At 37.2% G+C, this 144,179-nt stretch overlaps 2 protein-coding genes across 2 annotated transcripts; both read left to right on the top strand.

Moving 5' to 3' along the window:
- The first annotated feature begins 5,710 nt into the window (after positions 1–5,710).
- Positions 5,711–6,479, top strand: LOC131031287 (uncharacterized). Its single transcript, XM_057962367.1, has 3 exons — positions 5,711–5,885; positions 6,117–6,279; positions 6,434–6,479. The coding sequence occupies exons 1-3, from the start codon at positions 5,711–5,713 to the stop codon at positions 6,477–6,479; spliced, it is 384 nt and encodes a 127-aa protein (XP_057818350.1).
- An 18,956-nt stretch (positions 6,480–25,435) lies between these two features.
- Positions 25,436–75,352, top strand: LOC131031259 (uncharacterized). The gene is made up of 9 exons (XM_057962316.2): positions 25,436–25,752; positions 25,865–26,589; positions 26,984–27,100; positions 44,214–44,440; positions 44,573–44,784; positions 44,920–45,022; positions 45,129–45,499; positions 45,682–46,192; positions 73,913–75,352. The coding sequence occupies exons 2-9, from the start codon at positions 26,403–26,405 to the stop codon at positions 75,050–75,052; spliced, it is 2,868 nt and encodes a 955-aa protein (XP_057818299.1). The 5' UTR covers positions 25,436–25,752; positions 25,865–26,402; the 3' UTR covers positions 75,053–75,352.
- Positions 75,353–144,179: the final 68,827 nt, after the last annotated feature.

Genomic DNA, 144,179 nt, shown 5'->3' on the forward strand with positions numbered 1-144,179 from the left:
AGTTCTATTGCATAAAGTGCTTTCCAATCAGATTGTCAGATGATGATGATGATGCAGATGATAATTCTTTGAAGGCTAAATCTGTCTTAATTGTAGCAACAGGACCAAATTTCTCAAGCTCAAATGTTGAAAGTTTTCCAACCAAGGTATCTCTAGATACTGATGTATTAGGCATTGTTCTCAACTCATTAATAGCAGTTACTTTCATTTTGTATGGCAGTGGAAACGCTCTTAAAACTTTAGAAACAATTTCATCTTCACTTAAGGAACCTCCACAACATTGTATTCCTAAAAAAAATTCATTAACCCTTTCCATAAAAGCAAAAATTCTTTCATCTTCTTCCATTTTCAGATTTTCATACCTGACCTAGAAGCATTCCAGTTTTGCAATTTTTACAGTGGTATCACCTTCATTCAATGTCTCCAATTTATCCCAAATAGCTTTAGCAGTAGATCGGTCTGATAATCTTATGATTTGCTGATCTGACAATGCGCTCAAAAGTGCTTCTCTTGCTTTGCAATCATTCTCCATGTCCTTAGCCAATGTTGGTGGATGAGGTTGATTCGGTAAAGGAGCAACATAGCCATTCTTTGTAACATCCCATATGTCTCTTCCAATGCAATTCAGATGTGTCTCCATTTTGATATTCCATATACCATAATTAGTTCCATCAAGTTTCAGACTGTCCTTCTTGAAGAAGTTAGTTGCCATAGAATCTCCTCAAATTGTTAAACTTCTGCAAAAAGAGGACTTAGCTCTGGTACCAATTGTTAGGACCCAGAGGCAACTTGGGGGGGGGGTGAATTAGTTGTCTATTAATTTCAACCCAAATATAACTTAACCAAACTTGATACTTAATACCGGTAGACAGATTAGCAGTTAATATTAATACCGGTGAAACTTAAAGCATAGAACAGAAAGAGAAACAATATCCACAACACATAACACAGAGATTTGTGCGTGGAAACCCTGTAAGGGGAAAAATCATGGTGGGAAACCTTACCCACAATCAGATGATACTACTGCAGATAGTATGTATATACAAATGGGTCTGCACATGCAGAAAGGCCAACTGCCTAGAGCTCATTGCTCAATCACAAAATAAGAGTCACACTGACTACAATTGGATAGTTAAATCCAATGATAATGCACTGCTCAAAGTAGCATCTTCAATGCTAGATTCAGTATCGGTTAAGCTCTGCTAATCACCTTCAAACCTTCCTTGAACCTTCTTTATGGTCTACTCATATGATCTTCAATATTCTCACATACCATGTTACGATACCATAACCATATATCGTCTCTCTATCTATTACATTATCTCACAAATGAGATCTTACATATATACCAAAACCTAAGACCAAATGTGTAGGTCGACTCACCAAGAGTATTACAATCAATTACAAATAAGTCATGATGTGATGCATCAGGTCGGCTCAATACATTTACAACAATATCCAATTAATTAAATCATCTCTATAACATTTCGTGTTGATCTGGAATAGATAATGCATGTCGGTCATAACCTAGACCAATTTGCCAGTAACAACAAATATGTCAACCCGATTAGACCAATAACCAAAATACCAAAACTAAGTGTCCAAACCATCTCTTCGACATAACCAAGTAATCTCCAGATGATAACAAGTCATCTTCAGTGTCAGTGAACAATATATAACCTGTCGGTGAGTAATATACCGGTGACTATGCATAAGTTACTGAACTTTCCGATGAATAGAATGTGTCGGTTCAACACAACCAAAGAAGTGTTGACATCAACAAAAAAACCAATACAAAACATCCATAATACCAACACCTTGAATGACCTTTTGAGTCAAATCCTTCTCTTTATTTGGAGCAGCCACCTTATCAGGGGTGTTTGGCATTGTAGTCTTCATGGCAGCCCATGGAGTTTGAGTTGTTGTGGTAGAAAAAATAGTAGGGTCCATGGCCCTCTTTTTTGATCTTGTATTGCTAGTCATATTGTCCCCACTTGTCTGATTTATTCCACAAAAATCGGCCTCCTGCCAATTCATAAAAGTTGTATCTCCTTGTGGATGACGTGAACAATCAACAAATTGTTGATGCCCTGATGTTGTTGGCTCATTTTATGCTACTAAGGCCTGAGAGAACTCACCATTCTAGCATGTGGCCTGATTATGTGGATGATTGTATCGGACACACCAATCTTGTTCTAAGCAAGATTGTTTTGAATTGGTACTGATGCAATGCAAAAAGGGCACAAGGCACAAACACAAGTTCAAACGTTAATAGATTAGTTCCAACCAAAACTAAACACAAATGAACTCAAAAACCTTAAGATGCATACCAAGAGTGATACAAAGCAAACAATGAAAAGTATACACAAATGAAAGAGAGAAATAAGACTCCCCAAGATGCTCCCAAAGATGCTCATAGATGTTCCTCCCTTGCTCTTCTCCTCTCCAAGATCCAAATGGGTGATTATAAGTAGCTCTCAGCCTCTAGCACAAAACCATGGATGACATGAAGATTCGAAAGTGGCCGAAAGATGATCTAAAATCTATTGCTATGCAAATGTATAGACTAAGATTGCTATGACAAAGCTCTATGAACATACAAGCATAATAACAATGCAAAATGTTTCCTCCTTTTCTTGAGAAATGAGGTCCTTTTATAGGGAAAAATGTTGATTGAATGGCCAAGATTGAGTGAGCTTGTGAAGGGCTAGGATTGATGGGTTTGTGATTCATGTGATGGATCTCAACCCATTCCCATGATGACAAGTGTCAACATGAGATGTCTTGAGAGGAGAGGGAAGAAACATTTAATGCCTGAGGAGACATGAGGGTTACCCTAGGAGGGTTTGGTTAGGCTTGAGTTAGTGGATAAAGCTTTTATCCAAGGGTAATGCTTTTATCCAATGGATAAACTCTTGTGTAAGAGTTAATGGAGATAACCATGGTCAAAGTAATGAATGCTTGAAGAGACCCATGAGTTAAATGAGGGTTGAGTTAGAGGGAAAGTCTCTAACCATGTGGGTAAGTTGAGTTAACCATTAATGGTTATGTAAGAGCCATGAAAGCTTTAAAAGACTTTGGGGGTTAACTTGTTTGAAGAATAAAAGCCTTTAATGCATTTCATAGACTTTGAGGCATTTTTGAGAAGTGACGTTTGTTTGGGAATGTGAAAATAATTAGAGAGGGGGATTAGGCTAATTAGAGGGGGGGTTAGAAGAATCTAGAAGGAAGTTAGTGGGCAAGTGGGTTTGGTGGGTGAGAGAAAATAGGATTTTATTTAGAAATAAAATCTATTTATTTGTGCAACTTGCATTTGTAGGAAAATGCAAGTGGGGTGAGATTTTTTTAATAAATATTGATTTATTTAAAAGGAGAATTTGATTTGTGTTTTTAAATAAATGTTGATTTATTTAAATGAGAGGAATGAGGGAAATTAAATAAATTAGATTAATTTACTAACTAGGTTACAGAAATGAATTTTAATTTAAATAAATTTATGTAATTTATTTAATTAAAATAGCAAAATGGGGGTTGAATGAATTAATTAAATGTGAATTTAGTTAATAGAGGAATATTAGTGTATCAAATAAATATTAAATATTTATTTAATTTAGTGGACAAATTTATGTGTCTACATTTGCCCCTCTTTGGGACGAGGCGGTTTATCGCGTCATTTCAAAGAATAAAAGATAGGTATGAAAAATATGCTCAAGTATGGACCAAAGTAGTGGTTAGGTATGCCCCTCAAGAGATGGGACAAAATTTTAAAAAATTGGGCGATCTCTCGAAAAAGAGAAAGAAGTTGGGGTGAGGTAGAATAGAAGAAATTAGAAATAATGGCAAAATAATGGGAGAAGACGGATTGAACACAAAGAAATGAGAGGCTTCTGAAGTTCACAGGGACCACAATGGTGAGTGGGGTGAAGTAGGGTTAGGGTTGGGGGGTATAATTGGAGGGGAAGGGGTAAAATTGTCTCATTTGCACCCATCTCCCTGGCTGTGTGGAGCTCTAATAGTGACCTTGGCGAAGGAGTGAGCAACAATCATCATGGTCATGCCGATAGAAGATCACCGACTAGAGCGAATCCACCGATACTAGCGGCCAGAGGACTACGGACCATCGGTATGCAAATGTTTAATTTTTCTTTTGATAAATTTTTAGCATATTTTTCCAAGTGTCAAAGTCCAAAGAAGACAATAGCGCTATAATTGTGTTTTAGTGCTTTTGTGTGATTGTTGTGGCATGTTTCTTATGAAATAGCGCAAGTGTATAGTTTTGGTAGTGCCATTTTTTTTAGTGCTTTTGTGCATCAGTTGTAGCGCTATTGTCAGCAGAGTGGCGCAATTGTGATAGATGCCCCAGTGCTAGAGAAAATATCACTTGATGCCTGTGTTGATTGATTGATTTTTTGTTTTGGTGAATCATAGCAGCCTTGTTGAGACTAGGTCATTGGGATAAATGCCTGATGTAGTCTAGGATTTCCATAAATGATTACCCGTTGAGACCCAAAGATACTAAATCAAAAAGTATCTGTTGATAGTCTAGGTCGAAATTTAAGAAATTTTGTGTCAAAACAACTAATATTTGTTGATATGTGTAGGAGGAGCTACTCGTCTTACAGATGCGAGAGTGACATCTAGCGACACAACAACTGTTGAGCAATTGTCTAAGTTGGAGATTGATTATGTGAGTGTGACTAGATTATACTAGATCATGTATGTGCCCATGATTTGTACGAAGCGTGGATTGTTGACAACACTAGCCAAGCGGTGGCATAACGAGACATGCTTGTTTCATCTGGTGATGGGAGAGATGTTGGTTACCTTGGAGGATGTGTGGCAGATGTTGTAGATTTCGATCAGATGGGAGCTCATCACGTATGATCGCCACTTGGGGACAACAACCTTATGGAGGATATTTGTCGAGGATGTTTATATTGAGGATGGCTTTGTGGCTTGGGAGGACATAGCAACGCTATATGAGCCACTACCATCAGTGCTAGTAGGTATTGTTGGGGGTTTTATTTGCCTCGATCGACGTTCACATGGATTGGTTATTGGTTACAGAGGGGACTTGTTATGCATGGGGTCCATGTGTGTTGGCGCACCTCTACAGGGACTTGCATGAGGCAGTGTATCAGAAGATCAGATCACTGGGTGTAGGGATCACGTTATTACACATCTAGGCTTGGGAGAACCTGCCAATCACACAGACGGTGTGTATGAAGTTTAGGGTGATAGATCATCCCTATGTATTTATGTATGAATGTTTGATCACCTAGCCCTATTTGGGGAAGTTGGAGTTTTGGTGTTGTGCATTAGATGACTTAAATAGGGTCATATGGAGGCCTTACACTGTTGTGAGCCCTGGGAGGATGATGGAGAGGCCTTACCGTATGTATATGTGACTTGATTTTTTATTGGTTGCACATCCCATATTATGGAGAGATAGTTTCCTGGGAGAGTGATGAGACAGTTTGGGCAGGGGTAGAGTATGTTGAAGGGTTCGGGGGAGTATGCATGGGTAGTGTGGGAGAGATTTCAGTGGGGGCCGATTTTGCCCTATGTTCAGGCCCTTGCAAAGTTCCAGACATTACAAGAGAGACCATGGCAGATGAGGCCAGAGATTGCAGATGTGAGGGTGACATAGGAGTATTCATAGTATCGCATTGCTCATCTAATTCCATGGATCTTAGATCCCGCAGAGCCCATGCCATCATTTGAGGATGACAGAGAACCACGACAGGGGAGGAGGAGGAGATTAGGCAGGGGTGGCGGAGGTGGAATTGGAGGTGGAGCAAGTTGGGGAGGTTTTGGAGGAGGAGGAGGAGGAGGTGGAGGTGGTGGGGGTGGAGCAAGTGGAGGAGGAAGGTTACAGAGGAGAGGTAGAGGTGGACAACCATTGTGACTATCACAGGGTCCATTGATACAAGGAGCAACGAGAGCAGGAGTGAGAGATGTCGGTGGTGGACGGGGTGGTGATGAGGCGATGGAGATGGGACAAGGAGCCATAGGTGGTGGAGATGAGATGATAGAGATGGGACAGGAAGCCGTAGGTGGGGGAGAGGGAGACCTATGAGATGTATTGATATTACGGTTGCAAACTAGCATGACAGCAGTCGATGCACACATCCGAGATTTAAAGGCACAACTGGAGGACAAAGATGCAGAGATTGCAGCCAGGGATGTCCATCTTTTTGCACGAGGGACCGAGTTAACTGTAGTTGTGCGAGAGAGAGATGATGTTGTGGATAGAGTGAGGGAGATGCAGGATAGAGTGTGAGTTGTGGTGGGAGTACATAGACAAGGTCCGACTGGGGAGGTGTTAAGGGAGATGTGGTGGGCTCAGGAGGAGATAGATTACTGGCAGGGGTTATATGATCAGGTGGTACCATGTAGTCAATGAGTGATGAGCTTTTCCTGGATGTGGCAGGCGAGAACAGAGCGGCCTAAGAGGGGTCAAAGTAGTGGTGGTGTGATGGGTCCTCCTCAGCGAGATGGTGAGGGTGGTGGGGAAGTGACATCTAACCAGAATGCCATTTGAGGTGCTTATGTGCATTGTAACATTGTTATTAGACTGATACTTGGATGTCTCTTGGTAGCCGATATTTTGGACAACATTGTATTCTGATACATGTGTTCTTTTTGATGCGATATATGATGAGATCTCAATTTTGTGGTGATGATATGTTTTCTTTATGTAGGATGATGATATGATTTATGTCTAGATAAATGATATGGAGATGTTTTCTTTCTATATGCACATGTTGATGATATGATTTCTACATGTATGATATGAATGATTTGCTAACATGTGGATGCAGTTTAATAGATGTATGATGTTTTTTTTTGTAATGATATTAATGTGATGAAATGATGATGATTTTTGCTAAATGGTGATATTAGATAATGAATGATGATATTTGACAAATAATATTGTATATGTTGAAATGATGAGATAATGATATGAGTAAACTATGCATTTTTAAGTTGTACGTAATGAATCTAAATGATTATAAAAATGTCATGTTTTAAAATGAATGCACTAAATGGATAAATGAATGCACTTAAATGAGTAAATGAATGCACTTAGTGATTTGAAATATAACTAAATGAAGGAATGAGTGCACTTAATGAATCCAAATGAATGAAATGATTTGAAATGCAACTAAATGATAATGAATGCACTTAATGAATCTAAATGAATGAAATGATTTGAAATGCAACTAAATGATAATGAATGCACTTAATGAATCTAAATGAATGAAATGATTTGAAATGCAACTAAATGATAATGAATGCATTTAATGAGTAAATGAATGTACTTAACTGAGTAAATGAATGTACTTAACTGAGTAAATGAATGTACTTAATGATTGAAATGAATGCACTTAACTGAGTAAATGAATGTACTTGAATGAATAAAATGCAACTAAATGAATGAATGAATACACTTAATGATTGAAATGAATGCACTTAACTAAGTAAATGAATGTACTTTAATGAATAAAATGCAACTAAATGAAGGAATGTCAGTCCTACATAATATACAAATGTCAAGTTGGTGGGAAAATGCAAATATGGAATGGAGATGTGGGATGATGTATCAGAGAACTCTGTCATGATTGTACCCAAGACAAATTTTATATGCTTAGCTTTCTCATAGAAACCTGGATTAATTGTCTGTGAACAACATATATGAACAATGAATGAACAAATGAATGGGTGATATGCAACGAAATGCAATCTAAACAGATGAGATGAAATGGCAATCCATGGCTATTCACAGTGCTTAATTTTCATCATCGAGCATGGTAGTATCGATCTTGGCCAAGGTATTAGAAACCAAGGTTGAGTGTTTCACCTATAAACAAACATCGCTGATAAGGAAAGTTCCCCTCCATTCTGGTTCATGTACAAATGGTTGAGGTATACGTTGTAGTCAGTAAGCCATAGCGATCCATGACTGTATTTTTGCATAGGATCACGTAGCTTAGTGAACTTCCCACGTAGACACCATTAGTATATGCCCCAGAACTTCATTGGAACAACCTGTAGACAACAAACAAAGAAAAATATATCAGGAACCATCCCGACTACTCTAATCACTTGTGGATATCCTGGAGTAGCGTAGGAACCTAATATAAATAAATAAAATATTAAAAAAATTGACCAAGTGCTTATCAGCCAAACATAATTTTCTTGTCAAAGAAAATGATACCATGTCTTGTTTGTGAGGAAGGATGCATCCTTGCAAAGACGGTTGTGCGCAGATGTGTGATTGGTTGGTTGATTTGTTAGGTGGTCATTGTTTGAGTAGCTCAAAATGTTGTTTTATGTCTTTTGTGATGTGTATGTACAAGGAATAATATACATTGCAATGTTTTTGATTGATTTTTATGTTTTTGTCATTTTTTTTTGGATTTTTTGAATATTGTGAATGTTTTTGGTATTATCTTTAGGACATTTTGCAAATGTTTTTGGAATTTTCTGAGATTTTACGGAATGTTTTTGGTATTATTTCAGGACGTTTTTGAATGAGCAACTCAATGAATCATAAGCATGGAGAATCCACTCCCATTTGTAGGTTTAAGAACATTGCCCCCAGTTAGATGTCAGTATAAAAGTATGACACGAGACACGTGAAGTAATAACCCTAATTGCAAATCAATAACAAGCCATGGTATAAATGATGGATGAGTGGATGCAATGGACGTGATCACAACAAGTCTGAAAGACAACGAAGCCATAGCCTTTACGAATGGTGCCTGTTTACCAAGTTTTCACCACCGTACCTACCCACAGCGCCACCGGAGTGGTTTCACCGTTTGGATGAATGATTTTTCTTTACCATTTTCTTGAATTTTTATTTTATTTTTGTATTTTGTTTAGGACTATTTTCTGAATGTTTTTGGTATTTTCTGATATTGGAGGGGCCTGGTGCTCTGCACAACTTATGTATGAAACCTTTTGAGATGCATGTTGTTGATCAGATTTGCTAGTGGTTCTCAATCTGAAGTTGCTAACTAATATGCCCCAGACCTGAAGATGACAGTGATGACATATGGACCTAGCCAATTGGATTCAAATTTGCCTCGATGTTCTCTATTCAGTTGATTCCGAGGATTCTCCCTAAGAACAAGATCTCCTACTTCAAATGTACAAAGTTTGACCCTATGATTGTAGCTTCTACTCATGCACTGTTGATAGGATTTTAGGTGATTGTAGGTAGCTTGTCACTTTTCATCAAGTAGTTCCAAGTCTTGAAGACATGAGACTCGGTATTCTTCATCATTTATTAGATTGTGCAAGAATACCCATAGAGATGGTAATTCAACCTCAATAGGCAAGATGGTTCTGCTCCTAGAAAGAAGTCCAAAGTGAAGTGCTGGAATTGTGGACAGGTTGGTCACATTCGAAAGGATTGCAAAGTGAAGAAGAAGAAATAAAATAAGAGTTCTTCAAATTCTGGGTCCTCACAGAATGAGGATGGAGATGCCTTCTAAGTCATTTTGGCAAGATAGACATCTAGTGGTGTTTGGTTCCGTCCCAATGCCATGTAAGACAAGGTACCATGGGTCTTTGGCAGTGATGCAGATTCATCATTTGATGGTGGATGATCTTCATGTGACTAAAGATGCTAACATCTTGAGGATTCATAAGTCTTTGGTAGAGATGTTGTTTATGTCATATTTTGACATGTTTTCCTTAGTTAGGATGTGTTACATTATGTTTGGGTACACTCTTGAGATGCATTTAGAGTTTTGACATAATATGGTTATGTTCATACAGAGGATGTAATCTCTTTGGATGAGATGTTTTAGATCATGTGTTTCTTGTTTATGTTCCTGATTCTGCAGTTGGAAATTTGACATTGATCTTGGTTTTGTTTCTATGTTTTGAGTACATTGATCATATTGTTTGATACTTCATGATAATGTGATTATGCATTTGGAGGTTGGCATGTGTTGATCAGTTACAGGGTGCTCATGGATACATGGAAACAGAGATGGTGCTATCTTTCTCTTGTGGCTAGATATGTATGTGTTGGAATGATTAATAGGTCTAACTGAGATGCATTCATCTGTTATAACACAGTTGACATTTTAGAGGTGGGTGTAGAAGGGCATGATACAAGGTGTTGTGAAGACTTGCTTGCAGGTTCTTTATTTCTAGTTAGTATTGAGAAAGCTATTGGTACAAAGATTATTTCACTTCTATGAGATGTTGTAAATGGTTGACATTACTTGTGTAGTGGGAGCTCCTTGGTGTGTATTGCATGTGGAGATTGAGATTGTGAGTAACAGGTTGTACATGTTAATGATCTCTTAAGGGTATGTGTAGTTGGATGTGCTAGCACTTGTTGTGGGTGCTATTCTAGCTACGTCTATAACAAATGTTTGTACATTCAGTTAGTTTTTGGATCATGAGTTTTGTGTGCTCGGGAGACAGAGTTGTAATTTTCTCAGTGGATAGCTTCTATGTATGTCCTATGGCAGTGGCATGGTAGAAGGTGGAAGTATTCATGAAAGAGATGAGACTGCTCTGCATTGGTGCACATGTTAATTTTTTTTTCCTGATGGTTTCTGATTGAGTGGTATATCAACATTGATGGGGCTTTAGAGTCCATGGTTCTCAGTGTAATCTGTAAGTGTTCGACATGGTATACAAGTCTAGTAAATTCCTCAGCAAGTGGGAGATTGTTGGGAATATGCCTCAAATTATCCTGACTAGTGTTCGGGTTGATCGAAGTAACCTATCCCATTATAACAGTTGTCGGTTTGACTCTTGCGAATGGACTGGTGGAATCCTCTTCTTGTGATCGGCTATCGAGTGAGCAAGTTGAGTAGATCTGACGGTTAGGTGAAAAGATCCAACGGTTGTCGCTATACCGCGATGGGAAACTGCTCATTGGAATCTCCCTCGCGGCATGGCGACTAAATGATGGGTCCCGACAAGAGAGCACTCAAATGAAGTTAACTGGTGAGCAAGTCTAGGATGACTGGACGGTGATCAAGGATGATCCAACAGTGATCACTAGGTCGCGATGGGAAACTGCTTGTTGGAATATCTCTCGCGACATGGAGACCAAGTGGTGGGATCCGACAGGTGAACGGATTAGGCGAGTTAAAGGTCGAGCAGATCGCAGATGATCAAACAACGATCACAGAAGATCCGATGGTGGTCGCTAGGTCGCGATGGGAAATTGCTCGTTAGAATATCCATCGCGACCCAGCGACAAAGAAGAATTCTGGGCGGATAGTGAGGTCATGCTAAGATGTCAGAGCAGGGACCCGTAACCAATCAGAGGGTGCCACATGGTGGAGCGTAGAGAGAAAGATCAAACATTCATAATAGCTAATTGTTTGTCTTCCCAATACCCAATGGAATTGCCTTCGGCGATCGAGTTGATGTCGCCTAGACCGAAGACTAGTAGACGAACACTTGGAATGTTTCTGTCGGTGTATTTGAATACAAACTGACCAGACTTCCGGATGAATGTGGGATAATATGTGTTCCACAAGTTCATGAATGGACAGGTTGTTACTTGATGGTTATGCTCCAAGGCCAATTGGTTTGGTAGATGGCGGTTGCCAGAGATGTAACCAATGAGAAGATGGGTGTGCATAATTACTATGGTGGTAGCCAAAGAGTAAGAGGAGGAAGTTGTAGAAGCTGAGTTGAGTAGAGGTGTCTGCATGTTGTGAGAACATAGTTCTGAGAACAGAGTCCATAAAAGAGGATCTGAGTACTTTATTGTAACCGTGTTGTTTACTGAATAAAGGGATCTCTTTTTGGTGGTGGGTTTTTTACCTGTAAGGGTTTTCCCACGTATATAGGATGTCTTTCTCTGGTACTATTCTGTCTAGTTAATCTTAATCTTATGTATGTGTTTATCTTAATGTATTACAAACTAAAATTAACTTCCTTTCTTGGTAATCCCCTTAGAATTTAACATTAGGAGAGCGTTTTTCGCGCACTGCTTTCCTTACAAGTGGTATCAGAGCCATTTAGTTGTGTTATCCTTGTCGGGTAGGGCTGTTTGGTGTCAATTCTATTTTCAGTGGGAGTCTGACATAGTATTTTGTTTGCAGATTGAGATGGCGAACAACTTTGGACGAGTGGAGATTGAGAAGTTCAACGGTTCAAACTTTGAGTTGTGGAAACTCAAGATGGAAGTTTTGCTAGTTGATTGAGATCCGAGGTTTGTTGTGTCTAGACAAAAACCTTCAGGCATGAGGAAAGAAGGTTGGGATCTTGCAGATAGAAAAGATAGAGGATTGATTAGACTCTGTTTGGCAGAGTTTGTTATGTTAAATGTTCATGAGGAAAAGACTGCACAATTTATGTGGAAGAAACTTGGAGATATCTATCAGGGGAAATATCTAGTATACAAGTTTTTCCTGAGGAAGAAGTTGTATTCCTTGAAGATGGACGAGGGTACATCTATTGCAGATCATCTGACTGTTTTCAACATGAAGGTTGCTCAGCTAACCTCCATAGGAGTTAAGATTGATGATGAGGATCGATGTATGCTTTTGTTATGTTCTTTGCCGAACACATGGGATCATCTGGTAATGGCCATTGGGAGTACAACAACCACTTTCAAGATGGAAGAAGTAGTTGCTTTGTTGCTGTCAGAAGAAACATGAAGGAAATATTCTGAGATGGTCAAGGAGGCCCTTGTTGTTCGTGGCAAGACAGAGGACAAGAAGTCTAAATCAAAGTCAGAGGAAAGTTTTGCTCCTGGAAAGAAGTCCAAAGTGAAGTGTTGGAATTGTGGATAGGTTGGTCACATTCAGAAGGATTGCAAAGTGAAGAAGAAGAAATAAAATAAGAGTTCTTCAGATTCTGGGTCCTCATAGAATGAGGATGGAGATACCTTCTGAGCCGTTTTGGCAAGACAGACATCTCGTGGTGTTTGGTTCCGTCACAATGCCATGTAAGACGAGGTACCATGGGTCTTTGGCAGTGATACAAATTCATCATTTGATGGTGGATGATCTTCATGTGACTGAAGATGCTAACATCTTGAGGATTCATAAGTCTTTGGTAGAGATGTTGTTTATGTCATATTTTGGCATGTTTTCCTTAGTTAGGATGCGTTACATTATGTCTGGGTACACTCTTGAGATGCATTTAGAGTTTTGACATAATATGGTTATGTTCATACAGAGAATGTAATCTCCTTGGATGAGATGTTTTAGATCATGTGTGTCTTGTTTATGTTCCTGATTCTGCAATTGGAACTTTGACATTGATCTTGGTTTTATTTCTATGTTTTGAGTACATTGATCATATTGTTTGATGCTTCATGATAATGTGATTATGCATTTGGAGGTTGGCATGTGTTGATCAGTTACAAGGTGCTCATGGATACATGGAAACAGAGATGGTGCTATCTTTCTCTTGTGGCTAGATATGTATTTGTTGGAATGATTAATAGGTCCAACTGAGATGCATTCATCTATTATAACACAATTGACATTTTAGAGGTGGGTGTAGAAGGGCATGATACAAGGTGTTGTGAAGACTTGCTTGCAGGTTCTTTGTTTTCAGTTAGTATTGAGAAAGCTCTTGGTACAAAGATTATTTCACTTCTATGAGATGTTGTAAACAGTTGACATTACTTGTGCAGTGGGAGCTCCTTGGTGTGTATTGCATGTGGAGCTTGAGATTGTGAGTAACAGGTTGTACATGTTAATGATCTCTTAAGGGTATGTGTAGTTGGATGTGCTAGCACTTACTATGGGTGTTATTCTAGCCATGTTTGTAACAAATGTTTGTACATTCAGTTAGTTTTTGGATCATGAGTTTTGTGTTCTCGGGAGACAGAGTTGTAATTTTCTCAATGGATAGCTTCTATGTATTTCCTGTGGTAGTGGCATGGTAGAAGGTGGAAGTATTCATGAAAGAGATGAGACTGCTCTGCATAGGTGCACATGTTAATTTCTTTTTCCTGATGGTTTCTGATTGAGTGTTGTTTATGGTGAAAATGGATACAACAATGTTGAAAGACTAAATGAATTCAACCACAAAACCCTAGCCTAACAACAACAAAGATCCACCATAACATATGAAGATTACCTAAGACAATGCAAATCAAATGAAATCACAAAGATTATACCATCACATGTCCAATAGGGTTTGGATCTCCATTCTTCCTATCTCCATTGATCTTGTTTGATATATTTGCTCTTAGATTTTATGTGCACAAGAGCTCAACAAAGAACGGAAATGTGGTTGCAAGTAGGCTTGATTGCATATGCAAGTTTGAAAGCGTAGTCTAGGCTAAATGCATAGTGAGGTAGTCAGGGTTTGACAATGAAGGAAGCATCTCCTTATATAGAAGACACTATATGAAATGGAGGGATAAGATTGAGAGGTGTAAAAGAGGTCGGCTATGATCAGAGGGTAGGTAAAGAAAATAAGAAAATAATGAGAGGGTAGGTAGTGTAGGAATTAAGAGATGAATGACATGTGTCATAGGTAGAAAAGGCTAATGAATTAATTAAATAAATAAAGATTTATTTAATTAATAGAGGAAGTGGGATAATTAAATAAATAAAATATTTATTTAATTTAGGAAAAGGATAATTTAAATAAATAAATGAATTTATTTAAATGAGAAATAAGGCTAGAAGAGGATAAATGAATTAATTAAGTAAATAAAGATTTATTTAATTAATAGAAGAATTGGGCTAAAGTAATTAAATAAATAAAGATATTTATTTAATTAGACATGACAATTTTAGGTGTCTACAGTGGTATATCAGCATTGATGGGCTTTAGAGTCCATGGTTCTCAGTGTAATATGTAAGTGCTCGGCATGGTAGATAGGTCTAGTAAATTCCTCGGCAAGTGGGATATTATTAGAAATATGCCTCGAATTATCCTGACCAGTGTTCGGGTTGATTGGAGTAACCTATCCTGTTAGAACAACTATTGGTTTGACTCTTGCTAATGGACTGGAGGAATCATCTTCTTGTGATTTGCTATCAGGTGAGCAAGTTGAGTAGATTTGACGGTCAGGCGAAAAGATCCAACGGCTGTCGCTATACCGCAATGGGAAACTGCTCATTGGAATCTCCCTCGTGGCATGACGACTAAGTGATGGGTCCCGACAAGAGAGCACTCAAGCAAAGTTAACTAGTGAGAAAGTCCAGGATGATCAGACGATGATCAAGGTTTATCCAACGGTGATCACTAGGTTGCTATGGGAAACTGCTCGTTGGAATATCCCTCGCGACATGGTGACCAAGTGGTGGGACCTGAAAGGTGAACGACTCAGGCGAGTTAAAGGCTGAGCAGATCGCAGATGATCAGACGACAATCGCAAAAGATCCTACGGTGGCCGCTAGGTCATGATGGGAAATTGCTCGTTAGAATATCCATCATGACGCAGCGACAAAGAAGAATTTCAGGCGGATAGTGAGGTCGTGCTAAGATGTCAGAGTAGGGACCCAAAACCAATCAGGGGGTGCCACATGGCGAAGCGCAAAGAGAAAGATCGGACGTTCGGGATAGTTGATTGTTTGTCTTCCCGATACCTGATGGAATCGCCTTCGACGATCGGGTTAATGTCGCCTGGACCGAAGACTAGTAGGCGAACACTTGGAATGTTTATGTCGGTGTATTTGAATACGAACTGACTCGACTTCTGGATGAATGTGGGATAATATGTGTTCCACAAGTTCATGAATGGACAAGCTGTTATTCGATGGTTATGCTCCAAGAACGTTTGGTTTGGCAGATGGTGGTTGCTAGAGATGTAACCGATGAGCAGATGGGTGTGCATAAATATTGTGGTGGTAACCGAAGAGTAAGAGAAGGAAGTTGTAGAAGTCAAGACGAGTAGAGGTGTCTGCATGTTGTGAGAACATAGTCCATAAAAGAGGATCTGAGAACTTTATTGTAACTGTGTTGTTTACTGAATAAAGGGATCTCTTTTTGGTGGTGGGTTTTTTACCCGTAAGGGTTTTCCCATGTATATCTAATGTCTTTCTTTGGTGCTATTATGTCTGGTCAATCTTAATTTTATGTCTGTGTTTATCTTAATGTATTGCAAACTAAAATTAAAATACTTCCTTGCCTGGTAATCCCCTTAGAATTTGATGTTAGGAGAGCGTTTTTCGCGCACTGCTTTCCTTACAACAATAAGTTGTACTTTGTGTGTTAACATGTAGTGCCTTAATTTGGTGGTTGCCAAGATAACTACTAGGAAAGCTCGCTCAATAGGTGTGTAATTGAGTTCATATCCTACCAGTGTTCGAGAGATGTAGTAGACAACACATTCTTTTCCTTCCACATTATGTTGTGCAAGCAATATTCCTAATGTTGTGGTTGTAGTTGAAATGTATAACAATAGAGGTCTGCTTGGATATGGTGGAATCAATAATGGTGTATTCATTAGGTAGTCTTTAAGCATTTGGAATGCTTGCTGGAATTTTGTATCCCATTGAAAGCATATATTTTTATGTAACAGATGGGTGAAGGGATGACATTTATTAGCCAATTGTGTAATGAACCGCCGAATGGATTGTAATCTCCCTTGTAATGTCCTCAACTGACTGATATTCTTTGGAGGTGGCATTTCCATGATCGCCTTGACTTTCGTAGGATCTACCTCAATGCCTTTACTTGAGAAAATGTATCCTAAGAGCTTCTTGGAAGTTACTCCAAAGACACATTTCTTTGGATTGAGATGGACGTGGTATTGTTCCAATCTATTGAAGATTTTATCTAGTACTACAAGATGCCCCTCTCTTGTTAATGATTTAACTAGTAAATCATCCACATAATCTTCCATTATTGTGTGCATCATGTTGTGGAAGATGGTAGCCATGGCCCTTTGATATGTTGCCCCTGCATTCTTTAGACCAAATGACATTACATTCCAACAATATGTTTCCCACAGACATGTGAAAGTAGTTTTGTGTTGATCCTCTGGAGCAATTAACCTGGTTGTATCCTGAAAAGCCATTCATAAGAGAAAGCATCACATGACCTATTGTTAGATCGGCAATCATGTTGATGTTTGGTAAGGGAAAGTCGTCTTTAGGACATGCTTTGTTTAAATCTCTAAAATCCATACAGATACATATACCCCCATCAGGTTTACCAATAGGTACAATATTGGAGATCCATTCTGCATAATCAATTGGTCTGATGAAACCAGCATCCAAGAGATTTATAAGTTTAGCCTTGACAAGAATGACAATCTGTGGGTGCATCTTTCTGAGCTTTTGTTTGATAGGTTTAGCTCCTTCTGCTACAGTTAAGTGATGCATGACCAAATCTGGATCTAAGTCGGGGATGTCTGCATAAGACCATGCAAAGTTGATTTGGCGCTTTTGGAAGATTTCCACAAATTTTGGCTCTTCTTCAGGAGTTAATAAAGATGCCAAATGTATTTTGTGAGGAGTCTCAAGGGTCCCCACATTGAATTCTTTTGTTTCTTCTATCAAGATGGTTGATCTTTCCCGATTCGTACTAAAGGGGAGGATGTCAAACCTTACATCCTCAAGCGCCTCAGAGAGGTTTTCACCTTTGGATACACTCTTTGTTTTTACTTTTTGGAGATCTAAAAGTGCCATCGTGTGGTTCTCACTTGAAGATCCAAGCTTTATTGTAATATTTTTGCAGCTGAAAGGTTTGGCATCTGCCCCAAAGTATGTTGTGTTTTTAAGTTAATGGCAAACCCAGCTTTATGATCCCCGCTTGGTATGTTATCCCGTAATTCTAGAAAGTCTATGAGTGCCTCATTTTTTTGGAAATGGTCAAGGCATGGGGGATTTGATTGGTTCCATTCAATGAGTTTGGGATGAATGATAGGCATTACTTCATCGATTAAGTTGAGTTCGTAGGAGGCATCAATGAGGTTTAATATGGAGGCGTGAAGTTCATTGATGGTACTGTCCTTGTCAAATTTGGGGGGCGTAGGATTTGACATAGGGCATGTGGAAGTTTCTTCTAGCTCAGGATCCCAAATTTTTTTAATCCATGCTTCTCCATAAACTGGTATATCCTTACGAGGTGGTGGAGGTGATGTTTCTTCCTTGTCTAAATCATTTAAATGCACTGAATCCCATTCCCACTCATGTGAGTCTGTCTCAGAATCACTCTCTAGCATCTGATTACTGTATCAAAATGGGATGTCATTTGAATTGAAGAGTGCATTAGTTACTAGCTTATGTACTATTGGAGATGTGGTTGCTGGTGTTTCAGATATAGTCAAGGATTGCATCCTTATAGTAATTGGTTGATACACAAAGTTATTGGGTTTTCCTTTGAATTGAAGCTTAGGAGCAAACTCTCTTTGAAAACCTAGTCCAGTTTTATCTCTTGGTTTCAACTCAGGTTGTAAGGGCTCTTGTTGTCCTTTCTTGCAAGGTCCCTAAGCACTATGGCCATCATAGCCCATTCTTTGCATTATAGTGAAGCATTTTCCATATTTGTGAGTGGAGAGCTTAGCCTTTGGGCTTTCTTTGTTGAGAGGGTTTGTGTAGGTCCATCTTGCCAGGTCTTCATCCATGGTTTCCTCCTCTTGACTTTTACCAGGGGTGAATTGTGCAGAAGTGCAAGTTCTTTTGGCCAGTGGTGATTGAAGTAAACCTTGGGGTTTTTCGTGAGTCTTAGGGGATGTAAGTAACTACCCAACACAAAGAGTTGGCTAAGATTATATTCACCGGGACCTTCTTCAACCATTTTCATTTTTTATTTCTCATGTTTTGGTGTAGGGGTTGTTAAGCTGGAAAGAGAGGTTGGATTGACATACGTTGAGGAAGTGATAACTTCCCTATTGCTAGGTACGGTGATGTATCGTTGATGGTGAATATTATTACAATATGCAAATGGATTAGCATCACCGAGGATTGTAATTTCTACCCCATTATGTAGAAATTTGATACATTGGTGATAAGTGGATGAGACAACTTGCATGGAATGTATCCAAGGTCTCCCTAAAAAGAGATTATATGGAAAAGGAAGGTCTAGAACTTGGAAAACTATATGCTTCACCACTGGCCCAACCCTGATGGGTAATGTAATAGCTCCATGGAAGAACGTTCTGCATCATCATATGCTTTGATGGTTATCTTCTTGCTAGCATCCACTGATTCTATTGCATAACCCAATGTTGTGACTAACTGTAAGGTGCATATGTTTAAGCCGACTCCATTGTCAATCAAGACTCACTTGATTCTATGTTGGTTTACGAACCCTTCAATATGGAGGGAGGCATTATGGGGTTGTTGGAAGGATGTGTTGTCACTTTCAGTAAAAGTGAGACAGTGTGATGATTTTAGACTACCAACCATGGCTTGAAATTGATCTGTGTTGAGGTTGGCAGGGACAAACGCTTCTTGGAGAGCTTGGTCCAAGATTGTGTTTATGTGAGGGGGATAAGCGTAAAAGCTATAATATGGAGATGAGGGTTGGTGTCTTATCCAATTGCTCTACAAGATTCTATTGTTTGGGGAGGGGTGTCGTTCCTAATGGTGCCCCTTGAATAGTAATCTTGCTATGACGCGTAACAATGTTGCATGTAGGATTTTGATCTTTTATGGTAAGAGTTGCAACTTGTTCATTCGAATCATAAAGGTGATTCATAATATAATTGTATGCAGCTTGTGTGTAATTGGTTTATGGTATCTGTGTTTCTCCCTGAGGTGGAAGGACCCCTTTGATCATGTGATGGAAGTGGATTTTTGAACATTAAGTGATCATCATTGGATGTTTTTGGGTCATGTCCCTCAATTTCAATTTCTCCTCGATCAATAAGATCTTGAACAAGATCTTTTAGCCAATGGCAATTGCTTGTTTTATGCCCTCTTCCTTGGTGAAATTCACAATGTTCGTGATCTCGCCACCATGGAGGCTTGACTTGAGGCTCATAATTGGATGTTTTTGGTAAGGTCACAAGATTGGAGGATATTAATTGGCATAATATTGTTTCAATAGGTTCCCCTTAGGGCGTATATGTGCGTTTTGGCTTGTAGTTTTGATGCTTTTGTTTTGGTTCCTCTTGTTGTGCATTGTGACCTTGATTTTGTGGATTATTGTTGGTGTTGGTGTTAGGAGGGGTGTTTGGTCCTGCAAACCTAACCACAGGTTGTGCAATTTTCACTGTTCTTGCATCCACTATCCTGTCATTGACAACATTTTTGTTTTTGTTCCAAAATTTTGGTTTGTCGCTATTATAGTGTGGATGAGGACCATCTTTGTGTTCATTATAAATTTTGATGTCCCTTTTTTATGAGGGCTCTTTCACATTTGAGCCCTTGAGTTATCATTTCTTCAAAGGATTGTGTGCCCTTCATGTCCAAATGAAATTCTATTTCATCATTTAAGTTGGAAATGAAAATTTCCACTAATTCTTGCTTAGGTAGTTGAAGGGAGCGTTTGCTAGACAATTGTCTCCACCATTGTAGGAAAGTTGAGAACAACTCCCCTGGTTTTTGTTTTGTGTCGCAGAAATCTACCATGGTGACGTCAGGTTCTATGTTGTGTGCGTAATGAGCAATAAATTTTTGTACCAATTCTTCAAATGTTCTAATACCACCCAATAGTCATGAAAACCATTGTGTGGTTGTGCCTCCCAAACTTTGAGGAAAGAGGCACATCAGATATGTGTCCTCACAGGGCACATCTAAGCAAGTGGAGTGAAATTCTTGCACGTGGTCCCTAAGATCTCCTTTGCCTCTATATTTTTCAAATTTGGGTGTTTCGAATCCCCATGGAAAAAGTGGCATAAGCATGTTCTTGCAAATGGATATGGACAAATTTTGTTAAGTGAGAATCGATTGGTCTTCACACCACTATTCAGTTGTTGGGCGATATTTTGTACTTGTTGCCTCAACGTGTCTATTTCTGAAAGAGGAGGAGGTGGAGGATTCCCTTGATGATTAGGGTCATAGCGGAAGTAGTCTCTATCTCCTCCACCATTGTGATGGATATGTTACTCGGATGTTTGTCGTAATTATGTTGTATAAAAATTGGAGGGAAGGTTGGAACCCTCTCGAGCGAGTCTCAAGAAATGAGCATTGGCATTGTTTCTAAGAATTTCATCAAAGACTATTGAATTTTGGATTACGTTGTGCTCTTTCTAATTCTTATAGAGTTGGAGTGTTGGGATCTTCATCATTAGTGCCTCCTCCAAAGGCCTCATGAAAGTCGTTGATGTTTTCGATCTCCTCTTCAATATCTGGTTGTCGATTTTTCATTGCTCTTGTTTGAGCCATGGTTTAAAAGTTGATGTTGTAAAAAAAAATGACTATGAGGTGGTCTTCCAAGATTCTAAAATGGTAAGGGCGTGATGAAATGGTTGATGGGAGACAATTTTTTTGAAATGTTTGGTGGAAGATAGATTTGTAATACTAAAGGTTGGATGTCAACAGAGTTCTTTTTGTGAATTGCTTTTGTGCTTTTCAACAATTTTATGTGATGAGGTATAGCAAGGTTTGAGATGTGTTATAATTTGAGATACCTAGTAATGAGAGGATGCACTCATAAACTAGTTTTAACCTATCTATATGTGTAGAAATGCCTCTTAGGATGATTGATCCTAGATGTAGAGACACCCCAAAAGTGATTTGTTGGTTTGTTTAAGCAATATTTGAAAGGACTAAGGACAAGACCTCTTTGTATTTGAGTGAATTTGTGATGTGAAAGTGGATAGGATATGTGTCTCAATAAAACTCCTCCATTATGAAGGGGGTTTCTACTTCTTCCTCTCTTACAGGGGTTGGTGGTTCTCGTCAAGCTTTGTTGTATGTGATACAAATTTTAGGAAAGAAAGCGGGATTGATCTTGCCCCCTTTATTCTTTCGATAATCAAAAGCTCTATATTGAGTGAAAGCTCTATTGCTCAAAGGCTCTTTATCAAACTCGTTGGATTTGCCTTGAAGGTACAAGCACTTATGACACAAGAATATTCTATGTGAGAGAAAGAGTTGTCTATTGAGATAGAGAAATTTCCTCCTCTTGATAAGGGCCCTTGGACTAGGTTGTCTCTTCTTTAACTTACTCTTTTGATGAAGACTTCTTCTTCTCAAGATATGGGTGATGGTCATACAAAATGATTAATGTTGATATAGATTTGTTGGATGGATACTTTATTTCAGTTGTTTGAATCCTTTGACAAGAAAATATGTCAAGCACGCAAGCACATAGTCTTGCCCCTTTTCAATAAAGGAACAACAAGTGTGGGTCTAAATCAACCCAATCATGAAATTTTTGACCCTTATAAATGTATGTATGTTCCTAGGCCTAAAGTTGGCCCAAATTTTTACTGGTCTGAAACAAGACGAAGACAACTCAAACACTTTTTATCCCTAAGGTAATGGCCAGTTGCGATATATTCAGCCCACAACTTGATATTTCTTTGACTTTGGTACTACATACCTTATGTATATTGCCATGGCAGGTAAGGATGTGATATACTAAGTCTTGCGTGAGCATAACAGATAGGTGATCCCTAGATGGGGGAGTCACCACTTTCATCAAGCTACAAGTAGTCTTTCAAAAAGCCCTGTTTCTACTCAAGGAAATATGTATGGTGAGTATCTTGAGAGCAAAACCATCTATGCTCTTGCACTGAACTTTTCACAAATATCCTCAATCAATAGAACAAGTGGGCTTCTAAAATAAGAGGTGTCTAGTAATGTTCGATATTTTTGGACATAAGTTCATTCTGCAGTGACTCATTTAAGATCCTTGTAACTCATGGTGGGGCCCATATGTCCTTTCGACAAGTTACACTATAGGAACAACTACACCCAAGGCTACAACTTTCGCTCTCACGTGATTTCTATAGCGGCTCGAAGGATTTACCGTGCAAGGTCGTCCCAAGAGTGATGTGTCTCTTGGCAGGCCTCTCTTAAAAATAGAAAATTTAGAGCGTTACTAACACTTTTCTCTTGCACCTAGGACCACAAGAGCCAAGGGAGAGGATAGTGTGTGTTAGAACTGGGACCACTCTATAGATTTGCACAAGCATGCCAAACACAAAAGACACTTGTTCTTTTTAACCTTTTTATTACAATGTGATATATTTTCTATTTGGAGATGTTGCTCCAATAGATATGGTGTTCTTTTTATCCCACAAAGCAATTTGTTTGTTTAACTAGGAATGGAAATCCTGGTCAATGAAATGAAAGCATGTTGCTTGAAAGTAAATTGCTTTGTAAGAAATGGACAAGTTGATTGTTCTTTTTATAACCCAAACTTGAAGTGTGAATCTAACTTGCAAAAAGAAATGTTGAAGTTGTTGTAAATTTTAGCTTTGCAAGTGATGTTCTTTTTAAGTCCAAAAGAAAAGTTTTTGACTTTTTTTTAAAGCACCAAAACTAAATTGTGAGGTTCTTTTTACCAAAAAAAGAGGAAAAAGGAATTCTTTTTAACCAATCTTTGAAAAAAAAAAAGCTAAAAAGAAATAAAAAATCCTAAATTTAAACTCCTCCAACCTTCAAAAAACTATTTAGGAACCTGCAAATAAAGAAGTTAGTGAAAGTCCAAAACCTTAGGTGGGCTCCCACAAGTCTAAATTTAGTTTTCGGTTACAATATTGAACTCTCTAGAGCAAAAGCGCTAATTCTGACAACAACGCCAAGGTATTAACAAAAGCGCCATACTATTAACAAAAGTGCTATAATATTAACAAAAGCACTATAATTAATGTGTTAAAGCATTAAAACCATAACAAAAGCGCCAAAACTGACAGACAAAGGAGCCAAACTGCAGAACAAAAGCGCTAAAGCGCAACCTGTGTGTGAAAATTATGGAAAATCACAAAAAAAATGATCAAAAGTTTGTGCTCGATTCACGTTGGGTTCACCAAATGATGCAATGAAAAAGGGGCAAAAGGCATAAACACAACTTCAAACATTAATAGATTAGTTCCAACCAAAACTAAACACAAATGAACTCAAAAACCTTAAGATGCATACCAAGAGAGATATCAAGAAAACAATGAAAATCATACACAAACGAAAGAGAGAAAGAAGACTCCCCACGATGCTCCCAACGATGCTCATCGATGTTCTTCCCTTGCTCTTCTCCTCTCCAAGATCCAAATGGGTGATTATAAGTAGCTCTCAACCTTCACCACAAAACCATGGATGACATGAAGATTTCAAAGTGGTTGAAAGATGATCTAAAATCTATTGCTATGCAAATGTCTAGGCTAAGATTGCTATGAGAAAGCTCTATGAATATACAAGTATAATAACAATGCAAAATGCTTCCTCCTTTTCTTGAGAAATGAGGTCCTTTTATAGGGAAAAATGTTGATTGAATGGCCAAGATTGAGTGAGCTTGTGAAGGGCCAGGATTGATGGGTTTGTGATCAATGTGATGGCTTTCAACCCAATCCCATGATGACAAGTGTCAACATGAGATGGCTTGAGAGGAGAGGGAAGAAGCATTTAATGCCTGAGGAGACATAAGGGTTACCCTAGGAGGGTTTGGTTAGGCTTGAGTTAGTGGATAAAGCTTTTATCCAAGGGTAATGCTTTTATCCAATGAATAAACTGTTGGCCATTTGGTGGAATTGATTGTGTTGCATCGATGTTTTGTCATTGATATAAACACTAGCTGTTTGGATGCTTTTGCCGGCACCCATTTGGTTCCGAGAGGTTGAGTAATTTTTGGTTAACTTGGATCCGACATGATCTAGTTGACTCCGGTACAATTTGGTGATGGAATTGACTTGTTCATGATGAGTATACTCATATTTGATCAGTTGGTTTTTGGTCTGGTGATTGAATACTATCCTACTTACTTAGAAGATTGGTTTCTGGCCAATCTTGAACCACATTACAAAAAAATTGAACATTAACCATATAAAAATATTGAACTATAATCGTAAATTAAATTAAACCCAAAACTTGAACTAAACTAAACCATAACTTTAGTTCAATTTCGTTAAGTGTTAACTTTAGTTGAACTAAACTACATAGCTTTGAAAACATTACTCTTTGTCGGGACTAATAAGTACATCTGTTATTTGACTCTTTAGCAAAGGCCAATTCTAGATTTTCATACCACATTACAAAAAAATTGAACATTAACCATATAAAAATATTGAACTATAATCATAAATTAAATAAAACCCAAAACTTGAACTAAACTAAACCATAACTTTAATTCAATTTGATTAAGTGTTAACTTTAGTTGAACTAAACTACACAGCTTTGAAAACATTACTCTCTGCCGGGACTAACATTACTCTCTGCCGGGACTAATAAGTACATCTGTTATTTGACTCTTTAGCGAAGGCCAATTCTAGATTTTCGTACCTTAAAAACGTCCTCTGATCATGATCTCTTTTATTTGGAGGTCATCCGCACAGGATTACAAAGCGCCTGATTCCTGTCCATTTCAAGCAGTTTTGAGGCGAAACATCGGTGTCAATGGATAAACGTAGAGAGGTGCTGTGATAGTATCTAATAAGATTGTATCAGAAATTAACAGTTCTCCAGCCAAACAATGGAGTGTGCAAAAGAGTACTCTTCATCTGGCAATACCCAAAGACCTTTTCTGAGTTTCGGACAACATAATCCGACGAAAATGATATGGCTTCCACCATAAGAATCTGATTTGATGAAAAAGTCAAATTCAGCTAACAGTCCACCCCCTCCTCTGGGTGGTTGTTGGAACCGACGGTCTCAAATCTCTGTTGGATGACCATAACCAAGATGTTCCATTGGAAGAGTGTGCTTTTGGCTGCATTTTACATTCACATAAATCTAGGTCGGTTTGAAGTCGGTAGCTATCTGTTCATTGCGTTTGCAAATAACTCGATTGCGTTTTGTCTTGCATTTTTCAAGCCAACTAAATACCTCTTTTTCATGTATCCATGTAGTTTTAGGTCGGCATGAAGAAGCCTTCGATTAATTTCATTTGCGGATGCCTTATATGAATGCTGTGCTTTGTACGAGCTGGATACTTACTTCCAACTTGTTTTCAAAAAATTAAACCGTGTGATCCGAAAAGTTCATGCGAAAAATATTTAGACAGTTTTTCAACCACAGGCATTAGATCTCCTATTGACCCGACTTGTTTTATCGAAAGACTTCTGAGGATAAATTCCAATTATATGAATCAACTTCAATTCAAATGGTCCAGCATTTCCTGGAGTACATTAGTAGCATGAAACATGAATGCCCATTCAGATGGTCTTATTGGAACAGAAAATTAAAATCTATCTAAATGGAGGGCCTTGTTAGATCTGAAAATGGATGCCCATCTAATGGGTGGCAATTTGGGAGCCTAGGTATACCCATAAAATCTGAAGCCATATTCTATCAGAAAATGAACGCTTCCGATTGGAGGCCTTGCTAGAGCAGGGACGAGATACCCTTTAGTTTGGAAATTTTGTCGATGTTCTGTAGTCTGGGCAAATGGTGTTTCAAGGTATTGGTGAGATTCTTGGGATCAATGGGGTCCCAAGCCAAAGCAACCATGATAATTCAGTACAGCAGAATCTTTTGAAAAAGGTACCTTTCGTAAACAACATCCGCAGTAGGAACAAGGATGCAGGGTTTAGGAGAAAAATCGCCCAATGTTTTGGGGACTGTCTTCCAGGAAGTGAGTTTCTTAAGATAAATTAGTTTATTTATTTATACAAGTTTTTTCATGAACCTATGTTGTTCAGGTGATGCATTATTGATTTTTAATTTGTCAGATGTCAATTGGTTGCGTGTAACAGAATTTTCAGTGCTAGAATCTCGAGTTTGCAAATTTTTATCAAATCATTGTCCAAAATTCTGTATACAACAGTGCAATTGGTCAAGATATGAACGTATTAATAGAAATACCTAAAATTTATGCTTTTCCTCGAGTATTAAGTTATCATCCTCAAGTATTAAGTTATCATACACAATTTTCTTTCAAATGGAAATATTTTCAACACACTACAACGTTTCCTTTCCTTCATAATCGTCACTGATGGAGTTTTTCATGTTTTTCCACTGTGTGGCAGCTAAGTTTTTGATAGATGTGAGATCTGATGAGCAGGAGAAGGTACATCTCTGGTTATCCACTATGGCAAGGACAGAAAGCAGTTTGGTCTTCGAGTATGTGCATTCCACTGAAAGAGGTAACAACCTGATTCTGTAATTGCGTATAGATTATAAAATATGGGTATGCCAAATAAAAATAAAAATGAGTAATTGCATCATTTGTTCTAAAACCTGATAGAAAGTTAAAGCTCTGTATTTATCCAGAAGATCAATGCTTAGTATAATTTTTTGAGAGTGGTACATGTAATCTGATTATTTTTTGGTTTGCAAAGGCATTTCCACAGCTTGCACTAGCATCTTAAGCTCAGCCCTTGGAATAGGCAAAGTTGAACGACAAAGCATCCACTGCTAATGTGGAAATAATTTCTTAGAGATTCATTTTTGAGTTAGTCAAAAGATAATTATTAAATACCATCTCCTAGTCTTCGAGTATTTTTCTAACTTGCTATCAAAACTCAAGATAACACTGTCTTGATTGTCAATAGAATTGACACACCTTTATGAAAGTTTTGATCGAAGTGTTTTTTCTCATCGATCCCTTGTGATGCAATCAAGGCAGGGGTTCCAATTAGGGGTGTTTGTCTAATCGTTGTGTCCTAACTAAATTCTCCGAAGAAGAATAACAGGTCAAGCTGCCAGGATAATCACAATCAGTTTTCTAAAACAATTCACCAACAGAAACCATTTACAAATAATTTATTGTTTTACATTGCCAATAATAAGCATGTTCAGACCTCCTCTATGAAACTAATTTCAAAACTACTCTCTTGACATCTAATCTATGATCTACTAGAATATGAAATCAGGAATATTCTTTCCTCCTCCTTTTTTTGGCTGCTGATTATTTGGCCTCCATTAACAAACACCTTTTCTTTGCAGCATCCATTTACTCCTCAAAATCAGTTGGTTTTAAGATCCTTTTTTGCTGCAGCTAGCCATTGTTATTCAATATTTCAGCTATTGTAACCATAGTTTGAAGATTTGCACTTGGACTTGACTCGGCAATGCAAAATTTTGACTCGGACTTGAGACTCGACATGAACTCGTCAAAAAACTCGACATAGACTACCAAAAAAAACTCATAATTACCCAGAAAAAATAAAAATTAATGCATTTAGAGAACATAAAAATCGAATTTGTGTATCAATTTGTCGTAATTCAAATGTTCATATGATCCTCAGACTCTCAAAATTTGTAGTTTCACAGTTTCAAAGTTGAACAACACACTGTAATACAACAAATTATAATTAATAAATGTATAACAACATTACAACTGTTTACATATGATGATATGTCAAAATGAAAAAAACAATCTAATACAATCTACATCTTTGTCTTTCACCTCCTAGTTTAACTTTTTCAAACCTTGAACTACAAGGTAGGTCAACATGAAAATGATGATAGATTGTTTCTTCAAAAGTGTCTTCGTTTTCCTCCATTGCATCCATTTTGGTGCTCCTGTTTGATGATTTGATCAACTTTAAATGCTTAAAAGTTCTCTTCTCAAATTGTCTTCTTGCTATATTGATGCTTCACTAGGTGAAATGGGCGAATAAGAGCAAAAAATGACCAAAACAAGTTGAAATTTCACTTCAAAAAGCGTGTCTGTTATGTCCAAGAACCAGATAGAAGAGTCTAAGCTCAAGACTTGGGAGTTTGAGCCTGAGACTTGGAGAGTCTTGGAGCAGGACTCAACCGAGTACTTTCCAAGACTCTGCTACACTCAGCATAGGAGTCTGGTTGACTCGACTCGGCCAGCTTAGGGACTCAGGAGTTTGCAGTCTCTTGCAAAGTACTCGAAGAGTCTTCAAACTATCATTGTAACAACTATGACAACATTTATTTAAAAGCTAATAGCTCTGCATTACTCGTGCAATGCTTTTCCAACTCTCCATAAAGATGCCAGGGGGCTCTAGTGTAACTAAAGCTATCTGCTGATTAGATGCTAGATCACCTTGTTTGCCTCCTATTCTCCAAAAGATTGCCCCTTTTTTCGTCTTTTTTCCCTTTTAATTTGCACAGCAGAGGCATGAAGAAAGTAATACACTTCAAGATCCCTTATAGAAGGCTGAGAATTTCCTTTGAAATTGTGGAAGTCAAAAATAATTGTAAGAGAAGTGAAGACACTCACAAAACTTTACTATCTTTTTTTTTTCGGTAATGCAGATTGCAGGAAATCAATGATTCTCCTGCATTACCTTGCATGCTAGAGTAAGGTGGTTGTTGGGGAAAAATATATAGTTATAAAAGTGATTCCAATGAACTCATCCATAATTAAACTCAGCAAATTTTCTGTGCATTAAAAGTGCATAAATTTGTAAAATATTGTTCAAAACATCCATATTTATGAATTTAAACAATATATTTCTGTTTTCCTTCATATTTAGAGTTCAATATGTATTGCCTTTCAGTTTCAATATGATTAAAAAATACGAAGTAAATTTCAATGTTCATAATCTTTAAACTTTGAAGTCCTACAACTAAAGCTTCTAAATGGCTATGTGGGTGTCTTCAAATTAGATGGTAGTGCTGCAGCTTCTTGTTGATGAACGATATCATCCTCATAGGAGCCTTAGGCATATGATCATAATATGAATGCAACGAAGCCATGTCTTTTGCATCATCATATGCTGCTACATCTGTTGCCTCCCTCTTCAAATCAGCTATATCATCAATACTAACCATGGGATCCACATCCTTAGCAATCCAATTTGAATATGGATTGATATCATTGATGTCAAACACCTCATATGTTTTTTTGACAGTCTACATTCTTTGTGTTGGGAATTAGTGTTCACATAGGCAGTAATATTGCATCATAGGATGCATAAATAATGAAGCATAAAATAATTACGGGGTGTTGTTAAATGTATGATAAATAATTGTCATATTAATATTAAGTTGCTGAGAAACAACTTAATATTATTATTAGTCACATGGTTTGTTAATAGGTTAGTATATTGTTTGTACGTACTTGGTTGTAGGACGTTGAAAATTATATGAAAAGAAAGCACGTATTATCTATTTTTAAGTATTTTAGCTTCTTATCTCTGCCCATATTTTTAATATGGTATCAGAGCGGGAGAATGTCAGAATGGTGGCATGAAAATCTGCTTTTTCTAAGGTTCTGGTGATCCTAGTGATCCCGTACTCTTGAATGATTATCGGCAATCTGAAGAAAATTCATTATTTCAAATCCATGTGAGGTCAGTGCACCCAAAGCGAGAATCATACCAATAGACGTCAGTGTGAAGATCAGTTCAAAAGAAAGATCTGAGGCAATCCAAATCACAATCTTTGCACAGACGGATGATCACAGCTCGACCACCATATTTCTTAAGAAAAGTTGTAGGATTTTAATGTTTGATCCTTAAGCCATACTTGCCATGATGCCCGTATTATCAGTCTTGGTTTGGTTCGCGCATTTATGAAAAAAAATGGTAAAAAGTAGTTGAAGAATAAATCATTGGTCCCGGGTTCAATATCCATGAGCACCGCTTTGGGCACATATTAGCCTCCGCTCATCAATTTCAGCTTCGAGGTGCTGTTATATGCTAATTGCTTGTTTATTACTGAATACGCCAGCGTGGTCCTCTTGTGCCATGATTTTGAATTATCATCTTCTGCAAGTGTGGTGGATCGATTCAAATTGGACAGTCCAGTTGGGTGTGTAGATTCTAATTTTCCAAAAGTCACTTTATTATCTCTGAGCCAATTGTAGAGCATTTGTTCTTGGCAGTGCCTTGTCCGAGGTCCGTGTATTGGCAAAGTTGAAGTTTGGGTTCTCTGACTGAGAATTGCCTATTGCTAGACTGAGAATTGCCTATCGCTATTCTCTTCATGTCCCTTAATTGGCGGAAGTCCTTTTGAGCTCCCTGGTGAGTCCATGTTTTGATGGCCCTCTTCTCTTTGGTTTGACTTGATTTACAGACAGATCTTACATTCACTGGAGTTTTTCTATTTATTGGTAACGTGACACAATGGTCACTGTAGCTATTTCCACCAATTTGGAGCATTTCAAAATCTAGATCTATGAAAAAGGAAAATAGCTTCACAAAAATAATGGTTTATGGGGTCATCAATCTTTCTTCATCAAAAAAAAAAGAAGAAAAATCCATCTTTCAATTGGTGTTGAGTTCACACCGGACGTACATTGAATTCATCTCCTTTGGCTTACTCCACGCTTGTCCATTACCACATGTGTATTAAATTATATTTTGGTTGAAATTAAGTTGAGTCATTTAAATCAGGAATTTTTATTTTATTTAGTTTAGTTTTCATATTCTAAAAGTCAATGTACATCAAAGTTTAGTTATATCATGTATTTAGAATAGGGTTCATTTTTTATGAGTCATTATTGTTGTGTCAGCAAAAATAGTCTATCAAAATTAAAAAGTGACAAAAATCTTAAAAATTGTCTCAGTTGTAATCGGAGTGCATGATCAGTGGTACCCGACACTCCTTGTAGAAAGTTTGCATCAAGGGGGGGGGGGGAATGTTCTTTCCTCACAACTGATGAAATGAGCCTCAAAAGACAAATTTTCTAGTTAAGTAGCAATTTTATTGGAGGATGGAGGCACAAGAGGTTGGAGGAAATTTAGCGACCTCTTGTCAATCATTAGCGATGGGGTCGTGAAACTGTATTAATGACAAAACAACTTGTGCCGAAACGACTAAAGCCAAGATCGGTTTCCAGGGGGCAGCGGCAACTGTCTCATATCATTTGTGATTAGAGTGGCAATGATCTAAAATGGTGGTTGCATAAACAACAACAAAGACTTGGTTCTCAAGCTTTGTAAGTTGTGGATGGATGTGTTTGTCCCCATTCACAAGATGATGTAAGTGGTTGGATGTGTTTGTCCCCAATCACTATTGTTGGTTGTTTGTGAATGGATGTGTTTGTCCCCAGTCACAAGAGTTGGTGATTATGATTGGATGTGTTTGTCTCCAATCATAATTGTTGTGAGCAAAAGTGTATGTCCCTGTTCATGACCTTGTTTTTGGGTAGATGTGTTTGTCCCTATCCAAAATTGATGTAAGACCTTGGATAGATGTGTTAGTCCCTATCCTCGGTTCCATGGGTAGACATGTTTGTCCTTATCCTTGGATGAAAGTATAGTGAGCGTAGTGAGGCTAGTTCCACTGTTGCTTCACATGAGTAGATGTTTATGTCCCTACTCATACTTTAGGATGAACTACGATGTGTGGTCATCAAGTATTGTGTTGTACTTTCACCCCATATTCACACTAAGGGGGGGTGTTGGGAATTAATGTTCACATAGGCAATAATATTGCATCATAGAATGCATAAATAATTAAGCATAAAATAATTAGGGGACTAGCGCATGTGCTTTGGCTCCAATTTTCACTTTGGTTTCAACTTTTTCTTTGACTCCATCTTACTCTTTGGCTCCATCTTTTGATTTGGGTTTGAGAGTATGTGGATAGATTTTATTCTATTGTGGTTCCAAGTCTCCTTCATTCTTCTTGCTTCACCAATCTTAGTGATCATCTAATTTCTTCGTCCAAGTGGTGGTCTTCTCTTTCCTTTTTTGAACTCAATGGCATTAGTTCTCAAGTTACATTGGTGTTGGTCTTCACCTCACTCTTCTTCCTTTCAATGGTTTCTTTCTTCATATTGTTGGAATGTTTTTTGGTGGTGTGCTTCACGGTTATGTTTGGTGCAAAAATCTTATAATATAATGTAATGCCTTGCAACGAGTTAGGATAGGCAATTCACTATTGTATGCATGTCATTTGTTACCGCTAAGTTGTTCCATATTGTATCGATTGGTACTTGATTTTCCTCAACATTCTAGATGTGTCCTTGTACCAGAAGATCCTTGAGATATTGGAAATCTCTTGTGGGACCTTTCCCTTGATACTGATTTATTTATATAGCTTTATCAATAGGTCTACCCATTTATTGTTCCATCGTTCTAGTTTTATCAATCAATATTGTTGACTGACACATATTCTCTAAGAATTTGAACCAACTTTGGCAATTATGACAAATGTTCATTGCAAAAATTTACATTGCTAATTGCAATATAAATATAAAATAATAAATCTAAGTTGCCGGTACGGGTACGGGTACGTGTACGGGTACGTGGGTACGGTACGCTGGTACAACATTTTTTTTAGGGGGGGCCTGGGTACGTATGGGTACGTCCGTACAAAAAAATGTAAAAATCATAAATATATACATATATACACTCTAATAAGTAGAAACAAAAATTAAATTTAGAATCCCACATATCATCCATATGCTAAACAAAACTTGGAACTATCATATATGATTCATATTGATATAACTATAAGTCTATAACAAAATTACAAACTTTGAATGTTATGATAGATATCGAATTCATTGTTCACTGGCTCAACCGTTCAACAATAAAATGACACAACTAATAATCAGCAATAGCATCATATGGGTCACTAGGAAGATCAAGATCAACATCATCATTGACATTAGATGATGTAGGTAGAGTACTGGAACCACATGCAGCCTCACTGCCACTTGCACTAGCAGCACATTGGCTATCAGACTCCCCAGAAAGTAAAGATTGTGTGGCAGCTGAAAAATCCAAATCAGTTCGCTCTGGATCTACATCCCAAAACTTTGTGCTCCCATCCTTATACTCATTTTGTTTATGAGTAAGAAGGCGCAAGTTTGAATGCACATAAACGAGCTCTTCTGCCTTACTTGCTGCCAGTCGGTTGCGTTTCACTGAGTGGATGAAGGAGTATGTGCTCCAATTTCACTTAGATGAAGAGGAACTAGCAACCTATTGAATAATTGACACAAAGTGAGAGGGTGACAATTATAAAATAGTAAAAAATCTAAATTTAGAGAGCAATAAAAATTAAGAAACTTACTTGCGATAAAACTTTGATTGCAAGAGTTTGAAGGTTTGGTGATGTATGGCCATTGAGGTACCACCAAGCATGAGAATCCTTTTTATACTTGTCATGGAGAGCGGAAACACTTTGACCATTGGAGGCTACAAAATCAGCAAACTCACTTGTCATTAAATCCTCCATTTCAGAATCTGGGAAGAGTTTAGTAAGTGCTGTCCTACACCCTTCACTGACTTCTGAATCTCTATATGGTGGTACCCTTGATGGCTTAGCAAGCATTTCATCACTATAAAATTTGGGAGTCAATGCAAATGCAAGAAGATGTAGTGGGGTGGTCATTTTGTTCCACCGCTCAACACAAATTGATTGAACCTCTTTGAAGAAAGTTTCTTCGGGATCTTGCTCTTTTGCATTGATGATGGCTTTCATTTTCTCAATCATCGAGTCAATGCCATCATATACCTCTCCCAAACATGGGTGATCCATGTCAGTATAACGGATCATACTCATGATGGGCTCAGTGAAACTCAAAAGATATTCCACTCGATCCCACCAAGTGTCATCTAGGATCATGCGCCTTACATTTGCTGCCCTTTCAGTATTGGATTGCCTCCATAGGGACCAACTTTGACTAATTACCATGCTAGCAAGTGGCTGTCGCACCTTCACAAGTCGCCTCAAGACGATTGTGTTGGATGCAAATCGGGTCTCGGCAACCTATTCAAAAATTTAAAAAAAAAATTAGAATACAAAGAAGACATGATAAAAAAATAAAAATTAAGTAACCATCAAAGTGAAATGTAGATTTTAAAAATTGAAGTGTTTCAATTACCTTTAGCAACTCCAACTGTGAAAATGATCTGAAAATGGCCTGTGACATGTTATGGTTTGTGATGAACATTTGGATCTCTTCAGCCTCAACATAAATTTGTTTGATCCAATCTATTTTCCTGCCTATCTTTTGTAGCATGAGGTTGAGAGAGTGGACAGCACAAGGTGTCCAAAATATGTGTTCAAACCGTGTCTCAATCAACATACCTGCAGCTCTACAATTCTTTGCATTGTCCGTTATTACTTGGACAACATTTTGAGGTCCCACATCCTGAATGCATTGTATAAGGATGTTAGCAATAAATTGTGCATCCTTCACCTGTCCCTCACAATCCACAGCTTTCAGAAACATTGCCCCTTTAGGGCACACTGCAATTACATTAATTAATGGCCGATTTTTGGTATCCTTCCATCCATCTGAAATGATGGACACCCCTGTTTGTTTCCATGAATTTCTAATGGGAGCCAATGCATTGTTTATGTTTTTTACCTCCTTTGCTAGTAAGGTGCTACACACCTTCTCATAACCTGGCCCTGTGTACCCTTGTGGAGCCTCATTTACCTTTTTCAACATATCCTGCCAATATGGTGATCGTACCACATTAAATGACAAACCGTTTGCATATAGACATCTTCCAACGGATTGATCTGCAATCTCTCTAGCATCATTCTTAAATGCTCTCTCTAATGGTCCCCTGCTTCTCTTCACAATAACAGGTTCTTCACTAATTGGGTCCAAGAATGGGTGGCTCTCTACCACGATATCAGGAAAATCGCTATAAGATGGAGAAGTAGGGGGCCTCTTTGATTTACTTCCTCTTCCTGTCAACAAAGGATGGTTTGAGGCACGACCAACTCTTGCATCTGCTTCCTCTTGCTCTCTAATATATCCTGCTATTTCTTGAGGTGACATCCCATTTCCATTCTTTCCTAGACATGGTTTGATTCCTTGTTGGGGAATGGCACAAAAATGGGCTTTGACATGACTATAGGAGCTAGTTTTTTTCGTACTACAGAAGTTGCATATCCATAAAAATGTTCCACCACCTTTTACTTGGTCTATTATTTTGACATATTTCCATAAAGGTGAATTTGGGTCAGTTTTGAAAGTCCGTTGAGGAGTAGAGCTAGTAGTCATTGCCATTATGATTTCTACAACAAATTAAAAAATAATTATTAATATTTAATAAATTAATAGTAAACAATAGATTCTAAATGTTAAATTAAAATATATAAAATTAAATTTAATAATTTATTTAAAATGAAAGTAATTAAATTTAAATTTTTAATTACAAAATTTAATATGGACTATAGTTTGTTAAATTGTTTGTTAAATGAAAACAAACTAACTATTAAAAATATAATTTTTTATTTTTAAATAATAAAACTATTTTCAATTTTGCTAGTTATTATTATTTAAAAATAAAAAATTATATTTTTAATAGTTAGTTTGTTTTCATTTAACAAACAATTTAACAAACTATAGTCCATATTAAATTTTGTAATTAAAAATTTAAATTTAATTACTTTCATTTTAAATAAATTATTAAATTTAATTTTATATAAACTATTAAATAAACTATAATAAAATTTAACAAACTAATAAATTTTTTAAAAATTTATAATAAAATTTAATTATTTAAAAACCTATGATAATAATTAAAAAAAAAACCTGCAGGAAGCCCGAAAAAATGGAGGATGCGTCGGAAAGACTGGGGGCTGGTCGTCGGCCGTCGCCCTCCTGCTCTGGCACCTCCCGTCTCGCCTCCTCTGTGCCGTCGTCGCACCTCCGTCGCGCCTCCTCTCACCTCCGTCGTCGCACCTCTATGCCATCGCGCCTCCTCTCACCTCTCACCTGCGTTTTTCGGTTTCACGTTTTTTAACATTTAGCTTTGCTTTAGGGTTTAAAACGTGAAAAGACATATGAAAAAACCCTCGAAATTTGTGACCGATGCGGATTCGTCAAAAAAACCCTATGAAATCGCCATGTCTGCACCGGATGCGTCTGGAATCGTGACTCCAAAAACGGATACGTTTCAGGGGGCAAAAATCAGTACCCTGTCCGAATCCATAGGGATTCCGAGGCTAATCCGAATCCGATACGTATCGTATCCGGATTTGGGGGCAAAACCTGAAGTACCGGTAACTTAGTTAAATAAATCATACCAAGTAATTGCAAGTGAGTATCATTAATTGTTTCATTCCAAGGTAGTGCATTTTAATGTAATTGTAGACTAGGGAGGACCGTATAAAATTAGACACCTTTCCCAACCATGAGAAACATATATAAAGTGTTTGATGGTTGCCAATTAGAACACAACTATTGGCAACCACTTATAGCTAATTCTTAGCAACTGCCCACAAGTTGATAAGTAATCAATATGAAGTTTGTTACAACCAAAGCAATAATTACAATTCAAGAGAACGACCTACTATGTGGATATAGAGGAAAAAACCAAATGGAGGTCTTAAGATTCACAATTATAGATGGGTTAGAGGCTTACATGGATGGGGATGGGAGGCTCTTTTCTTCACGTTTATTGTTTATGGATTTGAAAGAGGGCAGCCCAACAACTAGGTAAAAAAATGAGTCTTTTAATCACATAATTTATAGTTTTTTTAGATTAATAATATAAAGTTTATTTAACATTTATAAATTTTTCAATGTTTTATTTGTAAATTTGTGGTGGCAGGTTTTATAGTGTTGGAACATCAAATCTTTAAAGCTAGCTATCCATGTTCTGTCCCAACCTTGTAGCACTTCTAGGTGTGAGTGCAATAGGAACCTATTTGAAAGCATTCACACCAAGGGTAGAAACATATTGACCTAGGAGCGCCTCAATGACCTTGTCTTCATTCAGTACAACCTTCACCTTGAGAATAACAACATGGATGGTAAGGAGTCTTACGATGCCATTGACTTGGATGACATCTATCCATATTCAAATTGAATTGTTGAAGATGCGGATGTAAGGTTCATTGATGAAGATATAGCTAAATTGGAGAGGTAAGAAGAAGCAAGGGAAGCATTGGGGGAAGATATACTTGAGGAAACATTCCCTTCTTACAGCGATTTAGATTTATTTATTAGTTTGAGGCTAGATAGTACTAGTATTAGGAGAGAGAACATTTTACAGATTGCAATTGGTTGTTATACTATCATACAATGTTTGAATTGAATTTTGAGCATTTGAGGGGTCATATGACTTGCAATCTTTGAACTGTGACAAATTAATAATCAAAATAGACTAACATGTTTTCTAAATTCATTCTTTGTGTGTCTTATGGATTGATTAACTTTATTTTGTGTTCTTATATACCAATTTTTTGTCAAGTTGTAAGTCGGGTCAAAATCTTGGGCTGCTTAGTTTTTGCCAAGTCGGAGTTTTCAAACTCTCACAAAAGTTCTGAAAGCTGACCCACCTTGATGCTGTACCATATGAGAACATATGATCATGGAGATTGATCTGCCAGCAAGTCCTGCAAGAGTGTCGGCAAAGCAAAAATAAGGTGTATAAAGATACCATATGAGAACATATGATCATGGAGATTGATCTGCCAGCAAGTCCTGCAATAGTGTCGGCAAAGCAAAAATAAGGTGTATAAAGATATCTTCTTGCACATGTTAATCCATTTGTATATCCCTTCTATGAAATTCACTAATTTACTCTTGCACACTTTGCCCTTCTTTTTTAATAATATTGCCACTCAATTGATATCTCTTCTTAGTGACAAATGGAATAGAATTGCTTTTTACTTAGCTTCTTAAATGCTTTTCAAGGACAAATAGGTGCTACTTTTCTTAAATCCAAAGAACAAGAGTAGCTTTCAAACCAAGAATAACTTGTTTTTTAACCTTAATCCAGCGAAGAATTTTTTTTTTCTCTAAGTTTGTGCATATTGAAATATACCTCAAGTTGGGCCAGCCAATAGTCAAGCCTCTCTGCATCTATATCTACTTCATAAGGAGGAAACTTGATCTTTGCCTCCTTTTGGAAAAGAGTTGTAGGAAGACTTGTCTCACCTTGGAATTGCATTTTCTCATGAGAAATCAGCTACTTCTTACATTTAAGATTCTGTAAAGACCTCTACATTTTCCCCGAGAGTGACCCTATAATACTTTCAAGCTTCCATATAGAGCATGATATGATTGCTACATCTTCTTTTAGCTTGAGAAATATTTCTTGTTCACTCAGAGGTAATTCATCATCATCATAACCTTCTTATCTAATCTTTGGATTCTATCCCTTGCTCCAAAGGATCCAAAATTTCTTTCCCACTTGAAGTAGTTGCACTGGTAATGGGCATAGATATGCAAAAAAGAATACACACCCAAAATCCATTAAAACCTCTCAGATACCAATCTAATCTGTTAAGAGAGTGGATATTGTATGCTTTGCTTCACCAACATAAATGCTTTCCAATCTTAATGTAAATTATTAATTCAGTTGTTCAATTATGGAAATATAGAAAAACAATCCCTACAATACCTTGTCTACCAATGTATCTGTGCTTAGAAATGTAAGGAAGAATGTAATAATAAGTAAGAAAACATGGATAAAAGATACAACAGTATGACTTGGAGAAATCCAATCTGGGTGAAAATTCTCGAGTGAGTGTTATTAAAACTCCTCAAGCTTCACTACCTTTTCAAGGCCTTCATTGACATTGTCTCCCCATGAACAGAAATGCCCGAACATCATATAACTACTTATCAGTTATACATGAAGTCCTTGTTTTGGATCCCTATCATAATGGGGAAGTCTATCAATCAGCCTTTGTATCCAAAGTTTGTGCAAAAGAATTAAGTTGAACTTCATGGTGTAAACTGCACAAAGTCTATTATCTTGCTGAGACACTGAAGAAGCACCTGGTTAGGTTTGATATGTTTTATGCTCATGTCACTCCTAAAATTAAGGAGATTATAAGGCATAAATTTAAGCTACGAGTCAATGCAAAGAATTAGCAAGGGGATTACTTCCTTTCCTAGTCTTAATAAGTCTGCCAGTTCCTCTCAAGAAGATTCTTCTAGAGGATCTTGATTTAAGTCCATTCAACGGTCAACCAAGCCAATGTGAAGAGGACAAGCACCGATATGTAGAAGTGGTGTGTCCATTTGAGCCAGTGTTCAATGGGGATGTGTCTGCCCCCAAAAAATTGCTGTCTCTGGAGATGGGGATATTTCTAAGGTCCCAGGACAATAGGGAAACATTCCTCTGTTGTGCCATCATCGCTACTACCAGTGGATGTCTCCCTTAGAGTGGGGATGTTTTTGGAGTGTCCCTCATTGATGGGGACTATGAGGGGACGCTAGGACATCCCAGGACCCTCAAGAAACTCAACCATATCTCTTGAACGTTTTGGAAACTTGCAGCCATTCCTCGCATCTAGTATTTAAAAAATAATTTAAAAAAAGGCGTTTATTTGAAATTTGGATCCTAATAGTCTAATGAACACTATCTGCATTCTAAACACTAAAAAATGCTATAAAAATTGCATAGCCCTCATCATTTAGATCAGTCAGATTCTCTTGATTCACTGCTAGTTCTTTGAAGAGTGAAGATTTGGCTAGAAATATTAAAATAGTGAGGACTTAGTGTTAGAGAAAACATAGTGATAAAATTATGAAAGCAGCATGCCCCCAGACCACTGTGATGGGTGTTGCTTCTTGAGCCTGTTGGGAGCTCCACCCCTAGGTCCTCACCAGCTGCCATCTTGCTACCATTCCAAAATCAGGGTCCTTGGTCCCCCCATCACTGGAACCCTTCTCTCCATCCTCCCATCCTCCATTCCAAGACTTCGTGGAACACAAATTTGAACCTAATTCTGTAGAGGAAAGACTCCAAAAGGAATTCTGAGAAAAGAAACTTATGATTTTGAGAATGCATCAGTGAGGAAGGATCCCAAAAATAACTAGTATTGAAAGAACTAGGAAATGCTGAGTTATGTGTTGCTGTTTGTTGTGTTGCACTTACCATTTTTTGAGGCTGATGTGAATTTCAATGCTTGCCATTAGTTGCTTCAGCTGCCTTGCTTACTTTGTTGTTCTTGCAGGATTGGCAATTTTTGTGTCTTCTCCCTAAGGGTTGCAAATTTGTTTTCTAAGGGGATCGAATCATCGAATTTCTTTTTCCCTTCTTACATAAGATGCCTTTTGGAATTTATTTGCCGAACTATTATCTTTGTGTCTATTTTGGAGATCCCTATTTTTCTATGTTACCCCGAGTTTCCGGGACGGGGATGGCAGGGGACAGTGGGACGAGTTTCCAGGTTGGCAAATTTTTTTGCCAATTTTGGGGACAGCAGGGGGACGGCAAAGGGGACGGCTGTATAAAATATATAGGGAAATTTTAAATGTTCATATGAAAAATAGATAAAGCATGTATACATACATTATATTCATACGAAAACATGGATAAAGCAGGTATATGTACATTATAGAACCTTAACATACCACATTTGTGTTCCAAATTCATTGTCAATACTCAATATGCATTCATAATTGAAAATTCAGTGTAAATATGCCAGCACTTGTTTGCATGTAGTTCATTGTTTCTTTCTGGTTGGACGGTATTTTGATAGTCTTCCATTACTATTATGACCTACAACCGCTTCTTTATTCTCTACAAAGTTTTGAGTGTTTGTGAAATTCATTGCCAAGCTGTTATTCATATTTTTGAGTGCTTTTGGCTATGATTCAGACCTGTTTACCTTTCATATCAGTGAAAAGTCCAATATTCTAGGCCTGCAACCACGTTTTTAAGCACTACCAAGTTCTAAGTGTTTGTGAAATTTATTACCAGGCTGCTGCTCATTATTGCTAAGTGCTTTTGGAAGTGATTCAGACATGTTTACCAGTCATATTAGTGAAAATCCAATTTTATAGACCTATAATAAAATTAAAAAATGTTCTTTTTGAGCATTTGAGTCTTTTTTAAAAAAATGTGCTGGGAAAAGGGGGACGGCTGGCTGTCCCCGGGAAGGTTAGGGGACGTCATAGATGTCCCCAACCATATTGGGTACGGGGGGGCATCCCCTTTGAGAATCCCTGTTGTTCCCAAGTTTCTAGGACGTTTCCCACAGATTTTGCAATTTTGGGGATGGCAGGGGGACGTCCCCTAGGCGTCCCCAAGTCCCTGAAACGTCCCTGGTACGGGGACGAGGGATTTCAGCCCGGAATTTTGGGGATGGCAGGGGGACGTCCCCTAGCCATCCCCAAGTCCCCGAAACATCCCCGGTACGAGGACGGGGGATTTCAACTCGAGGACGCGTCCCCGGTTAACATAGCTATTTCTTCATATACTTCTTGGGTCATTTCTGCTGCTGCTTGTGTCAGCACACTTTCTAAGTTTCTGGGTTCTTCAACTTTTCTTGAGTAGTGGATACCCTTGCAAGATGGCCATGGTGTAAAATAGATGACATCTGAAGGGTATGTTTTCAGATTGTAGAAGTTTCTCCCATTCTATCCCCCCATGTCTAATATGATTAAATTTGGTAGCTGCTGGTCTAGATTGACATTAACACATTTTCAGGCATATTTAAAATACCTAGGTTTCTTGTAAGTTTAGAGGATGCTCATTGCTATGTATTCTTTTATGGCATTGGTAATCTTTGCTAAATATGGATCTCTCTAGTACTGATTGGGGAGAAGGGGGAATCTTACTAACCCATGAGTATAATTGGGATGCCCTCCATTGGATCAAAAGCTGGGGCCCAATGTTTTATGAAAAGCCTCTTTAGAAATGAAGATTGCAAGGAAGTTTTTCTTAGGCTTCATTAGGAGATTCATTTATCCTGTAGGTTTCTAGTTGTCTTGAATCTAGTAGGGCAAGGCTTTCAGTCTGAAATATGCATCCATGAACCTGCAGATACGTGTTGCTCCTTCAGTAGCCATAGTCTTTGTTCCATTTTGTCCATGGAGAAGTACACTTTTGGAGGACTTTCCTGTCCAATATGGCAGCCATTCTGATGGATTCGAAGTTGAGCTTGGAAAAAGTTCACTTGGTTTGGTTGGATATTGAAGATTTCAACACTTTTTTGCAGATCTAGCTGTTCTTTTGTTCTTTTTGTGAAATAGCTTCATGGAAGTTATGAGTTACTGTTGAATTTGAAAGGTTGGAATGCCTAGAGGAGGCCGTGGCTCTTCTCTCTGATTTGGGATCCCTTGACTTGTCAACCTTTGGTTGCTAGGGAAAAAGGGTGGGTATGGCTGTATGGTTATAGTGTTGGTGAAGGGATGGAGGGAGAAGAATATTGTTTGACAATGATTTTGGAGAATTATGTCCCAGGTTTTTAAATTTTCTACATTAGTTCTCTTCATTTTTTGTACATGGGTTAAGCTTCTCCTAGGGGACATTCTTGTTTTGGTAGCATATTAACTCAGTATGGACTTTTATACATTTTAATGTTTGCTTGCAATGTGGAATCATGTGCATTAATGTCCCTTTTTTCTGAACATATAATTTCAGATCCAAACATTTTGTGCTTTCTAACTGTGATTTTCTTAGGAAATTCCTATTTCTTTGCTGGTTTAACACTGTAATACAAATAGATATGAGGCATTTATAATTTTTTCTAGAAAAGATTATTTAAGTAATTCGTAGAGAAGTTTATTAATGTTTTATATTTTCTACTATCCATAGGTTACCACAATTGTCAACTGAATATCAGGATAAGTGTAACTTAATGCACATCACCTGAATCATTTATCCCCTTTATTTTTCCATTAGTTAAGGATAGAGATACCTGACCTTGCTGTTAAGAGCATATCCCAAAGTATCAGTCAATTTCTAGGTCCAATGTAAATGAAGTGTCATCAGGTGAATTTATTTTACCAGAGGCAGGATGATTAAAACCAAATTGAGCAGTTTTTTCAAGCCAAACATTTCTTCTCTTATCTGCTTGGTATACACAATGTAATATGTTCATAAATCAGAATTATGTAAGCTTTTTTGGTTCCTTCTCGAGCAAATCTGAAAATCTTTGCCAAATAGGATAGTTACATTAGACGAACAGGATCATATTTTTCCACAGTGCACTGTAAATGTATTGAAATGCTTCCAGAAAAAATGTGACCTTTTTTGAATCAATGTTTTTGGATCCCACTCCATGATCCATCAAAATATTTCCTCTTCTTGATGGTGGATCATGGAAGGTGATTTGGAATGTTGCTTCAAAAAAGCTCACACATTTTTTTCCAGAAGCATTTTCAATACATGATCTTATTTCTGTATGGTCAAAATCTATCTGTTTAATCCATTTTATGTTATTTGATTTTTAAATCATGCTCAATATTAACAGTAGTATATTAGTAGATAGCTGCCATTTATGTGGTTTTGCATTCTCAAGCACCTTTTTTTTATTCTGGACACAAAAGTTTAGACCTTGTCAAATCAAGATAATAAGCAGGGTAGTTCTCAACTAGTGTGGCCTGAACATCAAACAATTCAAGTGCAAACAGGATATTTCTCAAGGTTGTGGTTCTGCTTATTTTAGGTCTCAGTTTCAAGGAAGCAGAAGAGCGTCTAAAGGAAGCTGGGCCAAACATTCCTGTCGGTAATCTTATTTCATCTTGGTGGGACATCTTCTCGACCGCATTATGGCATCCATTCAATATTATTCTCTTTGTCTTAGCTGCGCTTTGTTTTATAGCAAACGACAAGGCCAATGGAAGCATCATGGTTACTATGGTTATTATAAGTGTTAGTGTTCGGTTTTACCAGGTACTTATTCTATGATTTTGACCGAAAGTAATGATTCTCTCAAATTGATCATGTGAAGGTTGCTTTGCATTAGTGCAATCCTTGCATCTTCCACATTCATAGATAAAAGCTATGTATCATATCTGACATCAGGAGTTCAGCAGTTCGGTGGCCGCACTAAAACTATCCGAGCTAGTCAAAGCATCAATCAAAGTGCAACGATGTGCAGGCAGGGAGGTCCAGACAGAGTTGCAAGTTCAAATTGATCAGAAAGATGTTGTACCAGGAGATATTATAATTTTTAGTGCTGGAGATCTTTTTCCTGGTGATGTGCGGTTGTTATCATCCAAGTCTCTTGTTGTGAGGTATGATTACCTATTTCAATGTTCTCTTTGTAGAATGTTTATGTATTTTAGATGGTTTATTATTTCTATGACCTTCATGCCCATTCTGCAAATGATTTCTATGAATACAATTGACAATTTCATATCTTGCTGCAGTCAATCTTCATTGACAGGTGAATCTGGGATTGTGGAGAAATTGGCAGATGTCATAGAAGAACCAACTACTCCCTTGCTCGAGCTGAGAAATATATGCTTTATGGTAATCCTCTACAGTAAAAGAAAGAAAATTTAGTTATTTTTGTTTTCTCAAGTTACCATTTTTTTGCAAGTTCTGATTCATGAGCATACCTGTATGCCCTTGGCAGGGAACAAGTGTAGTTTCTGGCTCTGGTACCGGAGTGGTTGTGTCCACTGGCGATAAAACTTACATAAGCACTATACTCTCTGCTCTGGGAAGACGAAGTCCACCACACGCATTTGAGAAGGGTGTGAGGGGTGTCTCCTACGTGCTCATTTGTTTTATGCTTGCTATTGTCCCTGTTATCGTGATTGTGGATTATTTTACAACAAGAGATTTGGGTCGCAGTGTTCTTTTTGGTATATCAGTGGCAGTTGGGCTCACACCTCAGATGCTACCCCTAATTGTGAACACCAATCTGGCAAGGGGAGCCCTTGCAATGGCAAGAGATAAGTGCATTGTGAAAAGGCTGGTGGCAATTCAGAATATGGGAGCCATGTAAGTCCTTATTCTCTTGTTGAAACATCTTGAAATGATGAATACTTCCTCACACATAATTCTAAGATAATATACCTTCTTACAAACACATTAATGCATTTTAATAATCATTTCAGTAGGCAGAAATGATGAGATCTACTTTTTGGATTCTTTTCCTAACTACTTTTTCTTCCATCTTCCAGGGACATATTATGCACAGATAAGACTGGGACTCTCACCATGAATAGATTAGTACTGGTTCATCATCTTGATTGCCAGGGCATGCCAAGTGATAAGATTCTGTATTTTGCATTTCTTAATTCCTACTTTCAGACTGGGTCCACAAATCCTCTGGATGATGCAATATTAGCATATGCTTACACTGGTGGGTACAGATTTCAACCCACAAAATGGAAAAAAATAAATGAAGTTCCTTTTGATTTCAGTCGACGAAGAATGTCAGTCATACTTGAGGAAAGCAATGATAATCAGGCCAGTAGAAAAAAACACAATTCTCATGCACAGAGAATTATGGTGCTGAAAGGAGCTTATGAAGAGGTTCTAAAGGTTTGCAGTTTTGTTCAGAATGACATCAATAAGGATACTATAGAGCCTCTACTTTCACAGGATTATCAGAGATTACTAAACATGGCTGAAGAACTGAGCAACGATGGCCTGCGGGTTATCGCTGTGGCAACAAGAAATCTGAAGCCAGTATGTCTAGATCCCTTTAAACTTGTGAACAACATTTTTCACCTGCATTGTATGGAAAGGAAATATAAATAATTTATTTGTTATCTTTTTAAAAAGCTTGCACTGCCATTACTCCAAAATTCTCAACATTCCTGGAATCCATCTCCTTGCAATTTTAATCACCCTATTGAGTGCTTGCACGCCTGTTGTCATATTTTCACTTATTTAGTGTTCTGTTTCAGATATACAAATACACACATGCATACATATATACATGCGTATCTGTATGTACCAATTTTTTATGCTTGCCTCGAAGTTTTTTTCCTCTATTTTTCTAGAGTACATCTCACTTATCTCTTTTTAAATTGATGTTCTATTACTAAAATTAAATCAGTATAGATGTGTCAAAGAGACCACATCAGACCCAGCAGGCACAATGCATCATACAAAAAATAACATATCAGCTACACTATATACTAGTGCTTACAACAGCTTTAAACATTAGACTTATACATCTTTACTAGTTCATCTACACCTTCTGCCAAAATTTGTTACAATTAGGAGTACATCATGTAAAGTACATCAAAGTATGTATCAGTTCGGCAGCAGCCTTGTAGATAGCCCCAAAAAAGAATAACTGAGTGAAACATCAATACAGGAACATAACCAGTTTCTTCTGTCATATCTACCTGCAACCATTAGTTTAGCAATTATAGCAGCAGCAGTTGAAAACTTGAAACCATTCCCAAAATAGGAGGATAGAAATATACCACAGCAGGAACTTATTACTAGTACCAACCCTGATCATAATTTTCATTAGAAGTATCCATCTGAAAGGTTCTTATTATAGGAGAGATGGTATTCCTATTGTCTCTGTTCTCAAAATTCTGGTTTTGAAACTTCAAATCAGCACTGTTAATGCATTAGTAGCTTCTGCAAGATAAGATTTTCCTAATTTATTAATCTCCTCTATTCTGTTTTGGTTTACTCATCTATACTATTAGATTATCTGATTTATGCTTTCCGAACTGAATATGTTTATCATACTGTAACCTTTGATCTTGATTATGATATTGATATTGGATAAAATGGATTAGATCGACGACCTGCTTAACACAGTTAAGCGTCGATCTAAATGCTATCGGGCTAGTAACCCGATAGCATATTAATGTCGATTCATTTATGAATCGGCATTAATATACTATCGGGGTATTAACCCGATAGCATATAATGCTATTAGTTATTGTTATTGTTTGCCTTGACACCGATTCATTATCGGGTGTGTTTATAATCCATTATCATTTGCTTTGACACCGATTCATTATCGGGTGTGTTTATAATACATTATCATTTGCTTTGACACCGATTCATTATCGAGTGTGTTTATATCGATCTGTTAACATGGCACCGATTAGTTATCATAAACACCAAAGTGAATCGGTAGACAGTCACGACCCAGTGACATCTTGGTCGGACATGTCTAAAAGACATGTCCGATCAAGGTGCCACTTGATCGTGGCTGCCTTGCTATATATACATCATTCAAAAGAAAAGGAAGACATTGAAATCAATACATGTTCATCCTTCAGACCTGCAGAAAAGAAAGACGATAATATTATTGTCATAATAATAATACCAAAATCAGAAATACACTATCTAGCATATAACTTGTTTATTATATTGGAAATTGCAATAACTTTTACAAGCACTATCTTCCTTCATCTTTTCATAGTTGGGATTTGTTATACTGGTTCTGAAATTCCACATACTCTTTGATGAATTTTTCATCTAATTTTCTAAGATTATGGGGCCAAAATTATGCAAATTTGATGTCTGATTTTATAAACCATAACTGAGCCTTCATCCTTGCTCTTCAAAAATCTCTCCTTATGAATCTTCAGAATGGCAATATCAATGTACCTTGTTAAACAAAAATTTTAAAAATAGAGTCTACTTGAAGACTCTATAAGGTGCCTCCATTTGTCCTGGAAAACATCCCCATTGCTCCTTTTCTAAATGACCATAAATTCTCAGTGGAAAGAGAAATGACCATAAGTTCTCAGTGGGAAGAGCAAGCCAAGAGAAATCAAGCTTAGGGTTTAGACCATTAATATAATTTAAACGAAGTTCAAGCCAATTTTTTTCCCCTAATGTTCTACCCATGGATATTACCTATAAATAAAGTTCAAATAGACTTGGCAAACTTACAATAAAAAAAAGATGATCAAAAAAATCCTCAGGAAAATTACAAACAAAACAATTCAACTTGCAAGAATAAAAAATAATATAAAAGGAGCTCATATCAAGCTTTGTAACTAAAGAAGCCATCTAAAACAAGTCTTTTTTTGGCTCTAAAAGGTTACACCAACAACATTTAAGAACATAATGTTGATTGTAATTAGGTAGGAGGGGTGGATTCCAATTGCCTTAGGCAACATTGGAATCCGCCCAAAGGGCTGGCCCCTCTTTAACGTATAGGGCTGGGCCCTCTCTCACACGCCACTCCCTAACCTATTCCTCATGCCACCCTAAGGGAAACGTGTTCCCTCTAAATAGGGCCGACCCTATATTCAAAAGACAATTCACACAAAAGAAATAAAAGGATAAAAAGAATTAATGTCAAAGCCGACCTAAATGGGTCCTTCGCCTCATATAAATAAAGGACAACTTGACTTCATTTGAACATTCATTCATCTTCTCTCTCATATGCGAATCTGATCTGAAGGACAGCGAACTTAGTCTTTTATCTGCTGGGCATAAAGCGATCCATCTCTGCTGTTAAGGGAGTGGCCTTCATCAAGCGATCTGCCAATTGAAGGACCTGCTGTTCTGAAGTAGATTACAGTCATCAGCTGGAGGCATACAAGTCATTTCAAGATCAAATCCTTGGTTGCTGGTTGATACAACAAAAGGCAGATCCAAAACTGGTTAAGGGGCAGATCTGAAACCACTTGAAGATGCCATTAGCCCTAAGGGTAAACTGAGATAAGTATTGTAATCAGATTACTACTCATAATCCATAATCAGATCTGAGGATCTTTTGTGGCTGGGTTTTTCCTCCTAGGAGGTTTTCCCAGGGTACTTCTGTGTTGTGTGTTCATTTTGTTCATTTCTCTACTTTTGCTTAATTCTGGAAATTCCTAAACACTAACAGCAATTAATAGTAATCTGAAAATCAAAGATAAATTCTATTTTCTGAGCATTGTATTAATCTAAAGGACTAAAATCAACACATAAGACCAAGCTTTATCATCAATATAAACCTTCCAAACAGAATTGATATGGGGTAAAACTTCTTGAATCTGTGAGAAGCCTATACAGCTTGTTTAGAATTGATATTGAAGAAAGCAGTACCATCCTTCCATTGAAAACTCTCAATGATCTCTGTACTGAATTTCAGTTCCACAGTAAATTTGATATTAAACAAAGCTTTCTTTAACATAGTGAAAGTTCTTCTATGAGAATTAGGTAACGAGTATTTGGTTTTGAGGTAAAGCCAATTCTAAATACAGCTAGAATAAAAAATATTACTAAAACCTAAAATTCCTTTACCATCCCAAGTCTTTGCTGAGAAACCTTGGAAAAGAGCTAGAAGTTTATTATTCCAAAGTAAGCTCTACCTTACAGATTTGAAACCCAGAATCATATTATCATTTCTTTTAAAGGCCTCACTGACAACAATTAATTCCCTCATAGTTTCTTAAGCTCTCAAATGTTGCTAAGAGTGAAAACTGTAGAGCCTACAAGTGTAAGGGAGAAGTTCCCAAACAAGAAGTAACGAGGGTGAAGGCCTCTCCAATGTTTGACCTTTTCAAGAAAAGCATGCTGAATATTGTTTGTAATTAAAACTTTCCATGACACATTGCCATTCAGAGCCCTGACTATCCACTTTGTGGCCAAAGCCATACCTTTGATATTCAAGTTTATAAGGTCAAAGCCACCTTTACTTTTCTCAAGCAACACCGATTCCAGTTTACAACTGTCTTTTCCTTTTACCTTTATGATTAGACCAGAGGAAAATTTTGATTAACTTTTGGATGTTCTATGTTTGAGAGCTATGGAATGACCAAACTGAGGCATAGTATATATTGTAGGATGATAAAATTTCTTGACAAACTTGAAACCTACCTACCAGATATAGATAGTGATTGTTCTACTGTCTAAATTTCTCTTCAACTTTACAAAAAATCGAGTTCCACATATTTTTCAAGGAAGGGTTAATAGAAAATGGAATCCCAAGTATCTGACTTGTCTATTAAGAAAATTCCATTGCCATTTGTATTTACTAGACCATCTTGGAGGAGAGTCATACCAACTTACAAGATAGATTTAATTTTAGAGATTTTGGCTTTTGATGCTTGACAATATATATTAAGCTTGTTGACTAAGTTATCAAAATTGTCTTCTTTCATCTTAGAAATCAGATTTGTGTCATCAACAAATTGAATATATAACAAGATATCGTAAAAAAGATACATTCAACCATATTACCAAGCTTGGAAGACCTTAATATATATTGAAAAGCATTAAATGCACTAACAAAGGGGGCAGGTGCAAGAGGGAAACCCTCCCCAATAGATCTCTGCACTCTTCAGACTCGCAGAGTATAAGACAAAGTTAATGAGCTATTGATGTCGATTTGGGTATTTGCTTCTTGAAACATTATTCTTATCATATTGCAAAATTCTTTGGGAAATCCAAAAGCATCCAAAACTAGTAAATGAAAGACCACTCCACCCTATCATATACATTTTCAAAATTAAGCAACACCATTCCCACATTTTATGGTTTGTCCTTTTGGTCCAATCAAGAGATTTCTACCTGGTGGTGTGGATTTCAAGAATGTATCCATCCTTTATCAACATCCAAAACTAGTAAATGAAAGACCACTCCACCCTATCATATGCGTTTTCAAAATCAAGCAACACCATTCCCACATTATGGTTTGTCCTTTTGGTCCAATCAGGAGATTTCTACCTGGTGGTGAAGATTTCAAGAATGTATCAATCCTTTATCAAACCATTTTGAATACTGTTAATAATCCTTGGGAGAATATCAGATAATCTCAAGGCCAAAAACTTTAGGATATATTTATAGGAGATATTTAATAAAGTAATGGGCCTCCATTTCTTGATATTAGTTTTGTCTCCCTCTTTAGGAAGAAGCTTAATAATTCCTCTATTGATTTTGTCTCCTAAAGAACCTTTATTGATGGCTTCTTTATAAATTAGAAAGAAGTCATCAACTACCGAATCAAGGCTAGCTTTATAGAACTTACTAGACAACCCATCTGCACCATGGGATTTGCCATTTTTGAGAGATTGAATAGCAGACCCAGTTTCCTCTTTGCTAATTTCTTTGTCAAGCATGGAGGCCTCCTCATCAATGTTCTTTGGGATAACTCTCTTACAAATATCTTGTGCTTGTTTACAAATATTTGTGTGATCCTCTTGTAATGTCTCCTATTTATAGGCTGTCAATTCCCAAAGGGAAACATACATTACTACCTACCATGTTACAGTAATTTCGAATTAATGACTAGGGTTGCTCATAGCATAGTTATGCATTGTCCTTATTCAGGCCTAATCTTAATCTTCTTCTAATTTCTAACCCTGGATGGGAGACTTGCTTGTCTAGGGTGCGATGATACCATCTCCCTAATGCAGACCAGATTACTGGAACCTCAGTCCATTCACCCTTGGGCAAATTTCAGGATCATGAGTTCTTTCACCCTTGGGGCTCATCTATCATGAGATGGTTTTACTCCGCTTCTCCCTAATAGCATCACACCACTCCTCAGGAAAAAGGAATTAGAACTGGTTAAGAGCTTCAGACTGTAAATATGCCAATATCTTGTTGTACTATGAATGCATATGAAACTAAGTATGACTGTCATACATATAGCAGTCTATATTAATATTACTATTAAATTCTACATAAGAACATTATCAGGCTTCATATATTAAGCATACGTATTAAGCACATCCCCATGTATACCACCAAGAACAAGGATGTCACTGCCTGTAACTTAATAACAGTTCTGATCTGATCTGATCCATGGTGATGTCTGATGCAGAGCATCCAACAAACTCAATCTATCAGGGAGAGTTTTCTCCCAACTCACCTATTCAAATAGGTGTCAACCCTTCACTGACTCACAAGACCCCTCACAGGATCACTAGTTACTCATAAGGCTTCAATACCCCAAAAGTAAATCCATGCTCCTCAACCCTCATCCAACCATTGACACACATTAGTCTAGGCTTATTCAACTTGCCCAAGGCCAACTCAAGACCTTCCACCCGGTAAGTCACACCAAACTCACAAACCTTACACACACAAGTCCTCCAATTTAGGACTCCTAATTGCCCATGGACACAACTCCCAATGCCAAACAAGTTTATACCAACCCAAAGTATTGCATGTCAACTTCATGGAGACTCTCCATCATAACCAAAACAACATGCTTCACCCTCCCATCCACCCTAAAAGACATAAGGTACCCTGCTGTCATAACTCTGTCTCACTGTGACAGCCTTAACTTCTCATGGACCATACTCTCTTCACAACCCTTCAAACATCATCAAAGATGATGAGAAACCTCCCCACTCCTCTCTCTGACACCAAACTCATCAACAACCCCACTCCTAAGTTTGCAAAGTGCAGTTATTCTATTCACTGTCAAATTATGACAGTCAAGTATGAAGTTTTAGGACAGTTAAGGATATTTAGTTACTTTGGCTTGTTCATGGGTGATCAATGTTGGGAACATGTTCTTGGACTTCCCCCACATCTTACTAAGCATTCAACAACCTTTGGTAACCCCGCCCATGCACTTTCTCCACTCAAACCCTTCAAATTCACTGTCATAGCAGACCGAGACCCAGAAATCAGTTATTTTCTCCACCTTTTTCACGTACTTTTCTCATCATGGAGCCCTGCAAGGAATAAGACATAAAGGTACAAATATACAAAGGCTTTTCCACCCATTGGAGTGGTTATTCAACGTGGAAATAAAGCAAAAAGCATTTTTCTCAGTCTCGGGTTACCCTAGATTAGGTTATTGACAGTTTTCACCAAAAATGATATATCTTTGTCAAAACAGCATGTAATTAAATGAAACAAAAAGTGAATCAAAGTAGACTCATTCCCACACCATATCAAATGGATTTCCAAGGCAGATGATCAAGTTTCAACAATGGAAATTGCTCTTGAACAGACTGCTGCGTCTGAAAACTCAGAAAATTGCAGGAAAACTCAATGATATTTTTATTAATCTTGCTTTTGATACATCAACTTTTCCCATCCAACCTTACATTGCCCGAGAATATGTGTATTTAAAGGCCATTCAAGCCTTCCCCAACGGCTACAACTACTTTTTGAACTTGTTTTAACAACTAACCCCTAATTACCCATGTAAATGCAAAATATTGCTTTGTCAACTTTTGACAACATTGGCAATTTTGCTCATTTATTACAAAAACTTTATAAATTGACCCTTTAGGACTCCTATTCATCCAAATATGCCTAGATGAGATCAAATAGCTATTAGACCACTATTACATACCATGATCTCATTATTTGACATTCTTGACAACATTATGACAATATTCACCTAATAGAATTCTTGAACAACCTAACACTAAAAATGGACTCAAACCTAAACAAATGGTTCATAGAACCTTATTTAGACACATTCAACATGAAATGAGACTAAAATCTCAGATTCGCCTCATAGAGGCATAGGACCAATTAGGTGCTCCTGCACCAATGTCACTGGATGCTTTTGATTCCTTTCCTTTATATCTCTCAATGTGAGGGAGAGGTCACACCTCTTCATCATGTATGGCTTTTGGCAAGAGATACACCCTTTCACCATTAGCACCCTTTGAAAGAGTGCAACTCTTCATTATTTCTGCCCTTTGAAAGGGACACAACCTTTCACAATCAGATCTGCACTTCTGATTCCCCAATTATACCTCATATTTGGGGGAGTCACAACTCATCATTTCATGCCTTTTGACAATTCATTAACTTTAATCAAATTTTAATTATATTTAATTATATTCTTTTATATTTGAATTTAATTTTTATTCTTTTGTATTTTAATTTTTTATTATTATTCATTATTAAATTATATTTCAAAGTGGGGACATTACACCTTTGTAGTAAATAAGTTTCTATAGAAGGTTCTAAATACTTATTTAATATCATCATTTTTGTTGCAACAAAAATCTTTAACCACAGTAGGGCCAATTGTCTCCTTATTGTTCTTGGCTTTAAGCATGTAAAAAAGTATTTAGAACCTTTAACTCCCTCTCCGAGCCAATTCATCTTGGCTTTGATTCTGGCACCTTGGGCTTTTTTGTTCTGCACACATCTCAGTTTATGCTTACTCTCCAAGAGCATTAATTAACTGCTGATTATCAGGGTCCTTTTGCAGTTGAGATTACTTAGTGAAAAGATTATCTTGTAGGTAATTTATGAATCTCCTTCTATCGAGGGCATATTTCTCACTGATAGTTTGGAAAAGAGACAACTTGCCACAAATTTTCCCCAATAAATGTTCTTAGAGTTCTTTGCTCTTTTCATCATAATATTTGCTTCAATAGGGTAGTGGTCTAATATAGTACAAGGGAGCACCTAAACACAATTCTCTTTAAAATCATTTTCAAAACAAAAATAATTCTTGTGCTCAAAGAATCTTTCTAGGCTCGTGTATATTCATTTCCCATCCTTTTGGTAATTGCATCAGGTGAAACAAATTCTTTTGCTATCCTTTACATTGTTCTCTAGGGGATCAAAAAGCCTCAACATCTTCTTAGCCCTTGACCAAAAATACTACTCATTAACTTTCCACTTCATCAGGATTCCACCTGTTTTATCCTCTTTATGTTCAGTCATGTTAAATGTCATGTCCCCCCATTTAGAGTAGAAATAATTAATAGAATTTTTGCCATATAAACTAATATTAAAATCATATTATATTACATTGATATTAAAATGATATTATATTATCAATTTACATTTTATATTGAATGATGTTATTATTTTAACAATATACATTATATTAGAAATGATGCATTAACAATATATTTATTAATAATATACATTATAATATAATGATGCTTTTGTATTTAAACATATATTATATTTGTTAACTCCTATATTTACCAAGGCCCGATAACCATCCATTAAAAGGTGGCTTGAATAGTTTCCAAAGTCATTAAAGATAGAAGGACAGCGACCCTTCTAAAAGGAGGCGCTGCTCATTAAGGGACCATTGTGGCTTTTCACCATGATATGGGGAAAGGATAAATACCCCCCCCTCCGTGCCATTGTGAATAAGGATAGATCTTCCAGATTGCCAGCAAGGATAGGGAAGCAAGGTAGTTATCAAGACTGCTGGCTGGGAATTAAAACACAGAGGTAGTGACAGGTATGTGGATGTATGATTTTCTGAGTTAACATTAAAATAAATCAGCCAGTATGTTATACAATAAAATTCTATGTGTGCATCAATAAACATGAACTAAGGTGGACATTTTTAATTCTAATATAATATAAAGTGGGAAAGGCAAATTAAATATAATTGTTCAATCAAAATTAAAATTACAATGCTGTTAAACATAATATATATATATATATATATATATATATATATATATATATATATACCTAAATCCAAGAATACGTAAGGCAATCAAATTCAGTTTGCACAAATTATTGTGATACTGTAAATTTATATAATGCTAATAATATAAGGAATAATGTAAAGATTGTAATAGAATAATGACAATAAATGATTAATACTGATACAAAATAATACCACCAAAATCTGTTTATAATCTGGAATAATACTGTATTTCAATGTAATGCTGATAATATAAGAGACAAGGTAACAATTATAATGAAATAATGGCAAATAAAGGACTAATGATGATAACAAGATATTATTAACATAAAGCATTGATGATAACCTGATATAATGCACTAACATAATATAAGGGAACTTGTGATGACAATGTTAAGTTACAGTAACTGTATATCTGTGATGGACTGAATTGGATATTAGATATAATTTCATTTGAATATCCTAGACAAGATTGTTCATTGTATAGAAGGGACCCTCTATTAGGCATGCCACTCCATAGTGGATGCCTAACCCCTGCCACATGGAGCCAAGAGGGATGAAGCATCTGCTCTTGGGCTTAAGAGAGGAGGTGGTTGTGATGAGGGGGAACGGCAATAGGATACCTCACTGGGTACACCACTCCATGATGGATGCTTAAAACCTGCCATATGGAGCCGAGAGGGACGTAGCATCTGCTCTTGGGCCTAGGATGGAGGATCTCTGGGACACCCTATCCAACTAGCCTACCCTAATGCACTAAGAAATTGGATAATAAAGAATGGCAACTAACCTATAATCTGATTTTATGTAACAAATGTAACAATCTGATATAATAATCTGATTTTATCTAACGCATACAATACTAATGGTTATTAACACATAGAAGGTTGATGTCATTCAATATATTTAATTAGCATATGTTTTAGTTTATAAGAATTACTTCATATTTGTTCTTTAATTTGGTGTTGCAGGAAAACAATATACACAAATACTCCCATAAACTTAATTGCCTATTTTAGATTTGGTCAAATTTAGGTTAATTTAAAGTATAACTAATTAGGGTACATCACATTAAAGCCCCTCCGAGTGATTTAGGGGACCTTAGAAAAAGAAGAAACCAACCAATTCCAAAGATTGATCCTCTATAGTCATTTGCTGCATAAGAAGAACAAATACCAAATTTGACCTTGCTCCTTTCAATAATGATCCAAACCCCCTTATTGCGTGAGGAGCATCTACAATTTACCACAGATTAGACCATTTTTTACTAACAAGAATGGCTTTCCCACCTTTGCCCGTAGTGGGATTAGAGGTATAAAATTCAGACTTCTTCCAAACAAACTTTAAAACATTTTCAAGCTAGAAACCAACTACTTTTGTTTCTTGCAAGAGGAAGAAATCCAACTTATTTTTATTATTGCAAAAATCTCTTTGAATGTCCTTTCTATCAGGGTATTCAAGTCCCCTAATATTCCAGCTTATACAATTGATATTCATTTATGATTAAGATAGAGGGTTTGAAGTCCTCTGATTCTTATTCAACTTATTACAACATTTGGGATTTTTTTCTTCTTTACCTCTCTTCCCAAGCTTTTGAGAACTGTCCCCTCTGTCAAGTTGTTTTCTCTTCTTTTTATCATTTTTTTATTGGTATTTTCCATATCAATATATTGATCTATTATTTCCTCCTAAAACAGAGGGTTTATGCAATCCATATTTCTATTTTGATTGTCTTGTATATTTTGATTGTCTAGCAACATTCCATGAACATCCTTAGGTTGAACTGTTCTTGCAGCATTGGAGGGTACATGGACACTGCAGGCATGTGTCAACTTATTAGCAAGATTTTTTCTTTTAACTTGTCTAAAACAAGTTCTTGAGCATTTTTCTTTGGGGAAATATTGGCGTTTCTTTCGCATTCCCCAAGTTATCAATTGATTCATTAACAACTTGATGCCCTTCATTATTTGTACAATCAATCCTCTTTCATTTCAACATTGTTGACCTTATCTAGGCTACTCACTTCATTATCTTCTCTGTTTTCCATTACAGCATCACCATCTTGACTAGAATTTTTGTGTATCTTCTATGTGTTTATCTGATACTCTTTATTACTTTGTTAATGTATTCTTTAAGGCAGGTTTGCTATTCTTTAAAAGATAAACAATTATTGGGCAATTTCTTCTTTTGGTGCCCATTGTTTTACAAAAGAAACATTCATTAAGCAATTTTTTGCATACAATTACTTTAATATGTCTACATGCAATAGGTCTTTTGGATTTACTTGAAAGCCAATGTTTTGTACTTCAATTTAACTTCTTGAAAGCTTCATATTGTAGGGACCTACCTATTGCATTGTGCCCTAAATAACACATTTTTTTTAGAATTAATCTATTACCTCATCACCTTGTGTAACTAACCTTTCCATTTCTAAGTCTTTCATTAATAATACTCTTGATTTAGAACCATTGTTCATTTATAATATGGGAAATTGTTGGTAGCACAATCGGCCAAAACTTAGCAATATTATAAATTCTTCTTCACTCTAAATTGTAAACTGCTTATTGAGTAAAAATAACACCTAATTATATAAATGTTTCACATCAAGAAATACAAGAAAATTGATCTGCCAAATTGTTCACTAATAAAAAATATATAAGTAAATGGGACATGCCTACACACCGTAGATGGATTCACACGTGAAAATATAATTGAAAACACATGAGAAGTCTAGTGATGGTTCACCATATTATATTGATATCAGAATAGAAATGATACAAGATAGGATAATCCTAATTAGTAATTACTAGTGTTCCATGGGGCCCATTTCCCCCAAAAAACAAGGAGTTTCTCAAAATGGGACATCCTTGGGATGTGGGAATGGGGACAAGACAATCTCCCCTACTATTCGCTCTTCCAAACATCGCTTTCTTGCCATTGAAAGGTTTGCCCACTATCGAAGAGTAATAAACTTGGCCCAAATCACCTGTGGCCAGATGTGAATGCGCCGCAAAACCCAAGGGGTGGTGCCAATGTCTAGAGCAATCACCATTGTTCTGCAAAAAATCTGAAACCCTAGGTTTCAAGGCAATTCGTAGCAACGGCATCCCTAATCATGTGCATGATTATTGATGTTCAACAAATGATGTTATTATTATTGATCAAGTTTTAAATATGGTATTAAGTCTGTCCTCTTCCCCCCGTCCCCCCGCCCCCCTTGTATACCCACACGTGGTCATCACCCCAAGCCCAAATAAAAACTATAAATATACATGCCCACCCTCAATCCAAATCACCATCAACACTTTATCTTTGCATTAAGCAATAGCAAGAGGAAGACTTCAATCGTCTTCATCAAGCCATCAAGGTAAGATTTCACAAATATTGAATTTCATATTTTGTTTTTGGAAAATGTATTTTCATGCTAAACGATAAATTCAAAATCATATGTTTTTTTGTTTGATTTCAGTTTATATATTCAACATATTAGTATATTGTTTAGATATGGAATTGGAAATTATCATTAGGGTTTATAAATTATTAAATGCTGTTTTAGGGTTGTTTGGGTTTTTATTATTTAGGGTTTTATTATTTTATTATGTACATATAAGTACTTGAAAAAATAGTTATAAAAGGATGTGAACATTGGAAATTAGTAAAACTTAAATACTACTAAACTTTGAAGTGAAACTTTGGAAATTAGTAAAACTTAAATACTACTAAACTTTGAAGTGAACATTAACAATTTAACATTGAACGATGAAAATTCAAAATTCAAAATTTATATTATATTCAAGATTTCATGATAATTACAACGAGTACAATTATGTCAAAATAAATGGACTGAAGTGAGGCCTCTAAGCATCCTCAAGCTCCTCATCTCACTCGAATTGCTGGAAGTAAACTCCACATGGTCAAGATTTGCCAGAGTAATACCAACCAGCCCTACCTGTGTAACTCTAGCATCCTTGCCAACTTGTGTTGGCTCCTTTGGCTCTACATCCCACTGTGTTGTTGGACTCTCTTTGTACAAAAGTGCCTCACAATTAGTGAGATGCAAACCATTATGTACACCCAAAAGATTCTTTTCTCTCTTGGAGGTAAGTCTATTCATATTAAGAGAGTGGATGAAGCTATAAGTAGACCAGTTCCTCTCAGTAGTAGAAGAACTAGAAACTTGAGATAGCAATCCTATGGTTAGAATGGTAGTTAAAGAAATTGCTCCATGGTGATTCCACCATAAAATTGAGTCTTCTTGTGCCATAATTGCTATATCCATCTTGGCTGTCTCAAAATCACCACTACAAGTAGGAAATTTTCTCTTCTTGGTACAAATGATGTGGCCTCTACAAGATTGTACATTTTTTAGATGGCCTTAAAGGACCATGTCTTCACCTCAGCATCTTGTATGGGTGTAACTCTACAAGGCCTTTGCTTGTAGCCCTTGGGGTTCAATGCATAGGCAGCCTTGTGCAAGGGAGTGTTGAGCTTCTCCCATCTTTGATTAATGATTGGCTAAATGTACTCATTATAGAATGTTAATGTGTGGTCATCTTGCACGACAACCCTCATTTGGTCAAGCATAGTATCAATGCACTCATACACCTCTCCAAGGCTAGGTGCATTGGCATCCACATATCTAATGACCTTGAAAACTAGAGTAATGATGGAGACTATTTATTTTGCATCACCCCCCAAAAAATCAACCTTCACTATATCCCTCACCCTCATCCCTTTCTCTATCTTGGACTCCGGCCATCTATTCCATTCTTCTATCATAAGATTCATAACCAGTAGTTCAATGCCTCTTCCAACTCAGTCATTCTTCAAGAGAATGAAATATGATGCATATCTAGTCTCAATAGGTTTCAAAAATTCCCTTTTAGAGAAGATCTTGAAGAATGCATCTGTGGTTGCAGATTAACATCTGCACGTCTCTAGCATCATTTCCCACTGCCTTGATCCAATCAATCTTTCCCATCTCCTTGAATGCATTATTCATGGCATGCACACAACAAGGAGTTCACCAAATATGTCTATAAGATACCTCAATTAATTTTCCCGTAGCTTTGCACACATGAGCCACATCTGTCACTATTTGGACCACATTTTGTAGCCTAACCTCTTCAATAGCATTCTTGAGGTTTTGAAACTAAAAATCGACATCTTTGCAGTGCCTTGAATAATCAATTGCTTTAAGAAAATATGGGCCCTTTGAACATGTAACCATGATATTGATGAGTGGATGATGCCTAATATTTGTCCACCCATCCATGACTATTTCGCATCCATTTGCCACCCACCATTCCTTCGTTTTCTTCATTAACACATTTATCTTGGAATAGTTATTATCCAAGATTGTGGTCCACAATTTTGTCTCCCTTGGTGGCACATATGATGGTCTTGGCCTTGCTACCATCGCCATCACCTCCCTATAATAAGGAGATCGAGCCACATGGAAGGAATGCCATTGGAAAAGAAGAATTTGCCAATAGCATCATCTACATCGTCCTTCATCTGCACATTGAATAATTCAACCATCGGGTTAGGAGCATCACTTGTCAACTTAGGCTTTCCCCTAGCCTCTGCCGCATGGATCCTTGAAGAAGACCTTGGCAGGCATGCAACTTCCCTCTATAAGGTAGAAATAGAACCGTGTGGTTGGATTTGATGACCCATCGACTTATGAGACAAAGAATAATTCAACCATCGGGTTAGGAGCATCACTTGTCAACTTAGGCTTTCCCCTAGCCTCTGCCGCATGGATCCTTGAAGAAGACCTTGGCAGGCATGCAACTTCCCTCTATAAGGTAGAAATAGAACCGTGTGGTTGGATTTGATGACCCATCGACTTATGAGAGAAAGAATCAGATAGAGGTGCAACTACATTGTCTTCACTACTAACACCCTATAGCTTACATATCTCAACTTGAATTTTAGGTTTGTTAGTCTCTTGAAAAACTTACATCCTTCCACACCTTTTACTCATATATGAAGGAGGTGGGAATTAACTTTGGTAATGCTGCCTTGAAATTCAAGGACACAAAAGTGGTATTTCCACAACTTTGTGCCCCTAGATGTTCCAAGCTTCTTGTGTAATTTTGTTGCAATTTGTTTCAAAGGAGACTTACGATCAAAGGGACCCTTAGCAAAATCTGCTGGTAATGTGGAGGGGCAATTCATACTTGCAACTACACTCATCATGGAACTTGTCGTTGTGGTTTCACCATTATGATCACCCCTCTCGGCCTCAACGTCAAGTGCATAATTGGATTCATTACTTTCACTTTGAAACTCAACCTCATCGTCACTCATGCCATGGGAACTAATTGTGAAACTGCAATATTTAATAATTTTAAAATTAACATTCAAACGATGCACAGAGTAATGCAAAGGATTAAGACAATTTCTTTAGGTCGCACGAAGCACTGAAGTGGTGGATACACAAAAAAATATCTTTGTTCTTAATCATTGTCAACCAAGGATTTCTTGTTTTTCTTACTTTAGGTTGCGTGAAGCGTAGAAGCAGAGGATACACAAAAGTTTCATCCCAGTTTGACAAATGTCAAAATAAAAAATAAAAAATTTGAACATGTAAGCTACTAAAACTAATTTGCAAAACACTAAAACAGTAAACTTAAATAAAAAATAAAAAATGTGACAACCTACAGCCATGCCTATGAATATGATTTTTTTTTTCTCATTTTCAAATTTCAATGTTGAATCTTTGAAAATATGAACAATGAGCAATAACATTGAACAATGAATATACTTGCAACCATGTCTATGAAATTATCAAATAAATTAAAATTTGAATATGAAACTAATTAAAAAAATTAAAAAGCAGCCATAGAATCCTACTTTATGCTTGAAAAATCCTTGCAACTTGGTGTAGAATCCCTCTTCTTCTTGCTCCTCCTCAACCCTCTTGCACTAGCAACACTTCACTCTCACTCTTTCAGTCCTTCATTCTAACTCTTTTACTCCTCTCAACCTTCTTGTTGAAATTAATTTGTGAGTAAAATTGTGGATTTTAGCGTGTTATATAGGGTTCAAGAGGCTTTGGTGGGGCCCATTAGACATTATAGTTCGACCTTGGGCAGTGGTTGCCATAAAAAAATGAGTTTTTTAAATTAAATTTTTTTGTCCTATTGGCCATGGAAGATGCTTGGGTGTCCCTGTGATGGTTAGCGGGCACCCAGTAGTCCCTTAGACGTCTTAGGGACTTCCCAGCATCCCTGTCATTTGGTGGCATTCTCTGAGTCCTGAGGGCTGTGGTTGTGTGGTGGGGGGATGTCTTCCCCAAGGCCCCATGTCGCAAAGATGTACTCGTCTTGGAAATGTGAGGATTTTGGGGGTGCGGGGGATTTGTCCCCTTCGAATACTGAATATAGCTTAAGGAGAAACATAGAGTGACAAGTTCTTCCAACCTAGTGGAAAAGATATTTAATATTCAAATGTGCCATTGGCAAAATGTTCTTTGCTAGTGGCATTTCATTAGATGTTGCTCATTTTTTGTATTATAATGAGGTTGTGGCTAAGATTATAAGAGCATGGCTTTGATATGTCCCATTAGGGGAGACAAAATTGAGGAACACAATCTTGGTAAGAACTATTTCAAGAGCCATTGCTTAAATAATAATACTTTCTAGAATTCAAAGCGTCTGTGTAATTTCTATAACTTTCAGTTTGCTATAGCAATTAATAAACTAATCAATCATTTCTGGATGTGCTTATGTTATTCTAATTTTAATTAAGAAAATAAATGTTGAGTGCTAGCATTGGAGGAATCAGTTCTATGATGATTATTCATGAAATGAAGCCCATACACCATTGCATGCAAACTATTTGATGAAATGCCTGTACAACAAAATTGCAAAAAATTGGTTTAAAATTTTGTGTAGCATATTACAATTACTTCGAGCTTCATTTCTAGAACACTCCATCCAAAACAAAGCTATTTGAATCAATTATTAAAACCCTTACTTTTTTATGGTTCAAGAATTGGGGACCTGTTGACGTGTATTTTGTACACAATCATACATAGAATAAAATACCCAAAGACATCTTATCCTCTCTTGAATAAAGTCGCTAACTGCTGAAGATTTCGCAAGAAGGATCAGTTAGGATGACTCCAATGTTCTTTTAGTAGGGTCTCTACGTGTGGATAAGCACCAGTGGTCGTTGTGATTGCTGTGTCATCAAGGGGCCTTACGTTGCCGAAGATTTTGCTAAACTAAACAAGCTTTTTCAAAAAAATAACAAAAGGATAGGGTTGGCAAGAGGTCTAATCTAGTCTAACCCTAAGAATGACTTGATGTGGACAAGACTTGGTGAGATTCTACCAACTTCAATTTTGCCATAAATTAACAACTCAATTGAAATTGATGCGATCTTCTAAGGTAACAAATGATTTTTCAATACATCAAAGATCAAAGACACTACCACGAAGGTACATATCCAAGATACAACAATGATTGAAGGTTTGAGTGATTCCAATATCTCCAGTCGACCACGCAAGGCGTTCCTACAATCAGCAAGAAGCTAGTGGTTTGGAAAGCGAATCCTACCAAAGATCAAGTCCAACACTTTGTCCTTCGAATTAACACACTACTTTGATTGAGAGTGATTCAAGAAAAATGTACAACCATGAAGATAACCAAGAGAATTGCAACAAAACACCATAACTTCAATATTTTATTGATCTCAAAGCCATCATGTACAACAATTGTTTGAATTCCTTTCTCCAAGCTCAATCTTGCTACCAAAGTAAATTGCTTCTAAACTCTAATCTCTCTAATACATCAATAATCTAATCTTCTTCTAATATCTGATTACAAAATGAAATGAAATGAGGGTATAAATAGCATCCTCAATTACAATGAACGGTCCAGATCAAAAAGCAGATCAACGGTCAAGATCATGACACCTAAACCCTAATTAGGGTTTGTTACAAATAGCCTCTTTTTTACTGAACAATATTAAATGCATAGCCAAATATTAAATTTGGCACAAAAACCTAGGAGACATAGACCAATGACAATTAAGATGCCATGTCATCTATAACAACCTTTCATCTAGAATCTTATTCCCTTTCCAATGCTCCTTTTTAGCATATGCAATGAATCTTGATACGATTCCTTCGATCTCAGCAATTGGAATCTCGGGAAGATTCTTCATTCTTTCTTCCAAGTGGATGACCTGATCAAATGCCTTGAGAAGAGCAGCGTCCCATCCAGGTTCAAGTTCCCTAGTCTTTTCAATCAAGAGCATGGTAGCAAACATCTGGTCCTGTTGCTCATCTGTGATATTAGCGTCCTTGCAAAAGATGACCTTGATTCTATCCTCCAATTCATGCAAATCCACATCTGTCTCAACTTCGATCCTCCTGTCAAGAATAGTACGCAGTACCTCAAATACTTTGTCCTGGATTGGGTTGATCACCTCCTCAACATGGCTACATCTAGTACTGATGTCCTCGAAGAGAACTTCCTTCATCTGGAGTAAGGTTGACCACTGAAGTAAACTGTGAGGTCCTCCATCCATGATCTTTTCCTGTGCTAAGACCTTCCTCGATGTTTGTCTGATTACTCGCAAGACAGGAATGATAACCTCTTTGGTATGAGCAAAAGCAGCTACTGTTATCATCAAATTGTGGATAATCTCAAGAACCTGAATAGCTCGGTGAATGGTCTGCATCATCCTTGTTGCAAATTCCATGGCGACTGTATGAGATTTATCCATCCAAGTACTCATACGCTGGACCATACTCCTGAATCTCTCTGCCTCACCAATTGATTGAAGGGGAAGTGCCTGTATGGGTGATCTTGCTGGATCCTGATGTCCTAAAGGCTGATTGAGATGACTGAAATATGCTCTCCATGCATCGACTTCTCTCTCAAGCTTTCTATTTTTCTCCATTTCTTCCCTAAGCTTATCTTTCAACGCCTCAAACGAATCGGTGGCATCATCTAGTGTCTGCTCGGCTGTGAGTGGACCAAGCTCAAATGTCTCTACATCATATTCTTCTGCTAGGATCTCACCTTCATACTTGTCCACTGCCGGTGTAGCTATCTGTAACTTTCTGGATCCAGTCTCATCCCTAATCATCTTGGACATCTTGGTAGCCTTCTTCTTCTCTGTCACTTCCTGAGAATGTCCAACAAGGCTCTCTAAATCAATCACATTGTCTTCGTCCTCGATCACAATCACCTTCGTTAATCTTTCCTTCAACCAATCTGGGATAGCCGATCTTGTCTCTTTAACTTGTATCTCCTTATGCAATGCTTCTTCTTCTCTAGGAGGAGATGTTACCTCGTCATTGTTCTTGTCTTCATGTAACTCATAATCTTGGAGAGATCCACTTGGTGACCCTCGAGGTGCCTGTCCTTCTTTATCATTCTGTACCATTGACTCCATGGACTCCTCTATCTCAGATGTCCTCTTCTCCTGTCGAGAAGATGTGCCGGATGAACGATCTCGGTTGGCCTCTTGCTTCCTCTTGGAGGATTCTCTTTTCTCAGGTCTCTCTTTCCTCTTTGAGCCTCTTGGAGGGGGATTGCCCTCACTTACACTTCGAAGGTTGCCTTCGCTTGCATTTCTGGGATTAGGATTACCCTCACTTACACTTGCTCCTCCTTCAACTGGTCTCTCTTCCAAAGTGAAAGTCATAGCTATGCCTTGTTCTCTCAACTTCTGATGCTGCACATCAACCCATCTGCGAGTACAAGACAAGACTGGAGCCATCAAAGCATCTAGATCCACAACCTCGGGCTCATTCCAATCTAACCTTACTGATTTGCTTTCTCGATCATAAGATGACTGGAGATGTCTGCCACTGTCTTGAGCTTGGTCGGCCACTCTGTAAATCTTGCATTTCCTGATGAAATCCAAAGGCAATCTAGAATGCATCTTTCTTTTCACTTCAAGATCGTCTAAGAGATTCATCAGAAAATCTTCTATCTGAAACTCATGCTTAAACTTCCTACCGACTGTCCCCTCTATGTATCCATGTGGATCAAAGTTCTCCCTCAAGGCAAAGAATGAAAAAGAATACAAAGCTAACTCCTTCTCTGCGTCATCCATGGCTAAAGCATTAGGACATACCTCAACTGAATTGCCCAATATGATAGGTAGAGGAACTCCATTTCCATGTCTGTGTCTGAATGCCTTCGCATAAGCTGCCAACTGTCTTGTTACCTCAAGTAACACTATTCTGTCTGTCGGATATCTCGGCAACATGTATGGAGGTGAAGGACATCCATGAACTCTGATATAAGTAAACTTTGGAAATTGGATAAACCAAGCACCATACCTCTTTACTAGTTCCTGTGCATCCTGAGATAATTTGTTGTGAATCCCGCCTTGCAACGTCCTCGTGATGTTCATTGTGAAGGTATCATTAACTAACTTGTAGTTGCTTCCTGGCGGATGATGCAAGTGAACATAGGAATCACAAACTCTGACCTCGCCGGTTCCTCTTCCAATCACTCCTCTGTGAGGTAGTCCTGCGTACTCGAAGCTCCTGATCAAGGCATATATGACGTATGAACTCATGTGGAAGGATTTGGTAGCCTTCAATCTCCTCAACTGTACGTCCAAACAATGGCTAATCATTCTAGCCCAATGAATTGTTCCTTTTCCCTGAACTATCACCTGGATGAAGTAGAACATCCACTTTTCAAAGTAAAAAGCTTGAGGTGCACCTGTGACTCGGTTGAGCATTGTAATCAAATCTCTGTACTCCTCCTGGAAATCAATCCTGTGTGGTGTGTTCGGGATCTTACTCAGACGAGGACGACTCTTGAGTAACCAGTTCTTGTTGATGATGCTTAGACAAGCATCTGGATCATCTTCGTACATGGACCTGGCTCCTTCTATGCTCTTGTAGACCATATCTCTGTGCTCTGGAAGATGGAAAGCCTCACTTATAGCTTCCTCTGAAAGATAAGCTAAAGTGTTTCCTTCCTTGGACACGATCGTTCTGGACTGAGGATCATAATGACGAGCGCACTCGATCATCAACTCATGACACTGTACTGCTGGAGGGAAGCCGGCCGCCTTAATGATGCCGCTTTCAATTATCCTCCGGGCGACAGGTGATGGCTTGCCAATGTAAGGGACCTCTCGAAACTTCTTCGTACTGAAGTTGCCCAAGTTGGTATCTCCAATGTTGCTCCATTTAGACACGATCTTGGTCTCCACTTCTTCGGTCTTTTGATCTTCCTTCATGAGAGCTGGACGACTGGTGGATGCTCCCGCCTTCGGGGTCGCCATACCTACACGACATTTCATAATAAGAACTAGATTTTGCAATGTATAACATAGATTAGATTAATTTTAGGAAACTTCATGATAAGTCCTTGAGTTATCATTTCCTAAATGACGATTGAGCTACTGAGATTCAAAATCTCAAAATTCAAAATTTTCAAGCTATGACGATCAAAATTTAAAACAAAACAAGACTTTGCCATACCTCACTTGAGAGCTAACTCTAAAATGCAAAATAAAGAGAATCGCCTAGGCAAAAATCGATGCTTGAAAGATTTCAACGTGATCTCTCTTCAAATGAACGTCCACTTAGCAATTCGCCACCTTTGGGGGGGGTCTTTGACGTGGTCTTTGGCAAATTCGCTCAACTTGAAACTAACACGCACTCCTTTGGATGATGCTTGCACCACTTCCTTTGCTAAATTCGCACCTTGCTTGGAATGGAAATTCGCTCCACTTTGAACACAATTCGCACCACTCCAAATCGCATGTGAAGGATGTTTGAATAATGATTTGAAAACGAAATAAACACCTCCCTTTATAGGCGCTTACCCTTACAACTACCTCAAGGCCGACTTGGTAAAAACAAAGATAATTAAAAGCAATTTTAATAAAAACCAATGGCCGACTTTTGTAAATATTTAAATCCAAGCGCTCCAATTTGATTTTTTATTTAAAATAATAATTAATTCATTTAATGCCTTTGCAATTAATTAATTCGATTTTTAAAGGCAAAAAATAATTAATTAAATGTCCATGCGCAATTTTTTAAATGCTATTTAATTGAATTTTTTAAATTTATCGATTTTAGCATTTAATAAAATTCAAAAAATGTGTTTTAGCGCCAAAACTGGAAAGGTGGAAAGATACAAACCATATCGCTCTGGTCCCTGAGAGAGGGACAGGAGCGAACTTGCATTTTAGCCTTGATTCTTTTACCTTTGACGTTCAAAATCACAATCTTCACGTTGAAACTGGCATTTTTGCAAGGAATCTCGAGCTTGATCGACTTGATTTTGTGGATGAGTGCCTCCTGAGGTTGATATCGCCCTGGTCCCTTGGTGAGGGACAGGAGCGAACCTTATGTTTTCTCCTTGACCTTGGCTTCTTCGATCACCAATCTTCATCATGAGGAAGTAACAACGTTAGTCTTTCACTCCACGCTCGCTTCACTTGGCTTTTACGAGGCACATTTGAAGTTTGAAGGATTTTCGCCCTGGTCCCTTGGTGAGGGACAGGAGCGAACCTGGTGCTCTAATCTAAATTTGCCGTCCTTCAACCTTTGCTTCTTGTTCATTGCCTTCCAAATGATATCTTCGACCCAATATAATCTTGCTTTGACATGATCTTCGAAGGAAAATGAGTGTTTTAATGAAAATCGCCCTGGTCCTTGCCTGAAGGACAGGAGCGATTTAGCTTCTTGGCTCAATTTGATCACCTTTTGATGTTTAACTTCCTCGCATATTATCTTCCTAAGGACACTTTGACCCTGTGCAACCTTGTACATCCTTTACTTAGCGTGATTTTTGGAAGAACTGGCTGATATAATGAATATCGCCCTGGTCCCTGACTGAGGGACAGGAGCGAACTTTGACATCTTGAGCTCATCTTAGTTTCCATCAATTTGCAATCGCCTTCACAATGTAAAACGGTGTCATTTGATCCCTCCTGAACGTACGAAATGTGATTAACATTCAAAATTTAAGCCTCCATAGAAATTTCGCTTTGGTCTCTGACTGAGGGACAGGAGCGAACTTGAAGATTTAGTGCAAATCGTTCATCATATTAACTTGTAATTGTCTTCAAAGTACAAAACGATGTCCCTTACTTCCTTTCAAACATTTAAAATGTGAATGGCAACTTAAATTTGGCCTCATTTGAACATTTCGCTCTGGTCCCTGACTGAGGGACAGGAGCGAACTTGGGCATTTTAGTGCAAATCCTTCATCTTTGTCAATCTTTGTAACTCCGTTCTTCGTCGAGACACCTCAAAACGTCCTTGCCAGCTTGTATCCTGACTTAGAGTGGTTTAAACTTGGGAGGAAGGCAAGATAAATACCATTTCGCCCTGGTCCCTGGCTGAGGGACAGGAGCGAATTTGATGTTTTAGGCTCAATCACACTTTGCTAACTTCCAAAATTATCTTCAATGGACTCGATGTGGATCCTTTCACCTATTCTTGGCATGAAATTCGTTCTAACTTAGTGAAAAATTGACCTAAGGCAAAAATCGCTCTGGTCCCTTACTGAGGGATAGGAGCGCCTAGGCCAATATAGAGTTCATCAGGCGTCCTGCACTCTTCAATTTGTCTCCAACAGGTTCGTTACGCCTTCTTCGTTTGCCTCGAACTCAAAACTTGCTTGATCTTTGCCCAAAACATGCCTCATGAGGAAATTCGCTCTGGTCCCTGGGAGAGGGACGAGAGCTACCACTGAATTTCGCCCTGGTCCCTGGCTGAGGGACAGGAGCGATTTTTGCTCCTGGCTCATTTCCATGCTTGTGAAATTCTTCAAATTATATTCAACGGAAAGATCATGCCTCCCTTTATCATTTCCAGTCAAAAATTTGTCTTGATCCTGCAGAGACAGTAAAATCTTGAGAAACAAGCTCCGGTCCTTCACTGAGGGACAGGAGCGATTTTGCTCCTACAGGCCAAAATATCAAGATTTTGGGAGTTTAATCACTTCACAAGGCAAAAACAAGTTATTTCCAATGCCCGGGATCAATCATCAAAATTTTCAAAATTTGGTCAAAATTACTCAATCGGACAAAAATCAAAATCTCATCATTCACACTTAGACAAATTTGGACTCTGCATTCAAAATTCCGACTGAAACTAGACCAACTCACTTAGCCTCTGGCGAATTCACTTTATTCAAAATTGCATTCCACGAGAGGAAGCTCAAAAGCTCAAAATTGGACTGGACTCTGGCCTGAAAACACAGTAACAGAAACCCTAAGGTTTGACCCTAGTCCAGACAACTGGTATACTAAACCAAAATCCTAAAAAGCAGAGAGAAAGGCGAGCAAAAACGAGCAAAAAGAGGGGGTCCCCATTTTAATGGGGCGATGTGTGAAATGGTCACAACAGGACCCTACTCTAGGACATAGATTGTCAGCTTGTGTGAAGAGCTGTCTTCCAATGGATAATTAATGCAAACAGATTGTTTTCCAGAACATTGTGCATTAAGAGTTTGAGGTATATCCCCTTCTTGAGATTGTTCTGAGACTAATCACTTAGCTCCATATGGTAAGGAATCCTAAGGATGATGGCAGGCATTGCTTCAATGCGTGCTAGATAACAATATCCGGATTTTTGCTTCTCAAAGAGGGACACATTCTTGGGCCAGTCTAATCAGAGAGACTATTTGGAACCTGTAGTTATAGATAGTTGACATCTTGATCGTCAACCTTCCTCCATATGACTCCTGGCCCTCTTTCCTCTAAGGAAGAGATTGATGCTAGAACTAGAAATAACATCTGCAGGAGCTTCATTCAAAATTCTAGGTAGGACATCCTGGATCTTTTAGTCCTAAGATGGGTTTTTAATGAAAACACTTTCACTGAATATTAAATCATTTTGTTACTCAGCTAGACTGCTCTGGCATCATTGGTCACACAGACTCAAGTTTATCCTCAGGTGCTCTCATCATTTTAGATCAGCGACAGACTTATATTTCCGAGCAGAAACTAATTTTCTTGGCTTTTCTCCTTTAGTGAGGCATAGATGGAAGGGCATTTCATCTTTGGATGTTTAGTTCATCTTGAGATGAAGATTTGGTGACTTACAGGACCTAGGCTGGTCTCTATTATCTTTTTAAGGTTTGTGATCACAGACACCTCATCCTGTTCTTCAGTTTTTTTGAAGCATTTTGAACAGTATATACAACTTAAAGATAATCTATTGAAATTTTGTTGGGGTCTTATGAGCCTTTTCTAACAGTGTCATTATTTAGTTAGAACATATTAGAGGAGATAGTCTATTCAAAGTTTGTACTTCTTGCAGGCCTTTTGTATGTAGAATTTCAGATTTCTTTATTATTTAATTGAAACCTACCTAGAAGAGAAGATAGTTGAAGAAACTTCATCTTCTCTTCCACCTCCTTTAAGTATTGTTTTCTTTCTGGATATGTTATGATGAGAGATGAGATGTCAATTTTGCTGACGTTTTATAGAAAACTATGTACTCTTTTATTGAAGTTGTAAATTTTCTTTTGCCCAATCACTATTTACTTTTGTACGAGTTTGTCAATTTTGATAATTATTGAATATATTGTTGTTAGTGTTGTATTATTATGTTGATTGTTAGGTTGTGTGTGTAATTACACTTAGAAGGGTGTTTGTGTTCATATGTTAAACACTTCAGTGCTTCTCTAGTTTAGCTGTGTAGAATCTGGATATTATATTTCTTTCATCATATGCACACTGGTAGTGGTAAACAACCCTCATCAACTGATTTCTTATCAGTAACATTTTTAGTCCTACTAGTCATTGCTGTTCAACCGAAGCTATTGGATACCTGAATTCTATCATACCTAGGGGTGAGGACCTGGAGGACAGCCAGAACTACTCATCAGTACTCATCAGATCTCATGCAGAGCTATATTTTACCAATTTCTTCACTCAAATCAAGGGTTTTTTGGCCTCAGATGTCAGGAATGCTTTCTTTTCTTTCTCACTGAAATGCTTTTAGGAATCTTGCTGTAGCATTACTCCTCAAATGCCCCATCAATGTAGGCTATGCCTCCAACAAACCTACTCCAGCAGGAAGTTGATGATGATTCCTAATTAACACTTTTGAGGACAATGTTAGTTTGTTGTTTCATCTTATTATATTTGGATGCAACTTCATTTATTTTCTTAGGGGAAGCTTTACTGAACTATTTTACATGAGGGGGGTTGAGAAATGATGGGGCAAATGTGATGTTACATTGTCTAACCCTTTGTGAAATAACATTGTTTTACCTTGTTTTACTTGTGTCTGGGATAGCATCCTATGCTACCTTTGTTTCTAAACCACATAACATCGTTTTACTTATGTCTGAGATAGCATCCTATACTTACCTTTGTTTCAAAACCACTTTCTTTACCAATATTGTCTGATTCATTTTTTTTTTCAAGGATGCTTTAATTTCTTCTAAATAGCTCAATCCCCTTTTGACTTAAAGAAATTATGAACTATATGGACCTTTCTCCTTAGCTGGGATACGCTTTGGGATCTCCTTTCACCTGCTTTCTGGTTGCAATCTTAGAGACCCATTAACTTATTTTGGTCATGGTGAATTTCTTTCCTTCTATGTGCCAACATGTGACCTGGAGAAACAGCCAAAGCTATCATTTTATCTCTGTTTTTTAAAGCTGTGGTTTGAGGACATAGAGTTTCATTCTTGAAGGCCCTTCACTCTATATGTTGGTGTTTTGCTTGTACCCTTTATAACTTGTGGTTATCTTGGCAATGCCCCAAAGTTCTCCATTTAAAGTCTCTAAGTGATTTGTATTTCAAACCTGTTTATTACTTCCATATTCAAATATTAATATAAATACCCTTTTTTTCTTCCTCCTTGCAGACTAGGTGTATTAAATTTCATAAAATGCGTTAGAGATGTTTGTTGCTAAAGTTGTTCCCAGGTTTCAGTGCATGCACACATGCACCCACCCGCCCCTCTCCACCCCCGCCTTTACCACCCACTCAACGAATAAAACATGCATAGTAGATGGGAAAAAATGTTCCATAAACAATGAGAACTGAATAGTTTTCAAGTAATGACATGAAACTAAAGAAGACAAAGGACTGCTATTTTCCTCTTATTTTTGTTTAATTGGTCTTCATGTTTCAGGTCATCTCAGAAAGTAGCTGCAATGATACTGCCGAGGAGAACATGGTGTTCGTTGGCTATCTAGTATTTTTTGATCCCCCAAAGGAGTCCGTCAAGGAGGCTCTTTGGCAACTTGCAGAAAAGGGTGTCAAGGTTAAGGTATTGACAGGGGACACTCTTCCTGTCACAATTAAAGTTTGCAAAGAAGTTGGCATTCGCACAACACATGTTATTACTGGGCCCGAGCTTGAATTGCTTGAGGACAAAAGCTTCCATGATGTTGTTCGAAAGGCGACTGTTTTAGCAAAGCTCACACCCATACAAAAGCTGCAGGTAGTTGAGTCACTGAAAATGGGAAATCACATTGTGGGTTTCCTTGGTGATGGAATCAATGATTCCTTAGCTCTCAAAGGTGCCGATGTGGGAATCACAGTGGATTCAGGTGCATCCGTTGCCAAAGATCTAGCTCAAATAATTCTATTAGAAAAGGACCTTAATGTTCTTGTTGCTGGAGTTGAACGTGGTCGAATAACACACGGCAATAGCATGAAATACATACAAATGGCAGTTGCGGCCAACTTAGGAACTGTAGTCTCTGTGATTGTTGCAACTGCTTGTCTTCCATTTGATCCGTTGACACCAATGCAGCTCTTGACCCAAAACCTTCTTTATGACATCAGCCAAATTTTCATTCCTTGGGACAAAATGGATCCAGAATATGTTAAAATACCCCACCAGTGGTCAGCAAATGATGTAGCTACTTTTATGTTGTGTAATGGTCCCATAAGTAGCATATTTGATATTGTTACATTCTTTTTTATATGTTGGTACTATGATGCAAACGTAGTGGACAAACAAGATTTTTTTCATTCAGCCTGGTTTGTGGAGGGACTTCTTATGCAAACTCTCATCATCCACATGATGAGGACAGAGAAAATTCCTTTCATTCAAAGGAGGGCATCGTGGCCATTGATATGTGCGACTGTGATAATATCTGCAATAGGCATAGCATTTCCATTTACCGTGATTGGCAAAATTATGGGCATGAAGAACTTGCCATTTTCGTACTTTGGTTTTTTGGTTATAGCTATTTTGGGTTACTTCTTTGTCGGCCAGCTGGTGAAGATGGCTTACATTCGTGTTTTCAAGAGATGGCTCTAACGTGTGAGTATGGCTCGCATTGTGTATTCAAGAGATGGTTGTAACATGTAAGAAGGTTCCTTTTATCCCAAGGAAGATAACTTCCTGGTGGGTACATCATAAGAAAGCGGGAATTTTATTCGAGGTTTGTACATTATTTTGAGCCTGAACTAATCAAAATTTCTTTGCATAAAAATAGTTGGTTTATTAAATGAGAAACTTCACTTCTCCAAACTGATCACTGAATGATCTTAGTATAGCTTTGCATGTACATGAGGATTTTGATATCAATGTTTGAAAAAATATGAATATTGTATTGCATTAGATGGTACAATTTTCTTGATATTACTACTTCAACCAAAAGAAATCAATTTTAATTGACATCGAAATTAGAAAGTACATTTCGCTCGAATACTCAAAAGTTCAAAGTGTAATGCATTGGAATTAATGTATTTAGATTCAAATAATTTTTATTATAAAAAGAATAGTGTCGTACTGTTAGTGCTCAAATGAAATATTTTGTTGTACCATTTGTTCTCAATGCTAAATAGTAACTTTTGCCATTGTCCAAATTCACAGAGCAAAAAATTTGTAATTTTGTGGCTATTCCATCTTAAATATTAAGGCATGATATATGTTTTAGTTGGTGGGCAACATTTTGATGAATGAGACTTAACCATGGGCATCTCAACTGTTCAAAACAATCTTTCATAAAGGCACCTTGCGAATCTACTTTTGAACATGGGTGAACTTACAATAATGGTTCCTACTTTTTTGCAATCTTTCATAAAGGCACCTTGCCAATCTACTTTTGAACATGGGTGAACTTACAATGATGTTTCCTACTTTTTTGCCAACTTTGACATTGAGTTGAACATTTTTTAAATAATCTTCACCTTTCGACAACTATAACTTTTAAACTATCAAGAGTTTTAAGATGATGTAAATTAGTAATTTGTAGCATTTTGTCTTTAGATTCTAAATTTTTTTTTCCAATTTTTTCGATTTTTTGTTTGTAATATCAATATCTAGGGCATGAGTTGGTTTGATAGTGATATGTTGAATATTTTTCATTTTATTAAGTTTTGAAGTTTGATTATTTATAATTCAGACATGGTGTACGTTTGAACACATAACTTGTTCTATATATATCGAAATTCAATTTTATTTTATTTTGTTAGAATGAAGACATCCATATGGAGAGCCTAGATATTTTTTATAATTTTCTTGAATTAGTTTCCTATTTTTCCCAATGCGTTGAACAAAGAAGTTCATGTTCGTTGAAAAACTAATATTTTGTAAAATTTAAAAACAAGATCATAATAAATTCATAATGTTATAAAATTATAGTCATTGGAAAGCTTGCTCCGAGCACTACTGTTTTATATTTTTGGGTTGTCACATTTTTTCACTTGAGCTTTGAACCAGAGGTTTCAAGGCTAGAATTTCTCAGAATTTGGGGAGAGATGTCTAGGAAGGCGGTTTGTGCGAACAGGGGTCCGTACGAAGGAGGTTTGCTCGAACCCCTGTTCGCTCGAACACCCAGTGGCACCGACATTCACATAACTGACGGGTTCGAGCGAACATGGCCTTTTGTAATGACCGACGTTCGTACGAACCCAGGTTGACACAATTTTTTTTAATTTTTTTTAACAATTTACAATCTCATATAAATAGAAATGTTTCTTTCTATTTTTTCAAGCACATATGATCAAAGTATTTCACATTTTTTAATAAAAGAAGACATTTCAAATTTATTTTAAGGGTGACAATTTGAAGATATTTGAAGGTTATTTTAAAAGCATGAGGAACAAGAAGATAAGGCAAAATAAGACTTAAGGAAGTATTCACTCGACACGGAACAAAGATATCAAGAACAAAGAATGTAAAGATATTATGCACGTATGTATTTTTATTTAATTTCTAATTAATTTTATATGTATTACGTACTGAATTGTGTTTATTTGATAATTAGTTAAATATTTTTTATGTAATAATTTAATAAAAAATATTTTAAATAATTTTAATTTAATTACATTAATAATTTATATAATAATTTTATCTTAATTAATTCTAAATGATGAAGTGTCTCCTGCTGGATCTGTTGTTTTTAAGTCTGTTTGGAAAGCTTGGGGCCTTGTTACTCAATTTCTCAGGGATAATGAGTTCAGACGCTAATGGCAAAATCTTTGGGGATAGATCGATATGGTGGAACTTCCTTCATAACAATAAGCACTTGGTCGTCTTACAGGGGTGCTCTGCTCTCAATTGGCATAACAGAGGGATCCGGTGCTTTGTTGATATTATAAATAATGGAACTCTCATCTCTTGGGAGGAGTTGTCCTCCTCCTTTGACCTTCCACCTTCACATTTCTGCACCTATATGGTACTCATGGATGCCCTGCTGCCCCTCCTTCCGCCTAAGCTTCCTCCCCTTGCCTTCTCTCCTCTCCTTTTCTGTTGGACTGATCGCTCCCCTCTCCACAGTACTAAGGGCAAATTTGTTTATAACTCTCTTGTTGATTCTGACTGTATCTTCTCCCATTTGAACTCCTCTTGGCACCTTGGTTGGGATTGTAAAATGTGGATTAAATTATTGGAGAAAATTTGGAATGACCCTGCTGAACTGAAGAAGAAGTTTTTTGCCTGGAAACTTGCCCATAATAGACTTCCTCCGAAAGACTATGCTGGTAACCACTTTATTTGTAAATTCTGTCGATTACCTGAGACTATCCAACATGTATTTTGTGACTGTCATTTTGCCAAAGAAATCTGGAGGTTGTTTGGGATTAAAATGGGTGGTAATGGCATCCCTCTTGTTTATGCTTGTTTTGGGTTCATTAATGGGTGTAAGAATATTGCTAAGTTGTTTTGGTCTAGTCTATCTATTGAAATTCTATGGCTGATATGGAAGTTTAGGAATGATGATATTTTTGGTGGTTCTTCTAGAAACCTCACTGAGTCTCTTAGGAGACTCACTATGCATCTGGTTTCCTTGTAGGTCAATGTTGTCCTCCGGTTAGATGAAGAGAAGTTTGATAGATGGATCAATGATGAATCCACCATTGTCTATCTCAAGGAACTTTCACATGGCTTCACTTGGGATAAAGTTGAGGGGAAGAATGCTCCATTTGAACGAGCACTGCTGAGCTTCATTCGTCATTGTCTATCTCAGGGAACTTTCACATGGCTTCACTTGGGATAAAGCTGAGGGGAAGAATGCTCCATTTGAACGAGCACTACTGAGGTTCATTCGTCATTGTCTATCTCAGGGAACTTTCACATGGCTTCACCTTAGATAAAGCTGAGGGGAAGAATGCTCCATTTGAACGGGCACTGCTGAGCTTCATGTACCAACTGGAACAACGACAACTGAACCTTGGCATTCTACAGGCCGAGGCGGATTTCTTCAGTGTTCGTATGGGTCACCCTCAGGGGCAACAAATCTTAGATGGTAAATTGGAAGTTTGGCAGGATGGCAGCTAAGGATGGACTGCTGGGCTACCTCTGGTTGGGGATGCTAGAGACCCAGACGAAGAATTCATTTTCTCCTGACTGCTGATCCATATGTGCCCTCTTTTTTTGACACTGCGATATATATGTGTATTTATTTTTCATGGTTCTCTTCACACCTTTTGTGGCGGCGAATAAACTATATATGATCCTCTTTTAATGTTGTTAGTTACTGTTAGTTGACATTGCTCTGATGAACTTTGGTACTGTGCACGTTTGATGCACTCCATGCTGGTCTTTTGATGTACCTGATACTTTATCTTTAATTCAAAAAATTCTAAATGATGTTCTTTATTAAATAAATTGGAAATGGTTGGATTAAAAATAATCTTGTTTTAATTAAAAATAATCTTGTTTTAATTAAAAATAATTTTGTTTTAATTTGAAATAATGGGTGTTTTTGCATTTCAAATTCCTAGTCTAATTAGGCTCACACAATTTCATTGACATTTTGTTTGTTTGTTGAGGGCAATTAACTTGCATGTTGTGTCTTGTGCCTTTGGAACATTGTGTTAGTTTAGAACCCAAGGTGATAACAAAAGTATCCTCTCCCCTCGCTTTCCATTGGAACTTGGGTGTGAGAGAAATTGTTATTATCTTTAGAGGGCCCACCTCCCATCTTGTGAGAGGGAACAACTCAAGCGGTATTTTGTTTCGGTCTGTTATACAAAAGATTGTGGTTTTGGACGAAAGATCCTTATCACCTGGTGCAGATGTGTTATACTAACATATGTCTCCTCTATTGCCATTTGGTGCGATAAAACCTGTAGAGCGTAACCTCTGTAGACTGGGAGGCCTCATTTAACATGAGCGAAATGCTGCATGTATAGCCACCAGATGCCCCGAAACATGACTAGACACCTTTAGATTATTGGCCCACCATTTTTTGACCAAACATCGCGATAGCTTCTATAGACACCTAAATCTGTCCACTTAATTAAATGAATACTTAGTATTTATTTGATTATTTAACCATTGATCAACAATTAATTAAATTAATAATTAATTCATTTTAACCCTCTTCTCCTATTAATTAAATAAATAATTCAATTTATTTGATTTAAGTCACTTAAACCATATTTTGACTTTTAATTAAATAAACAAATCATATTTGTTTAATTAAATACCCTCTCACATTTAAATAAATCAATATTTATTTAAATCCCTAAAAACCTCACCCACTTGCACTTTCTAGAAAATGCAAGTTGCACCACTATTTTAAATAAATAAATAATTTATTTAAAATAATATTTATCCTCACCACTTGAAATCTTTAATGGTTTCCCTTAAAGTCTTCAAACTTAATGGCTTCCTTCTAGAGTCTTCTCAAACCTTTAATGGTTTTCCTTAAAGTCTTTAAAACCTTTAATGGCTTCCTTCTAGAGTCTTCTTAAGTCTTTAATGATTTCCCTCAATGTTTTCAAGCATTTAATGTTTTATCCCCCCTTTTCTCATTTAAATAAATCCAAAATTCACTTGCACACCTTTAAATAAATTTATATTTATTTAAAAATCCTAAAAATCACCCCACTTGCATTCTCCTACAAAATCCACTTGCTCACTAACCTCCTTCTATATTCTTCTAACCCCCTTCTAGATTCTTCTAACTCCTTCTATTTAGCCTAATCCCCCTCTTAATAATTTGCACATTCCTTAAGAAAAATGTCACTTCTCAAAAACATGCAAAGTCTTCACAAACCATTAAAGGCTTTGTGTCACTTCTCCAAAACCTCCAAAGTCTTCAATAACCATTTATGGTTAACTCAAACTCAACCCTTGGTTAGAGACTTTCTCTCTAACTCAACCATCCCTTTAACTCATGGGTCTCTTCAAGCATTCATTGTTTTGACCATGGTTATCCCTTTAACTCTTGCACAAGAGTTTACCCATTGGACAAAAACATTACCCTTAGATAAAAGCTTTATCCACTAACTCAACCCCCTAGGGTAACCATCATGTCCCCTCAAGCATTTAATGCTCCTTATCTCTCCTCTCAAGCCTCCTTATGGTGACACTTGTCAACGTAGGATTGGATTGAAAGTCTCACATGGATTGAATATCTTTCAATCCTAATCCTTGTTAAGATTGCTCAATCTTAATCTTCCATTTCTCCATTTCTTCTATAAATAGAACCCTTCTCCTCAAGCAATAAAGGAAGCATTAGAGTATTGTTACTATACAGGTATTAGCATAGAGATTTCTCATAGCATCACTATCTACACTTTCATAGCATTCTTTTATCATATCCAACCATCTTGAATCTTCATATGACATCTATGGCTAGTGCTAAAAGCTGATAGCTACACTCATTTGGGACTTAGAGAGGGGAGAAACAAGGGAGAAACATCAAAAGGCATCATGGAAGCATCTTAGGGAGGCTCTTCTCCTTTCTTTTGTTTTGTTTAACTTCTTTCATGCTTTTTGAAATCTCTTTTGATATGTTTGGAATGGTTTTTAGTTCTTTGTTTTGGTTTTATGGCTCACCGAATGATGTTGTGGAAATGGGGACAAGGCAACAACAAAGTTGAATGTTAATAAATGCTTACTTGTTTTTGTTTGAAACGATGTGATAAACCACACCGTCTCAAAGAGGGGCAAATGTAGACACCCAAATCTGTCCACTTAATTAAATGAATACTTAGTATTTATTTGATTATTTAACAATCGATCAACAATTAATATTTAATTAATTCATCTTAACCCTCTTCTTCTATTAATTAAATAAATAATTCAATTTATTTGATTTAATTCACGTAAACTATATTCTAACTTTTAATTAAATAAACAAATCATATTTGTTTAATTAAATACCCTCTCTCACATTTAAATAAATCAATATTTATTTAAATCCCTAAAAACCTCACCCACTTGCACTTTCTAGAAAATGCAAGATGCACCACTATTTTATTTAAAATCATATTTATCCTCACCACTTGAAACCTTTAATGGGTTCCCTTAAAGTCTTCAAACTTAATGGATTCCTTCTAGAGTCTTCTCAAACCTTTAATGGTTTTCCTGCTTTAAAATTTAATGGCTTCCTTCTAGAATCTTCTTAAGCCTTTAATGGTTTCCCTCAATGTCTTCAAGCATTTAATGCTTTATCGCGCCTTTTCTCATTTAAATAAATTAAAATTTATTTAAATAAATCCAAAATTCACTTGCACACTTTTAAATAAATTTATATTTATTTAAAAATCCTAAAAATCATCTCACTTGCATTCTCCTACAAAATTCACTTGCTCACTAACCTCCTTCTATATTCTTCTAACTCCTTCTATATAGCCTAATCCCCCTCTTAATAATTTGCACATTCCTTAAGAAAAAGGTCACTTCTCAAAAACATGCAAAGTCTTCACAAGCCATTAAAGGCTTTGTGTCACTTCTCCAAAACCTCCAAAGTCTTCAATAACCATTATGGTTAACTCAAACTCAACCCTTGGTTAGAGACTTTCTCTCTAACTCAACCATCCCTTTAACTCATGGGTCTCTTCAAGCATTCATTGCTTTGACCATGGTTATCCCTTTAACTCTTGCACAAGAGTTTACCCATTGGATAAAAACATTACCCTTGGATAAAAAATTTATCCACTAACTCAACCCTAACCTAACCCCCCTAGGGTAACCATCATTTCCCCTCAACCATTTAATGCTCCTTATCTCTCCTCTCAAGCCTTCTCATGGTGACACTTGTCAACATAAGATTGGGTTGAAAGTCTCACATGGATTGAATATCTTTCAATCCTAACCCTTGTTAAGATTGTTCAATCTTAATCTTTCATTTCCCCATTTCTTCTATAAATAGAACCCTTCTCTTCAAGCAAAAAAAGAAGCATTAGAGTATTGTTACTATACTGGTATTAGCATAGAGATTTCTCATAGCATCACTATCTACACTTGCATAGCATTTGTTTATCATATTCGACCATCTTGAATCTCCATATGACATCCATGGTCAATGCTAAAAGTTGTGAGCTACACTCATTTGGGACTTGGAGAGGGGTGAAACAAGAGAGAAGCATCAAAAGGCACCATAGAAGCATCTTAGGGAGGCTCTTCTCCTTTCTTTTGTTTTGTTAAACTTCTTTTATGCTTTTTGAAATCTCTTTTGATATGTTTGGAATGGTTTTTAGTTATGTGTTTTGGTTTTATGGCAAAAACTAACTTATTAACATTGAACTTTGTTGTTGCCTTGTCCCCATTTCCACAACATCATTTGGTGAACCCAACATGAATCGAACACGCATATAACCTCAAGGACATTTTTTTTTAGGATTGTGAGCCCACCATGTGCACTAAGTTTTTGAATGTTTTAGCTGCAGATTTTCTAATTTTTTTGTGTAGGTTTTGGAAGGAATTAGTTTAAAACATTTTAATTTCTTTGGTTTAAAATAAATCTTTCTTGTTTTTTACGAAGGGATAAAAAGAACTTCACATTTTCTATTTAGTGCAACTAAAACAAACTCAAATTTTCATTTGGTGCATAAAAAGAGTTTCATCTTTCTTGATTTTCACAAAGGGATAAAAAGAACTTCACACTATCTATTTGGTGCAACTAAAACAAACTCAACTTTTCATTTGGTGCATAAAAAGAACCTCACATTTACTTTTTTGTTACAAAGGCTACACGACTTTATTTTTGTTAACCAGGTTTGCTTTCCAAATGGTGCAGGGCACCTATCACTTCATGCAAGTTTTGGTTTGTTCTCAAATCTTTTATGTTGTCTTTCATGTTATAATAAGTGGACCAACCATTTGGGACTTAATGAAGTCATGGTTGAGTTGTCCAAGCTTTTGTTGTGTTCAGGATGTTGATATCCTAGAAAGATGTAATGGTGATGTTGTTCACAGGTGCACTACTCTAGAAACAGAGTCATCATGTAATAAGGGTGTAATGCATTGTTTTAGGTCTCCTAGAATGCATAGAGGGCCTTTGGAGCCTTGGAGGGAGTACACTTGAGTGCAAGTTCCATCCTAAGGATAAAAAATTATGTAAAAATGCTATGCAACATTTGCAACATTGCAAAAAGTTGCACTTTATGTTGTTGGTGGTCAAGAAGTTGGTTCTAACCAACTGAATCATGATGTTAAAATCTAAAGACAACATCATTGTACATGTGGGAAGATTTGGAATGCAAAGCAAGTTTTGTTTGTAAGCAAAAACCTTGTTTTTACACCATTTTCACTGTTTTCCCTTGTTTTTGCTGTGTTGTATGATCCAGTACGGACTTGTCAGAGGAACCTACCTGCAGTACTAGTGAATCTACTTTCCATCAAGGTATATTTCAAGGTCTGATTGTGTCTGGTTGCAGAGATTCAATCCATTCTCTGTGAACTAGGTACAAACCCCTTGTAGGCTAGGGTTTAAGCAATAAATGGCTCTAACCTGAGCATCCACTGGTGCCATTGGTTGAAATCCAGTGGAATGATAGGTTAGGGTCTGTAAACATGTTTAGAGTAGGTTTTTTGGTTTTTGTAGACCTTTTTGGTGGTTTTACAATGATACCTTAGGCTCACAGCTAGGAGTTGGTGAGACTAGGACAACAAAAGATGTGTGTTTTCAGAGCACACATGGATTGGTAGAGAAAAAGTTGAAACATGATTGGAGACCCCATTGAATGCACTTTAAGAATACATGATTAGTTTTCATAGAGGATTTGACGGGTGAATATTTCTAAGGCCAAGTTTGAAAGTCACCCGGGTAGCCTTAGAACCCTTAAAAATAGGACAGTTCTAGAAACCCCATGTGTACAGAGAACCCACATGCTAATCTGCAATATTTTATGTAACTAGGAAAAGGGTACTCATAAATGTAATTTTTTGGGGGCCTTGTGTGGGTAGATGTGAATTTAAGCCCTGAAAACCGTAAAAGGAGGGCTAATTGAATTAGGCCTGTTTGGAGCCCGGTATAGACAAAGTGACCTTGAGAAGGCTTGGCAATGGGTTTAACGGTGATCAAACCCTTATAAGACACCATAGACACTATGTAACTTCATCTTACACTCATGGAACAAGTTGGTGAATAAAGATCCTTTGCAGAGGTTGTTGGAGCATTAGAAAGGTGTGATAGGGATTGATGTGGATACCTCAATAGGAAGTGTTGTAGTAAAACATTTGAGGCTATACCTTGGAGGAAATCCAAAGTGGATTAGGCCTTGGAGGTCTAACTAGCAGAACCCTTACCAAGTACCATTGGATGGGCTTGAGGAATTAGAAGGTTGGAGAGAACAAGAAAGACAACTAGGTGTTTGAGAGCAACTCCAAGAATCTTTGCACCAGAATGGTATTAGAGCCACCCTTTTGAAACATTGGTGTATGTTAGACGTTGAGGAATGAGAAGCAAGTTCAATGCCTCCAAAGGCAATGACTCAAGAAGCCATCCGATAGATGGTGACAAAGATGCTAGAAGGATGGAAGGATCAGGAAGGAACTAAGGGATCCGAGATGCTAAGAAGGAGAAGGGGAAGGTTAAGATAGAATGGGGAGATGAGACAAATGAAGAAGTGGAAGATGAGGAGGACCATACAACAATAGCAATGCCTCAAGACCAAAAACTATTCTTGGATGCAGTCAAATCTATCTCCAAGGATAATTTGGATGGATTACCCACCTATGGAGAAAATCTCAATGGAGAGGAGTTATTAGATTGGATAGAAGCATTGAATTATCATTTTGATTATAAGGAGGTAGAAGAGGAGAAAAGAGTAAATGTAGCCAAGTCAAGATTGTGGGGATGAGCCCTAGTTTGGTAGAACATGATGCAAGAAGAAAGGGTACAGGTAGGTAAGAAAAAGATAACTTCATGGAAGCGTATGAAGATCAGGATTAAAGCTCAATTCCTACCAAGGGATTATGAAGTTCAAATCCACAAGAGATTGCAAAATTTTAAACAAAGGGAACTAGATGTCAATACATACACTGATGAATTACATAAATTAAGTTTGAGGGCTAGGAAACATGAGAATGAAGTGGAGAAATTGACCAGATACATGAATGGTCTTAGGCAAAACATACAAGATGAAATAAGCATCCTCACACCAGACATTGTTCACAAGTGTTTTCAGTTGACATTAAGGGCAGAGGAAAAAGATCAAAAGGAGAAGTGAGCAAAATCAGAAGCATAGAGGTGGTAAGAACTTCAGGGGTAGAGGAACCTTTGGCAGAGGGAAGAGTGCTTCAAGAAATGAAGAGCATCAAAACCAAGAAGGAAGTGGGGACTCTCAAAGAGGGACATATAGAGGATCCTTTAGAGGGAGAAGCAATTTTAGAGGCAGGTTTGGAAGCTCTGGGAGAGGAAATACAGTCTTCACCGGTAGGTGTTACCACTGCAACCAAGTTGGACATACCATGAGCAGGAGCTCGGGAAAAGCCTCCAGTTCATCAAGTCCATACATGAGTGAGAGAAGGACTCAGTTAGTGCAAGAGGAGGATACTCAAAGTGTGACCTCTCCAATCAGCAAGGTAGGGTCAGTGACAAATGGGGAAAATTTGATGATGAGAAGAACAATGTTAAAGATACCCCAAGCTCAAGAGACACCACAGAGGAAAAGTCTATTTAGGACCACTTGTAAGTCACATGGCAAAATTTGTAAGGTGATTGTGGATTTAGGTTCCACAGAGAATATTGTCTTAGTTGAAATGGTGAATAAGCTCAAATTGAAAATATTGCCTCATCTCACTCCCTATAAGGTATCATGGCTCAACTGGGGTCAACATGTCTTAGTTGATAAACAAGCATGGGTGGACTTTGAAATTGGTGAATACAAAGACAAAATTCTATGTGACATATTGGCTATGGATGCCTGTCATTTGCTCTTGGGCCGTCCATGGCAATATGATGTGAAAGCCTGTCATGATGGAGAAAAAAATAGTTATCTCATCACCAAGAATGGTAAGAAGTATCAAATGGATCCATTACCTGATCCAAAGGAGGAAAAACAAGTAGGGTCAAGTGTTATGTTGATGAGTGGCAAAGAGTTCCTTAAAGTGTTAAAACAAGAAGGTAATCAGAGCTTTGCTATAGTGCTAAAGCCTAAAGATGAAGCTAAGGCAAATCCAATGAGTGAAGTGCCTCAAGAAGTGCAAGGTTTACTAAAGCAATATGCATAAGTTATATGCCTAATTATTTGCCTCCAATGAGGGATATAAATAATCAAATAGACTTGATACTAGGGGCAAATCTGCCTGACAAAGCTCCTTATAAAATGACACCTAGCCAAAATGAGGAGATTGGCAAACAAGTGCAAGAACTCTTAGACAAAGGGTTTATTAAAAAGAGTTTGATTCCTTGTGCTATTGCCACTGTTCTAGTGCATAAAAAAGGAGGAAAATGGAGGATGTGCACTGACTCAAGAACAATTAATAAGATCACCATAAGATACCGGTTTCTCATGCCAAGGATGGAGGACCTATTGGACAATCTAGGTGGAGCATGCTACTTCACAAAGGTGGACTTGAAATTAGGTTATCATCAGATAAGAATTAGACCTAGTGATGAATGGAAGACAATATTTAGAACCAATGCAAGCCTATATGAGTGGTTGGTGATGCCTTTTGGCCTCACGAATGCACCTAGTACCTTTCAAAGGCTCATGAATGAAGTCTTAGTTGTGTTTATTGGTAAATTTGCTATTGTGTATCTTGATGACATTTTGGTCTTCAACAGGTCCAAGGAGGAACACCTTAAGAATATGGAGATGGTCTTGAAGAAGTTGAAGGAGGCTCAACTAGAAATCAACCTTGAAAAATGTGAGTTCTTGAAAACAGAGTTAGTTTACCTTAGTTTTGTCATTTCACAAGGTTGTTTAAAGATGGACCCAAGTAAAGTAGAGACAATATTTAATTGGCCTACACCTAGGAGCATAAGTTATGTTAGAAGTTTTCATGGAATAACATCTTTTTATAGGAAGTTTGTGAGAAACTTTAGCCATGTTTGTACTCCTATCCTTAACACCATTAAAGGAGGGATTAAATGTCAATTTAAGTGGACAGAGGAAGCCAATAAGGGATTTGAATTGTTGAAAGCTAAGATAGCAGAGTTGCCAACCCTTAGATTGTCTGATTTCAGTCAGTTGTTTATAGTATAGTGTGATGCTAGCCAAAGGGCAATAGGGGCCGTTTTGAGTCAAGAAAATCATCCTATAGCATTTTTTTCAGAGAAATTGAATGAAGCCAAGCAAAGATACTCCACTTATGATCTGGAGTTCTATGCCATGGTGCAAGCATTGAAGAAGTGGAGTCATTAATTGCTACCCAAAGAGTTTGTAGTCTATACCAACAACCATGGCCTTAGTTTCCTTAATGGGCAAGAGAAATTGAATCAAAGACACCTAAAGTGGGTTGAATACTTACAATCCTACACCTTCACTATCAAGCACAAAAAGGGCACTGCAAACAAGGTAGCTGATGCATTAAGTAGGAGAGTCATGACTATGCAGGAGATACTATTGCAAAGTGTGGGATTGAATGAGTTAAAAGACCTCTACAAGTATGATAAAGACTTTCCTGAGATATATGTTGTTTGCTCTGATTTTTCTAACACCTCACATGTTTCTTATTCAGAGTATATGATACAAGAGGGTTTTCTATTCAAAGGACACCTTCTTTGAATTCCCCAAAGTTCTATGAGACAAAACATCATTCAAGAAAAGCATCAAGGAGGTCTAGGAGGTCATTTTGGCATAGATAAAACTATGGAGTCTGTTAGTAGGTTTTACCATTGGCCCAAGTTGCAATAAGAAGTGAGAAGGTTTGTAGAACAATGTGCAATTTGCCAAAGAGAAAAAGGTTCATCAAGTAATGCAGGTCTATACCAACCTTTGGTAATACCTCAGAGGCCTTGGGAATGTTTAAGCATGGATTTTGTGTTAGGCTTACCAAGAACTCTAAGGGGATTTGACAATGTGTATGTCGTGGTTGATAGGTTCAGCAAGATGGCATATTTTATACCTTGCAAAAGCACCAATGATGCCACCTAGATTGGAAGACTCTTCTTCAAAGAGATAGTTAGAATTCATGGCCTTCCAATCAACATAGTCAATGATAGAGATGTAAAGCTCTTAAGCCACTTTTGGAGGACATTTTGGAGAAAGTTGGGCGCAAAATTATCTTTTTCATTTGCCTACCATCCTCAATCAGATGGTCAGACAAAGGTAGTAAACAAATCCTTGGGTAATCTATTAAGATGCCTCACCAAACAACATGGGCAGACTTGGGATTTGGTAATCAGCCAGGCAAAATATGCATACAATGACTCAGTTAACCAAAGTATAGGTAAAAGTCCCTTTGAAATAGTGTATGGTTTTCATCCTAGGGCCATACTAGAACTTAGGGATCTCAATTCTATGACACCTAAGAGTGCACAAGGTGAGAATTTTGCAGAAGGAATCAAAGTACATGATAAGGTAAGACAGACCTTACAACAAAAGTCCGAGCAGTATAAGATGAATGCTGATAGAAAAAGAAGGAATGTGCAATTTAATATTGGAGATTTGGTCCTAGCATACCTAAGGAAAGAGAGACTTCCAAAAGGGCAGCCTACTAAGCTATTGATGAAGAAGATTGGGCCTCTCAAGGTGGTGCATAAATATGGTCAGAATGCATATGAAGTTGAACTCCCTCCCACCTTGGGTATTTCTGCTATCTTTAATGTATGTGATCTCTATCCATACAAGGAAGAATCACAAACACATCAGTTGGACACTTCATCACAGGGAACTGAAGATTGGGTGAGAGATTTGCCACCAATCCAACCAGTCAAGTTGGAAAGTATCTTGGACACCAAGGTAATAAAGAAGACCAGGAAAGGAGTATACAAACATTATCTTGTAAAGTGGGCAGGGTTACCTGAATCAGATGCCATGTGGATGTCAGAATCAGATATACTTCAGCATGGTGTGGAAATTGCAGACCTCTTAACTCAAGGGACTTGAGTTCTTTGTCCTAGGGGAGTATGGTGCAGGGAACCTATCACTTCATGCAAGTTTTGGTTTGTTCTTAATTATTTTATGTTGTCTTTAATGTTTTAATAAGTGGACCAACCATTTGGGACTTACTGAAGTTATGGTTGAGTTGTCCAAGCTTTTGTTGTGTTCGGGATGTTGATATCCTAGAAAGATGTAATGGTGATGTTGTTCACAGGTGCACTACTCTAAAAATAGAGTCATCATGTAATAAGTGTGTAATGCATTGTTTTATGTCTCCTAGAATGCATAGAGGGCCTTTGGAGCCTTAGAGTACACTTGAGTGCATGTTGCATCCTAAGGATCAAAAAGATGTAAAAATGCTAAGCAACATTTGCAACATTGCAAAAAGTTGCACTTTATGTTGTTGGTGGTGAAGAAGTTGGTTCTAACCAACTAAATCATGATTTTAAAAGCCAAAGAAAACATCATTATATAGGTGGGAAGATTTGGAATGCAAAGCAAGTTTTGTTTGTAAGCAAAAACCTTGTTTTTACACCGTTTTTATTGTTTTTCCTTGTTTTTGTTGTGTTGTACGGTCCAATACGGACTTGTCAGAGGAACCTACCTGCAAGGCATGAAGTACTAGTGAATCTACTTTCCATCAAAGTAGATTTTAAGGTCTGAATGTGTCTGGTTGTAGAGATTCAATCCATTCTCTGTGAACTAGGTACAAACCCCTTATAGGCTAGGGTTTAAGCAATAAATGGCTCTAACCTGAGCATCCACTGATGGCACTGGTTGAAATCTAGTGGAATGATAGGTTAGGGTCTGTAAACATGTTTAGAGTATGTTTTTTGGTTTTTGCAGACCTTTTTGGTGGTTTTACAATGATACCCTAGGCTCACAGCTAGGAGTTGGTGAGACTAAGACAGTAGAAGATGTGTGTTTTCAGAGCATACATGGATTGGTGGAGAAAAATTCAAAACATTATTGGAGACCCCATGGAATTCCCTTTAAGAATCCATGATTATTTTTTGAAGAGGATTTGACTGGTGAATATTTGTAAGGCCAAGTTTGCAAGTTACCCGGGTAGCCCTAAAACTCTTAAAAATATGACAGTTCTAGAAACCCCATGTGTACGGAGAACCCATATCCCATTCTGCAATATTGTATGTAACTAGGAAAAGGGTACTCATAAATGTAAATTTTTTGGGACCTTGTGTGGGTAGATGTGAATTTAAGCCCTGAAAACCGTAAAAGGAGGGCTAATTGAATTAGGCCTGTTTGGAGCCCGGTATAGACAAAGTGACCTTGAGAAGGCTTGGAAATGAGATTAAAGGTGATCAAAACCTTGGAAGACACCATATACACTATGTAAATTTATCTTACACTCATGGAACAAGTTGGTGAATAAAGATCCTTTGCAGAGGTTATTGGAGCATTGGAAAGGTGTGATAGGGATTGAGGTGGAATCCTCAATAGGAAGTGTTGTAGTAAAACATTTGAGCCTATACCTTGGAGGAAAGCAAAAGTGGATTAGGCTTGGAGGTCTAACTAGAAGAACCCTTACCAATTACCATTAGATGGGCTTAAGGAGTTAGAAGGTTGGAGAGAACAAGAAAGACAACTAGGTGACTAAGAGCAACTCCAAGAATTTCTTCATCACCAAAGTTTGTCAAGTGTCAAAATTTTTTATATCTTGGTTAAAAATAACACCATATATGTTGGAACAACATCACTAAGTAGAAAATAGATCACATTGTGATGATGGATTAAAAAGAACACGTGTCTTTTGTGTTTTGGCACGCTTGTGAAAATTTGTAGAGTGGTCCCAATTCTAACACACACTATCCTCTCCCTTGACTCTTATGGTCCTAGGTGCAAGAGAAAAGTACTCTAAATTTTCTATTTTTAAGAGAGACCTTCCAAGAGACACATCACTCTTGGGATGACCTTGAGTGGTAAATCCTTCGAACCACTATAGAAATCAGGTGAGAGCAAAAGTTGTAGCCTTAGGTGTATCTGTTCCTACAGTGTAACTTTCCGAAAGGACATATGGGCCCCACCGTGAGTTACAAGGTTCTTGAGTGAGTCACTGTAGAATGAACTTACATCTAAAGACATTGAACATTACTAGACACCTCATATTTTAGAAGCCCCCCCCTTCTATTGATTGAGGATATTTGTGAAAATTTCAGTGCAAGATCATAGAAGGTTTTGCTCCCAAGATACTCACCATACATATTTCCTTGAGTAGAAACATGGATTTTTGAAAGGCTACTTGTAGCTTGATGAAAGTTGTGACTCCCCCATCATAGGGACCACCTATCTATTATGCTCGTGCAAGACTTAGTATATCACATCCTTACCTGCCACGACGGGATACATAAGGTAGTAGTACCAAAGTTGAAGAAATATCAAGTTGTGGGTTGAAAATATCGCAAGTGGCCATTACCTTAGGGATAAAAAGTGTATGATTTTTTTTTGTCTTGTTTCATACCAGTGGAAATTTGTGCTGACTTTAGGCCTATGAACATACATGCATTATCGGGGTCAACAAGTTCAGGAATGGGTTGATTTAGACCCACACCTTTTGTGCCATTTTTGAAAAGGCAAGAATACGTGCTTGTGTGCTTGATGTGTTTTCTTGTAAAGGATTCAAACAATTGAAACAAGTTGCACCCCAACAACGATCTCAACAAACAAAACAACATTCTTGAAAGAGCCATCAATGCTTCGTGTTCGGAAATCTCTCAAATATGCCAAGAAGTCAATTTATCAAAAAACCAAAAAGAAGCAAAGTGAAAAGAAAACTCAAAAGAGAATAAGTTTCTTGTACAAAAACCATAAGTTGTTGAAACATCGCACTTTCATCCATTGATATCATGATTTTAGTCACAATTTTATCGACGACTTTAAATTAGAACCACTTGCATCACAAGCTTTCTTTGAAAGAAGGGATCTATCATATCATCACAATCACGGTCAACACATTCCTCCATTATACATTCCACAACCCGCAATCACTTATTAAAGATTCCCAAGTTCACATAATCCTCCTACATTTTCTTCCATATTTATCACTTCAAAATCATTTCCAAAATCAATCATCAAATTCATAGTCCCTCAGTAGAAATTCCAAGGTTCACACTCATTCCAAACGCATCACAAATCCATTCCAATATCAACACACCAAGGTTTTTGTCCTTAGTTCTTTTAGGATATTGATAATCACAACAAAACATCTCTACATCTAGGATCAATCATCCTAAGAGGCATTACTAAACATCTAGATAGGGTAAAACTAGCTTTTGAGTGCATCATCTCATAGCTAGGTGGTTTGTGCTTTGAAACAACACAAACCTTGGTACACCGCATCTCACAATTGTTAAAACATCAAACAAGCAATTTTGAAAAGAAATTTGTTGATATCCAACATTTGGTAAAAGGAGATCACTCATCTATACACACTTCAAACTCATCATCATCGTCATAAAATTTTGGACCTATCAAAGGATCAATCACACACTTTTTCACCCACAAATGTGTGCTTCAAACATGGCTAGGACTAGATCTCAGAGTCATCGACAAACTTGAAATGAAATATGGGAAGAAGAAGAAGAGAACATTAACCCCTTTCCAGAAGAGGAGACCCAGATACCCCTACACAAGAACAAATAGAAGACACACTTAGCAACCCTAGATTTAACAGACTTTTTGAAGTTCTCAAGGGAAGTGCTAAAGCCCATTTTTAAAAACTTGCTCAAGAAGGAGCCAAACTTCCCGCTGACTTTGACGTATCACAACATAAGGATACACTAGAACAAGCCCAACATAGCCATCGACAATAACAAAATCACGGTGACAGGGGGGAAAGGAATACACATAACTATGATGATAACTATCAACATGACAACATCCCCCCTCATCTTACAAAAATGGATATCTTAAGTCTATAGATGCAAGACCTCGCCCAACAAGTGCACTCAAGAAGGACACAAAAGCAATATTCTCTTGAAGATATCTGTCCATATCCATTTGATAGAAGCATATACATGCCTCCTTTCCCACGCACCTTCGAAACCTCAAAGTTTGATAAATACAAAGGAAAGGGAGACCCTAGAGATCATGTGTGAGAATTTTTCTTCGCCTACTTAGAGGTTTCATACAAGGACACATATTTGATGCACCTATTTCCCCAAAGTTTGGGAGGCTCAGTCATGCAATAGTTCTCACGCATTCCCAATGGGATCAAGACCTTTGAGGACCTCGTACAAAAACTTATCACTCATGATGCACATAACATAGAACAAGATGTCTTCATGGTTGATCTATGTAATACAAAACAAAAGAATGGTGAGTTATTCTTAACATTCTTACAAAGATGGAGACACCTTTCTAGTAGACGTCCCTTTCCCATTCTCGAAGAGCAATTAATTGAAATTTTTATTTCAAACTTAAATGAGGAAATGGAATTTTACTTAGACATAAAATGTTCCGACAATTTCAAAGACATCATAGCTCAAGGACTTAAAATAGAGAAAGCCCTTATCAAAAAGGGACTTGTCAAAATATACAATGACAAAAAGGAGGGTCCAAGACCAACCTACAATAGTGACAAACCAAATTTTTGGGCTAAGAACAAAAATATTGTTAATGATGGTGTTGTGGACGCACGAACTATCAAAATCGCCCAACCCATAGTCAAAATTGCAGGGGTTGCAGATAATCGCAAAAACCCCACTACCAATCAAGGTAATCCTCAAACCAATCGAGGAAATCAACCTTCAAACACACATTAAGAGGAACCTAAAAATAGGTACCCAACCTACAAACCCAATTACACCTACACACCCTTGGGAGAATCTCTTGAAAATATTTTACGCTAGCTCATCTCTTATGATCTTATCACATTACCTAAAACATCAAACTATGAACCGAAAGTCAAACCTTCCTGGTGGAGAGATAATGAGTATTGTGAATTTCATAAAGGAAGAGGGCACAAAACAAACAATTATCATTGATTAAAGGATATCGTTCAAGACCTCATTGATCGAGGTGACATAGAAGTGGATGGTCACAATGCAAAAACTTCCAATATTGATCATACCATGTTCAAAAATCCACTCCCATCATATGAGAAATGAGGTCCCTCCCATCAAGGTAAGAATCAAGATAACATGACAGATTATACACATGCAACTTATACCTATACTATCAATAATCTTTATGATGCCAATGAACAAGTTGCTACCATTACCATCAAAGAAAAAAATCTTGCATGCAATGTTGTTACCGACCGTAGCAAGCTTGTCTTACCAGGTGCACCATCAAGAGTGACATATGTTCCCAAACATTATAACCTTGTGGACCAATTAGATAAGATGCCAGTACTTATCTCCATACTAGAGATTTTGTGCATATCACCCTCATTTAAAACCATATTAGATCAAGCTCTCCAAGAAGCATCGGTTCCACCTGACCTCAATACAGATCATTTTCAAGCCATGGTTGGTAGTCTCAAATCATCACCATGTCTCACTTTTGTAGAGAATGATGACACATCCTTTCAACAACTGCATAACGCCCCTCTCCATATTGAGGGATTCATACATAAACATAGAATCAAGAGAGTCTTCATTGAAAATGGAGCTGGCCTTAACATTTGCACATTATAGTTAATCATAACATTGAGATATGCAGAAGATGTAGTAGATGCCAGAAAGCGGATCACCATCAAAACCCATGATGATGCAAAATGCTCCTCTAAAGGGTGTGTCACTCTACTAGTCAGGGTAGGATCCATGGTGAAGAATGTGGTTTGTCGAGTCCTCGACCTCCCTCTTCCATACAATCTCCTATTAGGTAGACCATGGATTCACGCCATGCAAGCAGTACCATCTTATTACCATTAATGCATCAAGTTTCCATATAATGGATTAGAGATTACTATCCTTGGTGGTTCCAACCCATTCGCTTTTTGCAACCTTATAAGGCATCAACCTGATATCATAGTCCCTAGCAATAGAGAAGCCACCACCTCATCATCTTACATTCACCCAACAAACCTCACTAGTCCACCGATCCCTACACCCAAACAAAAAAAGTTGAAAATGAAAGCACAAGATGAAGGCCCAGGACAATTTAATAATAGACAGCTTTTCTATGTTGGCCAACTACCCCTCTCACCTAGGACTTATGGAAAACCACAAAAACCACTCAAACCACTTGTTGCAGCCCATACTACTACACTTGATGGATTCATCCCTAGCAGATCACAAGAACAAGAAACTATTGATGAAGATTTGGTAGGATGGATCTACAAAGACCCTTCTGACACAACTAGACAACATGTCAGGATCCTGACAGAGAGGTATGGTAAAGGTTTTACCCTAATGAAAAAGATTGGCTATGATGGTGATAGTGCATTGGGATTCCACAAGCAAGGTGTACAAGAGCCATTGCAACCATTGTTACAACAACGAGATACAACTGGACTCAAATTCAACCCTAGTTCAGGTGGCTCTTCTAAGCTCATGATTCCAAGCAAACATAAGAGGACCACTTTTAAGATCACCCCTTCTAGAAGCAGGACAATGTCTATTGTAAATCAACCGACTAGGTCTAAATTTTCAAGTTAGGAAAACACTTCTCAATTTACAACGAGTAAGCAAAAGAGTCATGTTGCCCGCCAAACTATCACTCCTGGGATAAAACTCTTGTCTACTTCAGACACCCAAGCAACATCAACAACCCCTTTAGATAAAACCCCTGCAACAACTATTGACAAACCTTTCGCATCAGCAGACATCCCTATAACATATAGTGACAAAGTTCTACCAAGTGATTCCGAGACAGATTCACATGAATACGAGTGGGATTCTTCATTTTCACAATCATCTGATGGGGACACTTTTGAGGTTAAGAAAGCTGAAGGAGATGCATTTATTAAAACCTTTTGGGACCCAGTTGATGAGGATACTTCAACAACATATAGGTCACCTCCTGAGCCTAATTACGAAGAGGATAGTACTGATGATGACCTTGGTTCCTTCATACTTACCATAACCGACACATCTTATGAACTTAACCTGAGCGATGAAGCAATGCCAATTATTCACCCCAAACTCATTAAGTGGAACCAACAAGATCCTTCACACCTTGACACCTTCCAAAACGATGATGCAATCATAGACTTTCTTGAATTATGAGATGAAAAACCGAGCAAGGATCACAAAGTTGGGTATGCTATTGAACTTAACAACGCAACCTACTTTGGAGAGAATGCCAAACCTTTTAGTCGTAAAAATATTACAGTCAAAATAGGATCCTCAAGTGAAAACCACACTGTGGCACTTGTGGAAATAAAAAGAGTAAAAACAAAGGACGTATCTGTAGTGTCATAAAATTGTGACCTTGGCAATTTTTGACCACATTAGGGTCCTCATGCATGTGAAATTGAATCCCCTAGCCCGATCGGAGACCGGAGACTGCTCAACCCCCAAAAATTGCATCTCCCTTGCCCTCTGCACTACCTAACATGCATCTTTTCCTGCAAAAAAGGGCAAGATAGGGGTGTGGTGCCCTTGTCCCCTGCCCTATTTTGGGGTAGGACCCGTCCTAAGTCTGCATTGATGCTTGTGCAGTGAGCGGGAAAACTTCCCTAATGTCGACCTGTGACAAAAATTAGTTTTATTAAAACCTAATTGACTAGTATAAAAGTTGCATTTGCCCTCTCATTTGCAGAAGTTAAAGAAGTTCAATAAGTTCAATAAGGTGAAAATTTACGATCAAGCATTCAAGAGCATTCAAGTATCCCTTTCAAGCATTGAGCATCTCAAGTCTCCCTTCAAGGCTAGGTGTTGCATTCAAGTCAAGGATTCAACCATTGAAGAGGAGATCCATTTCAACATTCAACTTCATACAAGCATTTCTATCAACATTTCTATCACAACCTCCCTTGAGTTGATTTACATTTCAGTCTTCCATTTACATTTACTTGCAAGTACTTTCTTTCATTACTTGGTTAATTCCAAAACTGGGGTTTGACTTGAAGGAAAACCCCTAATCCCAACCCCTTTTCTTCTCTTTTTTGTGTGTAGGTTGTAGGTGCGCAACTGTACTTTCAGATTTGGACTCCATTTGCAGAGGCAAAAAAACTCTTTTCGTTTCACATATTTTTCGAAGGACCATGTACACTTTCGCCACGGTCTAGGCAAATTTTCCTCAAATCCGCAGGGCGGCTTCATCTCAACATATTACTAACAAATCTAGGTGCACAACTTCAACCCACACTCTGATGTTGAGTTATTATTAGTTCTTCATCTCTTTTCACTTAGTCTTAATACATAATTCAATCAATTCCTTTCCATTCCAAGTAGAAGAGGGGATTGACTTACCATTCTCATTTCATTCAGAATTCTATCTTTTTCTTTGGAGGTTGAATCTAGTGAATTCCCCACCCCCCCTTTTCCAATGTAATGCATGAGAAGTGTTTGAACGGAAATCCGTAGTGAAACTCTCATCCTCCTTGGAGGGAAAGGGTAGCTTTCCTCTTGATCTCTCATTAACACATTTTTCACCCACCATTACATTTTGGTGACCATTATAGTATCCAATGGTGAAAACCTCTTTGAGGTGCCTAAGGATGGAAGGTTTGGAATTCTTCCCTTTAGCACTAATAAGGAGATATCGTCTATTCTCATAGAAGAAACAAAGGAAGTCAATTTGGGGGCACCAGAAAATCCACACATACTACATCTAGCATAATCACTGATTCCAACAGAAGATCTTGAGTTTATAGAGTTCTTTCGCAAGAGACAAATCAATTTTGCGTGGTCCTATGTAGACATGCCAGGCCTTGATATAGAACTAGAAATGCATCACTTAATAGTAGCAAAAGGAGCCAAACCAGTAAAACAAAAGCTTAGAAAGATGCATCCTCAGATCACACTATTAGTAAAAGATGAACTCAAAAAGCTATTAGATGTGGGTTTCATAAGACCTATTGACTATGCAGAATGGATCTCCAACCTGGTACTAGTGGCAAAACCAACTGGGGGCATCTGTATTTGTACATATTTTAGAGATCTAAACAAAGCAAGTCTTAAGGATGACCTCCCTCTTCCAAACATTGATATGATTGTGGACCTCATAGCAGGACGTGCAATGCTATCACTCATGGATGGCTTTTCAAGATACAACTAGATAAAGATTGCTCTAGAGGATCAATAGAAAACAATTTTTACATGCCCATGGGGTACATACTGTTGGAATGTAATGCCATTTGGTCTCAAGAATGCTGGCGCCACATATCAAAGGGCAATGACTACTATCTTCGATGATATGATGCATACACTTATGGAAGACTATGTGGATGATTTACTAGCTAAATAATTAACCAGAGAGGGTCACCTCGCTGTACTAGACAAAATCTTCAATAGACTGGAGGAATATAATGTACGCATAAATCCAAAGAAGTGTGTCTTTGGGGTAACCTTCAGGAAGCTCCTAGGATACATTATCTCAAACAAAGGAATTGAGGTTGATCCCGTAAAGGTCCAAGCAATTATGGAAATACCACCTCCTAGGAACATCAGTCAATTAAGAACCTTACAAGGAAGGCTACAATCAATCCAACGGTTCATTGCACAATTGGCCTACACATGTCATCCCTTCACACATTTTCTTCACAAGAATGTTCGTTTAAAATGGGAAGACAATTGCCAACAAGCATTCCAACAACTAAAGGACTACTTAATGACACCACCATTACTGATGCCACCATCTCTAGATAGGCCCTTATTGTTATACATATTAGCCACAACTATGGCCTTAGGCATCTTACTCGCACAATATAATAAAGAAGGCAAAGAATGTGCAATATACTATATTTCCAGAACACTAGTAGGGTATGAACTCAATCATACCCCTATTGAATGAGCTTGTCTAGCAGTAATTTTGGCAGCCACCAAATTGAGGTACTAAATATTGACACACAAGATACAACTCATTGCCAAGATAGATCCACTCAAATGTCTACTCAATAAAGCAACAATAACAGGTCATTTGACAAAGTGGGTTATGCTCCTTAGCAAATTTGACATAGAGTATGTGGACCAAAAAGTAATCAAAGGGAAAGCCATTGCAGATTAGTTGGCTGAAGCACCACTCGTAGTAGACCATCTGCTCATCTCAAATTTCCCCGATGAGGAAATCTTCACAGTCCCGCCAACACGACAATGGATGTTATATTTTGATGGCTCATACACCAGACATGGTTCAGGAGATGGCATTTTCTTCATCACACCTCATGGTGATAGCATTCCAAAATCATATCAACTTACATTCCCGTGCATGAACAACATAGAAAAATATGACGCCTTGATGACAAGACTACGTATGGTCATGCAATGTAACTTAAGAGAGCTACAGGTCTATGGTGATTCACAACTAGTAATCTGTCAGGTCAATGATGAATACCAAACTAAAGATGATAAGCTCATGCCTTACAAGAAAATGGTTGATAGTTAGAAAGAACTATCACAGCTATCACTTTTGAGCAGATTCCTTGAGATTAGAACCAAGCTACAAACGCAATGGCTATAATAGCCTCTCTCCTCGATCTACCACATAATTCAACACTCTATGAGTTCTTAGTTGAACATCTTTGGATCCCCGTTTATGATATCCCAAAATCTGAGATGGTATGTCAACTCATTGGTCCTGATTCCCCATGGTATAGATAATTTTACGGTTACCTATGCGATCAAATCCTTCCGCCTAACCAATCAAACAACCAACAAAAAAATTTCATACGCCAATCTGCTTGATACACCAACATTGTTGGAACCATATACCGATGAGGTCTCGATGGTACTCTCCTCTAATGTCTAGAGCAAGGTGAGGTGACCACAACTTTAGAAGAAGTACATGAAGGTATTTGTGGAGTTCATTCAAGTGGCCCTTCATTGGATAAAAAGATCATGTGGGTTGGATACTATTAGCCCTCTATGGAAAAAGACTCCTACTACTTTATCAGAAAGTGCAAGAAGTGCCAAGTTCACAGAGATCTGATACATGCCCCACTGCAAGAATTGCAACCTATCACAAAACCATGGCCCTTTTGTCAATGAGGACTTGACCATATGGGTAAAATCCATCCTTCTTCATTCAATGGTTACAAATTCATCATTACCACCACAAAATACTTCACAAAGTGGATCAAAGTCGTTCCACTTACCCAAGTCACCGGCAAGCAAATCGCCTCATTCATCCTCAATTACATCATCTATCGGTATGGTGCACCCATGTCCATCATCATAGATAATGGGCTTCCTTTTAAAAATCAAGATGTTCATGAACTTTGTGAGAAGTTTCATATCCAATACCATTTCTCCACCCCATATTACCCACAAGGTAATGGTCAAGCAGAAGCCTCAAACAAAAAAATATTGAGTATCCTCAAGAAGACAGTCAATGATGTCGGTCGTGATTGGCATATTCGTCTAAATCCTGCACTATGGGCATATCAAACTAGTATTCGAACCCCTACAGGCGCAACCCCATACTCACTTGTATATGGAGCAAAGGCTATCTTGCCTATTGAGGTTGAATTACCATCTCTACGAGTTTCCTTGTGCAATTCGATTACGGATGAAGAGTATCGGGTCTCACGCCTTCAAGACTCGGAAATGCTTGATGAAAAGTGATAAGCTGCCTACAATCACCTTAAAGCCTATCAGTAGCGCATAAGAAGAAGCTAAAATCATAGGGTCAAACCTCACACATTTGTGGTAGGAGATCTTGTTCTTAGAGATGATCCTCACAATCAACCAAATAGAGAACACCGAGGCAAATTTGAATCTAATTGGCTAGGTCCATATGTCATTACTATAGTCTTCGGTTCTGGGGCATATCAGTAAGCAACTTCAGAAGGAGAACCACTGGTAGATCCAATCAACAACATACATCTCAAAAAGTTTCATACATAAGCTATGCAGAGCACCAGGCTCATCAAATATCAGAAAATACCAAAAAAATCAGAAAAAGTCCTAAACAAAATACAAAAATAAAAATAAAAATAAAGAAAATAGTAAAGAAAAATCATCCAAATGGTGAAAACCACTCCGGTGGTGCCTTGGGTAAGTATGGTGGTGAAAACCTGGTAAATAAGTGCCATTCATAAAGGCTATGGCTCCATTGTCTTTCAAACTTGTTGCGATCACATCCATTACATCCATTCATCCATCATTTATACCATGCCTTGTTATTGATCTGCAATTAGGGTTATTGCCTCATGTGTCCCATGTCACGCTTTCATACCGACACTTAACTGGGGGCAATGTTCTTAACCTAATGATGCGAGTGGATTATCCATGCTTGTGATTTGTTGAGTTACTCATTCAAAACATCCTGAATTGAAATAATACCAAAAACATTCATCAAATCTCAGAAAATACCCAAAACATTTGAAAAATGTATTGAAGAAAACACAAAAAAACATTCATAACATTCAAAAATCCAAAAACTTGACAAAAAAAAAAAAACAATAAAAAACATTGCAAAAAAATCGTTCCTTGTACATAAACATCGCAAAAGACAAAAAACATTATTTCGAGCTACTCAAACGATGACCACTTATCAAATCAACCAACCAATCAAACATCTGAGCACAACCGTCTTAACAAGGATGCATCCTTCCTTACAAACAAGACATGGTACCATATTTCTTTGACAAGAAAATATGTTTGGCTGATAGGAACTTGGTCAAATTTTTTGCATTTATAATAGGTTCCTACGCTACTCCAGAATATCCACAAGTGATTAGAGTGGCCAAGATGATTCATGATATCTTTTTTTTCTTTTTTCTTTTTTGTCTATGGATTGTTCCAATGAAGTTTTGGGGCATGCACTAATGGTGTCTACGTGGGAGGTTCACTAAGCTATGAGATCCTAAGCAAAAATAACATCATGGATCACTATGGCTTATTGACTACAGTGTATACCTTGACCATTTGCATATGAACCAAAATGGAGGGGAACTTTCCTTGTCTATGATGTTTTCTTACAGGTGAAATGCTCAACTGTGATTTCTAATACTAAGGCCAAGATCGGTACTACTATGCTCGATGAGAAAATAAATCATTATGAATAAGCCATGGATCACCATTTCATCTCATTTGTTTATATTGTATTCCATTTCATATCACTCATACATCCATTCATTCATACATTGTAAATATTAATAGCGTTGCTATGAGAAAGCTACATGTGAAGGACTATCCCTAAAATCATGACCGAGTACAATGATACACACCCCATTCATGTCAATAGATAACTCTATTTTGATCCTCTTCCACATGAATGAGTCCTAGGTCCTCCATACCTTCTATCTAAAATTGACTTCCCCACCTCACCCTGCCCATCTCGATCATCAGCATCACATACCCTACATCGTGTCCCATCAAACCAATCATGCTACATTCATCATCGTCCATCTCTAAAAGGAGGGGTTGTGTAACCTATGTTACCTAGGTTATCATATAAGCAAAGCAAGTTACTATGTCTACATAGGTACATCGACTCACAGACACCTAGACTACATTAGGCATTTACATCAATTTCTTAGTCTCAATAGCTACGCTAAGTCCAACAAACGCCACAAACAACCTAAAACACAAACACTATTAATTGATCAACCAATCAAACACAATCAAAACAGACAATTACATCAATTGTCTAAGTCTCAATGAGTATTTTTCTTCAAATACCTTGACTTCATCAGGCAATTACATCAATTGTCTAAGTCTCATTAGGTCAATTTGACTCACTTACTTTGACTTTATCATGTCCAAGTGAACAACTGACATCAAGTGTCACGCTTTGACTCAACTGGGGCAATTCAATCAATTTCATTAGACTGTCCAACCAATTTTGATCAATTGTACTACATCAATCAAAAGCACAACACTACATTTGGACCGTATCTCTTGCATGACCTAAGGGTACTCACTGGCTTACCCTTCTCCTCCTTAATTCCCAAATCCTCCATTCTATCCATGTCTAATTTTCTTAAATTTTTTAAGAGATTGCCCAAATTTTTAAAATTTTGTCCCATCTCTCGAGGTGGCATACCTAACCACCAACTTGGTGCATGTCGGGGCACGTACTATGCTTACTTGTTTTTCTTTGAAATGATGTGATAAACCACACCATCTCAAAGAGGGGAAAATGTAGACACCCAAATCTGTGTACTTAATTAAATGAATACTTAGTATTTATGTGATTATTTAACCGTCGATCAACAATTAATTAAAGTAATATTTAATTAAATCATCTTAACCCTCTTCTCCTATTAATTAAATAAATAATTCAATTTATTTGATTTAATTCACTTAAACCATATTCTGACTTTTAATTAAATAAACAAATCATATTTGTTTAATTAAATACCCTCTCTCATATTTAAATAAATCAATATTTATTTAAATCCCTAAAAACCTCACCCACTTGCACTTTCTAGAAAATGCAAGTTGCACCACTATTTTAAATAAATAAATTATTTATTTAAAATCATATTTATCCTCACCCACTTGAAACCTTTAATGGTTTCCCTTAAAGTCTTCAAACTAGAGTCCTCTCAAACCTTTAATGGTTTTCCTTAAAGTCGTTAAAACCTTTAATGACTTCCTTGTAGAGTCTTCTTAAGCCTTTAATGGTTTCCCTCAATGTCTTCAAGCATTTAATGCTTTATCCCCCTTTTTCTCATTTAAATAAATTAACATTTATTTAAATAAATCCAAAATTCACTTGCACACTTTTAAATAAATTTATGTTTATTTAAAAATCTTAAAAATCATTCCTCTTGCATTCTCCTACAAAATCCACTTGCTCACTAACCTCCTTCTATATTCTTCTAACCCCCTTCTAGATTCTTCTAACTTCTTCTAATTAACCTAATCCCCCTCCTAATAATTTGCACATTCCTTAAGAAAAAGGTCACTTCTCAAAAACATGCAAAGTCTTCACAAACCATTAAAGGCTTTGTGTCACTTCTCCAAAACCTCCAAAGTCTTCAATAACCATTTATGGTTAACTCAAACTCAACCCTTGGTTAGAGACTTTCTCTCTTAACCATCCCTTTAACTCATGGATCTCTTCAAGCATTCATTTCTTTGACCATGGTTATCCCTTTAACTCTTGCACAAGATTTTACCCATTGGATAAAAGCATCACTCTTGGATAAAAGATTTATCCATTAACTCAACCCTAACCCAACACCCTAGGGTAACCATAATTTCCCCTCAAGAATTTAATGCTCCTTATCTCTCGTCTCAAGCCTCTTCATGGTGACACTTGTCAACATAGGATTGGGTTGAAAGTTTCACATGGATTGAATATCTTTCAATCCTAACCCTTGTTAAGATTTCTCAATCTTAACCTTTTATTTCCCCATTTCTTCTATAAATAGAACCCTTCTCCTCAAGCAAAAAAGGAAGCATTAGAGTATTGTTACTATATTGGTATTAGCATAGAGCTTTCCCACAACATCACTATCTGCACTTGCATAGCATTTGTTTATCATTCCAACCATCTTGAATCTCCATATGGCATCCATGGCTAGTGCTAAAAGCTGAGAGCTACACTCATTTGGGATTTGGAGAGGGAAGAAACAAGGGAGAAGCATCAAAAGGCATCATGGAAGCATCTTAGGGAGGCTCTTCTCCTTTCTTTTGTTTTGTTAAGCTTCTTTCATGCTTTTTTAAATCTCTTTTGATGTGTTTCAAATGGTTTTTAGTTCTTTGTTTTGGTTTTATGGTTGAAACTAACTTATTAACATTGAAATTTTTTGTTGCCTTGTCCCCATTTCCACAACATCAACTTCAGTGCAAGGGGATAGTTGGTTTTCCCCCCAAGATACTCACCATAAGGCTCCCATGGGATGAGACATAAATCCTCGGCTTAGCATAAGATACTTGTAGCTTTTCGAGGAGAGGATGATAGGGTCATCCTTCCAATCCTAGAGGCCCCTAGTTGTCTGCTCACGAAAAAGGAAAAATTAGTGAATACACCCCTCAAGGTGTCCCTACACTTGAGTTGACGAAGATTCCAAGTTGTGGGCTGAGGTTATCAGCATGAGAACAATGTCCTTAGTCTAAGAAAGTGTTTTATGTGTTTTCTATTGTGCTAGACCTATGAAAATTTGGGTTGATTCAGCCTATAGAAGATACACATTACAATAATTTTGACAAAAAACACCTTCATACATTGTGTCTTCATTATTTGTTGTGCAAAAATTTTCAGTATCTGCAAAAATCGTGTGTCTGTGTTTGAAGTAATTTAACTAGTCTTGATCCCACATAGTCAATCATTTTCCTTCATTCACATTCCATCCTACATATTTTCCAAACTTGAGTCAAAAGGTTGCTTTGTTGTCCTTATCACATATCTTGCAAACATAGTAGTATAGTTGCAACATAGATCACTAAGTGGTTCCCATATCAGATTCACCATCTTAGGGTCCCATTTGGTTTTCTTGAGTCAAAGTCAACTTAACTCATCACTTGAGATTCTTCTTCTCTTTTGAAGCCACACCTTACTTTAGTTATACATACATATTTTGGACTTACACTCTTCCAAACACTTCAAGTCAGCACCCAGGTCTCTCTCTCTCTCTCTCTCTCTCTCTCTCTCTCTCTCTCTCTCTCTCTCTCTCTCTCTCTCTCTTCCTCCTCTTAAGTCCATTTAGAACCTGTCTCGAGCTCTTATTTCTTATTAGTACACCTCTCTCCCCCCTTAAGTCTATAAATTATGACCTCTCTTTTTAGGATCTCTTATTAGGACTAAAAATAATAAATAGTTTTAATTTAAATTAGATCATTAGGACTCCTCTCTCACTCAGGCTTAAGTCTTCTTACCACTCTCTTCTCTCTCCTTTTAAATGTCTTGAATATACATCTCCCTTTGTCTTTCTATCTCTCTCTCTCTCTCTCTCTCTCTCTCTCTCTCTCTCTCTCTCTCTCTCTCTCTCTCCTTAAAAGTGTTTAAGACCTCTCTCTCTCTGTAGAACATACATATTTTGGACATACACTCTTGGACATTTCAAGTCAGCACCTTTTTTTCACTCTTTCTTTTTTCCTCCTCTTAAGTCCATTTAGAACCTCTTTCGAGCTCTTATTTCTTATTAGTACCCCTCGATCCCACCTTAAGTCCATAAATTACATTACCTCTCTTTTGATTATCTCTTATTAGGACTAAAATAATAGATAGTGTTAATTTAAATTAGATCTTTAGGACTCCTCTCTCACTCGGGCCTAAGTCTTCTTACCACTCTCTCTTCTCTATCCTTTTAAATGTCTTGAATCTACCTCTCTCTCTCTCTCTCTCTCTCTCTCTCTCTCTCTCTCTCTCTCTCTCTCTCTCTCTCTCTAGAACATACATATTTTGGACTTACACTCTTGGACATTTTAAGTCAGCACCTGTCTTTCACTCTCTTTATTTTTTCCTCCCCTTAAGTCAATTTAGAACCTCTTGAGAGATCTTATTTCTTATTAGTACCCCTCTCCCCCCCCTTAAGTCCATAAATTACATGACCTCTCTTCTTAGGATCTCTTATTAAGACTAAAAATAATAGATAGTTTTCATTTAAATTATATCTTTAGAACTCCCCTCTCACTCAGGCTTAAGTCTTCTTACCACTCTCTCTTCTCTCTCCTTTAAAATTTCTTGAATCTACCTCTCTCTCCTTAAAAGTGTTTAAGACCTCTCTCTCTCTCTCTCTCTCTCTCTCTCTCTCTCTCTCTCTCTCTCTCCCTTAAGTCTTGTTTTGATCTCTCTTTTTTAGGACCTCTTTTTAAGACCTGTATCTTCTCTCTATATATATAGGGAGGAGTCTTCCCAAGTTTAATCAATGGAGGTCGAGGGAGAGGGGCCAGGCTCGTTACGTCCAACCAGTATGGTTGTGCATATTGCGGATCTAGCTAAATAAGTGAAGAGAAATATTTCTTATAAAAATTTAGATCATTTACTTGAAATGGATGTGAATGAGTTGAAACATCTGAGTGAAGAAACTAGAAATACTAAAAAGAGGTCAATGAATAAAAGTGCAAAAGAAATAATGTCTCATTTCAATAATCTTGATACTACACTAGAGAAAGCTCAATTGTTATCAATTGTACTTACTCATAAAGAGTTAATAGATCCATTGAAATTGTTGGGTTTAGATGCAGCAAGTAAAAAGAGGAAAACTTCTCAACTACAAAAATCCATTGTTGAAAATGTTAAGAAAGGTTTGGTGAACATTGGTAAAAAATCTTGAACAGTAGATAAGACTATTTCAAGAAGATTGATGTTGACATCTTTAGTAAATGAAAGAATGCCTCAAAAAAGACAAATCTCTTCACTGTCATCTGAGTTTGGTTTTAGTAGAAGAACAATATCAAAATATTTGAAAAGGAGAAAGAGTTTGGATGATACTACCTCAGAAGGGAATTGGGAAATTATGTGTAGAGCTCCTCGTTCTGATAGGATTGAAGATGTTGTTAGGATCTTGGTGACAAGTTTTTGGAATGATAATACTCGTCCTTCATCAAACAGTAGAGATGTTATCAAGCAGAGGATTGGCCCTAATTGTTATGATCTCCATGTAAAACATTGGTTAGACACAACAAAACATGAATTGTATGTATCATTTACTAAATCAAACCCTCATATAAAGATTGTACAAACAATGTTTAAAATGTTAAGGCCATATTATTTGAAGTTAAACAAAGTCTCTGAAACTTGTTGTCATTATCACATAGAATTTGATCTGTACTATCAGGTGTTTTGAAAGATCAGAGAAGATGGTGATGGTTATGAAAATGCTCCTCCTAAACAAACAAGTCAATTCATAACATCCATCTTATGTGACAAATCAGATGATAATGCAACCAGTCAAATAGATTGCATAAAAGGAATTTGTGGAACATTTGGGGAGTTGGCTAAATTGTGTTTGAGAGATGAAGATGCTGACATGACGAAGATGGTAAATTGCAAGAGTTACAAGTACCAAAAATTTGAAACAAAATTTGGAAATAAATCTACAAGGTTAGGTATGTAGAAGAGGAGATACCTATTGGAACATGTAGCGTCCTAAAATTGCGACACTTGCAATTTTGACTGCATTTCGGTCTTCACGATGGCGACGCAACACGCAACCTGAATGGAGACCCCAAAACTTGCTCACGACACTGAAAACTGCATTTTTCAAGCACCACTGGCCTGAACCTCCTTGCACCCCGCTGTCCCGGAGGTGGGACCAGAGCGCCCAGTGCCCTGGTCCCTGGGTCCTATTTTGGGCCCGGTTTCCTAAGTGGTATCGGGTCTTTTTGATTGCAATTTGGAAATATACTTCCCTGGTCGGCCTAAGGTCGGGAAAATCAGTCTATCAACCCTAATTGACAAGTATATAAACTACATTTTCCTCTTTCATTCGATATGATGGAAAAAGGCGTGGAAACTATACTCAAGCATTCAAGCATTCAAGCATTCAAGCAATTGATCATTCCAAGTCTCCATTCAAGGCTAAGTGTTGCATTCAAGTCAAGGATTCAACCATTGAAGAGGAGATCACTTATTAAATGCTACATACTACAACATACAATATCTAAACCTTCGCACATAAGGATACCAACATCCTTAGAACAAGGTATTAGTACTTGTTTTACATTACAGTCATTTACATTTACAGCACTTGCTCATTTCTTGGTTAATTCCAAAACCGGGGTTTGACCTAAAGGAAAACCCCTAATCCCTAACCCCCCAATCGTCTTCGCTTTTCTGTGTGTAGGTTGCAGGTACGCGGCTGAGATTGAAGATCTGGAATCCTTGTACAGAGACGAACCGATCCCACTTCGTTTCGCGGATTTTTCGGAGGACCGTGGCGCCGGGCGCCATCGTCCCGACAACTTTTTCTCAAATTTACAGGACAGCGTCGTATCGACATTCTACTGCTAATTCCAGGTCCGCAGCTTCATCCTATAACCCGAACTCAGTTTATAAGCGAATCTTTATGACTTTCTATGCATGCTTAGCTTAATTTCCTTAATCAACATTCTTTACAAAAGAGGGTAGCCTTGCTTTCCTAACCCTTGAAATTCATTTAGCATCCAACCTTACATTGTGTGGGATTGGATCTTATGAGTTTCAACCCCTCTTTTGAATGTAAAGTCTTCCCCCTAAGTGAAAACCCATCGAATCCTAGCGAACCTCCCTTCTCTCTCCTCGGAGTTAGAAGAGGGGAGACCAACTAGGGTTCGACCGCGATTTTCTGCTTTACATTTTGGTGAACCCGACGTGAACATCCTTTCTGATTATTCATGATTAGATCTGAAAATTGATTCCTTGATTACATTTCCATGTTTGATCTTTTGCAAAATTTTAGAGGTGATTGCATAAAAACCCTAAATTTTCTTTTTTGAACATTGAACTTGTGAAATGTTTAATTATTAATGCTTGCTTCAGATCTGCTTTTCTATTATAAACTATCAATTCATATCTGTACTTTAATTTTGAAAATTAAGTGGTTAAATGTCAAAACCCTAATTTTTGAAACCCTCTTAATTCAACCTTTATCTGACAATTTGACCGATCAAAACATCTCCAAATCAGCTGTAACTTTGGATTCTGCAATAAAATCACAATATCTTGCATCCCTGAAAATTTGGAAAAAAGTTGCGAGGACCGTGTTGCACTCCGAGCGCCATCGTCCCCGACGTTTTTTCCAAAATTTCGGGAGCAAGATCTTGCTGTATTTTCCTGCTAAAATCCAGAATTTTGGCTGATTTTGTCAATTATAACACTTTCAAAATTACAGTCAAAGTTGGTCTTGTGATTGCTTGGTTTAAGGCTCCTAATCATTCAAAAATTGTTGAAATTGAAATTTTGTGTCAAAATTGTGTTCTTACTGTCCTAAATCTGAAAATTGTGTTTGCATTCATTCAAAGTTTCAGTGCTTTATTCAAATTCTTGCATTTTGTGACTTTTGAAATTAAGTGCCTAATTACAACAACTTTGATTTCCGCTTTCAAAATTGAATTTAGCGTGAAATTGAGTCAATTTTTAAATTTCAAAACTTGCACTGCTTTTGACATTCCCTCTAAAATCATAAAATTCAAAATTTCAGTTTCCCTCTCTTTTTCAAAATTCAAAATTTTGCATTTTTCGACAATCTTGATAGGGTTTAATTTTGAGATTGCAACTTTAATTTGGCCTATCTACAGATCGTAAAATCACTCAATTTTTTCAGATTAGCTCTAAAATCATCATACCTTTCATCCCTGCAAATTTCAAAAAAAGTTGCAAGGACCGTGTTGCACTCCGAGCGCCACGGTCCCGGACATTTTTTCCGAAATTTCGGGAGACTGTTGTGATTGCATTTAACAGCTTAAATCTGGGAGATTGGCTGTTTTTACTGAAAATTGCTACCTCTAAATTCAAAATCTTTTTTCTCTCTCTAGTGCATGAGTTTTACAACAAAAAGCCCTACTTACACTATTCCCGTTAGACGAAGCCGTAGAATTAAGTCTTTCCAAGGTTTAACTACTGAGGAGATGGAACCTAATTTGAGTAGTCTTTTTAACGAGGACATGGGTAATTCCTCTAATCCTCCAAATGATGAAGAAGCTCCCCATGAAGTTTCTGTTGAACAACTTTCCAAATTGGATAACCAATTTGACGATTTTCACCAATGGATGTCTCATGAGTATCCCGATAGTCAAGCTCTTCCTTTGATTGAGGGTCTAAAACGCATGCTTCAAAGTGATAAGAATGGAATTGATATTTTGCGTGGTATTTCACATATTGTGGATTCGAACGTGATGCCTATGAAGAGTTGTGCTGAATCTTTAGGTCATACACAACCTCCTACACAAGACAATCATTCTATTCCTTTGACCACTTCTATTGCTAGTTTACCTACCTTTACATCAAACATCATGGCTACCTCTATACAAGACATTCCTCCTGTGATCACTAGTCATGGGGGAAATCCTCCTTCTTCAATTAACCCTATTCCTTCATTCAATCCGACTTCTTCATTCATTCCTTCAATAAGTGTTCCTATTACATCTTCACAAATGAACATGACACAAGGGGGCAATTCATTTAACCATTCCATTCCTCCTTGTAGTGTTCCTCCTATCCAATCATCTCCTATGGTTGACTATCATAGGGTCCCACCACCTTACTCTTTACCTTCTTTCAATAACATCACACCTCCATCTCAATCTAACACACCTAATATGAACTCTTCAACTGAAGCTACCATTAATAATCTAGCACAAACTGTCTCTTCTTTACAGCAACAAATTGCCTCTATGAATCAATCTAAGTTTAGTGTGCCCACATTTGACGTTGCGAGCCCACTTTCTCTTGACATTGTTCGAGCTATTCCTCCTAAACATGTTGAAATCCCGCATTTTGAGCTTTATAATGGTAAAGGAGATCCTCTAACACATGTTAAGACTTTTCAAACAATATGTACTGATTTTGCTTATGACCAAAGGTTGCTTGCAAAACTATTCACCAGAACATTAAGAGACAAAGCCCTACAATGGTATTGCTCGTTGCCTTCTTATTCTATTACTTCTTTCGAACAACTTGCAAATGCTTTCATTCAACAATGTCAAAACAACATAAGTCCTAAAGTTACTTTGATTGATTTAATGCATTGTAAACAAGGTGTTAAAGAAAAAGTGACTGATTTCATTGGTAGATATAAGCATTTGTATGCTCAAATTTCTTTTCCAGTGCCTGATAATGATATTCAAAGAATCTTTATTTCTAATTTGCAAAAAGATATTCGAGACAAACTTCTGTTTTCTGAGTTTACTTCTTTCCAACAGTTGTGCGCCACTCTTCACAATTATCAACTGACTGTGAGTCAAATGGAACAATCACATCCTATGGCTCCGAGTGATAAGGGTGATAGCAGTCAACAACCATTTGGGAAGTTTAAACCGAACAGAGATTCCATCAAATTCAATGAAAACATCATCAACAACAATGTGAATGCAGCATCAGGTGTGCCTCCTATTTCTAAATTTTTCAGGAAAGAAAGAAAGTATACTCCTTTGAATGAATCATTGCATAGTATTATGAATAAATTATTGGAACAAAATGTGCTTACTCTTCCTCCTATAAGGCAAATTGATCCTGCAAATATTACTTCACCTTATTTTGATCACAAAGCTTTTTGTCACTTTCATCGTCAGCCTGGGCATGATACTGAAAAATGTTTTTCTTTAAAGGGTAAAATTCAAGATTTGATTGATAATAATACTATTTCTGTTTCTGGAGTGAATGATAAAGGCAACACATCTGTAGCTCCTCCTAACCAAAATCTTCAGATTTTTACTGATCCATTACCTTCTCATACCTCTCATACCTCTAATGCAATTGAGGCTAATGATTCCTCTTTCTCATCTGATGGTCTTGTGTCTATGACTCCGAATGTGATTAACTTTGTAGAGCAGCAAGAAATCCCTAAAGAACCTTCCATCACATTTGATTCCAGTGAAACCATTAGAGCACCTGATGGTCCGTTATACATAGTTGCAAAAGTTAAGAATACACCTTGCCGTGGAGTGCTTATTGATCCTTCATGCATGGTTAATGTTATTACTGAAGAATTCCTTTTTACTTTGCAATTGAATCAAGTGATCTATGACAAAACAGATGTGATTGTGAAACTATTTGATGCATTTTCTTCTCCTGCAATTGGTTCTATTACATTGCCTATTGAGGTCCATAACAAATCCCTTGATGTGAACTTTGCTATTATTCCATCTTCTGAACAATTTCGTGTGAAGCTTGGCTATCCTTGGCTATCTTCCATGAAAGCTATTGCTTCTCCTATTCACAAGTGTTTGAAATTTCCCCATAATGGTGAAGTCGTTACTGTCAATCATAGTCTCTTTAAACCAGCTGAAAGAACTTCTAGTGTTCCTATAGATTACTTTTGGCCTAAACAATTCCAATCTCTTCCTCCGCAAAGTGATCATCTTTTCAAATCTTATCAAAAGTGGAAAACAGATATGATCCTATCTCTAAGTGAACCTAGAACACCTAAACTTGACATTCCTATCATTCTTGAGAAGGAAATTCTTCCTTTGAAAGACAAAACTAATGTCTTTCCCCAAGAAGATTCCCAACCCGTCCCCATGGATGTGACTATGTCTATGCCTAATAAATCTTCTAAAAGTAGACCTATACCTCCTCGTCATGATGGACTTGGTCTTCTTCCTAAACCAAGAATTCTTCCCTTATACGGAGCAGTTCCTCCTCCTGCCTTCTATAGAGAGAAGAGACCTTCTTCTTCTCCTATTATCCAGCCTAAGAGACCACAACCTAAACATCCAAGTGATAGGGATGAGAACATTCCTCCTCCTCTATCTTCTACACTTCCTACTAAGACTAGACGTAATCGTTCTGCACGGGAACGTCGACGAAAGCGTCGTTTTAGGGCTCAAGCAGCTGCTTCTCAAACTTTACAATCTCCAAAAACACCTTCAACAAGCATTATTCCATTTTCTCCTCAGCCGGATATTGAGCCTAAATTTCCTAAACATAAGATGCATGATGGTCTTGATCCTGTGCGAGTTAAAGATCCTATTTTTATAAATCTTGATGATGATATAGATGAAAATGTTATACATGATGAAAATGTTACTCCTCTTGCTTCTGATAGCGAATATGAACTTGTTGATGTTGATAACCATTTATCTAATGAATTTTCTAAAGCACTTATCCTAGCTCCTAGACAAGAACAATGTGGCTCGGAACATGAACATAGCCCTTGTTTGGATCTTGTGATAGCTCCATCTGCTATGTTGGATGTTCCTCCTCTAGTGTGTTCCCTGCCTTCCCGAAACATTGATCAGCAAGATCGGGGGGTAGATGACGTGCTAGACTAGTTACATTAGCATGGCAGATTCTCTCCCCCTCCCTTTTGTTACTTCTTCTATATGTTATTCTCATTCTTTTATTTGTCGTCCTTAGTGTTGTCTACTTGAGGACGATGCAAAGCATTGAGATCTCTCGATCTCTCTCATGTTGACTCAAAAGACACATGTGTTCCCTTCTTCTAGGTGACCTTCCTTGATTGGGGAATGAAGAACAATTATGCATACATACATATGATATATACATGACTTATCATACAGCATACTGACCCCGAGGAAAGCGAAGTCACCTCGTGCTTTGTGTTTTGTGTCTATTATCCTTGGGTTTATCTCACACTTGGGGGCTAAATCTTTGTGATAACGTGCTCCTCTTCCTTTCTCATTTCTTATGTGTATCACTACGTTAAAACAATCACCCCCGTTGAGGCGTGTGCGATCGCTTTAACGTAGGGGGGCATACACCCTGTCTATCCTTTCAAAGATACTTGAAAATTTCTTGGCAAACTTAGCTTTGTCTTGAAGATTTTTGGTATTTCTTTTGCATGACTCATAGTGAGGGAACCTTACTACTGACAGTCATGGTTCTCCCTCGTGATCTTCCCTTTTACTTTGTCAATCGAAGTTGTAAGATCCTTAGTCCACTGGGGGCTTGGTGTATCTTGCCTCCTTGACGTGGTGAAAGTCTTTCAACATTGTTTCCTTGTACTTTACCGGAAGTATGAGCATACATACTCCCGCTAAAGTGGGGGCTAAATGTAGCGTCGTAAAATTGCGACACTTGCAATTTCGACTGCATTTCGGTCTTCACGATGGCGACGCAACACGCAACCTGAATGGAGACCCCAAAACTTGCTCACGACACTGAAAACTGCATTTTTCAAGCACCACTGGCCTGAACCTCCTTGCACCCTGCTGTCCCGGAGGTGGGACCAGAGCGCCCAGCGCCCTGGTCCTCCAGGACCATGGCGCCCAGCGCCCTGGTCCCTGGGTCCTATTTTGGGCCTGGTTTCCTAAGTGGTATCGGGTCTTTTTGATTGCAATTTGGAAATATACTTCCCTGGTCGGCCTAAGGTCGGGAAAATCAGTCTATCAACCCTAATTGACAAGTATATAAACTACATTTTCCTCTTTCATTCGATATGATGGAAAAAGGCGTGGAAACTATACTCAAGCATTCAAGCATTCAAGCATTCAAGCAATTGATCATTCCAAGTCTCCATTCAAGGCTAAGTGTTGCATTCAAGTCAAGGATTCAACCATTGAAGAGGAGATCACTTATTACATGCTACATACTACAACATACAATAGCTAAACCTTCGCACATAAGGATACCAACATCCTTAGAACAAGGTATTAGTACTTGTTTTACATTACAGTCATTTACATTTACAGCACTTGCTCATTTCTTGGTTAATTCTAAAACCGGGGTTTGACCTAAAGGCAAACCCCTAATCCCTAACCCCTCAATCGTCTTCGCTTTTCTGTGTGTAGGTTGCAGGTACGCGGCTGAGATTGAAGATCTGGAATCCTTGTACAGAGACGAACCGATCCCACTTCGTTTCGCGGATTTTTCGGAGGACCGTGGCGCCGGGCGCCATCGTCCCGACAACTTTTTCTCAAATTTACAGGACAGCGCCGTATCGACATTCTACTGCTAATTCCAGGTCCGCAGCTTCATCCTATAACCCGAACTCAGTTTATAAGCGAATCTTTATGACTTTCTATGCATGCTTAGCTTAATTTCCTTAATCAACATTCTTTACAAAAGAGGGTAGCCTTGCTTTCCTAACCCTTGAAATTCATTTAGCATCCAACCTTACATTGTGTGGGATTGGATCTTATGAGTTTCAAAACCTCTTTTGAATGTAAAGTCTTCCCCCTAAGTGAAAACCCATCGAATCCTAGCGAACCTCCCTTCTCTCTCCTCGGAGTTAGAAGAGGGGAGACCAACTAGGGTTCGACCGCGATTTTCCGCTTTACAGAACATTTATGGAAAAATTTTGTAAGTTGACAAAACCATACATATGCCACGGTTTTTTTGCCAAGTGGAAAGTAAAACAATTTCAAACATTAACAGACAATTTCATGCTCGAAACTATTCTATCAATAGTGAACTTCACAAAAAAAATACTCTTTTGCACATCAAAAAGAGATTCAATCAGAGTATTACTTTTCAAAGAAAATCACAATTACGGTGCATATGTGTTATCGACATGCACAAATGGATTTGGATGGTGTCGATAGTACATTTGAAAATCATGTCATCAAGAAAGAGTACCACTTCTATATCAGTGATGATAAGGAGCATGACACACTTTTTGTACAACAATGCTTTAAGAAATTTTTTGAATATTTTAAAGAGAGAGGCATAGCAATAGTTAAACATTTTGTTTTGTCTAATGGATGTGCAACAAAATTCAAATATTTGACGCCATTTTATGCACTATGTAGATATCATCGAAATGACAAAATCCCACATGTTTGGAGTATTTTGAGAGTGGGTATGGAAAGGGTGAACATGATGGTGCAGGAGCTTGTATCAAACGTGCCCTAAGAAAGCATCAAATAAATCATACAAGAGATCGTATAGATGATACACATGATGTTGTTGAATGGTATAAGAAACACTTTGTGCAACCAAATTATCTCGGTTCATCATCAGGAACATATATGCCCATTCCATATAGAGTGTTTTGGGAGATATCAGGTACGTGATCTCTTTGTTAGACACAATGTACCACTGAGAGGGGGGTGAATCAGTGGTTCTCGAACTTTTCCCTTTAACTATCCTATGTGAGTATACTAGTTAACAGATCTAACTGAATGCAAACTTATCAGTTAGATGGGAGACTAACACAAAAACACTCACACACAAATGGGACATCACATAACACCAACATATATGAGGAAAACCCAAGATGGAAAAAACCTCGATGAGAAATGTTGCTGGAGACTACTGCTCCAAACCATCCTCATAATAAAATTATGATTACAATATTTAGGGCACCAACCCAAGGAGCTGCAACCCCTGATTTAGGGCACCAACCCAAGGAGTACCAACCCCTGATTTAGGGCACCAAACCAAGGAGCTACAACCCCTACACCGAGCTCCAACTCAATGATTACAAAACATAATCATTTACAATTTAATAACCTTGTTACAAATGGATTTTGTAATGCTTCTGCAAATCTCTTTGTTGGATCTTCTATCTAGTTTATTGTCAGTTCTCTGTCTACCGATTCTACTCTCTGCTAGTTCTCTCTTCTCTCAACTGCTCAGCTGCTCTCCACCGGTACTATCTTCTGCCAGTTCTCTTCTTGCCTACTTTGCACTCTTCTGCAACTCTTCACTACCAGTTTGGTCACCACCGATTACCTCACTATTGTTGGTTGAACTCTTCAACCCTAGTTTCTCTCACACTCAGTCTCTCTTCTGATACTCATTGAGTACTTGACTGATTTCTTCTCACATGCAAAAATACTCTCTCATTCAGCAGCACAAACAATATCTTTGACTCACATTATTATAGCCACATTTTCCCGCCAAGACGTGAGTTTGAACTTGACGCCTTTTAGGGTTTCTTCCACTGAACAAAGGCACACCAAATCCAATCAAATCTCATTCAATCTGATCTCCATGACAACTACCTGCACATCACCGCCATTAATGTGCCTTCCAATACACGTTTGTGTTGTTTAGAAAACATGGCCATGTTCCTCGATCTACTTCTATCAATCACATTTACTGATCTCGCAGTTGCCTTTACCAAATCTGATTTGCAGTGTAATGTCTTTTGTCGATCATGGCATCACTCATGTCTTCAGTTTGTATCAAGCTGGAAACCCTCTGCAACACTTCTGTGATTGTCACAGTCAACATTTAATGTCGACCAACCGCTAGCTACCTCACCGACACGACACTTCACTGACCTCTGTGAGCTTGCCACTTCAATTCCACATGGCATCCTTATCGATATCCATCTCAACAAAGATCTCTATGTCAGCTAGATTTGGTCACCAACAATCAACACACAAGCAGTCCTTCTTCTATGTCGGTATCTCACACTTTATCGGTTAACCATCATGTTTGCACTTTGTTGATTTGTCGGTGGAGCACCTTAACCGGTCGCCAGACATGCCTATTCATACCATTCTCATTCTCATCACGTAGGAGCACATCACTTAGCCTATTTTATCTCTTGTTGGTTCTCATACTTATCGGTAGGCACCTTGATGACACCATGTCATCAACCTTCAGTTGTTTCCATCTAAGGCATCTACATGCTAGTTGCACTCTCTATCTGCAGCTGCTCAACTTTGCCTTCTTCATCATCAAACCGAACATCATCTCAGTTGGTTTGCAAAGGTGACAAACCCATCACTTCTTTACTCTTACTTTTCTGTCCCGATGGCACAATATGCCAACCCTTTTGAATCTGGTGCACATCTCTTATTACATGCACCTGAGGCATCCTTTTGTTTCATCGGTAAATCCGATGTGAGTCTTTAATCACTTGCCATCTACCTCTTCTTCCTTATCTCACAGAACTATTATTCACACTTGTGCATAATAGGAGATAAGCTCCACTTATCGGTGGGAGTGGATCCCTGTCATCTGCATCCTGCAATGCACTCATGTGGCTTCCTTATTTGTGCAACATATCTTCAAATAGGCACATGTGATCTAGTTGGGGCACACTCATTGTCAGTCATATCTTCACATGGTGACTGTATCTTTATCCAGTGGGAGTCCTATTGTTCTGCATCCACACAACATACCGGTAACCCGTACATCCTTCTCCTCCAATGTTGATGTGATTTAGGTAATATTTTGCCTCTTCATCACAAACAATAGCTCAAGCACCTTGCTCATCCTGCTTGTACATTGGTCATATGTTTGTCGGTTGGCAACTACTCACTGTCAACACAACTCTTACCAGTTGACATCCTTTCCTTACCAGTGATTTGCAACACAAGGTGATATCAAAGATATCACATCCTTTATGCATCCATGACAATGCATCACATACCGGTATCTTGCCTATACTGATTGACATCAATAACAACACAATGCCAAAAATCTCCCTCTTTGGCATTGATGTCAACTCATGTAGTATTCGACATACTACATAATCTCTCTCCTCCTTTGTGTGATCCAACTCTTCCCCTTTGTATAATCCATGGATTCTCACACATGTAGTATGCGGTATACTACAAAATCTTTCTCCCCCTTTGACAACAATGACAAAGGGCATTGTCAGGGTCTCTCACCTCCTTGTATTTACTGGTCACAGTCAGATATTTTTCTCCCCTTTTTCTCTTTACTGGATGCATCTCCTCATTTGATACCAATTGGTACAATTTCTCAAGTTACAACTCTTGAGATGGAGGACTCAACCATCAACTGACACCAATTGAGTATGCAAAGTTGATATTAATTGTTAAAGCACTCAATTGCAAAAGGGTGTGTCAGTGAATCACTTCTTACCTGTCGGTCAGACTGCAACATCTCCCGTTTGACCCCAAAAATCTTTAGAATCAAGTGTGATTGTACTATGAATACAACCAACTAGATGAAAAGTAGATACCCCTAAACATGAAATTCTCCTGAGTATTCCTACAACAATTTCCATTATGTGCAGTCACTACACTCACAAATTCAAGCATGACGACTCTGCTTCATAAGCACTTGAACTCCCCCTAAGCCATACATCTTAGGTCCTCATTTCCTATCAAGTCCAATACCAGGGCTTCATTCAACTCCATATACCGGTTGAGTTGTGCATATGTGATCATCTGATGATCTTTCAGCTCCATTATATCCACCACAACCTATGACATGATCCAGAATGTACACAATGCCATACAATGTCATCATCAAGTCATAAATCAAACCAGTTAGCCCAAAGACATGCATGCATGTATGATCAACAGTCGGGCCAACATATGTCATTCAGGTCATCATCAACACCACCTGAGACATAACCTCCTCATTCCATGTTACCAAGGCTAACGCAATGATCTCCAACCTCATTGTCTTACATAACCTACAAGTACCTATTAGTATTCATGTCGGTAACATCCTGCACATACTGGTTTCCTGTACCAATCCATCATCACTACCAGAGCACCTTCTTGTGACTTTTGAGATTTTGTGTCGCTATGCATTTGATTTTAATTGTTAATCTCCATCCATTGACATAGCAGTAGTGATCCATCTCTGATCTATAGGTATTTAGCCAAGGTAGCCACTACACACACTTTCCCTCTCATTTCCTTCCTCTATATTGACAACACCTTGTTCTTCAGTTTGTCCTCTTCCACTAAGGGGGTGAATAATGTGGTCAATGTGTAACTCCCCCTAAGGTCCTGCATCTCCTTTAAACCTGAGGAGATATCACTTGTGCATTGAATGCACAATGTTGGTCCAAGGTCACATCTTCTTGCTTCTTCCTCCATACATGCATGGTCTCAAAATTCTTCCCATTTTCACTCCTGGGAGAAGGTCTTACCTTCTTCAGCTGTTGGGTCCTTTCATTTTTGGACCCTGCATCACAACTGGAAACAATGCTATAGTAGCACACAACAACCATCCCAACTTCATGATTGGGGAATCTCTTAACATACCGGTTTGACCATCTTCTTCTGGTCATATTGTTGTAACTGGCAACCAACACTAGTGGACCTCTTGATCTTGCAAGGACATTTCTCCTTTGGGTCCATGCAGGTCTCTGACTTCCATATGCTCTGAATTCATTTCTATGTTGAGCATAGCTACTATACCGGCTTCCATATGACTACAAATCCTTCTTCCTGGATTCATAACTTCTATGGCCAATTCTATTGCAGTTATAACAAACACTCTTTGCATAACCAAAAGAGGAATTATGCATGTTTCTACTCCTTAATACATTTTGCTCATATACATGATTTTTATGAGATCCTAGATTATTTCTTCTAGACCTCTTTCTACATTATTCTTCCCTGTGACCATGACCATTACATGCAAAGCAATAACCAAAGAAGGAAGGTTTATAACTTACAAGCTTATTCTTCCATGCATGGGGAGATCTTACCGGTTTGGTATCTCCATTTCTCCTTCTCTGAGGATGGATCTTGGGTTTCCATTCTTTGCATTTCCTCCATCTGATCTCTTCTTCTCCCACACTTGTCATGACATGTGGGCAGTAGCATTTCTTTGTTCTCTACCAGTAGGAGGTCTTCTTTGCGGTCTTCTCATGTTCTTTCTTTCGATGAAGCTATCTTCTCCCATTTTCCCTTTTCCTTTGGGATCTGCATTGTTCCTCCTTCTTGCAACACCGATCTTCATTCTTGTCTGTATGTCTTCACCAGTTGTGGTTAGATCGACCTTCTTTCAGGGAGTATCTATAACTTTGAAGGTTCCTCCCTTGTTCTCTCCATTTGAGGAGACAAATATAATGTCATTGTGGGGGACACTCTTTCTGGGGGAGCATTCACCTGCACCACTACCTAAGCCTTCGATATCCTTGGCATTCTTTTGTTTCTTTATTATCTTATCCAAGGCATCAATGCTACCATCAAACCGGATTCTTACCTTGAGCTCATCCTGACATTTCTCAAGGTCATTTCAGAGAACCTCCATTTCTCCAAGCAGCTGTTGATATTCTTTATCTTTTACCTCTAGCTCAGATGCTAGATCTTTACACCGACACTCCTTTGTTTCTTCTTCTTCTTGAGTCTTCAACTTTGAGATACATTACTCAGATTCTTCAAGGCATTTTATCAACCAGTTTTGCTCCACTATAGCAGAATTCTTGAATAGCTTGTATTTATTTCTTACTCTACTGAGTTCTTCAAGTGCATTCACAAGCTCACCATCAAGATCAATTTCTGCTTCTTCTTCTTCTTCTCCTTCACTATCAGTGCCAAACACATCTTGCCTATAGGAGTGATCTGCATGATCATTCTCAGATGTGTGCCTCTCATCTTCTGATTCTTGAGCCATGAATAGGTGGGTTCCTTCTTCATCAATGTTGCGACTGCTAACAGATCTACCTTCATCATCTACAGATACATGAGATGCATTTCTCATCTTATCATCACAAGCCAATTCTGTAGTAGTAGGCTCATTTCCATAGAGCTTCTTCAATCTATCCCATAATCATTTTGTCGATCTTCATCTATCCACCTGTGAGGAAACATCATCAAATAACCCACAGAGTATAGCCTTCATTGCTGCATCATTACACGGGTTTCTTCTCTCTGTATCAGAATCGATGGAAAGACTAACTTTACTAGGGCAGCCATTTACAACATACATCCACACATCAAACCATAGAGAGGATAGGTAGACTTCCATTCTACAACTCCAAATGGAATAATTTGAACCATCAAAAACTAGAGCAAGGATTGACACTAAACAAACCATTGTGTCCTTAAGCCAGAATCTGCCCAATCTAGAGAAGTCTTATCAATCAAGAACCTAGGTCTCTGATACCAATTGTTAGACACAATGTAACACTGAGAGGGGGGTGAATCAGTGGTTCTCAAACTTTTCCCTTTAACTATCCTATGTGAGTATACTGGTTAACACATCTAACTGAATGTAGACTTACCGGTTAGATGGGAGACTAACACAAAAACACTCACACACAAATGGGACATCACATAACACCAACATATACGAGGAAAACCCAAGACGGGAAAAACATCAGTGAGAAATGTTGTTGGAGACTACTGCTCCAATCCAACCTCACAATGAAACTCTGATTACAATGTTTAGGGCACCAAACCAAGGAGCTACAACCCCTGATTTAGGGCACCAACCCAAGGAGCACCAACCCCTAATTTAGGGCACCAACCCAAGGAGTACCAACCCCTGATTTAGGGCACCAACCGAAGGAGCTACAACCCCTGCATCAAGCTCCAACTCAGTGATTACCAAACATAATCATTTACAAGTTAATAGCCTTGTTACAAATGGATTTTGTAATGCTTCTACAAATCTCTCTATTGGATCTTCTATCCAGTTCACTATCAGTTCTTTATCTGTCAGTTCTACTCTCTACTAGTTCTCTCTTCTCTCAACTTGGTACCGGTACTATCTTCTATCGGTTCTCTACTTGCCTACCCTACACTCTTTTGCAACTCTTCACTGTCGGTTTTATCACCACCAGTTACCTCACTGTTGCTAGTTGAACTCTTTAACCCTAGGCTCTCTCACACTCAGTCTCTCTTCTAATACTCATTGAGTACTTGAATGATTTATTCTCACATGCAAAAACACCCTCATTCAACAACACAAACAATATCTTTGACTTGCATTCTTATAGCTAGATTTTCCCGCTAAGATGTGAGTTTGAACTTGGTACCTTTAGGGTTTCTTCCACTGATCATGAGGTACATCAAATCCAATCATATCTCATTCGATCAGATCTCCACGATAACTACCTACACATTACCGCCATTAGTGTGCCTTCTAATACACATTTTCTTTGTTTAGCAAACACAACCCTGTTCCTTGATCTACTTCTGTCAATTACGTTCAGTGATCTTGCAGTTGCCTTTACCAAATTTGATCTGTAGTAGAATGTCTTTCATCGATCATGGCATCACTCAGATCTTTGGTTTGCATCGAGCTGCAAACCCTCTGCAATACCTCTGTGATTTTTGCGGTCAACATTTAATGTCGACCAACCACCAGCTACCTCACCGACACGACACTTCACCGACCTCTACGAGCTTGCCACTTCAATTCCACATGGCATCCTTGTCGATATCCATCTCAACAAAGATCTTTGTGTCAGCTAGACTTGGTCACCGACAATCAACACACAACCAGTCCTTCTTTTATGTCGGTTCACTAACCTTACCGGTATCTCACACTTTACATATTAACCATCATATCTGCACTTTGTTGATCTTTCAGTGGAACACCTTAATCGATCGCTAGACATGCCTATTCATAGCATGCTCATTCTCATTAGGTAGGAGCACATCACTTAGCCTCTTTTCTCTCTTGTTAGTTCTCATACTTATCAGTAGGCACCTTGATGACACCATGTCATCAACCTTCAGTTTTTTCCATCTTAGGCATCTGCATGTCGATTGCACTCTCTATCTGCAACTACTCAACTTTGCCTTCTTCATCATCAGACTGGACATCATCTCAGCTGGTTTGTTAAGGTGACAAACCCATCACTTCTTTACTCTTCCTTTTCTGTCTCGGTGGCACAATATGCTAGCACTTTCTAATCTGATGCACATCTCTAATTACATGCACCTGAGGCATCCTTTTGTTTCACCAGTAGATCCCGTGTGAGTCTTCAATCACCTGCCTTCTACCTCTTCTTCCTTATCTCACAAAACTATGATGCACACTTTGATGAATATTAAGAGGGGGGGTGAATTAGTATACCAAAAATACTGAACTTAAATACTTAAACAGTTTAGCAGTAAATCAGTATAATAGTTTTACTAACAAATCGGCTAACACAAATGCAAACCAAATAGCAAATAAGACATTCACCCACAGAAGCACAATCACCATAACACAAGAGATTTTGATGTGGAAACCCAAATGGGAAAAACCACGGTGAGATGAAACTCACAAGTAACTATCTGCAAAATAGTAACTAGACTGGTTAAGGTCAAACCGATTAAGGTCATACAATGTTCTTTACCAGAACAAATCCTGTTAGGAATCTCAATCTTTGTTAGGAGATAAGTCTATTAAAGACTACCTTGTGAGAGGATTTCAGATCCACAATTGTGAACCACCTTGTTAGAGGATTTACAAAGGCTTTGCCAGGCCTACCCAGTTAAGGGTTAGAGACTTGTCGAAGATGTGAGTAATCAACAAGTGAGTGATCTAAATACTAGCACATTATTCTTGGTTAGATCCTTGATAGCTCATTGTTAATGCATTTCAGCATTACTTCAGTCTTCAATATCTTCACACTCTGTTTCTTCACACAGACCTAATCTTCTTCTGTGATCACACATGCAAAAACTTCATCAACCACACAAAAACCCTAACCCCGCCTAAAACCCTAGACATGATGTCTTTATAAAGGAATTTGATTTCATGTCGGTCCAATAATTACATTGCAAGTTCCTAGGTTCAATGCATCTAGACACATTTGGTAACATGACACAGAATCACCGCCAAAGTATCGATGGATGATAACTCATCACAAAAATAATACCGGTTTGTAACTCATCACAGAGTAATACCGGTTCATACATTTACCTATTACGGGTTCACATATTTTACCGATTACCAGTTTGCCAAAATGAAGACTGGGAAAAATGATAACGGTCGCTTCAGTTCCTTCGTATCGCTTGAGATCCTCAAACCGCTTGAGGTCTTCATGCCGCTTGGGTTCGGTAGAAACTTTCTGCAAAAACTGATAGCCTAAAGGCTATAATACATAATACCGGTTTGGAACAAATATCGGTTGAGCATAACTCATACATACAAAAAGTGATCTCAAAGAAAGTGTGTATCCATCAATGACAATCACAACAACATCATCAAAAATACCAACACACTTGTGCATAATAGGAGATAAGCTTCACTTATCGATGGCAGTAGATCCCTGTCATCTACATCCTGCAATGCACTCATGTGGCTTCCTTGTTTGTGCAACATATCTTCAAATAGGCACATGTGATCCAGTTAGGGCACACTCACTGTTAGTCATTTCTTCGCATGGTGACTGCATCTTTATCTGGTGGGAGTCCTGTTGTTCTACATCCACACAACATACCGATAACCTGTACATCCTTCTCCTCCAATGTTGATGTGATTTAGGTATTATTTCGCCTCTTCATCCCAAACAACAACTGAAGCACCTTTCTCATCCTGCTTGTATTCTGGTCATATGCTTGTTGGTTGGAAACTACTCACCGTTAACACAACTCTTACCAATTGACATCATTTCCTTACTAGTGATCTGCAACACAAGGTGATATCAAAGATATCATATCCTTTATGCATCCATAACAATGCATCACATACATCTCTTATACCGGTATCCTACCTATATCGGTTGACTTCAATGACAACACAATGCCAACACTCTTTTCAACAAAAAAAATTAAGTTCAAAATATAAATAAAAAGGGAATTTTGTAGATTAGAAGTATAAATAAATGTAATTAAATTTAAATTTTTAGTTCATTTTTTTACAAATATGTTTGTGTACACATACATACATTTTGCAAATATTGATAGAAGATCAATGCATGGATGCAAGAGTGTGGAGAAGACACGATCTTTGCATTGTGTCATGAGTACAAATAGTTGCCCAGAGATTGTGTACTAGGGATTATTCATGTTTTTGTTCTGATTGCATTTTGGAAAAAAATGTTAATTGCAAGAACCAAGAGCTTGGATATGTCAGTGAATGGAATTTGGTGCCACCTGTTGTTATTGACACATACAAGGAAAATGAGGACGAAATGTTTGAAAACATTCCTTTGATTTCTGTTGATTATGATCATATTTTAGGATTGATTAGAAAGGTACATTTATTATATATATACCTTTACAAAATGTTGTGCGTGTAATTTTTTATTCGAGTACATTTTATTTATAAGTTTTAATTTTCCACTGTGTAAACTTGAATTGTAGGAGATATTTTTGTTGTTATAGTAGAAGTTGGAAATATAGAAGGTGTTAGTTATTATTTATTGTGTTGCATAGAAGAGAGAAAAAAGTTAACAAAATCTGAAATGAGCGATGAAATGTCCTTTCCCACAGGTTTGAACTTCAATTCATGTGTAAATTAATTAATTTATTTATGCACGTAGACATTTTAATTTTTATACACTTTTACAAATTTTTGAACCTTGAGGAATTTGTTGTTTCTTATACATGCAGGCCCAATTGTAGTGCAAGGGACATATTTCAAACAAGTTAAAATTGTTCAACATGAGATTCATTTCAGTGAATACCAAATTGAAAACAAGGTATATCAGTATACCCAATTGGTCATTGTTGTTGGCCTAATTCTTAATACAGTTCCATGTTGTGTGCAGTCTCAAAAGTGGAGACTAGATAGTGAAGATCATGAGAAAATATTAAGTGTTATTGAAGAGTGGTCTAAACCACTTGATGTGGTATGAACTATTTAGTACACCAAAGTACGTGTGTTTGAACCCATGAATTGATTTAATAAGACTTTAGAACTTAACTTGTTTTGAAACTTCCAAGATAAATTTTTAAATACATTAGAGAGTTTGAATTTAATACATCTGTGATTTTTATACATATGGCCTTTATGGACCATAATGTTTAGTAATACTTGGCTCAAGTGTGATTTTTATATGGCTTATGTGATTTAGCATGTATTCATCTAATTAAAAATGTGTTTGTATGAAATTTGATTTAAATTAGGACGTGTAAATTTGAATATGTCTTAAGGGGGTCATATGACCCCTTACGATTTATATATATCTAATTTTAAATGCACATTCATAATTTGTAAGTTATTCAAATATTTTTAGCATGTATAGATAAAGTAAATTAGGACATACATATGTATGAACATTTAATTAGAAATGCATTTGTATGAAATTTGATTTAAATTAAGGCACGTGTGTGTAAATTTGAATATATATGTATCTAATTTAAAATGCAAATTCATAATTTGTAAGTTATTCAAATTATTATTACATGTATTTATATTTAAGTAAATTAGGATGTATTCATTTAATTAAATGCATTTACAGTATGAAATTTTATTATTAAATTAAGATGTATGTAAATGTATAAATTTGAATACATGTCTTAAGGGGACGTGTACAAAATTTAAGACATGTGTATATATATCTAATTTTAATATAAACATCTAATCTATAGGACATAAGTTTGAATGATATATGAACATTTAAGTAAACATCTAATCTAATCTTTATATACACACACACACACAAATGAACATGAAATATTATTGGACTAAACATCTAATGAAAAACACATGTGATATAAAGTATATATCAAACACACACATGTAAATTATAAATACCAAACATATAAAGTATAACCAAATCTATATGTCTAAATATAGCAATATAAAGTAAGTCTAAATATACGCAATATAAGGTAAATCTGAATGTAACAATATAAAGTAAGTCTGAATGTAGCTCAATATAAAGTAAGTTTGAATGTAGCAATGCATGTCTATTAAACTCCATGTATATATAAAGATAAACACATGCTATAAAGTGGCAGATCAATGTGCATCATGTTAGCCACAAACAGAGCGACCCTCTGAGTGAGAGTCCTAGTCTAATGGATTTCCAATCGACCCCTGCAAAAGCAGAATATAAATTAAATATCTCTACATGTATGAATATTATATCAAATAGACTATTAAAATATACTGTAACATGTACATATATACAAAATCCATAACTAACTTGTCCACTAGCAGGTGTAGCATCGAAAGAATCTCGCCTACGCACGCTCTTTGATCTCAAGCTAGGAGTGACATGAGGTAACTATTACATACATATATTTTAGGATTAGTTTGAATGTAATAAATAATAGTTAAATTATAGAAATTATATCTACCATGTGATTAAAAGTTACGTGCATCTGTACCTGTGTATCAAGGGCCTACATAGTCTGATCATATCTTGTGATCATATTAGCCACATCAGTTGCATCTGCATATCTCTCTCTGGTAGTACAAATGAGTGAGGAGTGTAAGGGGCTATGTAGATGACTAGGCATCGATGAAGTGTCATATGCACCTAGTAGCATAGCTATATAACCTGTCTGGCTCAAATCTCGTAGATTCTCCTCAAATGATTCCAAGTCCTCATCTGTTATAAGGACCTTATCAGCCCGTATCTCCTCCTCTACAGCAATAGAGTGATCTGTAGGTGGGTCACATTGAGTATACGTAAAGTGATGAGAATGTTAAGACTTTCCTAGCATATGAGTCGATGTAGTAGCATGCATGTCTCTAAGAATCTCATCTCTGACATCAGCCAATGGTTTCCAAAGTCGAGATGAAACAAAACAGTATGCATGTAACAGGTCCTTGAATAAATAATGTGACATATGTACATGTCTAGCACCTCTTTCTATAGCTATTACATAATCTGGTGAGGGGATTCCAGCAGTAACATACTGATATAAATCAGCCACCCCATGACTGGGAGATACATTTGTGGATGATCTCAAACATGGTTGGGTCACCATATATCTACCCAACCTATCTGAAGAAATGGTGGCTATTTCTGGTGTAATATCACCAATGGTATCAATTGCTTGTCTTTGAGAAGCAATCACAACGTGATCAACTGTGCAGGCAAAGGCTAGGGCTATCATTGGAAACCTCTCACCAACAAGCTACCTATGTGTGGGCACCTGTCTATCATGCCTACGATATGCATCTCTATCAAGAACTCTACCCCTCCCCTATCTGTAATATCCTAGAAGGTCAAGGTAGTTGGGTTTCATACCCAAGCAAACCTCAGCAAACACCTGTTGAGCAAAGTATAAAGGTATTTGGTCATTATTAGGATAACGACCATGAGTAGCTAGGAAACATAGGTATATCTTCGCTGCCACTAGTGGATCTATGCATCGTGTGACCTGGTATCCTCTCGCCTTGCTCTTCTCCTTGTACTGTGGAAAACATTGCTCCTTAATGATTTCCTTGGGCACTTTCTTCTGCACGTCCACCAAGGTATGAGTACCTATCACCTCAGCCCTCAACTATCTATAAATAGAATCAATAACCTAAAGTGAAAATAATGTGTGGCTCACAAGACGATCCCTCAATGTCTGTACTCTCATAAAATGGATTGGCATGTACGCTTGTACACACCATCCGTCCATGGGTCATCTAGAATGGCTCTCAATTTTTTCATCTCCTGGTCACTATGATGAAATATGGTCCCAATATCAGGGAGATGGTCATGTTGTGCAGGTTGTGCATGGGGATCCTGATCAAGAACTTGTGAATGAGGATCTTGATCAGGCACAGGTGCAGGATGATCCTGATCCTCCATCTATCTAGGTACATCATAAAGTAAGAATTTACGTAAGCGCGCACACACATGAAGTGCATTCAATTTAAAACATTAAATTAAAATTTTTAAATTAGAGAGATCATTAATCTTGGGCATTAAATCAAAACATGAAACTCGCATAATTCAAATTTAAATATTATTAAAGAGAGCGAGAGAGAGATCATTATTTATCTATATATCACATGTGTTAAATTAAAACATTAATGAGAGAGAGAGGGAGATCATTAATGACAAAGAGATAGATCATTAATCTAAGAGAGAGAGAGAGAGAGAGAGAGATCATTAAAGATCACTAAATTAAAACACATGCTGAGAAAATTAAGGGAAAATAGAGAAATACTTTAAATCTTATACTAATTCAAACAATATATTTATATTTATACACTATGTGATCCTATGTGGTCAAATTAGGTCCTAATGGGTATACATTGTACACACTATGATACATTATAAGTGGTCATATGTGGTCCCAAGGGGTCACGCATGTTTAGGACCACATATGACCCCTTATAATGTATCCTAGTGTGTACAATGTATACCCATTAGGACCCAACACTGTATCCTAGTGTGTAAAATGTATACCCCTTAGGACCCAATAGTATCCTAAGGGGTCATGTGTGGTCCTAAGGGGTCATGCATGTGTTCTTTTTTCCTTGCCTAGATCTCACCTTGGTGCTTTGACTTTCGATACTTGATGCCTCTTCTGATTCTGCTTAGACTATTGCAATCCTACATTTTATTATCCTTCTGTACATTCTCTCCAAGATTGAGTCGTGATTGTTAGGATCAAGGCTCTAGACACCCTGTTCCTAGCTAAGGACTAAAGCACCCAATGCCCTGGTCCTCTCAATTAGGGCCCATTTTTAATCCTCATAACAATTATCTCAAATGAGCAAGGAATTCAATCTCGTGTTGGCATACTCTAGAAATTAAATTATTTTTGGCAATCAAGTATAAAAGGAGGTCTACCTCTCTCATTTGAAACCTAATCTTCTACGCCATCTAATGATCTCAATTGCACTCTATCAAATTCAAGTGAGCAATAAATTAATCATTCATCAAGCATTGGAGAAGAAGTGAAGCCAAATTTATGCATTCAATATGGCATACATGATCAATTTTTATGAAGACATTCTACAAGACATTCTAAAACCCTTGCATGAGGATCAAACAAAACTTCATCAAGGTATACAAACATTGGTCCTAAGATTAGTTTGACCGATTTGATTCATTTTAAGCAAGGAGTTAAAGAAAAATTGATTGATATTATTGGTAGATATAAACATTTACATTCTAAAATTACTTATCAATTTCTTTATCATGATGTTCAAAGAATTTTTATTGCTAATTTACAAAAAGACATTACATATAAGCTTCTATTTTTTGAGGTTACTTCATTTATGTAATTGTGTGCAATGCTTCATAATTATTAGCTTCAAGTGAGTAAATTTGAATCATCCTCTTCAATGGCTCTGGTTGATAAGAATGAGAGTGCTCAACAATCATTTATGAAATTAAAACCCAACAAAGGTTTCATCAATATAAATGACAATATCAATACTTGAGTGGCAACCACAACATCAGGTGCGAATCCTTTATCCAAATACTATATAAAATAATTAACTTCTCTTTTAGAGTGTTTGTATAATATAATGTTGAGTTTGATGAATGCTAATGTGTTGAAACTTTCTCCCATCAAACCAATTGATAATTCTAAATGATTGCCACCTTACCATGATCCTGAAGCTTTTTCTCAATATCATTGTCAACCTGGACATGATACTGAGAAGTGTTACAAGTTGAGAAATAAAATCCAAGAAGTCATTTATAACAATATTATATTTGTAGCTAGTATCAATGACAAAGGGAATAAATCTGTAGCTCCTCCTAATAAAAACCTCCAAATCTTTACCAATTTGTTGCCTTCTCATTCTACCAATGTTGTTGAGTCTAAGTCTCTTGATTTTTCTCCTAAAGACCTTGGTATAGAATCTAATAATTTTTTGAGCCTTGTTGAAAAACCAACACCTCGAAAAGACATATGTATTACTTTTGATCCCAGTGAAACTATTATCACACCTAATGGCCCATTATATATCACTGCAAAGATCAAAGATAAACTCTTGCGAGGGGTTCTCATTGATCTAGTGTGTATAATGAATGTGATTACTAAAGAAAATTTTTATTCTCAACAATTACATCAAGTAACATATGATAAATATAATGTTATGGTTAAGGTGTATGATGGTTTCTCTTTCTCTACTATTGGTTCTCTTACTCTTCCGGTTGAGGTTGGTCCTAAGTGCTTAGATGTCACCTTTTCTATCATTCCTACATCGAATCAACTTCATGTGAAGTTGGGACATCCTTGGCTCTCTTCCACAAAATCTATCCCTTCTATAACTCATAAATATTCGAAAATCCCTCATAATGGCACTATTATAACTACTAATCATATCCTTTACCAACCCATTGTGTAGTATTGAAATTTCACTCTTGATTACTTTTGGCCTAAACAACCTGAGACTCTTAAGCCTCAAAATTACACCCTTTTCTTGTCTTATTAGAAATGAAAAAAATGAGATGATCATTGTTAGACTTGTGTGAATACTATCAATATTTTCATTGATGTCAAACCTAGCTATTTGGTTAGGATCGGATGGTGTATGTTGTTGAAGCAGTTTTGGTATTGCTGGTCGAGCATCAATGTGAGGCATATATGATCTACTAGAGTCATTTTCGAAAGATCTTCATCTTCATAATCCTAAGTTGTGCTTATCTTGGTTGGTACCTTGTTCTGGTATCAGCTATGTGAGCTTCGGTATCAATGGCATCAGTTATATCAATTGTGTCTGTTGCATCCATCATGGTTTGTGTTATGACATTTGTGGTATCTATATTTTTGGAATTAGGAGTTGGAGTTTTGTGCTTATGGGTTCAAGTTTATGGGTCCGGTAGACCCCTATTTTTTCCCGGTAATTAAGGTGTATCGATAAATGAAAATAGTGAAGGAAGAATGTAGGTGATCATGTGAAGGTCACCTTTGTTATCATGTTCTTTTTGGTTAAGGATTTATTAGATAATGTTTTGATCCAAGAAACATATTATTGTGTAAATCATTTATCTTTGGCCAACATATTATCTTAGTGTATGAGTTTACCGGTATATATACATATAGAAGGTATGTAGGAGAATGAACAAAGAAGAGTGTGTGAATATTATGATATAGAAAGCAATGTGTATAGCAGAGTAAGAAGTGTGCATATGACAAAGTTATGGACAGTGAAGTAATTGTAGTAATAAAAGAAGTTGTATGAGTGAAGGAGTATATAGAAGAGTCAGTATGCAGGTAGTGTTGTAGTAATCCTTTACCGGATGTGCTACAAGTGATTGGTTTAGTAGAGTAGTGCAGTAATCCCTTATCGGATTTGTTGTTGGTGATTATGGACAGTGCAACATTAATCCTTTACTGGGTCTATTATGAGTTTTGTGAGTTGTTATCTGAGCTTAACTTGGAACTGACTTCATACATTAGGAGATGAAATTTTCCCAATTCACTTATTTTTTATTGCAGTGAGCATTTTGACAGTGAGCCGCTTTTGTAATTTGGTAGTGAGCCATCCGACAGTGAGTCACCCCATTTTGTAAACACCAATTAACTAGTTATATTATCTTGAGAACTAACACTCTTCGTAGTTTTTCTCATTTGGGTTTTCCACGTATACAATCTAGTGTTCCATTTGTGGTTGTGTTATTTGTTTATTCTGCATTTGTTATTTCATTTTGATGAGTTTAATTAATGAGATTAACATATCAGTTTAGCTTGTTGAAAGTTTTAGATTCTGTGGGAATACTGATTTGAGTAAACCTTGAGACCCTACACCTATGTATATTCCCCCTCCTCATAATTGACCTGGTATTCTTCTTATTCCTATTCCTCCTATATATGCCTCAGTCATGCCTCCTCCTTCCTACAAGGCAAAATGCTTGACATTTTGAGTATCTCTTAACCTATTGGGGTTTCTTTTGCTCCTTCCCCTATAATAAAATAAAAGAAGCCTATGTCCATTGATCCTCAACCTTCACAAGTCTCAACTAAAACTAAAAGGAATAATTGTGCAAGAGAACGTCGATGAAGACATCGTTCCAAGGCTCATGAGCTTGCTTCCCAAACCATTCCCTCCCTGAAGACGCCAAATGTTGACTTGGTCCCATTTGTCCAACCTTTGCCTAACCATAGGGAGGAAGTTCAACTCAAATCACCTAAATTAAAAATGCTTAAGAAAAATGATGGTTCAACTTCTTTTCATATTAAAGATCCTATTTTATTAATCTAGATGATGACATGGATGATGATAATGTTGTTCATCCTAACAATGTTGATTCTAATGATTCTAATACGTATAGGCTTGTTGAAATTTATCATGAGTTATATTCACATTTTTCAAAAGCATTAACCTTAGCTCCTAGTGACAAACAAAGTGACTCATCATTAGAGCATTGTACTTGTTTGGAACATTCAATAGCTCCATTTGTTTTGCTCGGAGTGGTTCCTCTTGCATCTTGTCCACCATCCCTAGATGATGTCAAGCAATATTAGGAGGCCGATGATTTTCTTGACTAACTTCATTCATGTCATAGATTCTCTTTTGTGTATTTTCTTGTTTGTAATATGCTTACCTCGTGATGTGTTGCTTGACATGTTTTTGTGTTATGTTAGGTTCTCTTTGGATGAACCTTGTTACTCCATTGGTGCAATCAAATAAAGAGACTGAATCCGTTGTGACATTCTTCTATTTGTATCTCAATTATTCTATATGGCATATCTATGTTATGTCATACATATGATCTTATTATAAATGTGCCTTGTGTTCTCCACTTAAAGATGATGCAAAGTGTTAAGATCTTCTTTTTGGTCTCTTCCATGTTGACTCAAAAATACACTTGTTTGTTTTTTATTATGGTAAAAGTAGGTTTTGAAGTGACCCCGAAACCCTATACAAAAGATCCTTAAGAAATAAGAGCATTAAGAAAAAAGAAAAAAGACACTTGTTTGTTATGTCTTGTGCTCTTCTTCCATTGTGTTCATAGTTCCACTACCTTTGGGAGAATAGATCAATTCAATACAAATGTTCTTGATATACATTATTTATCATAAGAGCATATTGACCCTAAAGTTAGTGGACCCTTTATGTGCTTTTTCCTATATGTTTTGTGACCATTACCCTCCAATTTTTATTTTCTTGGGGGCATCTCATTATGGTAAGGTTCTTGTCTTTTGGATGCATGCTATCTTAAAGGAATGGCTCTCTATAAGGCGTATGCAATTGCTTTAACGTGGGGACATACACTCTACTCAATGTTACACTTTATGCATACACCATGACATGTTTTTGATACTCAAGCTACTTTGCAAACTGAACCTTTTTCTTTGTAATTTGATATTTTTATTTTTCATGATTCATAGTAAGCAAATCTTACTAGGCCAGTGCAGTCATGTCTCTCTTTTAATTTCATGTGTTGTCCATTTTATGTTGATATTAGAGTAGTAAGATCCTAAAGTCCTTGGGGGCTTGGTGTGTCTTGTCTCTTTGATATCTGGGTGAATGTTTTTCAGTGTGAATTTGTACTATATCGTGAGTATGCTCAATTTCATACTCCTACTAAAGTGGGGGCTAAATGTAATGTTGTAAATTATATCTGCATACAATTTTGTCCTCACCTAAACCTCACCTTGGCACTTTGACTTGTGATGCTTGATGCATGTTCTGATTATGCACACACCACCTGCAATCCTACATTTTCATCCCCTTATTTGCTTTCCCTCCAAGACTGAGTCCTAATTGTCAGGACCAGTGTGCCTAGTGTCCTGGTCCTCTCAATTAGGGCCCATTTTTGTCCTCATAAACATTTATCTTAGTTGAGTAGGAAATTTGATCCCATATCGACCTACTCCAAAAATTCAATTAATTTTCAGGTACTCAAGTATAAAAGGAGGTCTACACCTCTCATTTGAAACCTAATCCTTTAAGCCATCTAATGATCTCAATTACGCTATAGAAAATTCAAGTGAGAAAGTAATCAATCATCAAGCATTGGAGAAGAAGTGAAGTCAATTTTTTTGCATTCAAGATGGAATCCATGATCAACTTTCTATGGAGACATTTTATAAGACATCCTAAAACCCTTGCACAAGGATCAAACAAAAATTCATCAAGGTATACATTTTAATTACAATCATTATACTTCAGATTTGACATTTCCCTCAAAAGGAAGGCATTTTGCAGTAATTTCCATTTCAATTACTATTTCACTTTCAAGGTTAATTCCTAAACTAGGGTTTGATCCAAAGCAAACCCCTATCCACAACATCTTTCCTCTCTTGCTATGTGCAGGGAATAGGTTCAGGAGCTATACTTAGAGATCCTGACATAGTATACGATGACGAATAGGTTCAAATTTTGACAGAGCAAAATTTTGAGGACCAGGGCAAATTTGTACTACTTGGTCTCGAAAAATCAGGTGGAACTTCTATGAATAGGTTCTAGACATCTTCTTTTCCCCAAATCTTTGTTTATAGCTCCATGGGATATCTATAGCAGTCTATTTTTGACAATTTACTTCAATTATTCATTACCCTTATTTCACAATTGGGTAACTATAAATAATCAATGAATCTATTCATAATTTTAGCCCTTTCCATTTTTAGATTGTGGCTAAATCTATTGGATTCGCCCTTCTTTTAATGCGTTGTCTAATTTGGCTTGTTAGTGATTTAATTATTGTATTAGAACCCTAATTCCAAATTACACCCTAATACAATAATAGTTATAGAAACTTAATATAAATAAACATAAATAGCATGCATACCACAACATAGTGATTTATGTGGGGAAAAACCTTTCGAGAGAAAAACCCCACATTCCAAAAGCTATCCAATATATTATTCATAATTCAATAATAGATTAAAATATATTTGTAGAGAAAGCTTTTAACATGAGTATCACCAACCAAAGATTTAGAGGTAACTCAATAGTTATATGACTCTTACACACAACCTACATCTAACGCACCTCATATATAAGAGATAAAATACATGAAACTATTAAACAATATTACAAAACTATGGGCTAAAAGCACTCAATAAAGTGGAACCCATCTTATCTCCAATCCTAGATGCCCTATGATGTGTCAAAAACACATCAACATGTGTACCTCCCTTTTACAACTCATTTATGTGTTTGACTCATTTTTATATTTCCTATTTCAAGAGGCCTACTTTCTGAGGCCATAACTTTGAATTAGGTGTCTAATTGACGAACCACTTGAAGTGTCGAAAAGATTGTGACATGCTCTATCAAGATATAACTTTCTACTCTAGTTATAAGAAATTTTAGGCCATTTTGAAGCCTCTTAAGCCCTCAAAATTGACTCCAAAACTTTTGTTCACAAATTTTAAAAATGGAAACCTTAATATCTTCACATCTAGACATGATCTTGCAACAAAAAGTTACTAACATACTTATCTAGCCAATCCAAAGCTTTGGGGAAAATTTCAAACCAATTTTTTCTCAAACAAAAACTTATTATAAATACTATCCTTCTGTGAATGTAAGATTGAGACACCATTTTCCTAACATTCTCCCACTTGTTGAACACCTTGCAAGAGAAAAGGGAATATCTACACTATGAATTAATTGCTAGGGGGCGTGAGGTCCATAGACTCTAAACACCATCTGAATCTCTCTGATCTCATAGCCTTAATTAAAGAATCTACAACATTCGTCAAAGTTTCTACCTTAACCAGCTTCACCTTGCCATCTTCAACCATATCTTTGACAAAATGATACTGAACATCAATGTGCTTGGTCCAGGCATGAAATGTTGAGTTCTTAGCTAGGCATATCACAATAAATTGTCACTGCACCTTGTTTACTTCCAATATCTAAACACAATCTCTTAAGCCAAATGGCTTCTTTAGAAGCATGAGTACCTGCCATATATTTTTCTTTAGTAGTGGACAAAGCAACCATAGCCTATCACTTACTCATCCAACTAATTGCACCACCAAATAAAGTAAACACATAAGCACTGGTAGATCTTCTACAATCAATATCACCTACCCAATCTAAATCCACATAACTATAAAATATCAATGGAAATCATGTCTCCTACCAAATTAAAATTATAACACAAAGAATACTCTGAGGTACCCTTCAAATATCTGAAGATTCTTTTAACTGCATCCCAATGAAATCTACCAGGATTAGACATATATCTAGAAAGAGCTCTCACTACTTGGACAATGTTTAGTGTAGTGCAGACCATCAGATACATCAAACTTCCAACTGCACTTTGGTATGGTACTCTGCTCATGCCTTTCATCTTTGATGGGGATGTAGGACAATAAATAAATAAATAGAACTTTATTCCAACTATAAAAGGAGCACATAGTGGTCTACCATCTTGCATGTTGAACCTCTGTAAAACTAAATTCACATACTTACTCTGGCCTAGAAAAATATTCACTCTATCTCTTCTAATCTCCATCACAAGAATGTGTTTTGCTGCACCAAGATCTTTAATTTCAAGTTTAGCAGCAAGTTGAGAGTTTAGCTCTAAAATCATCCCTTTCCCTTTACTAATGAATAACATATCATCAACATATAGTAGAATGTACAGGAAATGATCACCATTAGATTTATAATAAACATAGTGATTTGGTTTAGAACGCTCAAATCCCAAACTCAACACATACGTATCAAATTTTTCATACCACATCCTAGGACTTTATTTGAGACCATACAAAGACTTCTTTAATTTACATACCAAATTACTTTTACGTTTTACCACACAGTACTCTGGTTGTGTCATATAAATATCCTCCTCGAAATCACCAAGAAGGAAAATAGTATTCACATCCATTTTCTCAACCTCTAAATCATAAGTATAAGCAATAGAGAGCAAAAATATAATGGATGTCATTGTTGCAACAAGAGAAAATATCTCACCATAATCAACACCCTCAACTTGAGAGCAACCTTTCACAACCAACCTTGCTTTATACTTCTCAATTTCTCCAGTTGAATCAATCATTGCCATATATTTTCATTCTTTAGGCAATGGTACAAGATCCTGTGTATCATTCTTTTTCAAAGCTACCATTTCTTCTTCCATACAAATCTTCTAGAATTCTGTATCATTTATACCTATTGCCACTTATATAGATCTAGGTTCATCCACATTACTATTCAAAGCAAAAATATATCTCCAATCATTAGGTGGTTATCTATGTCTTGTGGAATTTCAAACAAGCTAAGTTGGTGGTACTTCCTCCTCTTTTGAAGATTCAGAGCTAGATGAGCTCTCCTAAACTTCTTGCCTATCTAAGGGTCTCGATTCAACTTTATCAAGTGTAGAAGGAAATTGAATCACATCTTCCTATTTAGTATTTTCTAGCTATTAATATTTGTAGTGTCATAAAATTGCAACCCTTACAATTTGCGACCATATTAGGGTCTTCACGTTGGTGATTTGAATCCCCGAGCCTGATCGGAGACCCAAGACTTGCTCATCTCCAAAAACTACACTTATTTTTGCCCTCCACACTGCCTAGACCTGCATCCTGTCCTGAGACAAGGGCAAGACAAGGGCATGGTGCCCGTCTCCCCAGGGGCATGACATCCTTGTCCCTACCCTATTTCGGGGCCCTCTTTGTCCTATCTTTCCATTGGACTTTGCATAAAGCACGAAAACTTTCCTTGTGTTGGCCCGTGATGAAAAATTAGTCAATTAACACTAACTGATGAATATATAGGTCGCATTTGTCCTCTCATTTGCATAAGTTAAGGAGGCAATAAGTTGGATAAGTGATAAGGTGGGTATAAGTTCAAGCATTCAAGCATTCCTTTCTAACATTGAGCATTCTCAAGTCTCCCTTCAAGGCTAGGTGTTGCATTCAAGTCAAGGATTCAACCATTGAAGAAGAGATCCCTTTCAACATTCAATTCAATACAAGAAAATCTACCTACATTCTATCTACAAACTCCCTTGAGGTGAATTACATTTTAGTCTTTCATTTACATTTACTTGCAAGTACTTTCTTTCATCATTTGGTTAATTCCAAAACTAGGGTTTGACCTGAAGGAAAACCCCCAATCCCAACCCCTTTTCCTCTATTTTATGTGTGTAGGTTGTAGGTGTGCAATTGTGTTTGTAGATTCAAACTCCATTTGCAGAGGCAAAAAATCCCATTTCGTTTCACGGATTTTTCGGAGGACCGTGTGCACTTTCAGCACAGTCCCGACAACTTTTCCTCAAATTCGTAGGGCAACCTCATCTCAACATATTATATCTAGATCCAAGTGCACAGCTTCATCTCACGCTTCTATCTCTAGTTATAATCAGTTCTTTGCTACTTTTACACTTAATGTCACAACACATAATTCAATCATTTTCCATTCTAAAAGAGGGGTTATCTTGTCATTTCTATCTCATTATCAGTTCATTTAGTATTCAATCTCTTCTGTAAGAGATTATATCTATTGAATTTCCCCCCTCTTTTAAATGTAATGTGGATAAAGTGTTTGAAGGGAAATTCATAGTGAAACTTTCATCTCTCCTCGGAGGGAAGAAAAACTTTCCTCTTGATCTCTCCATCATTCACCTTTTTCACCATTACATTTTGGTGAACCCGGTGTCTTACATGCTTTATTCTGAAAATCATTGCATATTTTTCATTTACAAGTTTAATTTTTCTACAAACTTAGTGGTTAATTCATTCAAAACCCTAGTTTTTAAAATTGAAATTGCACTTGTGTTGTGTAAAAATTGCTTGTTATTGTCTTAGATTTGAAAATGGCTTTGTTTGTCAAATTCAATTTCTTCATTGTCTAAATCAATTTGCAAATCAAATTCATAAAATTAAGAGATTAATTGTCAAAACCCTAATTTTCAAAAATCATCTTGAAATTGTGCAAAAAATGAATTTCCATTTAATTTTCAGATTTGTGACTGTTTTCAAACTTATCTTCTGTCCTAAAAATCAAATTTTCAATTTCCCTCCTTTTTCAAAATTCAAAATTTCAAAAATTAAGTGGTTAGGTCCTAAAACCCTAATTTTAAAATTTAATTGGATTTTGTGCAATTTTCAATCAATTTCAATCAACTTCAGCTTTATAAACATTTTTTAAGGTGTCCCTATCCATTAGATTTGACCCTTTTTAAATTTTCAATTCAATTCCTCTTTTTTCTCAAAACCCTAATAGGGTCCTATTTTTACATTCAAACCTTCATTTCGCCTATCTAGAGATCATAAAATCCACCAATTTTTTGGGGTTAGCTTTAAAATCATCGTAACTTTCATCCCTGAAATTTTCAAAAAATGTTGGTCAGACCGTGTGCACTTTCAACACGGCCCTGGCTTTTTTTCTGAAATTTCGGGAGACTGTTATGACTGTATTTAATAGCTTAAATCTAGTTATTGGCTAATTTTGTCAAATTTTGATCCCTCTAAAATAAAAAATACCTTCACAATTCAACATTTCAAATTTCAAGAGAAATTTTGAAATTACTTGCTTAGTTATAATCTGCCTTGATTTAAAAATTTCTGATTTTGTCAATTTTAAAATTAAGAGGTATCCCATTGGCCCTAATTTTAAATTCCGATTTCCTTTCATTTATCATAAAATTAGTTTTGGAAATCGTGTCATTTTCTTCTTTCAACAAAGTTCAAATTGTTTAATCATTATTTTCTTAAATTTTGCATTATTCAATTTTTGTGCACTTTGTTCCTATAATTCACATTCAAAATTTCAAATTTTCCTTCTAGTGCATGAGTTTCACCACTATTAGTCCTACCTACATTATCCCCATTAGACGAAGCATTATAATTAAGGCTTCCTGAGGTTTAATTACTGAGGAGATGGAGCATAATTTGAGTGACTTCTTTAATGAGGATAATGCTAATTCTTTCCATCCTAATCATGTCCCTACCTATCCAATTGACAAATCCCATGATAAACACGAAGAAGATTTGACTAGAGTTTCCATAGATCAACTTTAAAATTTGGACAATCAATTTGATAACTTTCAACAGTGGATATCCTAAGAATACCCTAATAGTGAAGCTCTTCCATTAATTGAATGCCTTAAACGCATGATTCAAAGTGATAAGAATGGAATTGATATATTGTGTGGTATTGCTCATATTTTTGATTCTAATGTCATGCCTATAAATATTTATGCTGAAAATTTAGGTTATTCACAACCTTCAAATCAAATCAATTCTTCTATTCCTTTGACCACTCCAATGGCTAGTATTCCTACTTTCATTTCAAACATCATGGCTACTTCAACTCAAAATGTCCTTCTTACAACAATTAGTCATGGGGTAAATCCATCTTCTTCATTTAATCCTCCATCTTTACCTATGTCTTCCGTAAGTATTCCTATTATCCCTCAACCAATCAATGTGATACAAGGGGAAATTCATTCAACAATTTTATTCCTCCTTTAAGTGTCCCTTTTCCTACTCAATCATCACCTATGCCTACTTATCATAATGTCCCACCACCTTATTCTCAATCAATTCCTTCTTTCAATAAAATCACACCACCTTCTCAATCAACCATGTCTAACATCAGTTCTTCTACTGAAGCGACCATTAATAATCTTGCTCAAATTGTGTCTTCCTTACAACAACAAATTGCTTCCACGAGTCAATCCAAGTTTAGTGTGCCCATATTTGATGTTGTGAGCCCACTTCCCCTTTATATTGTTAAAGTTGTCCAGCCTAATCATGTTGAGGTCCCTCAATTGGAACTCTATAATGGAAAAAGTGATCCTCTTATGCATGTCAAAACTTTTCAAACCTTGGGTACTGATTTTGCTTATGATCAAAGATTGCTTGCAAAATTGTTTACAAGAAAAATGAGAGATAAGGCTTTACAATGGTATTTCTCTTTGCCTTCTTATTCTATCACTTCTTTTCAACAATTAGCAAATGCTTTCATTCAACAATTTCAAAACAACATTGGTCCTACAATCACTTTAATTGATTTAATGCATTGTAAACAAGGTGTTAAAGAAAAAGTGATTGATTTCATTGGTAGATATAAGCACTTGTGTGCTCAAACTTCTTTTTATGTACCTGATAATGATATTAAAAAAAAAATCATTTCTAATTTTCAAAAATATATCAAGGAAAAGCTTATTTTCTCTGAGTTTACTTCCTTTCCACAGTTGTACGCAACACTCCATAATTATCAACTGGTTGTGAGTCAAATGGAGCAATCTACTCCTATGTCTTTGAGTGATAAGGGGGAGACTGTTCAACAATCGTTTGTGAAGTTCAAACCAACAAAAAGCTTCATCAAGTTCAATGATACAATCAACAACAACAATGTGAATGCTACAACAGTTGTGCCTCCTGTTTCTAAATTTTTTAAAAGAGAAAGACAATTTACTCCTTTGAATGACTCTTTACATAGTATTATGTCTCAGTTGTTACAAAGAAATGTTATCAAACTTCCTCCTGTCAAACCAATTGACCCATCTAAGCTTGCATCCCCTTATTTTGATATCAATTCATTTTGTCAATTTCATCGTCAACCTAGTCATGATACTATATCTGTGGTAGGTGTAATGATAAGGGAAACAAATCAGTATCTCCTCCTAATCAAAATCTTAAGATTTTTACTGATCCTTTTCTTTCTCATACCTCTAACGTGATTGAGACTGAACATACCTCTTTCTC

The sequence above is a fragment of the Cryptomeria japonica genome, chromosome 8, assembly GCF_030272615.1.
Source record: "Cryptomeria japonica chromosome 8, Sugi_1.0, whole genome shotgun sequence".
In the NCBI taxonomy this organism is placed as follows: domain Eukaryota; kingdom Viridiplantae; phylum Streptophyta; class Pinopsida; order Cupressales; family Cupressaceae; genus Cryptomeria; species Cryptomeria japonica.

Coding starts and splice junctions, on each gene's coding strand:
- LOC131031287 (XM_057962367.1), top strand. CDS start 5,711: ATGCCATCATTTGAGGATGACAGAGAACCACGACAGGGGAGGAGGAGG. Junction 5,886..6,116: donor AGGAAGGTTACAGAGGAGAG/GTAGAGGTGGAC, acceptor CTAGCATGACAG/CAGTCGATGCACACATCCGA. Junction 6,280..6,433: donor AGGGAGATGCAGGATAGAGT/GTGAGTTGTGGT, acceptor TGGATGTGGCAG/GCGAGAACAGAGCGGCCTAA.
- LOC131031259 (XM_057962316.2), top strand. CDS start 26,403: ATGGTGTTTCAAGGTATTGGTGAGATTCTTGGGATCAATGGGGTCCCA. Junction 44,785..44,919: donor TCCAAGTCTCTTGTTGTGAG/GTATGATTACCT, acceptor ATCTTGCTGCAG/TCAATCTTCATTGACAGGTG. Junction 45,500..45,681: donor ATTCAGAATATGGGAGCCAT/GTAAGTCCTTAT, acceptor TCCATCTTCCAG/GGACATATTATGCACAGATA.